The sequence below is a fragment of the Schistocerca nitens genome, chromosome 7 (genome assembly GCF_023898315.1).
Source record: "Schistocerca nitens isolate TAMUIC-IGC-003100 chromosome 7, iqSchNite1.1, whole genome shotgun sequence".
Classification (NCBI taxonomy): Eukaryota; Metazoa; Arthropoda; class Insecta; order Orthoptera; family Acrididae; genus Schistocerca; species Schistocerca nitens.
The window spans coordinates 198,661,060-198,805,238 of record NC_064620.1 but is presented as its reverse complement, the minus strand read 5'-3'; the positions used below and the strand labels follow the sequence as shown (position 1 = coordinate 198,805,238).

Sequence of the window (144,179 nt, the reverse complement as noted above, 5' to 3'; positions counted from 1 at the left end):
TTTCCCTTCCTTTCGGACATGGTGGTGGTCTCAAAAATATCGTAGTAATTGCAGCAAGGCTTGGGGTTAGTTACGAAAGGCCTAATTTTCAAGCAGATGGAACCTGTTTTCGTGCTCTAGGGTAACATGGTACACTGGTTTTAAGAACGAAGGTTTCAGTCATTTCGAACATACTGTTCTCTGTGAGTATAACCTTCTTGAGTTACATAGCCACCTTACGTATCCTGTTACAGCTCTCAGGTGTTGACATTCATGCTGTCATTGTTTATGTTATACTCTTCAGCTGTCTACAAAAAGTGATATGCTGGTTATTAAAAATACAACATCAGATAGGATGGCAAATAAAAAAATAAAATTTATTGTGTACACACCCTATAGTAAGAATAATACAAGGTTAAATCCTTAGCTTATTTACGGGTCTACAGGGAACAAAATTAGTCATAGCTGCCATCTCTGTCACCAGCTGTCTCTAACCCAACTGGGCATCGAGCCAAATTGAGCTTAGACACAGATACAGATACATCACTACCGGCTACTTCAACTTTCCCCATAGCGGGTGGCAAGTAGTGTTATCTTTGTCTCCCAGCAACCCATGATCAAATTACTGTAGTGGGTCGGAGATATGGAAACGTGGTTGCCACGGCAATAGTCAGAAGCGCTTGAGCCGTGGCGACTGGCGCTAGTTATGCTCCACTTGCGTCGCTGATGTCGACACTCGTCTGCTCTTGTATCTCTGACTGTTCAGCTTGGTTTTTCCGGATTGGCGTGGGGCTGGGGCTCTCTCCGGTCGTCGTTCAACTAGGCAACATGTTTTGAAGGCAGGCCCTCGTCTCCATCCGCTGTGCCTGGGCCTCGCCGTCCTCGCCGTCCTTGCCGCGCGCAGGGTGTGCGGTGCTGATTGGTCGACGCGTTTGCATGCGGAACGGTGGCGGGTCCGTCATGTCATGCTGAACATCTTCTCATCGCGTAACTGGAAGCATTAAGTTACATATGATTCATATTATGCTGTTAACCTGTGAAGACGTGTGAAACTTATGGTGGCATATTGTATCTGCCGGAGACCAGTTAAGCGTGGTTCTGAATAAGAGAGTGTTATACTGAACTTGCAAAGTCTAAGGCTTCGAAGTGTTGTTTCCGCGGAGCGGAGTTTAATTATTTCGGCAAATGCAAAGGGACGTTTCACTGCTTGTTTTAAAGGTTCCTTGCAGTGGTAATTTGATGTAGTATGTTAATTAGTGTGCTCCTCGCCCAGTTTTGGTTTTAGACTTTCTTTTAATATGAAAGCTAGAGCTTTTGTTAAGTCAGTGTAATTTTAATTGTTCTTTTATTCGGTAAATGTCTCAGTTTGGTTTTCACTTATGTTACAGGTAGTCGCGTAGTTAGTAAGCCTTGCATGGTCTTGAAAAAGCTGAATCACGAGTTGAATTTGTCTGCCGCGTGACATATTTGCTGTTGCAGAAATGGTCTGGTATGTGGGGCAGATGAGGTTCGTCGCCGGCGGGCAGGCTGAGATCGTGTGTGTGTTCGGCGTGTTCTCTGCCCTGGCTTGCAGAGTGATCATCTTCGAAATTGCTTGGCGATTGCTTTCTGCTCGTTAGTTCCGAGTATCACCGTGTATAAGCCGCGCTTCCATCCTTTAGTAAAGTATCCGGCCTGCCCGCCGGGACGGACGAGACCTTTTCTTAGGTAACTCAAGGTGTATCATCAGTGTTGCGTAAATTTTGGTTACGTAAGCAATGAACTTAATAGTGGTTATGGTGGTGACTGTCTGTGATCCTTTTGCAATCAGATGTAATTATTGTTTTTAAAATACTGTTGTTATATTAATTCATGATCCAATCACATAGTTTTCCTGCTTAAAGTCAGTTGTATATTTTCTTAAGAGGACAAAGGTCCGAATTAAATTTTCATATTGTTATGCTGATTTGGTAATTCTGTAATAATGAAATTTGTCCTGTAGTTGAAATTAAAATTATGTTCCAACCATGAGTTTGTCCGTCGGCAAAGATCCCTAGCTTCCCATCTTCTTTGAGTAGCTGAGGTTAAAATGCAATTTTGGTTTCTCCAGCACGTAATTTGAGTAGTAACACAGCTCAGCGCTGTTTATGGAAGTAGCGCAGGACAGCACGAAAACATGTGGACTTGCATTGACTTGTTGAAAGGTAACATCACAGAATAAGATAACAGATGAATAAGATAACAGATCATAAATGTAATACCTGCTGTCCAAATTACCACCTATGCGGACAAGAGGTAATGCTATGGCACCCCATAGCAGCGCATCAGGTTTTAGGCTTGTATGACGATGAATGAAGTGTAGCAAAATTCTTTCTTCTCGAAGCCTCTCCACGTGAATATCTCTATCGGCACGCATTATACAGAAAAGGACTCGTATGAAAATGTGATATGGTGCCACTCCTGTGTCCAGCATTGTTTCTGGCACACCATTATCGGTCTACCTGCCTGTTGTGCAGTGTCATGGGAACCTACAACAACTGTCGTGATGTTGGCAGTCCATGATGCTTCAAACATCGGCGAATTGTCGATATGGATGCTTGTCATCGTAGGGAAACTAGCGCAAACGTTTGTCTTACGGAATATGTGCGAAACTTTATCTGTAATCTTCCCGATGGGTGCTTTATAGAGTATTTTTAATTTTCTTTTCTTTTCTCTAGTTAACACGATTCCGTCATTTGTGTTTTGACTGCAGCTTCTTCTGGTACATGTCATTAATCTTATTTAAATCGTAATCGCTATTTTTCGGTATGGCTTCTGATGTTCATAGTTCGTTATCAAGTTTATCTCTTTCTAACTGGAGATTCATAATGTGGTTCAACTTGGGTTGGTAGAACGCTCTTTCATATGCAATAGGTTGCACACCTCTACTGTCCTCCAGACAGACAAAATCCTATGCAAATGATGCATGGATATCCGCTGCAACTAAGTTCTATCGATACCTTGAAAGCACTGCACTTCTCCTGATTATCCTATTCTTTTACTCTCCCCCCCCCTTCCTCCCCACCCCCCACGTCGACCGTCTACCCCACACTGAACACCTTTGTATATCGTATATCCTACTCTGTCCGCAAACTGCATTCAAATAACCCCATTGTTTCCTCTCTTATCACCTGCCCTGTGGTGCAGCCATGCCCACCGTCGCTACACCTACAAACGCTCCATACCCTAGCAACTTCACCGACTCCTTCTCCCAGATAATAAATCCACCCCGAATTTTATCCATCCTATCAGCTTTACCACCTGCCCCACTTCACATCAGTGCTCCCCTGTCACTTTCCCCTTTGCATCTCTCCCCATTCATTCTTCTCTTGTTACCAAAGCCCCGCCCACCGGCCAGACTCCTTCTCCTCCTCCTCCTCCTCCTACTCCTCCTTACCTACCTTCATCTCTGTAGTTACTGGCCAACGGATTCCTATATTTTTTATCCACGCGTTTCAACCCTATGTAATACATTTTCCCCTCCCCAAATCCTTTTCTACCAGTGCAGCTCCTTCAGATTTCATATCAAAATGCAGTGCTCGTTTTTAGAAGAACGTCACCATTTCCACAATGTGTTTTAAGTACATATTTTTGTTTACATCTTTTATCCCTGCGATTTTAATTTAAACAAAAAAGAAAATCAACCGTCTTAATGTTTTATGTAAACGACAACGAAACTCATCCCTTTTATAGTTTTTAAACCTGCTACCTGCTCGGGTCTATATGAACTGAAATGGTTATAAATTTTGTTTCTCGTTATTTAAATACCAAGATACCTTTACGAAATTCGGTGAGTTAGTCAGGAAATACATAAGCAATACGCACATCAAAATATTTTAAAGTATTTTAAGTAGTTTGGCCATAAACCTTAATTGTGACATATGTAACTTTCGGGTCATAATGACCAGATATTTTATTGCTCTAATGTCAAAAATCTTTTGGTTTTCTATTATAATTAATGGTAACAACGATTCTTATCGTTCAAAGTTACTCTGAACAATCAGCTCAACCTCTCCATTTACAACAATATTCAAGTTTCTTGCTTTTGCCAAGAAGTCGTGTAGCACTTCTCAGATATGAATCTTTTTGTTTCTGCTGACTTTGAATTGTGAGACCATGGGAATTAGATCATTGGCTGATTCTGAGTTGGAATAATTAGTAAATCCCTCAACAGATGAAGTCCACAACCTGACAAAATAGAGTGTTCTTTCTAAAGATGGGAATATAGAATAGCAGTTACACTCCCCGCACAACGCGTCCGCCCGTTAGTTTCGAATATCATCAAGGCATGCAACCAGCAAAACACGTAACGTCAAAAGTTCATGTGAAGCAATATTTTACGGTATACAGTGTTTCAGAATGAAATACAACGGATTTCAGATATTGACGGGCAGAATATTCTGCGAGAAACTTGGAAAGACACTTGTTGTTGAGTACATTGCATCAACAGAACATTCTCTGAGAATGGTTACATGCATTCAAAACCCTCAGAATGTTAGAGATGTGTCCGAGTGAGTGACACAAGGAAAGCTACTATACGTACACGATGTAAGCTTTGCTCCAAAAAGAATGATAATGAAACATGTTTGAAAAACACGAGTCACCTTATGAAACGTCCCCTTTCAATAATAGTACACTACTGTGCTTAAACTGACGCACAATATTTTTTTTAGCGCAACGCAATCTGACTTTCAATAATCTCTACAAGAGAATGGCCCTGACTAACATTAACCTGTACTTTTCACAAATCACTTACCTCACAAAAATCTTGGTTACTCCCACTACTGCAATACAGCCAGCGCCACTACTGCCAGCTAAATAAAAGATTCAAACTATGGAAGGCACTAACTACTGATAGGGATAGTTAGCAAATGAAAGAGATTAACAGAGAACAAACAATGTATTTACCTTGATATCATCATATATATATATATATATATATATATATATATATATATATATATATATATATATATATAGAGAGAGAGAGAGAGAGAGAGAGAGAGAGAGAGAGAGAGAGCAGTTCATGACAAATTTCCAAACTCCGCCATCTCTCTCCCCACATCCACCACTGCTGGCGGCTCACCTCCAACTGCGCAACGCTACGCGCTGTTCACAGCCAGCTGCCTAACACTACAGTGGTTGAGTATTACAACAATGCAAAGCAGCCACAGGCTGCACACAGCACAGCCAGTGATTTTCATACAGAGGTGGCGTTACCAATAAAAAAAACCTAAACAGCCTACTTACAACCTACATCGATAGTTAAGTTTTATCTTTGACAAGAATTATCTCTGCTCAGAACGTAGTACTTCGACCCCCCCCCCCCCCCCGCCCCCACTTTCCTATAGTATACAGGGTGGTCCATTGATCGTGACCGGGCCAAAAATCTCACGAAATAAGCATGAAACGAAAAAACTACAAAGAACGAAACTTGTCTAGCTTGAAGAGGGAAACCAGACGGCGACATGGTTGGCCCGCTAGATGGCGCTGCCATAGCTCAAACGGATATTAACTGTGTTTTTTTAAATAGGAACCCCCATTTTTATTACATATTCGTGTAGTACGTAAAGAAATATGAATGTTTTAGTTGGACCACTTTTTTCGCTTTCTGATAGATGGCGTTATAATAGTCACAAACATATGGCTCACCATTTTAGTCGAACAGTTGGTAACAGGTAGGTATTTTAAATTAAATTACAGATCGTAGGTACGTTTGAACATTTTATTTCGGTTTTTCCTATGTACCCTTGTGAACTTAACATTTCTGAGAATGGATGCTGTTACGGCGTGATTACCTGTAAACACCACATTAATACAATAAATGCTCTAAATGATGTCCGTCAACCTCAATGCATTTGGCAATACCTGTAACGACATTCCTCTCAACAGCGAGTAGTTCGCCTTCCGTAATGTTCGCACATGCATTGACAATGCGCTGACACATGTTGTCAGGCTTTGTCGGTGGATCACGATAACAAATATCCTTCAACTTTCCCCACAGAAAGAAATCCGGGGACGTGTGATCCGGTGAACGTGAAGGCCATGGTATGGTGCTTCGACGACCAATCCACCTGTCATGAAATATGCTATTCAACACTGCTTCAACCGCAGGCGAGCTATGTGCCGTACATCCATCATGTTGGAAGTACATCGCCATTCTGTCATGCAGTGAAACATCTTGTAGTAACATCGGTAGAACATTACGTAGGAAATCAGCATACTTTGCACCATTTAGATTGCAATCGATAAAATGGGGGCCAAATATCCTTCCTCCCATAATACCGCACCATACATTAGTCCGCCAAGGTCGCTGATGTTCCACTTGTCGCAGCCATCGTGCATTTTCTGTTGCCCAATAGCGCATATTACGCTGGTTTACGTTACCGCTGTTGGTGAACGACGCTTCGTAGCTAAATAAAACACTGCAAAAAATCTGTCATCGTCCCGTAATTTCTCTTGTGCCCAGTGGCAGAACTGTACACGACGTTCAAAGTAGTCGCCATGCAATTCCTGATGTACAGAAATATCGTACGGGTGCAATCGATGTTGATATTCTCAACACCGACGTTTTTGAGATTCCCGATTCTCGCGCACTTCGTCTGCTACTGATGTGCGGATTAGCCGCGACAGCGGCTAAAACGCCTACTTGGGCATCAACATTTGTTGCAGGTCGTGGTTGACGTTTCATATGTGGGTGAACACTTCCTGTTTCCTTAAATAACGTAGCTATCCCGCGAACTGTCCGGACACTTGGATGATGTCGTCCAGGATACCGAGCAGCATACATAGCACACGCCCGTTGGTCATTTTGATCACAATAGCCATACATCAACCGACATCGACCTTTTCCGCAATTGGTAAACGGTCCGTTTTAACACGGGTAATGTATCACGAAGCAAATACCGTCCGCACTAGCGAAATGTTACGTGATACCACGTACTTCTACCTTTGTGACTATTACAGCGCCATCTATCACAAAGCGAAAAAAGTGGTCCAACTAAAACATTCATATTTCTTTACGTACTACACGAATATGTAATAAAAAACGGGGTTCCTATTTTTTAAAAACGCAGTTGATATCCGTTTGACCTATGGCAGCATCATCTAGCGAGTCAACCATAGCGCCATCTGGTTTGTCCCTTCAAGCTAGATGAGTTTGATGCTTATTTCGTGAGATATTTCGCCCGGTCACTATCAATGGACCACCATGTATATGTCGCTCTCGGACGTCCGACCAGTCAGTCGGCAAGACTCTGCGGGGGAGTGCCTCTGAGGATCTCCAGCACAGTCCTGGACGAAACGTCAGGAGCAGAAAAGTTTCTTAGACCACGACCTCACACCCCTAAAGCTGTGTCATTCGGTCGTGAAAGCCTTCATTCTATGATCAAAAGTGATTCTGCCTCAGAATTCAGACATATTTATATCGCTTCTAGGTGCATTCGCTTCACTAAAACCTGGTACTTACTCACGTCGCCCATAGTAAGAGACCCGCTCTTGCATGGCGACATCGACCTGGCTGTTGCGAACATTACCACTGTGCGGTGCGGTTTCTGCTGAGCGCGGCAGCCTCGTCTCGCAATTCCCTTATTTGTATGTTATTCTAACTTCACCATACCAGGTCCAAAGTCCGGTTTAGACAGAAGAATTGGGAAAAGTAATACCTCGTTTAAGAACATTGGTTCACCTGGCCCGGGTCGTAGTACCTCACGACAACCCCTTTCCAGGTTACGGTGAAGACCTCAGTGGGGATGAAGGTTAAGAATGTGTAATTCAAAATGGTGGAGCTGCAGGAAGAGGCACCCCATCTCTCTGGAGCTAATATAGAAGGAACCAACGATCTTGTGACACGAGGACGGATCCTCGAAGACTGAGGGAGTAAATCCTGACGGAAAATCTCCGATGTACTCTCAGTATAAAGAGTCCCCTCTACTACACCGACGGCTTCCTAGGAAGGCGGATGAGGTGGTAATGGCTTAAAGTTCTCAACGGCATGCCAGGCACAGGAACAGCCAAAGTTTCCCCGACGGTTGAATGGCAGACGAAGGCTGCAGCAGATTCGGAAAGTCCAGGGGTAGTAACTACTATGCGACTGGGTACAGGTAGTGAGCCACTGAAGAAATGTGTAATTGTTGTTGCGCAGCATTCCCACAGTAAACAATGTCAAGCACAGGCTTCTTCTGAAGAGCATAACACAACACCATAAGTCCTGCAGCGATCGAGGATTTGTGGCGGAAGTAGTATCGTGTAGTCTAAGAGCTCCTAGTGACGGATCAGCATGTAGGCGACGAATGTTTGGCAGCTGCTTTGTTTGAGGAGTGGCTGTATAGCAACTCGTGTGCTGCATTAGTGACTGAGCAGGCCTATTCAGGAACGACTTTACTAACCCCGAACGGGGAAGGAACTGTAAAAGGTGCTCTAAACATAGTCAGCCTAAATTTTAACACCACCGGGAAGCCGCATTCAGAGGATACACCACTAGTGGTCGACAGAAAATAAGAATGAACGCGGCTACTCGAACATCAAAACGCTAATGGATAATGAAAAGAAAAGAGCTATCGCTTATTTTGAACTTGAAACATTTAAGATCGATATTCGGTGAAACTAGAAGACCAATCGAAAGACAAATCAAAGAGCAAAGTGCTACACTTTCTTTTGGAAAGGAAAAGAAATTTATGACCCCGGCATTCAGGATACTTGTTTCTCACCTTGATGAACTACCTTCTGGCGTGAGCGAAAAACTTATGAAGCTATGACTCGTCAATGACTAATGAGTTATCAGTATGTACACCCCAACCATGAATTTTGAGGCCTTCTTCTCCCAACGTGAAATGCTTCTAACAAAAATACCTCAAGCTGACAATATCATTGTCTTGAGAGACTTCAACGCACGAGTCGGTAGAGACTCAATACTATGGTTCAAAGTAATTAGAAAAGAGGGAGTAGGGAAGAGAATTCTAAAGAAACTCTTCTGCTCACGAAATGCTCAGAGCAGAACTTAATTGATCACTAATACCATCATCAGGCACAAGGATAAATTTAACTCCTCATGGCAACATCCACAGTCAAGACACTGGCAAGTGATTGATTATGTGAATGTGAGCCCTCGACATCAATGCGATGACATAATGACAAAAGCTTTGACAGCTGATGACTGCTGTACGAACCACCGACTGATACGGTCTGTGATGATCCTTCAAATTCGCTTACAGCGTAGAAAACAAACTTGCAAGATCTAAAACGAACACATACCGCCTTAAGGATAGTAGCAACAAATAAAGCTTCCAGAAACTCTTGGATGAAAGGGAACGGAATAAATATCCTGAAAGCGCTGAAGAGCACTGGGCGACACTGAGGGCTGCAATAATGTCAGCTGCTGAAGATTCAGATGGGTGCTGTAAGACAAAACACGTCGGTTTTGAAGCAAGTTTGTATGATATGAGAACAAAGTCTTTCGCGACGGCGCTGTTGTATAAAACATTCTCGGACTTCTCGCCGGAGGGTAAAACCTCGAGTATTCGACGAAGATGATGGTGGAAATCTTCGAAATCTCGGGGTTTCATCCTGAATTGACGCGGCAACAAGTTCGAGAATGTCTTATACAAGGTTGTATAATAGCTCCCACTTTGTTTTCAATATTTGTTGGAATAATACTTCCTCTTGTCGATGGGAAGATTCCAAAGAGCATAGGAGTAGAATGCAGGATTGATGGTGGTTTGTTCAGTCTCGGTAGACTACGGGCCAAGACTAAAGCATCCACTACAACCATCATTGAACTACGTTATCCAATTGATAATGTCATTCCTGCCAACTTAGAAGGATATCTACAAGCAGTTCTAAATGAATTTAATGAAGCATTGTCCTTAACATTCAGAAGAGGCAGATCCTGTATGAACCTGCTCCTAATTATATCATCATACCCCCAAGAATCACAGCACAAGGCAACGTCTTGCAGAACTTCCCATACCTTGGCAGCTATATTCCAGCAAATTAAAATATTGTTGCTGAACTGCAACACTGCCCGTACTGCTACTGGTCGTCCTAGGGTAAGGGTCTCTGATAGTCATAACATCAGCGCTAAGACCAAGCTCTATGTATACTACGTTACTGTTATACCATGTCTCACATACGGGTGTGAAGCATGGACTACTTACAAAAGGTACATACGATCTCTGGAAAAGTACCACCAGCGCCGATTGAGAAGGATCCTAAGAGTTAACTGGCAAGAGCTGCGTACTAACACCAGTGTTCTTGAAGAAGCAAACTCCACTAGTCTTGAAGCCATGATCACCACGCATCAATTCCGTTGGACGGGCCATGTTGTTCTTATCCATTCATTTCGTTTACCGAAACATATTATTTAATCCCAGTTAAAGGATGGTCAAAGAAACCTAGAAAGACCGCAGAAATGATACAAAGATTTAGTGAAGGACAACGTTAAACGATATCCAACTGAAACTGGTAACTGGGAAACTATTGTGCTTAATCGTCGAGTGTGGTGTCACAATGTTTGGGAAGGAATTCAGCGTTTCAAGCAACTGAGGTAGAAAAGTGAAACTGACAAGCGCAATGCTAGGAAAGAATGGGAACTCCTGAAAATAAGCAACGATACTCAGGCAATCCCCACCAGAACAAACGTGTGTCAACAATGTGGAAAAATCTGCAACTCCTGGACTGTCCTCTACAGTCACTTAGGATCCCATAGAAACCGAACTTCAAAAAAGACAATCATACTCGTCAATGAGTAATAGGCCATCAGTTGTGTGTTATTCTGAGCCACAATACAGTTAACAACCTGAGGCTGCTAATGCAATGTTACACAGTGGCTTCCTCACTACTTCTTCTTATTTTTGCTAAAAGACTGGGTAACAACACTGTGTTTCCCCCTCCACGAAGAAGGCCCAACTGCTCAGGTCTTGCTTTGGTTCAGTTCTCATTTGAATTGGCTATTATCATCTACTATACAAGTATCGTATTAATCCTCAACTCCATAAATATACTCTCCATCCCTCGCTCCACGAGTACAGTCTACAGGAACTTGGATCAGCCCTAGATCAGGTTTCAACATGGCTTGTCTTTTTAAATACATATGAGCTAGGCAGAGCAAAATCAGAGTCACTATAGCGTTAGGATATGCTACACTCAAGGTCACGGTTATCTTATGTCTGTCATCCTGATACTGTTCCACATGCCGCAACAGTTGCTGTGCAGAGATCCTCCCCTCCGTGCGCTGCTATCGGGGTTTAAGGAAGGTAAAGATCTTTTTGGATGTTCGTCTGGCCAATATATCTGTGGCTGTGTTGGATTCATCAGAATGAAACGTTGGACCTGTAATATCACACATAATCACGTCCATTAATAATCCACTACCTCGCAGCTCTAAATGTTTTGCCCCCGTGAGTTTTTCTTGCTCATAGCAACTGGCTTCTATTACTTTGTTCTTACATCATGAGTGTATCCAATATAAACCTGCTCTTTGAAAATAGGGCTCTATTTCGAACACCATTTTATGTCATCGTCGTCTTTCTGCTTTATCTCTGAACAACTGCACTACGCATGTGCTCCAACCCACTGCAATCTTTTGAGTCGGTCATATAGCGACTGCTACACACTGACATTGCTCGATCTCATCCTTGTTTATCACCACATTTCGAGCTCTATCTTCTGCCGCTAGTAGCAGCCTTTCTTGTCTCATCTACCCGAATTTTTCGACTGCCACTAACTTCAATGGATAGGTCTGCACCATGTAACATCTAAACATTGCTCGCTTGCTTCTTCCTGGTATCCTCAATGGTATGTACAACCATACATTATCCATCGTTACATCAGCTGTTGCATCATAGTAGCAGAATTGCAAGTTCTGACTAATCGGCTCCACTAACAACTGCAATTGCGGTGGTAATTCTCCTTACACCTTCCTCTACACCCTCAGATACTGCTCACGTGACAGCAAGACTGCATGTAACTGCCCATGCAGCACCTGATGAATGGCTTCTTGCAAGTTCATTAACTCCACCCTTGCATCGCAGATACGAAGTTTGTACTACAGTACCAGAGCCAACACCAAGTAATTGAAACTACATCACCAATAAATATAAAACTGCAACTGCCAACAAGGACAACAATTATGCACGTTAGGCGTCTATAACCATTCAAGGGTACGCCAAAGCAGTTCCATGGGGGATGAAAGTGACTTCAGTAATGTACTCATTCGTGTTTGTACTGCTTCCGAATCCCACTTTAGAATGCTGGCTGAGGCATAATCTATGACTTCCTTAGTAAGCTGTCGAAGCATGAATGTGTTGTTCATCATGCTGCTCCCAGTTTCACAGTCTGAGTGGACTATCACTCCATAGTTGCTCTATTCGCCTCTGCTAACCCATATGCGCCCCCCCCCCCCCTGTTTTATTCAGTTCTCTCATGCTGTTTGCAACTGCTGTACCGAATATATTCTTTAGTATTCTATCTGGAGTATCTATCGACTCCCTTATTAACCTCAAGAACTCGCCCAACCCCACTCTGATCACTTCCTCCATATGCTGCTTTAATCATGCATGTGCCCAGAGTAACTTTTGTGTTCCTTTGAGCATACTGTTACTAATATTTGATAATTGCTGTAGCTCTGAAAACACCATCACCATCTTTTTTAGTTCATTTCATCGTTCCCACACATTAAACACTAAACTCAATGACCATCTGTGACTGGACAACATTGACTGGTTGCCTGGAAAATAGAACTCCTCTGCCAAGGTTATGATCTTGCAGTGCCCCCACTATGCCGCCGATGAAGTGGTGCAGTACCGCAAAACTAGCATTCTTTTCTGGCCCTTTTCCTTTGTACCAACCTGACAACAGGGATCAATATCACTTCTCTCTCCTCCATCCCACAGAAGCCTACTATCTCCAAACAGCATGTCTTAACAAACTAACGATAGCTCTTAACGTAACTCAAACACACTATTTTATCCAAATCAACGTTAATGCCTTATACTATATATGAAAGAAGAAAAATACCCAAAAAATCACAAAACACAGTATATACCAATCATTTTCTTGGCATCAATGCATACCGAGCATGAGGAATCTGGACATTCTTCTCTTGTTGCTCACTCTTCTGCTCCTTTTTCTTTGCCTCTTTCCTCAATTTCATCCCCCATGGAACTGCTTTGGCATATCCTTGAATGGTTATAGACACTTAACAAGCATAATTGTTGTCCTTGTTGGCAGTTGCAGTTTTATATTTATTGGTGATGTAGTTTCAATTACTTGGTGTGGGCTCTGGTACTGTAGTACAAACTTCGTTTTCCTCTTCAGATTATACATTATATGGCTCCATAATATCACCGATTGGCCTACTTTGTACTGAGGTAACGTTGCCAATTGCTTCAATGCTCCTTCCTGCTTTTCTAGCGCCTTAGTATTTGCTCGCTGAACCTTTCTCCACACATCCCTCGCCGTTCTTGCAAAGTTTTCAGACCGACTTCCCTTTCATATCTCCATTCCGTCTAATCATGTCAAATGGTGATGGCATCTTCTTCCCATATACCAATTCAAATGGCGATAATCCTGTACTAGTGTGCAGTTTGGCACTGAATTCACTTACAGTGAATGATGAATATGTGTCCCAATGTGAATAGTGACCGTTATGTAAACCAAGCATCTGTCCAGGTGTTCAGTGAACCCATTCCATCCTTCTGCTAGCTTGTAGATGAAGTAGACTAGTTCTTAACTCTTTTTACTTTTAATAACTGACACAACTCTTTCATCAGGTTTGACATGAAGTCTCTACCCCAGCCTGTAATCACTGTCTCTGGCACCCAAAACTTCAGTGTCTATCTATTAACCCTCTAACAGTAAGGTGAAGTTTCCTGACATAAACGATAAGGTGGAGTTGGATCAGACCCCACCTTCCAAATATCGATTTTTTGGGGTAAAATAAAAAATCAATAATGGAAAAAAGTTTTATTATCAATTAAACACATATAATATTTGTTATAACAACAAGTTTTTTTTATTTTTATAGTCAATAAGTAAGAACATAAAGTACTTTGGAAAAAAATAGTAACTTGATTACAAAAAAATACCTTAATAGAAATATTCTCTATAAAATTATTGAAAACATAGTAAAAATCAATAGATTCAGTCATCAACGAGGAACTTGAGTGCTTTATAAATTCTAAAGATAGGAACTAAACGAGAAACATCTCTTACTAATTGTAGAAAATAATTATAGTGTCAGCAGTTTCGAAATATAAAGTTCTCAATAATAAATGTCTTTGTACACATAATGTAATAGGAGCAAATAATAAATGTATAATGTTATCCTGGAAAAGATCACATACAGCCCTGAAAATACATATTTGGCACAATTTATCACATCTCAGTTTCTTTACAGCCAGGGCATACAATAACTTTATGCTCGCCACATATAGAACGATTACACTTACTACAAAAGGCATTCCCTTTCCTATCTTTTGATCTATCACAAAAATCACATCTTTTCTTTAGTGGCTGTGCTTGGGTAGGCTTGTCTAATCCGATTGGTTCTTTTTCTAAAAGTTTTCCAATAGACAAAAAGAGCTCACATGGCAGATGTGTGTTATTCAACCTCTTTTCCATATGAGGTTTTGTCAAAGAGAGCGCAAGATTTTTGAGAAATGATATTCTCATGTCATTTGAAAAGCTGTCCATTTTGCTATTGCTTTTGTAAATGATAAAACTATTTATAGCAGCGATGTCTAAAATAGCATAAAAGTACCACATGGGTCATCTTCTCGATTTTCTTTTTGTGGTCCTTCTGTGGCGAAGCATGTCTAATACATCGACCCCACCTTTAGTTAGATTGCAGAACTCCAAAATTTCAGGCTTATTTGATTTTTCATTTATTTCTCCAGGGAAGTGCATAGACTATATCAGTAAAACTTTTTTATTTTTCTTTGGGGTAAATGACACCAAAGTTTTGTCGTCCTGGTACATAAATGTTGAAGAGCCTACTGGAGCAGAAAGCAGCACTGACGGTGGTATTTGCGGTTTGTTCCTCCTCAATGTACCTACAAATGTGAGTTTCTTTTGGAGGAGGGCGTCAGTCACCTCTAGTGAGGAGAACCAATTGTCCGCTGTAATGTTTCTATTAGAACACCTGATATATTCCGTCAGGCGCAAAACATACTGGGCAGGTAGAGGCAAATCTCCAGGTCTCCTCTCTATTCTGTTGTCCTTGCCAATGTATGGAATGCCACGCAAAATATAGAATGTCCTTGTGTCGCATAGTGACATTATTTTCAACCCATATTTGTGGGGTTTCGATGGGATATACGTTTTGAATGGACAGGCACCCAAAAAACTTAGTAGAGTCTCATCTACTGTGACATATTCAGATGGACTATAATTTTTTTCACTGTTAGATCCAAACATGTCCCACACTTCTCTGAAAGCCGTAAATTTGTCGTTGATTTTTCTGGCCTGTCTGGTGGCTTTATCATCGAAGCGGAGGATTTCTAGAAGAAATGCAAAGCTTTTCTTGCACGAATACCGGAGGTCAATAGGTTGCTGACAACATCTCATCTACACTGAGCATAGAACTTTTTAGGACACCACTCATGAAGAGAAGGCCCCTCAACCCTTTTAATTTCAACGCTCTCTGTTGGTGAATGAAACCACTCGACCGTATTGTACTTTTGCCTAGATTTCTCGATTTCAAAATCTGTGTACAAAACAATTTTTTCTATAATTTTCGAATCAATAATTAATAAAAATATTTCCAATTCACTAGTGACCCCCGTTGCTTCCCCACGTGAACCAGTGAGATGAGTAATAATATTTGACGCTGGTGTCCTAGAAAATTTTGAATGGATGGGTTTGTTGGTCCATATTGTGTCTAAGTCTTTACCTAGCTCAAAATTTCTCTCATCATCTACATCTGACTGAGAATTATGAAACTTGACTGCTCCTGCCGCACAATGAAATACATCATCCTTGTCATCAGTATTAGATAATACATCATCCTCGGTTTCTGAACAGTTTTGTGCATCGATATTGTCACCATCCTCTGACTCAGCCTTCTGTCAGAGAAACTCGTTGTATATCACCTCAGGAGTTCTAAGGAGTTGATGCGCCATTTTAGCATTATACTAGAAGAGAAAACAAAACTTAGATGTAATATAAACATCAATATGGGGTTGAATCCTCCCCACAAAAGAAACTAATAAGTGTGACATAAACAGTAAGGTGTGGTCGGATCCAACCCAAGCGCAGGTAATGTAGCTTTTGGATAGAGAGGGTAGCTGCAGGTCACTCACCAGACTGACGTGGCCTCCTCTGCTTCTCGGGACGACTGGCTGGTAGGGTAGTTGGAACCACAGCACTCTAAGAAAAGGGAGTGGGAAGCTATAAACAAAACAGACCCGCTGGGGTCGGATCCAACCCCAACCTTACTGTTAGAGGGTTAATAACACTTGCATGATTATAACGGCCTATGGGTCTGACATCAGTACCACGTCGATATAACAGGAAAAATGGTCTATTATGGTCAGCAGAAAATATTATCTGCCAGTGTCCCATTGAATGGTCCTATCACATCCACCCAAATATAACTAAATGGCTCTGTTGCTTCCGGCAACACCTGCAGTGACACCTTATTTCGATTCCAGTCCACACACTGTGCACAATACACACAATTTTTTACATACTGATTGACATTATCCTTCCTTCCCTTCAACCATTATTTTTGTCACTCTCCGGTTTATCACGCTGCATCCCTCATGGGCTGACAAGATGTGGCTGAGCATTTCAAGTAGTATTTCTTGGTTTAGTTCTGTTGGCACAAACAACTGTAATCCTGAATGAGCATTTCACTCTACAGCAGAGTGTGCGCTGATATGAAACTTCCTGGCAGATTAAAACTGTGCGCCGGATGGAGACTCGAACTCAGGACTTTCGCCTTTCATGGGCAAGTGCTCTAACATCTGAGCTACCTCGTCTCCTACCTTGCACCTACCCTACTAGCCAGTCGTCCCGAGAAGCAGAGGATGCCACGTCAGTCTGGTGAGCGACCTGCAGCTACCCTCTCTATCCGAAACCTACATTGCTACCCTTCCTCATAGCTTCAATTCTGCCAATATCTCGTCTCCTACCTTCCAAACTTCACAGAAGCTCTTCTGCGAAGTTTCAATTGTAATCCTATTTTTTTGTTTCCCTACACAATAATCCAACAAGCATGTTAAACTGTGTTGCTTACTCCATATACGCTTTAGAATCCTTGTCAATGTTCTTGTTGTTTCATATTCAACAAGACCCTGCCCCAGTGCTTGTACTACTACTACTACTACTACCAGTACTATTTACCTGCATGACCTATACGAATTTCTGTGCTTCTTCCCTAGTCTGTGGATTATTTCATATTCAAATTAACTGTGTTTTATTGCACATCTCGTCATTCAGTCTAATATTTTAATGGTTCTTCAAACCTACTAACCACTTCAAAGCATCAAGGTCCATCACTATCTTGAACTTCCTTCCATACAGGTAACATTGGACATTTGTTACTCCATACACAAAGCTAACGGTCTCACTCCCATTCTACAATAATTCTTCTGCAGTGCCTTCAACTGTTTTTTCGCAAAGACAATAGGATGTTCTTCATTGACCTCTTGCCTCAAAATGCATCCGAGAGCGTGGTCTGATGCATCACAATATAAACTCCTTCAGAAAGTTTGGAAACACTAACACTGGACTCGATGTCAACATCTTCTGTAAGACGTGTATATTTCTATTGTTTATTGTCAAATCACAATTTATGAAAGATGTTAATATTTTATTAATAGGATTAAGTAGGAATAATTAATATTTGTCACGATGGAAGTAATTGTGGTAGCAGGGAATGTCTGCACCAAAGTATTGTTGACAAGAGAGACCGCAAATTGATATAATTTTAAAAATGGCGGGAGAGACCGCATATGGATACATTTTAAGAAAAGAGCGGGAAAGACAGCACATTGATACATTTTGTAATGGTAGCAGGTATTTTCTGCACCAGAAAGTATTGTTGGCAGGAGAGACCGCACTTTAGCATTCGTAGGATGTAGTAGTAAGCGAGAAGTGAAGCGAGTTGGTAGCAGGTCTGAAGCAAGAGGTTGAGAGGAGCGGTGTGCCTGCCAGCCACTAGCTATGTTTTACAAGAAATTATAAACGGATGTACAGAGACATCAGCTAACTATTATAATAAGAGGAACTAATACTATTGAATTAATTTTTTTGAGAAACTCAAGACTACTGAAGGTATGTTTGCACATTGCTAGTTGTAAGATTATTGTAAAAAGTAAGTCCCATTTGAACGTTTGTAAAATCATTTCATTCAGAATATAATTAACTTTTGCCAGCAATATTGCATTTCTAATTATAATCCATCCCAAAAAACATCAACTTAAAACTTTGCAAAATTTTATTGTTGTCAAGAAAAAGTTTAACTATGAATTACGTAACTTCAGTCAAATTAATTAAAGAATAACGTCAGCTTTGCTATTAAAGAATAACGTCAGCTTTGCTATTAAAGAATAACGTCAGCTTTGGTAATAAATACAGCCACTTATTATGAAAGCCCACCAGCAGCTAATAGAGTATAGTAAAACAGAGTAAGTATATTCATGTCGCAGTTCGATGTAGCAGTCAGATGGCGATCCAGTAACAGTAAAAAAGGTAAGGAACAGTTTTGGGTTATTGCAGATAACGACTGAGGGCCACGACGACGACACATTCTATGTTTCGTCGAAATAATCAGAAAATCACTTTTAATAAGCAGCAATTAAATTTGTATGCGAAGATAGAGAAAGAGAATAAATTCCAAAGAGAAGATTTCATTTGTTATTATTAAGCAAGAGATAGAAATCCTAAGGAAAGGTTTCATAGTTTGTTGTGAAAGGGAAGGTTATCAGTAACAAAAGAGATGTAGAAGAGACGGGAAAGTTTCACTTCTTTCATTCAACAAACACTCCCTGACATTTCCATGACCGCATGAACTTAATACCATGCATAAGAGGTCGTGCAGTGTATAGAAACCCCTTTACGAACTTCCTACGATAATTTATGAGGAGGATCAGTTCTTACCCATAATTGCTAATTATATGGGCTAGGTGGTTGACTTCTTCTACTGCAAAGTGACATTTTTCAGTGCTTATTGCAGTTTCAAATGACGTGCCCATAACCTCCTGAATACTTCCCTCGCTCATTGCGTATCCTCTTGCGTGTCACTCAAAAAGACGATTATGTCGTTGGTAGTCTTTTTAGTACTCTGTCCCACAAACGCCCGAAAGTTGCCGATGCCATTTTTTAACCCAAACGACAAACTTCTATGCTGATAGTGTGCCCAAGGTGCAGAAAGCGCAGTTTTCGCGTTATCCTCTGAAACTACTTCTAACTGATGGTATCCACTCTTCAAGACCAAATCTGAGAAGTACCGGCATTATACAAGATTATCGATCGTTTCTGTTGTGTTTGGAAATGCGTAGGCATCCATCGTAGTCTTACTATTTAAAAGGCGGTAGTCACAACAAAATCGATTTTTTTCTGCTCATCTGTTGACTTCTTCGGTACAATTACAATTCCCGCCCTCCTAGGCTACTACTCTCTTCTGTTACACCATCAGCCGCTTGTTGATTAATAAATTCCTCCAAAATTGGTTGCAGATGATATATTCTGTACGGCCTGCAGTGTGTTGGTGCTTCGTTCCCTCTCAGAATGCTGTTATATTACTGGTGTAGCAGGAAACGGACCATGCTGTAACAACAGATCTTGAAATTCTAGGAACAGGTCCTTCATCTATGTTCTTTCTCTCCCCTTAAAATGCTTCATACTGTGTGTGCCAATCTCCCTCATGTGGAATCTCCAATGCAACCAACAATGTTCCCTTCAACAAATTAACGTCCTCGGCGCCAAAATATCCATATTGATGGATACTACCTTGCCTCCGTCAGTATCTTGCATGCATACACTTCAAGTCTCACCAAAAAGCGTGCTGCATCCATTATCTCACTATCCTCCAGCAGTTGCGCTACACACAATACATCACTTAGTAAGTCAGGCTCCATATTCACCTACAGCGATTATCCGGTGCCACGCAATTAACCATTATGCGAATTAAGCCTTAATGTCCTTGTCATCGTCATTGTTCGTGACAGATCAACGTTGACAGCAGCATATCCTACCTAAAATATTTTCCCACTAAGCTTCACTATATGTCGTCGAAGGTCAATTACGGCCTAATATTGATGCAGTAAAGCCCTACGATCATGCTGTAGCTGTCGCTTACATGAGAAATCTCTTCCACCCATTGCCTAAACTTGGTCATTTCAAACGAAAAATTCATCATTACTGACACCGTTGGTCGTATATCACTAATTCTCTTGGGCCCACTGACACAAGCTGTCTGGCGCGACCCTGGCGTCGTGGTGGTGCTGCTGGACTCCGGCGACGAGAAGTGCGTCTGCTTAAAATTCAAGCATATTTACAGCGCTCTGAAGCGCATTTGTTTCACGGAAACCTGGCACCTACCGACTTCGCCCATAACGAGAGAGCTGCACTTGTGTGTAAATTGACCACCTGCTGTGGTCAGTACCAGTGTGCAGTGGACCACTCAGTGTGGCTAGCCTCATCTCGCAATCCCCTTCCTTTGTCTCTTTCTTCCTTTACATACTTTTTTTTTTTTTTTTTTTTTTGAGCCATCTGTCTTCTGACTGGCTTGATGTGGACCGCCACGAATTCCACTCCAGTGGCGACTTCTTCATCTCAGAGTAGCACTTGCAACCTACTTCCCCAATTATTTGTTGTTTCTATTCCAATGTCTGTCTTCCACCACACTTTTTACCCTCTACAGCTCCTTCTAACACCATGGAAGTTATTCAATGATGTCTTAACAGATGTCCTATCGTCCTACCCCTTCTTCGTGGCAGTGTTTTTCATATATTTCTTTCCTCTCCGATTCTGCACAGAGCCTCCTCATTCCTTACCTCATAAGTGCACTTAATTTTCATCATTCGTCGGTAGCACCACATCTCAAATGGTTCGATTCTCTTCTGTTCCTGTTTTCCCACAGTCCATGTTCCACTACTACACAATGCTGCGCTCCAAACGTATACTCTCAGAAATCTTCATTAAATTAAGGCCTGTGTTCGACACTAGTAGACTCCTCTTGGCCATGAATGTCATTTTTGCCAATGCTAGTCTGCTTTTGACCTCCTCCTTGCTCCGTTTGTCATTGGTTATTTTGCTACCTAGGTAGCAGAACTGCTTAACTTCATCCACTTTGTGACCATTAGCCTTGATGTTAAGTTCCTCGCTGATCTCATTAATTTAGTCTTTCTTCGATTTACTCTCAATCCATATTCTCCGCTCGTTAGACTGTTCATTCCATTCAGGGAAGACTGTAATCCTTCCTCACCTTCAATGAGAATAGGAATATCATTAACGAATCTTATCACTGATATCCTTTCACCTTGAGTTTTAATTCCACTCTTGAACCCTTCTTTTATTCTCTTTCATGTATACAAATCGCCACACCGCGGCAGTCGGCCTGTGGCTGCTAATGCAATACTTCACAGCCACTTTCTCACTGCGTTACTTCGTACTACTTTTGCTAAAAGACTGGGTAGCTACAGTACACACTGATATCGTTTCACTCTGAAGTTTTATCCATCTTTTGAACATTTTCGCCTCGCGGGATTAGCCGAGCGGTCAAAGGCGCTGCAGTCATGGACTGTGCGGCTGGTCCCAGCGGAGGTTCGAGTCCTCCCTCGGGCATGGGTGTGTGTGTGTGTCCTTAGGATAATTTAGTTTAAATAGTGTGTAAGCTTAGGGACTGATGACCTTAGCAGTTAAGTCCCATAAGATTTCACACACATTTGAACATTTTCTTTGTTCCCGAGGTTGATTCTACGATTTATAGATTAACAGTAACGGCGAAAGTCTGGGTCACTGTCTTCTTTAATCTGAGCTATTTGTTCTTGGTCATCGATCTTACCGCTCAATCTTGGTTCTTGTATAGCACCCATGTTTTCCTGCAACTTTATCCTATTTTTTTTAGAAGTTCGACCATCTTGGTACATTTTACGTTGTCAAATGCTATTTCTGTGTTGACATATTGTATGTGCATGTCTTTATTTTTCTTCAGCGTTGTTTCTATTATCAAGGGCAATGTCATAACTGCCTCTGTGATGACTTAACCTTTCGTAAGCCAAACTGATCGTCATCTAAAAGATCTTCAGTTTCCTTTCCTGTTCTATTATACCTTATTTTATCAGCTTCTTGGATGCATGACATATTAATCTGATCGTGCGATTGTTCTCACACTCATCAGCTTCGGAATTGTGTGCATAAAATTTGAAATGACCTTCCGTTGGTGGGGGCTGGAATTTATGGAAGAATCAGGTCCCAGGTGCAACATCAGTTGTGGTTGACATCATCTAGATTTACTTCAAGAAAACATTAAAAATTTTATTTCACAACGGAATGAAGCAAAACCCACTCGACAACAACCAATAATCACGGAGCGCCAGAAGGGCTTAAAAATTTGCTTTGAAATTTATCCCTTTCTTACAGAAAAAGTTCACAACAAGATCAAAATCAATAATCACCAAGAGCCAGAAGGCTTCGAAATTGCCTTGAAATTCTCAAGTATTACAACAAGATCAAAATCAATACAGAGCCCCAGAAGACTTAGAAATATTCCGTTTTAAAAAAATTTAAGGAAAAGCACTTTAACAGAAATAGATCAAGATATCCAACAAATCTTCCAAAAAAATTTAAGAAAGTAAATGCCACGCTTCAAAACAACTAGGCCACGACGGTGGCAACCAGGAATACAAAAACTAAAGACAGTAACAGCAAGCATATATATATATATATATATATATATATATATATATATATATATATATATATATATATATATAAATCACTTTAAAGCCTACAAATTTGTTCCTCTATTTTCAACAAGACGACAAACACTTAAATAAGATTGTATCACTTAAGCCCAAGAAATAATCAAACTTAACTGCAATGGAACTATTGCTAGCCTCCGTAACTTTGAAAATATGTGTATATACCAATAAACATTTAAACAAGGGGGTAATATTAACCAAGTTCCCTCCACAAATCCAGTAAACTGACAGCGTTAATACTGACTGCCCATTTAAAAAATTCACTAGATACAAAAACTGCACCCTACCAACATAGGGCACACATCAGCAGTCCAGTGTCCGCTACATGCAGCTAGGTCTAACGGACACCCACTGGATGGCCAATGTAATTCTAAACCAGAATTGTAAAAAAGAGTTTAACAACTCGGCGCAATAATTGCCCTGTCCATCCTAGTATGACTCCTACTAGTTGGATCCCTTCACAGATCCACCAAAAAGTAATACCACGAGCAACTGAAACAGTACTAGAACCAGCCACGGCGCAGCAACAGGGACGAATATACGTCGTCTGTTGAGACGACCGCTGGACCAACCAACCAACGATCGTTCTCGATGAAATCACAGGCAAGGGAAAAGGTTAGAAGTGAATCACCAACTGACAACTTGTTACCAAGAGGTCACTTCGACGGATGGCAACACAGTGGGTGGCGGCAGCAACACACTTTTGGTGGAAAACCAACTGACATTAGCCCCTCGTGTAACGGAGCCTTTGATCACTTCCCACACAACTGACCAACCGTCGTGCCGACTGCTTCAGCTCGGAGCCTCGACTTCCTCCCACCGATGTCCAAACGAGTCTCGCACGCCGCAAAATTTCGGCTGACCGGCCGTGGCACGGCGGCAGCTCTACCGGACGACCAGAGGAGAAACCAAGCAGAGGAAGTCGCCAGGAACAGAAGTCGATACAACCCGACATGGTTCGTCGTTTTTCCGAAAGTGTGATGGCATATCGCAAGTCACATAGATTCCACACCAACCTGAACTGTGGGTTGGTTGTCACTTTCTCAAATGATTTCAGGAATTCCGATGGAATGTTATCTATTCCTACTGCCTTATTTGATGTCATGTCTTCCAAACTTAAATACTGACTCTAACACTGCATCTCCTATGCCTTCCGTGCCGACTCCAATTTCTTCATCAATCACATCATCAGCCAAGTCCCCCCTCATAGAGGCCTTCAATATATTCCTTCTACCCATCTGCTCTTTGCTCTGCGTTTAAAAGAACAATTCCCATTGCACTCTTAACGTCCCTACCCTTGCTCTTAATTGTCGCAGGTTGTTTCGGCTTTTCTATATGCTGAATCAGCCCTTCCGACGATCATTTCTTCTTCGATTTCCTCACATTTTTCCCGCGGCCATCTGGCTTTGGCTGCGCTGCACTTCCTATTTATTTTATTCCTAAGTGGTTCATACTGATGTATCCATTTCTTTCCATGAACATATTCGTACTTCCTTCTTTCATCAATCAACTGAAGTATTTCTTCTGTTTCCTAAGGTTTCTTCGGAATTACCTTCCTAGTACCTATGTCTAATTGCGAAATATTTGTGGTAGCCCTTTTTAGCGACGTCCATTTCTCTTCAGCTGGACATTCTATTGTGGTATTCATTACCACAGTATCCGCAACGTTACCAAACTTAAAATGCGTCTCATCATTTCTCAGTACTTCAGCATCCCACTTTGTTCCACTCCTATTCTTCTGTACAAACAATTTGGATGTTGTCTTCTGTCTCGGGTTCTTCGGCCGAAGTTTGTTTGAATATTTTTTTGACGTTTGGCCAGCACGAATGGCTGGTATTGTCAAAGCTTCACCCTCCATGCTTTTAAAATGCCAGCCACTCACGCTGACCAAAAGTCACAAAAATAATCAACAGTTGGCCTCACCACTCGAACCAGTAGCCAGCATGCTATTTGTCAACACGTGACCACAAAATCCTGAATAGTTTCGATTCTCCTAAACTCTTAAACTTCGATCTACTCTTCATCATTACTAAATTGAGATCCAAGTCTATATCTGTTCCTAGATACGCCTTAGAATCAAAAATCTGAGTTCGTAATATCTGTCTGGCCATTTCGGAATACAACGGGGATCTTTCCATTTCTCTGGGTCTTTTCCAAGTATACCGCCACTTAGTACGATTTTTGAGCAGGGTATTCGTTGTTGCCATCTGAAAAGTATTGTAGAACTTTCTATATCCCTTCATATCCTGCTCGCCACGTCGGAATGTATATCTGAAGTGTTATTGTCGTCGTTGGTTTTCTGTAGAATCTGATAATAAATGTTACAGTAGCTCACTCTCTGCTGTACTCTTTTATGCGTAATGAATCCTACTCCAGTTATATCATTTTCTGCTACTTTTGATATTATTTCATATTCATGTGACTAAAAATCCTTTCCATTTCACTTCACTGACCACCCACTACTTATAGATTGAGGATTTTCATTTCCCTTTTCAGATTTTCTAACTTTCCTCCTACGATCATGAGCCGTGCGCGGCTCGCGTTCGTGCGGTTTATTGTTCGACATCTTGTCTTTGCGGTACTGCCGTCTCGTTTATTATTCGATTTACTGGCGTTACTAAGTTGCTGGCTTGCCTGCCCTTGAGTGGCAGCAACAGCGCTTATCGATAAGAGCACTGTCGCACTATCTTTGGAGCGACCGCTAGTATTTCCGGGTCGTCGTGTGTCGGGAATTCAGTGGGGACGGAGCAGCAGCGAGGTCAGGACAGCCATGACGCCCGACCGTTGCCGGCACACATGACTTCAGTGGGAACGACCTTGGTTGGTCGTTCGGTCGGTCGTCCCATCGCACGACGTGTATTTGGTCGCCAACCGCTTCCAGGTTCTCTGTGTGTGTCGACTTGTGATTCCTCCTATTTGTTTCACAGTGACTGGTTTTAGTTCAAAATGGTTCAAATGGCTCTGAGCACTATTGGACTTAACATCTATGGTCATCAGTCCCCTAGAACTTAGAACTACTTAAACCTAACTAACCTAAGGACATCACACAACACCCAGTCATCACGAGGCAGAGAAAATCCCTGACCCCGCCGAGAATCGAACCCGGGAACCCGGGCGTGGGAAGCGAGAACGCTACCGCACGACCACGAGATGCGGGCTGGTTTTACTATTGTTCGAGTTGTTTGTGGAAGTGTTTTCGCGGAACCGTGTGTAGCTTGTGTGGTTTTGACTGGGCAGTTATTTTAATGCTGTCTGCATGCTGGATTGAGGTAGTCGGTCGATTGGGACAGAGCAGCGAGGAAGTCTTCGCTGCGCGAGATCAGGTCAGGACCACTGGCGGCGTGCAAGCGCGGTCGGATTGTGAGGCGCTAGCTGCGAGAGCTACAAAGTTCGTTGTCCACCAAACCTGGACACTGATGTTGAGTGATCACTTAACCTGTTATGAAACCTCAACTGCTGTGACATCTCTTCCTTCATTGTCAGTTGTTGCTTCCTAGGCGATTCCGGCTAGCAGCAGCGTATGGTGTGTTGGAGTCAGCGAAATTTTGCAGCCGTCTTCCTGTATGATCTTTAACTCTTAATTTGGTTGTTAACGCCCCAGTTACCTGCCCTGGTCGTTAGCGTAGTTTTCTGTCAGTGTGTTTTCCTCGCTGTGTTGATGCTGTCTGGCACAGTGCGTAGTTTGACAGCCTTCTAGTTGTTTGTTCATATTTTTTTCTTAACCGTGGCTATTGTGCCTTGACTGTTTTTAGACGCTAATTTTGAAGACGTAGTGCTGCTGGTATCTTCGTCCTCCGCTGATGCTTTCTGTTGCTTTGCCATTGGTTGGGCAGAAGGGAATAGATTAGATTGTTGGTCAGTCCTTCAGCCATCCCTGGGTTGGGTGCCATCCGATTATTTAACCTTACTCTTGGCTGCCTGTCTCGCCTCACCTTAGGTTAGAGCTACCTCCTACGGTCGCAGGTTCGAATCCTGCCTCGGGCATGGATGTTTGTAATGTCCTTAGGTTACTTAGGTTTAAGTAGTTCTAAGTTCTAGGGGACTAATGACCACAGCAGTTGAGTCCCATAGTGCTCAGAGCCATTTGAACCATTTGAGAGCTACCTCCTCAGACCGACCCTTGGAAAACTTCTGAGCACCACTGTTCTGTTGGTTTTTCTAGTACCTCCCGCCGCGGAAGTCGAACACGCGCCAGAACAAATGGTCGTGGTCAGCCCATAGAGGGCTCCGCGTCTGCGGCGGCTCTTCCGCGCAGCGGCTCTCGCGCAGCGAGGGCGCCACCGCTACACCACGTGCAGACAGCGTCCAATAGCCGCTCCGTCCGGTTTCGTATATAGGGACCCGCTCTACCCTAGTCCAGTTCCTCCCTCCCCCCCCCCCCACTTCCTGTGTCCTTTCCTTTAGGCACCCTCCCTCCCTTCTCTTCCCTTCCCTTCTCTTTCCTTTTCGCCCGTCCCCTCCCTCCTCCCCTATTCCCCCGGGCTTCCCCTCCCCCTTCGCCCCTTCCCCTTATCTCCCCTGCCCGTGGCATCTGCTCTCCCCTCTCCCACCCCCCTCCTCCTCTCTTGGCAGGTCCCCGGACTCGTACACGGTTAGTGAACATTCGCGCGCCGGAGATCAACGCCTCGTGTTCTGTGTGTGCCGTCGTTTTGTGCTTAAGTGGTTCAGTGTTATTCGTTTTGTGCACCTACGTTCACGTGCGACAATTTTCGTCTCTGTCTGTGTCCAAGTGTCTGAACAATTTTATCTTGGACTCTACGCTCGTGAACGGCACCTTGTATTTTAAAAAATGTTTGTCTCCATTTATATGTCCACCATCTTTTTTTCCAATTGTCTTCATTTGTATCTTTGTGTTTCTCTGCGGCCAAAGAGCGGCGTGGTATGCTGCTGCAGGCCTGCCTGTAAACAGGTTTCAAAATAACAATAAAGAAAGAAAAAAAAACCTAGTCCAGTCAGTCTGGTACTCGCTCTGGGTTGCGTCTATATCTCGGCGGTACTGCGTTCTGGTCGTTGCTCGTTGTTGACGTTTGCCTGGCTCTGGTTCCGAGTGGATTTACTGTTGGTGTTTGGTGTTGTGGTTTCTACAAGCCTCCGTTGTTTATCTCTTCCTTGTTGTGTCGCTCATTGTCGGTTGTTGTCGGTTGTCGTTGGTCTGTCGTCCGACTCGTCCTTGTGTTTACCTGGTGGTGCGTGCTCCGCCGCCGGCAGTTTCCCCGCCTGGCGGCTCCGATCCGCATCCCAAGGCGGTCCCGCTGTTGCTTTTGGTTACTACAGTTTTAGATTGTGATTTTCATTTTAGTCTGATGCACTGTGCGAGGCCTTCAGCCATCTATTAATTTAGTTTGTTTTAATTTTAAAATAAGGCCTTCAGCCGACTTAAATTAAAATTTGAAGATTCATTTGTTTAAAAACAAAATCTTGAAAGTTTGTTCTATCTGAAGTTTTTGTTACCCAGGCCCTAGGCCCTGAGTTGCTCAGTGTCTTGTGTGTGGCCTTCAGCCAAGTATTGACGTGACTTTTTTTTCTTTTTTTAAGTAAGGCCTTGAGCCGCATGTATTCTTTAAAGTAATGTTTATAACTTGTGCTCAGGTCTTCAGCCGTTCTTGTTTTTGGCGTGGTTTTGGGCCTTCAGCCCAGGAGGTATCTCAAGTTTTCTTAACTAGGCCGCCAGCCATGTTGTTTTATTTTAGGCAATCTGTAATTAAGTGGTTCTTAGGCAAATAAAAGTTTGTGTTTTGTGCAACTGACAGTAACTGACTACGGCCCCCCTCCATAAACATAACCTGATCCGCTCTATCCTGCGAAACCAGATTTCAGATCAAACTTCAAACATTCTCGTACAATGTTATGGCTTCATAATCCCCTCCCAGAGATCCGTGTAGATATATAACTTGAATGTTTTGTCAGTGGAGAGAATATTACGACGCTTCTTCAATTACTGGCCTTACATCCTTGGAGACACATTATGTGTCTTTAATGCAGTGATTTCTATTGTCTTCGGTATGCTCATGTCGATAATCATTGCTGATTCTTCCACCATTTAGGGGCAGTCTCCCACCCTTAGGGTACCCTGAGAATCTGTCCGCTCCTCCTCCCTTTTTGACACGAGCGATGGTGCAATGAGTGTTACTTCGTATGGCAAAAGTCTTCAGCCACTATTTATTTAAAAGTAAAGCAGTCGCTGGGCTCCAGTTGTACATTTTTATTACTATTTAACGGTGCTATCCTTAGGCCACGGCCGGCCGCTGTGGTCGAGCGTTTCTAGGCGCTTCAGTCCGACGCCGCGCGGCTGCTACGGTCGCAGGTTCGAATCCCGCCTCGGGCATGGATGTGTGTGATATCCTTAGGTTAGTTAGGCTTAAGTAGTTCTAAGTCTAGGGGACTGATGACCTCAGCTGTTAAGTCCCATAGTGCTTAGAGCCATTTGAACCATTTGAACCTAGGCCACTGGTTGTTACACAACAAAACCTGCATAAAAATCTTTGTAAAATACTGAGATAAATGAGGATGTAGGCATTCTCGCCGAATATTATTGACGATATCTTCTCAGGTTATCAGCAGAGTACAAGCATCGTCATCTTCATGTAAAGTGTCGAATTCGTGTGTTCATTCCTCTATAACCTTTTGATCGCAGACTGCTCTGCCGATGACACAATGGGTCAGCTAGTCACTTGCTTCCGAAAAAGTTGTCACCGCAGGTTTTTTTTTGGGGGGGGGGACGGGCGAGGGGGGGTGGGGAGAGAATAGAGGTAGGCGTGGGTGGTGGGTGTCGAATCATGGAGTTGCCGCGACCGCTTCTACATCTGATCGTTTCTGGTGTATACGTAGCAACGCCACGTCCCATGTGGAGTTCAGTTGCAAATTTCTGTCCCGATTGACAGGATTATGATGTACTTTTTATTTCCACTGCCTCTTTTATATCCAACTGCAATAACTTGTTGGCGAGGCGCAGAACCTTTGTTCAGAAACAAACATATGCTCTTCGTTGATGTTGTGTTCTGCCAGTGCAGACTCGTCCATTTGATTGATACGAACGCTCCTCACCTGTTCCGAACAGCGCTGTTGGATGACTTTGAATCTTGACCGTTTAGGGGAAAATTATTTTTATTTTCGTGGGTTTCTTCTTTATCCTGACACTCTTGGCGTCCTACGTACGGAAGAGTCACCAGGTGCATGGTTTCTGCTTCTGGATTGCTTTTTTTTTTTTTCCTTCATCTGGCTCGGCTGGAGAGTGTGTGTTATTTGTGTCTCGGAGTAGCCTCTCTTACGAAAACTTTCGCGCAGATGCCGTAACGTGGTAGGAACTTTCCTCATCGCATATGATTCAAGCTCTGTGTATCAGTATGTTGAGCACAGATTTGCATCGCTTGGATTGTGAAAGATATTGACGGATAGGAATACGAGGTGTGGCTAGAAAAAAACCGGACTAGTACTGGTGAAACAATAAAACGAATGCAATAAGGCTGAAAGTCGCGTGGCCTGTCTCGTGACTCTCGCTCCGCCTACTGCTCGAGTTTCATCTGCCTCCTGCACTCAGTCTGCCCGTGGCGTCTGTTTTAAGTAGTTGACGTTTTGTCTGTGCGTCGGAAAATGTTGAGTGTACAGAAAGAACAGCGTGTTAACTCAGACACTGCTCTGATTGTTAAACGGCGATCTTGTCGAACAAGTTTACCGATTTTTTCAATGTTTGCATCAGTTTTTGCTGACAATGGTCTGCCAGTGCGAATGTCATCACTGGTGTCTTCGCGGCCATCTTTAACTCGTTTAAACCACTCAAACACTTGTGTTCGCGATAAACAATCATCGCCGTACACTTGTTGTAACATTACAAACGTTTCACTTGCAGATTTTCCTAGTTTGAAACAAAATTTGATGTTAACACGCTGTTCTTTCTGTACACTCAACATTTTCCGACGCACAGACAAAACGTCAACTACTTAAAACAGACACCACGGGCAGACTGAGTGCAGGAGGCAGATGAAACACGAGCAGTAGGCGGAGCGAGAGTCACGTGACAGGCCACGCGACTTTCAGCCTTATTGCATTCGTTTTATTGTTTCACCAGTACTAGTCCGGTTTTTTTCTAGCCACACCTCGTAAGTCCATGTGTGTGTCTGAGTAGACGGAATGTCCTAGCGTGGCTTTAAGGTTCTACTTTGGTAGGATGTCTAGGAACGGAGAACATCCACTTTCTTCCACCTCCATGATGACCCGTGATGTACCCAAGGCCTTTGGCTGCTACCACTAGAGACGTGGTCAGTAAGTTAACTGTGCTCAAGCTCCACAAGGGGCACCCGCTTGGCAAGCCCAGGTTTCAACACTAGAGCAAGTGTATCAACCACAAGAAGATGGATTGGGCCAAACACACGCCGGTCGGAAGTGGAGCTCCAGCAGGTACCACGGAAACATGCGATGCTAGCTTTGCCACGAGAGGCGTTAGCCTCGACGTTAGTGGTGCATACATCCGACAACTGGGCCTCAATCGACAGCACTGCTTCTCTTCTGCGAATCACGTACTATACAAACATCAACAGGATGTGGGACTTCGACCGCCCAATTTCAGGTAGTTCATTTGGCTGAACCACCGCTGAGCGACTACCAGGGCTTCCACCACGCGGTTCCAGTGGCAGCCCGACCTCGAGGATACCACACTACACCCACTACAAGCCGCCAGTCGCCGGCAAGAGAATTCCATTTCTTTCGACTTAAGTCGGCGCTCCAAGACGGGTATTCTAATGTGAAACTGTGCCAGTAGTTGCCGTCATTATACCGATTGACTTCACATCAATGAGCGCCATTGCTAAATGAACTTAGCATTTATGGCCCCGATTGTAAACGAGTTCCGTTACTCCAGTCATCGTGATTCCTTCTATGGAATTTATTATCTTTCAAGTGTTTCTGCGTGGACAGAGACTAAACAGTCTTGCTGTGTGTGAATTATTAACCCGTGATAAGTTTGTCTCTACTCGTACGACACAGTTAAGGAGAACAATTAGAAAATATTAATTGCGTACGACTTGGGACAATCAGTTACCTAGGCAGTGTTACTTCGTAGGACTCCTCAGACTTCATGTTGTCATGTGTGATGTTGTGATGTCACAGGAATTCTTGTAGTTTTTGTTCACCTGGCGGTCAAATCACAAATATGTCCTCCAGATATCTGTATAACGCCTTTGGCTTCAGGCAAGTGGTTTCAAGAGCTGTTTTCTCATAGTGTTCCATCTGAAGGTTAGCAGTGCCTGAAGCCAGAGAGGATCTCATGGTGGCTCCGTCTCTCTGTTCATAGAGATTTCCGCCACGTTCGAAGTAGGTTGCGCTTAACAAGTGCCAGACAGTTTCACACTGTCACTGTCGCTGTGACATTGTAAAATGACCATGGAATCTTCTAGTGATAGCCATGTGAAGTGAGACATGATGTCGAAGCTAGGAGATCACCTTTGTCCAGATATACCTCCTGAAGCTCTTTGCACACCCTTTCCAGTTATTATTGTGGTATGGACAGTGACCCAAGAGATTTTAGTAGTTGTTCCAAATGTTTGGCTGCACCACGTGAATTTATAGTGTTCACTACTGGATACAGGGCAACTTCCACTTTGTGTATTTTTGGGAGCCCAGAAAGCCGTCGCAGTATCAGTGTTCTGGTGAACAGCATTCTCACCATTTCCTTCTACAATCCTGAGTTGTAAGAGTCAGATGGTCTTCCTTGCCACAGCTGGTATATGATCCTCCTCCACTTGCCACTATGCCAGATCCAGTATTAGCATCACAGTCCTCTGCCAGTTATTACCTGACTGTAGAGGCATAGCACCGTCGCACTGCTTTTGTCATCTGTTGGGACGACTGTGCCCTTGTCATCAGATAACATGTGTTCTGCCGCCGAGATGTTATTCGTTGGCATTTCGGCTTTCTCAAGGGCCGCCTCACCTCTTTGCAGATTTTGGAGAGGAGTCCATGGCTGACTTGCTCGACACTGCTGATGATCCCACGTTTAGGTATCGTTCTTGGAACTGGTTCAAAATTCAGACTTTTTACATCACGGATGTCGTCGCCTCGTCCACTTCATTTCTACTCAGACTGGTGATAGTCCTTGACTCACTAGTTTCGATGGCTTTCCACATGCAAAGCTTACTGCTTGAGGAGGAATTTCCATGCTTAAACTCCCTCACACAGCGTGAAAGACTGAATGGAAGGTGTAAGTGGCAAGTGAGCCATGAATATGCAACTTTGTCCAGTTATAGTCTGCTGAAACGCTGCAAAATGCGTTTTACCCTCATCGTGATGGAAAACTACAGAATCACCATCGCCTGATACAATCGAAAGGAAGCCAATCTGTTGAGAGACCAGCCTTCTTCATTCACAGCTTCTGCAGCACCTTGAAGTTGCTCTGGATGTCCTCCCCACAGAGATATGCCACAAGAATATTCAGCATTTCTCTCGGATTCGGTCATAAATGAGGCAGTAGAAACCAGAGTAAAGGATAATATTGTCAACCTGGACTGCAGCAGCTAAGAAAGTTATACATGGGATGTGGTGTTAACCAAAATACGTCAGCAACACTTGCGGAGGAAGCTGCGGGCGGAACAGATTTGACTCGACGCTCGGATCGGATCTCACCTTGTTAGGAATGGGGAACTGCAAGGGGATGTCACCATTAGCAGCGAATTCTCGTCCAAAAGCATGCGACTGGCGCACTTGTTGGATCCTCAGCAGGGAAGCTGCAGTCCAAAAGCTGTAAAGGAATGGACTGGACATAAATCAGACACTTTTCCTGAAGTTGACTACTAGAAAACTCATCGAAGCGTTGCGACAACACCACTCCATGCCTCCGCTAATAACCCTAGAATATTTTTTCGGTACGGAGATATCTCTGATACCCAGGAAGATAACATCATATCACATCGATTGCACATAAATGCATAGTTTTACAGAAAACTACATTTGTAAGTAGCCTGTTTGTATATTGTATGTTGGCAGCGCTATAGACTGTATTAATATCGCTGACAGCACTCTGCGCCCTCGGCAAGAGAGTCTGTGGTTGGACGGACTAGCAGTTAGCGAGCGGATAGAGATGGATTTGGACATGATTTTCTTAGCGGAGACTCTGTGTTGGTAGGAATGCATTGTAAAAGGAGGATGGATGTAGTTGGTAATGTATGGGTAGTGGAATTATTGACAACTATATAATGTTTTGGAACTGGATGTCACATGAATAAGGTAAAATCTTATGTTATCAAAAGTATCTGGACACACCCAAAAACATACGTTTATAATATTAGGTGCTTTGTGCTGCCGCCTACTGCCAGGTACTCAATATCAGCGACATCATTAGTCTAGACATCGTGAGAGAGCAGAATGGGGCGCTTCGCCGAACTCACGGACTTCGAACGTGATCAGGTGATTGGGTGTCACTTGTGTCATACGTCTGTAAGCGAGATTTCCACGCTCCGAAACATCCCTAGGTCCACTGTTTCGGACATGATAGTGAAGTGGAAACGTGAAGGGACACGAACAGCACAAAAGCATACAGGCCGACCTCATCTGTTGACTGACAGAGACCGCCGACACTTGAAGAGGGTCGTAATGTGTAACATGCAGACATCTATCCAGACCATCACACAGGAATTCCAAACTGCATCAGGATCCGCTGCAAGTACTATGACAGTTCGGTGGGAGATGAGAAAACTTGGATTTCGTGGTCGAGCGGCTGCTCATAAGCCACACATCACGCCGGTAAATGCCAGACGACGCCTCGCTTGATGTAAGAAGCGTTAACATTGGACGATTGAACAGTGGAAAAACGTTGTGTGGAGTGGCGAATCACGGTACACAGTGTGGCGATCCGATGGCAAGGTGTGCGTAAGGCGAATGCCCGCTGAACGTCATCCGCCAGCGTGTGTAGTGCCAACAGTACAATTCGGAGGCTATGGTGTTATGGTGTGGTCGTGCTTTTCATGGAGGGAGCTTGCACCCCTTGTTGTTTTGTGTGGAACTATCACGGCACAGGCCAATATTAATGTTTTAAGCAACTTCTTGCTTCCCACTGTTGAAAAGCAATTCGGAGATGGCGATCGCATCTTTCAACAGGATCGAGCACCTGTTCATAATGCACGGCCTGTGGCGGAGTGGTTGCACGACAATAACATCCGTGTAATGGACTGGCCTGCACAGAGTCCTGACCTGATTCCTATAGAACGCCTCTGGGATGTTTTGGAACGCCGACTTCGTGCCAGGCCTCACCGATCGACATCGGTACCTCTCCTCAGTGCGCCACTCCGTGAAGAATGGGCTGCCACTCCTTAAGAAACCCTCCATTACCTGATTGAACGTATGCCTGCGAGACTGGAAGCTGTCGTCTGGGCTATGGGTGGGCCAACACCTTATTGAATTCCAGCATTACCGATGGAGGGCGCCACGAACTTGTACGTCATTTTCAGCCAGGTATCCGAATACTATTGATCACATAGTGTACATTTTTTCTCTGCAACATATCTTTATTTTGCTGACCACCTGCCTCCTATTAGTTAGAGTCTATAGTAGTTATAATCTTTTTATTTAGCTGGCTGTAGCTGCTGCTTGCTGTAGTTCGTGTTATGATTTTCTGCGAGATAAGTGACTTATGAAAAAGTATGGGTTATTGTTAGGATTTCTTGCAGTTCAGGGCCATTCTTTTGTGTTAATCATTTGAAGCCATGTTTGCACTGTATAGCAGTCAGATTTCGTTGGGATTGTATATTGTGGGTAGTAAATGAATAGCTTAAGTTTGAGTTCTCTTTGTCAGGGAAAATTCTGTTGGTCAGTGTTTTAAATGATAAAAATGAGTAAAGAGACAGTAGTTTCAGATTGTATGCAATCAATGTTCCAAGTTTAACGAATCTAAAGACTATAGAAGCGCAAGTAGCAGAATAATCAACACTGTGTAACCAGAAGACTTGCAAGTTTTAAACTAGGTGTTATTTACCAGAACTTAAACGTTTTGTTGAAGCAATATACATTTGTGAGGTAAAACATTGTCATCAATTAGCACTGCGAGGCTCAAAGCCGCCTGGTGGCATATCTGGCAGGTGACGTGGTATAGCAGGTAGCCCTACTCTGTGCTGTCGCATTAACGTGACCACCACTCAGATGCCTGAATAACCAATTTTTGCAGTGCGAACCACTGCGAGACATGCAGGAAAGAGTCACTGAGGTTCTGTGAGGTAGCGACACGTGTATGGAGCTATACCGAATCTGTTGCAGTGACCAGCTGCGCTGGTTTTCTCCCTAGACAATCCATGATGTGAATAGCCCGATCGAGGTGGCCCCACAGGTTCTCTACTGGGTTTTAGCCCGAAGAGTTCACTGGCTAGGGGAGAATGGTCAACTCCTTCTGTTGCTCTCTGAATCAAACACGTACACAGCGAGCTGCGTGACACGTTGCATTCGCTATCCTGCTGGTATATGCCATCGTGCCGAGGAAAAACACACTGCAGGTAGGGATCTACATGATTCTCAAGGATAGATGCTTACATGTGTTGATCTATTGTGCCTTCCAGAATGACGAGACCACACAGAGAATGACACTAAAACATTCCTTAGACCATCAGGCTCCCTCCTCCGGTCTGGACCCTTCCGTCGATTGTTAGGAGGCGTTTGCTTTCATACATTTCACGCTGCACAAGCCCCAATGACCACCTGATCGATGGAGCATAACAGCATAAAGCGTGATTCATCTTGAAGTCCACCTGTCGCCTTTAACAATGGGAGGCCACGACATTTGGAACGCGGATTTACTGCAAACTTCGTACACTCGTAGTACTCCATGAGGATAACAAAATGTGTAAGCAGTGGCCCGTACTTCTCAAGCGTAACTGAGAAAATCGCAAGATAATATCGGTCGTCAAATATATATCTGTGCGTGACCAATTTAACCATACAGCGGCTGTAGCCGTGTGGTGGCGACACGGTAGCTCATCGTGTTCGGTCAGAGCTTACTTTCTAATAAAAGAACTGAGCGAACGGGCCATCGAACAAACTGAACGGGTATCATCGGACATCCACCCTGAACAAATTCAAGGAATAATAGAGAACAAAATATTAAAAAAAAAATCTTGTTCTATATTGTTCGTCGAATTTGTTCAGGGCGGACGTTAGATGACACCCGTTCACTTTTTTCGTTCATCAGTCTGCTCAATTTTTTATTAGAAATGAGAGCTAACGCTCTGACCGAACACGCTGAGCTATAGTGCCGGCACCACTCGGCTGCAGCCGCTTTATGGTTAAAATGGCCACGCACAGATATATATTTGACAACCGACATTATCTTGCGATTTTCTCAGTGACGCTTGAGAAGTACACGCTACTGCTTACACATTTTGTTGTCCTCATGGATTACTACGAGTGTACGAAGTTTACAGTAAATCCGCGTTCCAAACGTCGTGGCCTCCCCTTGTAAGTGGATGTCCAGTTGCGGTAGAAAAGTGCGAATTCCAGCCTTCGTCGCAGATGAACACCAATCAGCAAGGGTGTATGAGCAAGGCTCCTGTATACGCTGCGACTTTGGTAACACTTGGTTCATCTGGGTGGTCAGTTACTCAACAGTTGTACGTCTGTTCGCCGCTACACATATCTGCAGCCGCCGTTCACCCCTGTCGCCTATTCTCCGTGGTGCATCATTGTCGCCAAGACGCCGGTTTGGGATAGCGCCATTTTGCTATGCACGGTATATGTTAACCACGGTGACCAGCGAACAGTTTACAAACTTAGCCGTTTCGGAAGTGCTGCCACGCTTGGCTGGAAAGCTACTGATAATGCCCTTTTGGGCGTCAGATAAGTCACTCCGTTTCCGCATTACAATGAGTGGGCAGTTTTCCGCGTCCACACGCTTCATGTACCGTCCAGTGCTAGTTCTGCTACCTGCGTCTGTGAGCCGTTATTGTAATTGACGTCGAACGTAAGTGGTGGTCACACTAATGCCACTGGACCTTTTTTTTTTCTTTTTTTTTTTTTAAGTCTAGCGGCGATATGGACCGCAAATGAAGGAATCCACTGAAGTGAGTGACATCGACAAAGAGAGCCAGCATCTCGAAAACGGCGAAGCTGGTCGGTTGTTCATGTACCACTGTCACGAGCATCTGTGGAAGTGAAAGTCGATGAAGCCACAGGCAATGGACGTCAAAGCGTCATCACAGAATGTGGAGGTCAGAGGTTTCCATGTTCTGCAAAGCTGGACAGACGGCGTTGTGTGGCAAATGTGACTACAGAATACAATGTTGGTGCAAGGACAACTGTTTCAGAGAACTTCTTTCTGGGCACGTTGTTGAACATGAGACTCTGCGGCAGACGATCCGCACCTCTTACCTCGTTGGCACCGCGACATCGTCAATTACTTCTACTGTGAGAACCAGATCACCGAGTTTGGACTGTCAATCACTAGAAACGTTTAACAGGGTTGGATGAATCACGTATCTTGCTAATCAGATCGATGGTCGTGCTCAGATACGCACTTATCCAGGTGAACGTCTGCTCGAAGCACGCACCAGGCCATGGACTTCGACCAGTGGTAACAGTGGTACGGTGGACCAGCTCCATTCCTTCATTCCTTATGTATTCCCAGACCGTGATGACCTCTTCCAGAAGAATGAAAAACCGTATCATAAAACCAGAATCGTGCTGCAGTGGTTACAGGAGCATGATGGTGAACTCATGTTAATGTCTCGGTCACAAAATTCACCTGATTTCAGTGCTTTGGAATATATCTCAAACGATGCGGCAGGGGAGTGTCGTAGGACCGTTGCTATTCACAATATACATAAATGACCTTGTGGATAAAATCGGAAGTTCACTGAGGCTTTTTGCGGATGATGCTGTGGTACATCGAGAGATTGTAACAATGGAAAATTGTACTGAAATGCAGGAGGATCTGCAGCGAATTGACGCATGGTGCAGGGAATGGCAATTGAATCTCAATGTAGACAAGTGTAATGTGCTGCGAATACATAGTAAGAAAGATCCCTTATCATTTAGCTACAATATAGCAGGTCAGCAACTGGAAGCAGTTAATTCCATAAATTATCTGGGAGTACGCATTAAGGAGTGATTTAAAATGGAATAATCATATAAAGTTGATCGTCGGTAAAGCAGATGCCAGACTGAGATTCTTTGGAAGAATCCTAAGGAAATGCAATCCGAAAACAAAGGAAGTAAGTTACAGTACATTTGTTCGCCCACTGCTTGAATATTGCTCACCGGTGTGGGATCCGTACCAGATAGGGTTGGTAGAAGAGGTGGAGAAGATCCAACGGAGAGCAGGATCATTTAGTAATCGCGAAAGCGTTACGGAAATGATAGATAAACTTCAGTGGAGGACTTTGCGGGAGAGACGCTCAGTAGCTCGGTACGGGCTTTTGTTGAAGTTTCGAGAACATACCTTCACCGAGGAGTCAAGCAGTATATTGCTCCCTCTTACGTATATCTCGCGAAGAGACCATGAGGGTAAAATCAGAGAGATTAGAGCCCACACAGAGGCATACCGACAATCTTTCTTTCCAAGAACAATACGAGACTGGAATAGAAGGGAGAACCGATAGAGGTACTCACCCTCCGCCACACACCGTCAGGTGGCTTGCGGAGTATGGATGTAGATGCAGATGTAGATGGAAGGTTTCCAGAAACCACAAGCCCATAATTTATGGAAATTGTTCGTCCATGCCTCATCGTAGAACGTGGAGGTCGGAAGGCTTGCCGGTTCTGTTTACTTATTTCTTCGTTTATTCATCCAGGTACCATCTCACAATGATATATGAGAGGTGTCAATAAGTAATGCACAATTTTTCTCAAACCAGGTTGGTTTTATTCACGGTTCTGAAAAAATACCAAGGTTGGCACGTAAAAAAGTAGTCTTTCAAAAGGATAATGCACCATCCAACACATCAGCGGCGACAGTGGCGAAGTTCAAAGGATCGGACTTCCGATGGGATACAAAAGCTGGAGGATCGCTGGACAAAGTGTATATCCCTCAAAGGAGAATATGTCGAGATGTAAGGTGAGCTGTTTACAAATCAAACATATTTTCTTGCTTTTTAACCAAACTTATTAAATCATAGTTATGTCATTTATTTTTATTTATTGATATATCTAACTCAGAGAGATTACTCATCACCAGGCATTACTCATCACCAGGCATTCTATATATTTTTTTCATTACACTCATTATGGTAAGCGTGTTATAAATTACAACTGAAGTACGAGGAGTGTTCAGTAAGTAATGCAACACCTTTTTTTCTGAAAGCAAGTTGGTTTCATTCAGAATTCCAATACGTCATAGTATTCCCCTACTTTTACGGTTACAAAACCCTCTTTTTCAACATAATCTTCGTTCAAGGCGCCGCCCTTACGCCACCTTACTGGAAGGACCTGTGTGCCCGCGTGGTACCATTGCACTGGTCGACATCGGAGCCAGTGTCTTGCTCCATCAAGCACCTCCCATCATCCACTTACTGCTTCCCGAGGGGTCCATCCTTCATTGAGCCAAAGAAATGGAAGTCGTATGTTGCGAGATCCAGGCTGTGGGATGGATGTAGAAGAACAATCCAATGAAGAATTGTGAACTCCTCTCGGGTACGCAGACGCGTACGAAGCCTTGCATTGTCATGGAAAAAAAGTTTGTTAGCATTTTTGTGGTGACGAACCCGCTGCAATCGTTTCTTCAATTCCTTCATGCTAATACAACGTTCAGAGCTGATCGTTGTACCATGAGGGATCACATCATATGGAATAGCCCCTGTATCGTCCCAGAAGACCGTCACCATGACTTAACCGGCTGATGGTGCGGTTTTAAATATTTCTTCAGAGGGTTGTGTGGCGCCACTTAATGGATTGCCTTTTTATTTCCGGTTCGAAGTGATGACCCCTTGTTTCATCGCCTGTGACAATCAGCCTTCTAACGTGCTTATGAACGCTGTGGTTTTACGCGAAACGAAACTCAACGACAGCTCTCTGCTTAGAATGCACCTCCGTTACAGACGCGATGTTGAAGTCTATGTATAGCGCTACCATCTATCGGAACCTCATGAAATTAATCTCAAGGAGGAATAATCCATGACGTCCCAAACAAGTTCAACACTTTTTCAACCGAAACTGGCCGAGAAAAAAAATGTGTTGCATTACTTGTTGAAAGCCCCTCGTAGAATTTTTCATCACAATAAAACGAAAATAAATAGCTCCAGTAAGCACACACTTAGAATATATACATTTATGAGGATAGGAGAGGTGTTCATACATAGCATTGGTGAAGAAGTCATCCTGGTATTTGCCGGTATTTGCCTTAAATGGTTTAGGAAAACCACAGAAAAGCCTCTCCCGCCTTCCATCCTGTTTTTCCTCCGCCTACCTTTTCTTTGACTCCTTTCTCCCCCTCCCCCCCCCCTGCGTCCTTTTTCTTTCCCCTCGACTGCCTTCCCCAATCCTTCCTGCGTCTGCTCCACCTGCCCATTTTCTGTGTCCTCTCCCTCCATTGGCTTCCTCCTTTTTTGCCTTTCCTCTCCCCCCCCCCGTTTTTTCGCCTCATCTGTCTGGGTCCTCCCCCCCATATGCCTTCGTACTCTGTAATGTAGTGTTTTGTCTATTTACTATGTATTTTAATCAGCATCACCGACTTTTTGTTTTTATATTTTCACCATGTTTCAGTTTTCACCAGTCACCGTTTTATCGCCTGCTTTTATTGTTCTGATATCTCCTAATTCTGTTTTTTAACTTTTCTGTAAGCTTCAGAGCGGCGTATTCTGCTGCTGCCAGCCCGCCCCCCTGGAGGGGGGGGGGGGGCTCGGAATCCAATAAAAGAAAAAAAAAAAAAACACGGAGAAGCGGAGCCAGGTTGATAGGACACACCATACTCCATCCTCTCGGATACGAAGTTACTGCCTTAACAACTGCTCTGTCACATTTATGTGGTGCATACTGTACAATATTCTCTTGATCACACACAATTAGTGCACATAGCTTATAATAAAAGCATAGTTTTAAACTGTATCGCTTCATGCGCTATAGACTCCGATGGTGAATCCAAGATCATGATACCTATGTCTGCAGGTCCTCCTTCCAATCTGTCTTCAAACCTGAGTCAGCATCATCCCTGACGAGTTAGATTTTGAGTTCAGGAGTATGAGATTGCTACCATGCAATGTTGATCTTCGCACATTCGCTTTTAAAAGCATTATATTGTGATTATGTATTGCACTGTGACAGAGCGCTGTAGTTTGTCCCATTTCGTTATTAATTCTTGCTCTGAGTCCTCTAAGTAATCTTTAATTGTGTAGTAATTATTGCTCATGGAGTATGTTTTAGATACCTTCCTAAAAAGATGTACTTCAGTAATCTTTTTCACCCTGTTGGGCAGTTTACTCTATAGTTTAGTTCCACGGTTAGAAATGCTACTTTGAGTAAAACAGGATCGACGGCGATCCGTCGCAGATCACAGGGCAAAGTACACTGCTGGTATAGGCGTAAGAGCTTCGGTGCTCCCTGTTCTGCACACGTTGTCCAAGGAGTGCACCTGACCTGTGAGCAGACTTATGGAGCCAGATGCCACCGAAACCTAGCACGGACTTATCGATTCGTTCAAGGTAAAATCCATGCTTTATTGCAGAGTTGCATCTTAAATGTAAGTGCTAGTCTTCTTTACCTGCCTTGGTGATCTGCCATCTGCTTCACCTATGACTTTATCGTTCGTGACTGTTCCACTTCAAATCCCTACGAATTTGGTACACTCAAGCATTCGTATGAATTGACTGATACCAGTTGTGAATTATTAATAGTAGATACTATGCATTTTGCGTTTCGTGCCGTGCACAATTTTAAACTTCTAAATCTTTAAAAGAAGTTTTCGATATTACCACCACTTTGAAATCTTATCTGACGACACTTGTCCAACTTGTTTCACTAATACACATCCGTATGTCACACTCGAAATTATTCTACAACTGTGATGCCTACCAAAATAATATTCCGCGTCCTCCCTACCAAGAAATGCTAAGTGCAGCAGCAGATTTCTCTTGCTACCCCATACGTTGGTGCTTTCGATAATAAGCGTAATTGTGGAACTGATTCAAATGCTTTCCGGAAGTCAAGAAATACTGCACCTATTCCACAGTCTTGAACCATGGCTGTCAGGACATCATATGAGAAATGTGCAAAGTGGGCTCCGCTGAACCAATGTTTTCGGAATCCATGCTTTTTGACATGGAGGGGCCATTCTGTTCGCATTATCTCATTCCGTTTGAGTTCAGGCTTATGTCATAATATTCTGCAGCAAATGGATTCTTCATCTGTTGAGTGAATCCGTAGAATTATTGTTGATTTTCTCATTTTCTTTTGACTAACAGAATACGCGAAGTTAATAAATTCTTCACTACGGATGTAAAGTGCACATAATTGTAAAAAAGCCCTTGGCTAAAGTACGGTTTGAATATTGTAAATACGATTATTGTTGCTGCTACTTTGAACAGTACAACTTCCTGCTGGATTCACTGTAAAACAACTGGCTTCATGTAAATGTGCAAGGCTCACAACAGATGGTGTGGAACGCGCTTTTTCATGTAAGAAAGCTTTGTTTTGGTACAGTAGTCACTCTTTTATGCCTGACAACCTAAGGATTGTGTTCACCAGCTACTACTAGGGCGCTCAATAGATAACGCGACACGTTTTCTTACTCACCAGTTTCCGTTCAAAAAAATGCAGATTCTGTTGTGAGACATCGTGGAAAATTCCCACTTCAGCCCCTTCAGCTCTAAGACTTTCTAATAGGTGGTGCTGCGATACGTAGCCTTCAAAATGGCGTCTATAACGGAGGTCCATTCGTATCAGAGACCTGTCATTGAGTTTCTTTTGACGGAAAACCGGAGCGTCCCAGATATTCATAGGTGCTTGCAGTATATCTGTGGAGACGTAAGAGTGAACAAAAGCACGATGAGTCGTTGGCCGAGGCGTCTGTCTTCATCGCAACAAGTTCCCGCGAACCTGTCTAATCTCCCACGTGTCGGCAGGCCGCACATAGGTGTGACTCCTGCAGCGTTATAAAGTGCGGACACTCTCATTCGAGGTGATAGACGCTTTAAAGTCAATACCTCACTGTACTTCTCTGTTGGTAGTGTCGACACACTCGTCTACCAGCTGTTCTTCCTCGTACACCCTAACAGCCCGGAACTCCCAACTTCCGACTTCCATCTCTTTGGCCCAATGAAGGATGCGCTCCGCAGGAAGTAATTCGTGGAGATTATTGATGTAGCAAACCCTTGGTCAACCAGTAGAGTGATACCATGCGGCCATACAGGACCTCCCAGGAAGCTGGCGTAAGGCTTTCGCACTGAACGGATGTGAAGTTCGAAATATGGAGAGCTGGAATCCTGTATAAAACTAACCTGCTTGCTGGAAAAAAAAAGTGTTGAATTACTTACCTAACGTCCCTCGTACAACACAATATTGTGAAAGTAATAATGATTTTTCTGCTCCTTACTCAAATTTCTGTTCTATATTGTTTTATATGTGCATATTTGTAATTGCTGTCACACAAATACTTACTGAGGCTGCCAGTAATACCCGATTGCCTCTTTATTTCTTACTTTTTAACTCTACGACGTTTAAGTTTTTATGCAAAATATGAAACTAATATTTTCTTCAGTAATATTTCACAGATTAATACGCAGTGTTTTTATTATTTGGACACAACGTGATTATTTTTGAGTATAGGAATCATATTGACCTCAGTACTTCGCGGAATATATCTTGTGTTTACAACAGCTTTAGAAAGCTGTTATGTTACATATTACCAGAGAATTTCTATTCTTCCTCCAGCATCCTATTCTGATTTTCTTTCAAATTCATTGTAGTTTTTCTCAACTTTCTGATGAGTAATTCCCATAAAATTTCTAAGGCTTTCAGGTATGGCAACAGAAGTGGTGTCCGAATGGCTATGGGTGCTTATTTACAAAGTATAATAAGTGTTTCAGGTCATTATCTAGAAACAGTATACATCCGATCCCCTTATACTTTGCATTAATGTGCAAATTGTTGAGATGGCGAGGCATCCCTGCTTGTTTAATATTCAGTTAATAAAAGTAATCTCCTGCACATCATAGGACGAAATATAATCCCATACAAAAGCTCTGCTCACCTCACCTCACCTCACCGCCGCCCCCCCTCCCCCTCCCCCGAAACGGATCGACATATTCTACTACAGATTGCAAATGTTTGGCATATCTTTCGTCATATCGTTTCTTCTGTCTGTTGAAAATTCATTCAATTTGGTTTCAACAGCAAATATCATATACAAAGGTAACCACTCTGATGCTTTGCTGACATGCTAATTGGAGCCTTTTGCCTCGGGTCGCTTTGTAAACAGATGGCTTTTTACTTGGCTTTCGCTCTCTGATAACCCTCCAGGCAGTTTTTTCACATACTTGCGACATTCTTCCAGTAGCCGGACTGGAATGTTAGGTACATTTAATGAAGGATTGCGCTTTATCTTTCTGCAGATTAGTCGCCTTTCTCTTTCATTTATGTTTCGAGGCGCTCATACTATACAACCCTCAAATCGTCTTCACTATCTCCAGCCATACTTCTGGGCATATTCAGGATACTGGCAATATCTCTGTGACAGCAACCCTTCGCATGTTGAAAGATGACTAGTTGTCGCTGCTCGAACGTGATATAAGTTTTCTTGCCTCCCGTGTTAACCTTGTAGGTCACGCGACAGAACAAAACAGTGACACGTGAGCCGACGGAACAACCAAGTGTATCTTACCGCACACAACACGCATTTACACAAGGTACCTCTGAAGTATGACCTAATACTAAAGTTTCATTCCTTTACAACTACTTCAAATTAGTTGCTTAAAAACGCATGTTTATTACCATTTTAGAAAGATTCAATGAGGCTTTGTTATTTAAGAGCCGTCGCTCTACTAATCCAAACAATTTTCGTGCGCAACAACAAACAACGAGTAATAGCCACTTCCTGAGTTTTCCTATACCATTTTCTTTTTGGTGATTATTCTGATTTTTTGCTGTAAAATATGAAATGCATGTTTCTGAAATAGTTACGCTACATAATGGTGCATTTGCGAAATGTTTTATCTTTCAAAATTTTTTCCATAATGTGATAAAAAAGGGAAATTATTGTTATGTTTCAAAACCATACTTAACTTTTCATAAATTCATTCACATTGTAGAAAAGCTAAATACCTACTGTATTTTACACGTGGCATGATTAAAATTGTAAAATTTGTGTTTCATTATTATTTAAAGCAGTCTGTGTCACTATCTTTAGCCTTATATTTCCATAACCATCAAAAGACACAGTTTCGTTTAAATTGTTCGCTTCGTAAAAACTGGAAGTTAACATAATTATGAATTTCACTAATATGCGCTTCTGGAGTGTACCATATTCATATACGAATCCGCGCCAAATCAGTCGCTGTTTATTTGTCGTCGAGCCTATAACGTGTCGTAAGCAGCGTGCCAAGCGTGTGTTCCTTGTCACAGTCTGCTGTTGGCAGTAAGTATTCGCGTTTATTGTGTTTACTTTGCATTAGTTCTTTGTGAGTTTTTGCTATCACGAAAAAGGCACGGAAGCGACGCAGCTCTATACAGCATAAAACAGTGTTTGCTGCACATTTTCGCTGTTACGGCAACAAACAGAAATCAAAAACTTAGGACGTCTGATTTACCTCTAGAGAAAAGGACGGCAAGCCTGAAATTTGCCACTGCAACAGAGAAAAGTAAAAATTTTACACACATTATCATTCTTCTACGAACTTGGTTCTGATTCCTGTCATATTAAGCATGTACTATGTTAGTAGTGTGTTAAAAAGGAAAATGTATCTGTCGACCAAGGATAGCTCCAATGCTGATGATTTAGCTAAATGCAAGGAATACTGTAAAATACTAAAAAAAGTAATTCAGACATCTAAACAAATGCACTACGAGAAGAAGATAGCAGTGTCAGGGAATAAAATAAAATCAGTATGGGATATAGTGAAAGAGGAGACTGGTAGAACCAGAAAGGAACAGGAGCAAATAGCATTAAGGGTAGATGACACATTAGTAACCGATTGGCATAGTGTGGCAAATCTATTTAACAAGTACTTTATATCCGTTACTGATAGAATGGGATTGTCAGGATCAGTACATAATACCTTTGAATATCTGAAAATAGTCTTTACAAATAGCTTCATGTACATGAATATGTCACTCACTTCACCAAAAGAAATAACTTCCATAATTAAATCTTTAAAAACAAAGCATTCTAGTGGTTACGATGAAATATCAACAGAGTTCATTAAGACATGTTCTCGTGAGTTTAGTACAATTCTAAGTTACTTGGGTAACCAGTCAATTATAACTGGGACATTTCCTGACTGGCTAAAATATGCAGATGTTAAGCCGCTATTCTATAAATGGGATAAAGAGATACCATCAAACTACAGACCGATTTCACTTTTGCCAGCATTCTCAAAAATTTTAGAAAAAGTAATGTACAGGCAGCTTCTCAACCATCTGACCACAAATAACAAATTATCAAGAACACAGTTTGGATTTCTGAAGGGTTCTGATATCGAGAAGGCTATTTACACCTACAGTGAAAATGCACTTAATTCATTAAATAACAATTTACAAGCAGCAGGTATTTTCTGTGATTTGTCAAAGGCATTTGACTGTGTGAACGACAACATCCTTTTAAATAAATTAGAATTCTATGGTGTCACGGGCAGTGCTGAAAAAATGGTTCAAGTCATACCTCGCTAACAGGAAACAAGGGGTGTCAGTGCAAGGGACTAGTGAATCAAGTCATCAGTAATCATCATAATGGGAAGAAATTACATGTGGTGTCCCACAAGGATCCATCTTAGGGCCATTGCTTTTTCTTGTGTACATTAATGATCTCTCATCAGTTACACTGCCAGAAGCAGAGTTCGTTTTGTTTGCAGATGACACAAGTATTGTAATAAATAGTATGTCGAGTGTAGTTCTAGAAAGATCTGCTAATAATATTTTCATGGATATTAATAAATGGTTTAATGACAACTCACTGATATTAAAGTTCGAGAAGACTCACTATATGCAATTCAGAACCTGTAAAAGGTTTCCACCCAGCATATGCATGAAGTATGAAGAAGAGCAGATAGAAGAGGTTGACAGTCTTAAATTCCTGGGATTACAACTTGATAATAAATTCAGTTGGGAGGAGCACACCACAGAACTGCAGAAACGCCTTAACAAATTTGTATTTGCAATTCGAGTGTTAGCAGACATAGGCGACTTAACAATGAAAAATCTTGCATACTTTGCCTACTTTCATTCCATAATGTCATGTGGTATAATATTTTGGGGTAACTCTTCAAGTCAGAGTCCAAAAGCGTGTAATACGTATTATTTGTGGGGTAAATTCATGGGCGTCCTGTAGAAACCTTTTCAAAGAACTGGGTATACTAACTACTGCCTCTCAGTATATTTGCTCCTTAATGAAATTTGTCCTAAATAATATATCTCTTTTTCCAACAAACAGCTCAGTTCATACATACAATACCAGGAACAAAAATGATCTGCACAAGGACTTAAAAGTACTTACTTTGGTTCAAAAAGGGTTCCACTACTCAGAAACACTCATCTTCAATAATTTGCCATAAAACATAAAAAATTTAGTTACAAATAAAGATCAGTTTAAACGAGCCTGAAAGACTTACTAGTGGCCAACTCCTTGCACTCCATTGACGAACTTTTTAATAGAAACAAATGATGTTTTGTATAAACTCATACTATTAGTATTGTTATTTCAGATTTAAAAAAATGACATGTTCTACATCCACGAGGACCACCTCAGCACGGATCTATGGAACGAAAAACTAATCTAATCTAATCCTATCAAGTACATAATTCAGATTCATAACTGTAAAAGCGATTTTTACGAGAAAAAGAAAAGGGTAGTATAATAATATGTACCCATTTGACACCGAAAATGGCTAGAAACAGTCCCTGATTGAGTATTAAATGACAATCTTCGTATATTTTTCATACATTTTTTACCATATACCAATTCGTGTCCAAGCGACAAGCGGGTGGTCGCGTTTCATTTGTAATCAAAGCCATAGAAGTCTCGTTTGTATCTTCTTGGACAGTATTGAGATTGTGATACCACCCTGGTGGGGTTATCGTTTGATTTGTCACGTACGTACTAGTCGTTCCTCACTTTATATCAAAACACTACCGCAAAAAAATATAGCGCAATAAGTCGCACTACAGAACGGTGGCGGAAGAAGTACGGCGGTACTGATCTTTCCATAACGCGCTAACCCAGTGCGCAGACGATAAGATACTTCTCCTAGATCCGGGTCACAGATTCGAGCGGGTGGGCGGATGAGGGAGAAAGGAAATGCGATGTAGGTGGAACAGAAGGGAACGAAACTATAGGCGAAAGAGGAGTGGAGAGAGCGACGGCAGGTGCCGGGCATGCGCAGTGGCTTCGGACGAAGCCGATCAATACCAGAGGCCCGTCGTGTTGGCAGCGAGTGAACCCTCTTTCTGCCACTGGTTGCGCCGGCGAATACATCTCCCGGGTGGCCCGACTGCAGAAAGGTTCTCTCACAGGTACGTTGCCCTGCGTTGCGCGGACTGGAGACAGCCGTCTCCAAGTATAATCTCCGCTGGTAGCTTTGCAAATCGCACAGCGCTCTGTCTCAGGTCGTTCGTACGTATTGTCACTGGTGAAATCGATACGCGGCTGTGTACAAGGTGGTCTTCACGTGCTGTCCAATGAATAGAATCTCCAGTGACGTTCCATTCGACATGAGGAGTGCGTTATGTTGATACTACTGTTCTTTCGTTGTAATTAACAGAGTGGGGAGCAATTTACTAAGATGGGTCACGATCGGTGAGAAATTTGTGAATTGACAACGGGAATAGGCGTGGAAGGGGGTGGGGGGAGGGGGGAGGGGGCATGGGAGAGGGAATGTCAGAAGCTGGGTCAGTTTACAATTGAATAGAGGGCGCAAGGAATTTCGCTGGAGACATATCGAGCTTGAATTAAGAATTTTGTGTTGTTAATGTTGTATACCAAGTTATTACTTAAATTCTTTCTTTTTATGGAATTTTTATATATTTTTAATTTATCTTACTATTTGTGTATTCACTTCATACTTACGTTTTCTCGAGATGGTGGTCATAGGCTCTCGCTGACTTTCTGACATTAAAATAAGCAACCACTACTACTTACATTGTTCATTCTGAACAGAGTGTTTATTGTTTTCAGTTCTGAATGTTTTATTCTACCTGTTGACCTGAGATTTTGGCAGCTTCCAAGTATAGTTCATGTTTGTTGGAGTGATGGTCCCGTGAATACAGTGTGTCCTTTCCAATGACTGGCATCCCATCGCATAAATATTTCGTTATCCGAATCAGAAGCGACTTGAGTGCATATAATGAAGATCAGTAGACCGTACTGAATACAAAATGGTATAAAGCTATTCAAGTTGTAAATCGCAACACAATTAAAGGGAACTTACAGGTGTCACATAATAAAGGAATCTTAAGAGTTGTGTGAAAGCTACAGTTAATAAATAAAAGTATCAAAGTTCATATGTGGGAGTGCCAACTATGGAGCTGTGCGAATGCTATTGTTGTGTTTCTAAATTAGATATTTTGTGACACAAGTTGAAGGGCGTAGCCAGAAGTCATACAGGGACAAACCTGCTGAGGCTTTCGTGACCAACAGCCACTTGTACTGGTGTACCTTCTCCTTGGTATTTCCACTTTTACTGAACTCGCCTCCTTTAAAATCTGTCACTTGCTATGATTTGTGTTCCACCAACCAGGGATCTACAGGACTTCAATGAGAGCCAACGACATTCTGCAGTCGGAATACGTGTTAATGATAATGTGTGATTGCTAATTTTAAAATCAGAAAAAAACGTCAGTTTTCAAAATAATTTCGTACTACGTTGTTTTGAAGAAGTACATCGCACTCAAATGGGGTGGGTTAAATGAAAATAACAAAAGGATATACTGACAAACGATTTCCCACTTACTGCAGAATGTGAAGTTATCGTCTTATTACTTGTATGAAAAATTGGTTCATCAGTACATTAATTGAATGATGATCAATTTGAACCAATAGCTAGGGGAAATAGAAAGTTATCTATATACTTCCAGCACTGTGTGATATTTCCATTCCGTATTTCATTCGTAATATTTTATTTAAATTATGCTCCATTAGATAAGCACATTACTGTGTCAGACACGTTGTTAGAGAATAGTTTTCCGCGAACTCCTTAACAGGTATCTCACAACAAATGAAACTCTGCTGTTTGCCTATAGCAATTACGTTGCACTTAATAAGTTTATCGGGAGCCTGTCTATTGTTACTGTAAAAACAGCATTGATGTTATGCAGCCCATTGTTAGAAAACAAATAAACATTACTTTCCACTGTAAAAAAACATAAAAATTACCTCAGGAATATGCCAGAAGTTTGTCGTGTATTGAACAGTTTCAATGACGCTACATGTCGTAAAACACCTTTTTCTTATATGGTTGTGTTATAATCGTATTAATATTATTGTACATGAAACAATTAATTTGACACGCTTGTGTTTTCAAAGCTTGTGGTACAGTTGTTCATCTATAAGTTATAAAGTGCAAATTATTATTCTGTGACCTCACATTTTCGATAGCAAATATTTAAAGTTTACGATAGTCGTGTCCGCCCCAACTGCTGTGCGCCAGGTGCTTTATACAGGGCAGCAGCTGGGTGGGTCCATGCGCCTATTGATCGCTGTCTGTTCTGCTGTTGCCAAGCTGGCCTCAGTCATGTGTGTGTGTGAGTGTGTGTGTGTGTGTGTGTGTGTGTGTGTGTGTATGTGGGTGGGTGGAAGGGTGGGCGGGCGGGCGGGTGGGGGTGGGGGGGGGGGGGGGGGGAGCAGGGCTGGATATATGAAGTCCACGTCGCATCTAACGTCATACACATGGAAAAGTCTGTTGTAGTAGTGTATTGCAAATTAATGTTTTGTTTTAGGTTATTATCACGAAGAAATGACCTTCCTTCTTCTTTTCCCTTTCGTTTTTCTTCTCTCATGAGTCTTTGCTTCCTGTGTTGTGCTAGTGTTTTCATCTCTTCCCATCCGTTACAGCCGACGTCAGGCTTAACCTGGTTTGCTAATCGTAGTCTATATCTACTCCAACAAAGTTTCTACTTCTCAGCCTAGTGACAGTTTTAACTGTAGCCAGGGCCAGTTAGGCAGCCGTCTGTAGACACGAAATTCGGAGGCGGTGGGGGGGGGGGGGGGAGCGGGGTAGGAGGGGGGGAGGTGATGGACATGGACATGACATGAAATTTGGGTCAAATATTCTGCTAATTTTCACATTATTGAATTGTTGCCTTACGTTAGTTTTTCTTCGGTCCCTTCCAATACTACAGAAAATAATTTTTCTTGTGCCCACCTAAGCACCAAAGGAGAATGTTTCCCATTAAAACAAAATATACCAACTACATATGGAATGTACTATACCTACTGAAAGCAATTATTATTTTTCTTACTCCAAAGTAGCGATCTTAATTTGCATTTCAAGACAAATCGTTGTTCAATGTTATTACCAAAAATCTTTAAAATTTGTTGCTCAATTTGCTTCCATCTTTTACACGATACTTTAACAAACGTTCGGATGGACATAGGGTATTTTTCTTTTCTTTTTTTTTTTTTTTGCGTAGAGGGCATTTAGACATTAGACATATTGGTTCTACCACACATACTGTTTTCTTCATATAAAATTTTAAACAAAAATTGTATAAACGCCTATGCACTGTTTTGTTTTCTTCCTTGCTGTCGGTTTTAATAGGAAATGGGAAAGCTGTGTTTATGTATTTTTGGCTTATGATTATAATACTACTACGGAACCTGAGTCGTCCGAAACTTTGTAATCCTACTCGTTCACAGATTAAAACTATGCGAAATATTGTCACTGAAGCTACTATCCTCACAGATCCAGCAGCAAGGAACGTCTGTCACACCCCGTATATGGTTTACCCATGCATTTTATGCGACTTCAATTCCCAATTAGGAATTCGTTGGCAATAACAGCAAGCAAAGGTCAAGGTCATAGAGAAGGGAGAAGAGGAAATGGACATAGGTGGGAGGAGAGGAAACGGATGTAGGTAGAGGAAGGAGGACATGTACAGAGGGAGGGGTTAGGAGGGGATGAACAGAGGGGGTGGTGATGAGCGAAGAGAGGCCGAGAGAGGGGAGAAGAGGAGGGAACGGGTGACGAGAAGCAGATTATGATGTATAGTCGATTCCCATACATATTTAGCAATTATGAAGCACTGCCAGGTTCACTAGTTTAGGATAAATTTCTAGCAAGCTGAATTAGTGATCATATGGTTATTGCCATTGCCGATGGCTAAATAGTTAGGATATCATTTTCTGGCAGCCACGCTCATAGTTTCAACCCTGTTGAGTTCAGGAGCTACTTCATTTTTATTTTGACTGAAAAGCACAGCAAACCCAGAGTCATAAAACTTTACAGCCTATAAATGAATTTTTCAGTCTTGAGAAAATGTCAATCCGACTATGAACATTACTACTATATTTTCTGATTGCATGCATAAGCAACTTATTACTTATAATTATTTTTCATACTTCTAACTAATGAATCACTTTCTTAATTTGTCACTAATCTGTCATTCTTTCTTAAGAATTGTTGAAATATCCATCTGAATAACATATTATAATTCAGGGTTCAGGAAGTATGAAAGAATTAATGGTGACAGTAGGCGGTGGACGGGAGTGGGGGGAGAGATAGTAGAGGGAAAAGGGAGTAAGCAGACGCCACTTGGGAAGCAAAAAGACCTAGAGCAGGTATTCTACAGATTTCTCCGTCTTTTAAACAACTTTTTGTAGTCAATGTTCCTATCTTTTCTACATTGTAATTTTGAATCATACTGTACTTACCTACAAAGTTGACTATATTGGCTGGACGACTGTCACGTAGAACACCGACATAAAATTTTCGATCGAAAGGACAGTAGTATGAATGCGTAACTCATACTCTGAACAGTTGGAATTGTAAACTAAAATTTAATGTTTTCCTAACAAGATCGTTTGCAACAACAGTAGCTATCTCTACTGCAAAGCTTTCATATATTTTATGGTATGTTTGTATAACGTTTCAGTGCCTACATTACATTCAAGTTTCAACAACCAGCAAGTGTACCTCTTCTTTTATTGTTTTGTTACCTTTCAGGTGGCAAGCTTTACATCATTCCTTCAGTTCTAGCAATATCTTTTCTCTTAAACGCACATTCGTTTAGGAAACTATAACGCAATTTTAAATCTGTATTATAGTGGTACAGTCACTTCAAATAAGTTGTTGCACAGTTCCCATAGATTTTTCTTCTATCTTGTTTCGATAATCAAGCGCGACGTCAAAGCTGACTTTACCATTTCTAAAGAGAAACTGACTGTCATCTAACAAATCGTCCAATTTCTTTTTGATTCTTCTGTGTATTATTGTCAGCAATTCAGATGCATGAGCTGTTAAGCTGATTGTACGATAGTTTCGGAATTGTGTTGATATTTTTCCACAAGACTGACTCCATGTCGCTAGTCTCATAAACTCTACATACATACTTGAATATTCGTTTGGTTGTGACTTCCCTCAACGATTTTCGAAATTCCGATGGAAGTGTCATCTATCCCTTCCGCCTTATTTGATCTCAAGTCTTCCACAGTTCCTTCAAATCATGACTCCAATACTGGATCCCCTTTGTCATCCCTATTTTCTTCTTATGAAACGTCATCAGATAAGTCGTCTCCCACATACAGGACTTCATTGTACTATTTCCACCTATCTGCTCTCTCTTCTGTGTTTAAAAACGGAATTCCCATTGCACTCTTAATGTTACCACCCTTGCTTTTAATTTCAGCAAAGGTTGTTTGACTTTCCTTTGTGCTAAATCAGTATTCTGGACGATCAATTATTTTTCGATTTCTTCACATTCTTCATGCTGCCATTTCGCCTTGGCTGCCCTGCATTCTATTGCTGTGTTCCTGACTTTTCGCTAATCAGTCAATTAAAATATTTCAACTGCCATTATTCGTAGAAAGTTATCCCGTCGCTGGTTATTCCATCTTTTCATGTGGCCACCTCCCACTTGCAGACCCTTCCTGGAGATCCGAATGGGGAACTAATTTGAATCTTTTGCCGATGGAGAGATCGTAATAACACTTTTGTTTCAGTTCAGGTCACATGTTCTGCTGATACACATTGTTTGTCTTTAATGCAGTGGTTTGCTTTGCCTTCAGCTTCCTCATCACGTTGATCATGTCCGCTCCTTCAGACTATTAAGGGCAAAGTCCCTCCCCCCTCCCCCGCACACCATATGCATTCTAAGAAACTAAATTTTACTGCGCAGTTGAACAATTGATGTGAGTGTCAGTTCGCAGTCGACGTCTACTTCAGGCTCAAACAAAGGATCTAATAGCTTTTAGCACCAAGAAACCAATAATTATTGACTTTAACAAAGTATACATTGTGATAACGTAATAATCTTACAAACTTCAGGAATGAGGGAGACGGGTGAGAGTACATTAGCTGACAATAGATGTAGACCAGCTATCCTGTGGAAAAATCTCCGTAGTCTCGGTTTAGGCAAAATAAAAGTTGCAGAAAATCCCACGGTCCCAGCTGAAGAACTAAACCGATTCTTCACATTACCTGCAATCACAATTGAACCATTGAACCAAAAAAAAAACAGAGAATCATTGAGTACTTCATGGGGATGAACGACTGTAGCAAAGAAAAATTCTATCTACAGCACGCCACTTGCAATATTGCCAAGAAAGCCATAATGCTGATTAGATCAGCATCTACTGGACATGATGGCATCACTATCCAGATGGTAAAACTTATTATTGATCAACTACTGCCCTCTATAACAGACATTTTCAACGATTCATTAATCATAAGTGTTTTCCCTGAGGCCTGGAAACTGGACAAATTAAGACACTGCCTAAAAAGGACATCGCCACAGCACCCTCTGACTACCGCCCCATCTGCCTTCTTCCTGCACTATCAAAGGTCATAGAATATATAATCCACGACCAGCTCACCAACTACCTAACTACTAACAACCTACTATTCGAATACCAATCAGGTTTCCGTAAACATCGAAGCACAACATCCTCACTGATAAAGGTGACAGATGACCTGTAACTTGCCATGGAAAGACATGAAGCGACTATTATTTGCTTCTTAGATTTCAGCAAAGCATTTGATACTGTCGAATTCGACATCTTACTAGCCGAACTTAGCGGTCTAAATTTCTCACCAAGTGCAGTGCAATAGTTTCGCTCGTACATGACGTCTCGTCAGCATCGCGTCCTGTCTGGGAGTATAAAATCACAATGGCGTCAGGTAGTGTCAGCGTTCCCCAAGGCTCAGTACTAGGTCCCATACTCTTCTCTCTGTATGTCAATGATGTGTCATCGGTTCTGACCTATTGCAAATATCATATGTATGCTGGTGACCTTCAGTTGTATCTAAGTGCGAAACCAAGCAATCTTAAGAAAGCTATTGAAGATTTCAATACTGATCTCGATGCAGTATCAAAATGGGCACAGGACATAGGTCTAAAGCTAAACCCATCTAAAACCCAAGCGGTACTTGTTGGTCACTCTAAGCTCATTAGCCCAAAACATCGGGAATCCGTACCATGTCTTATCCTAAATGGAACTAATATTAACTTCTCTCCCCCAGCAAAGAGTTTGGGAGTAATAATAGATGAAAATCTAAATTGGACAGAGCACGTAACTGCAGTGTACAGAAAAGCATCAGCATCCCTTCATATCCTACAAAAATATAAAAAACTCTTCCCTTTCGATCTGAAAAAGAAATTAGTACGAACGTTTAGTACTCCCAATCATTGACTACAGCGATATTAACCTACAAGGCCTCTCAGGAAATGCCTGCGTCCGATATATCTGTCACGTTCGACTTTTTGATCACATTTCACCAGCATATGCAAAATTGTCCTGGCTGAGTGCAGACAGATGCAGAGATTTCCATATACTGTCTCATCTACTGCCTTATAAATGTACACTGTCCCTCATATCTCTCCTCGTCCTTAAAGCTTATGTTGGAACAACTTGACAGAAACACACGTTCCCATCATAACAAAATCCTCTCTGTTCCACTGCATCGCTGAGTCACCTTCTGCAAGTCCTTTACAGTATCGGGAACCCGACTCTGGAATAACCTCCCTCGTTATATTAGAGAACTTAAAAACATGTCCAGCTTCAAAAAACAGTTAATGACGTATCTACTTAAGCAACAGTAACGCCTTCCTCTGTACATGAATGCACTTCACCTCATTACTTCCCTCTTTCCCCCTCCTTAAATCTCCCTTCCCCAAAACTCGCTATACTAGTAAACATCTACTTTACACACCAAGATATTAATGTACATCTGCACAAATCTTCATTACTATTGCCAATTTTTCTCATGTTTATCATTATTATTTGATTTGTTTTACTGTTACTATTATTGCTTTTATCATAATTTGTATGTATAGCACCTGTTGTAAAAATACTGCCAGCACTTACTTTATTAGGTCTTAGTCATTACTCGTTATTCATAGTGTCACTAGAGTAATCTAATTTTCTTATTTAAACTATTGTCATGATGTATCTCTGATGTGTGAAATCCTGCATGTGTGAAACACTGGTCCGATGTAAGAGAGGACCTGATGGCCCTAATCTGATCAGGTTAAATAAATAAATATCGGTCTGAGTTAAGGGACTCTGGTCCGAAAACGACTGGTCCGGAAACGCCCGTGTCGAAAATTCTAAGCTAAAATCATTCTGATACCTTGAACAATGATATACATGTACCGACTGCTAAGGCTGTAGGGCAGGCGACGTCCAGAGGTGGTAGTATGGATGAAAACATGCATCTCTCTCTAGTCTCCAAAACAAGAAAAAAATTTCATGTAAATATGGGCTCTAAAATGCATACCTTAAGAGCTGTGGAGACTTGCTCAGTAGAAGAGATGTTTTGCACGATGTCGGAGACGAACGAGTGTTCATACAGGGTGTTTCAAAAATGACCGGTATATTTGAAACGGCAATAAAAACTAAACGAGCAGCGATAGAAATACACCGTTTGTTGCAATATGCTTGGGACAACAGTACATTTTCAGGCAGACAAACTTTCGAAATTACAGTAGTTACAATTTTCAACAACAGATGGCGCTGCGGTCTGGGAAACTCTATAGTACGATATTTTCCACATATCCACCATGCGTAGCAATAATATGGCGTAGTCTCTGAATGAAATTACCCGAAACCTTTGACAACGTGTCTGACGGAATGGCTTCACATGCAGATGAGATGTACTGCTTCAGCTGTTCAATTGTTTCTGGAGTCTGACGGTACACCTGGTCTTTCAAGTGTCCCCACAGAAAGAAGTCACAGGGGTTCATGTCTGGCGAATAGGGAGGCCAATCCACGCCGCCTCCTGTATGTTTCGGATAGCCCAAAGCAATCACACGATCATCGAAATATTCATTCAGGAAATTAAAGACGTCGGCCGTGCGATGTGGCCGGGCACCATCTTGCATAAACCACGAGGTGTTCGCAGTGTCGTCTAAGGCAGTTTGTACCGCCACAAATTCACGAAGAATGTCCAGATAGCGTGATGCAGTAATCGTTTCGGATCTGAAAAATGGGCCAATGATTCCTTTGGAAGACATGGTGGCCCAGACCAGTACTTTTTGAGGATGCAGGGACGATGGGACTGCAACATGGGGCTTTTCGGTTCCCCATATGCGCCAGTTCTGTTTATTGACGAAGCCGTCCAGGTAAAACTAAGCTTCGTCAGTAAACCAAATGCTGCCCACATGCATATCGCCGTCATCAATCCTGTGCACTATATCGTTAGCGAATGTCTCTCGTGCAGCAATGGTAGCGGCGCTGAGGGGTTGCCGCGTTTGAATTTTGTATGGATAGAGGTGTAAACTCTGGCGCATGAGACGATACGTGGACGTTGGCGTCATTTGGACCGCAGCTGCAACACGGCGAAAGGAAACCCGAGGCCGCTGTTGGATCACCTGCTGCACTAGCTGCGCGTTGCCCTCTGTGGTTGCCGTACGCGGTCGCCCTACCTTTCCAGCACGTTCATCCGTCATGTTCCCAGTCCGTTGAAATTTTTCAAACAGATCGTTTATTGTATCGCTTTTCGGTCCTTTGGTTACATTAAACCTCCGTTGAAAACTTCGTCTTGTTGCAACAACACTGTGTTCTAGGCGGTGGAATTCCAACACCAGAAAAATCCTCTGTTCTAAGGAATAAACCATGTTGTCTACAGCACACTTGCACGTTGTGAACATCACACGCTTACAGCAGAAAGACGATGTACAGAATGGCGCACCCACAGACTGCGTTGTCTTCTATATCTTTCACATCACTTGCAGCACCATCTGTTGTTGAAAATTGTAACTACTGTAATTTCGAAAGTTTGTCCGCCTGAAAATGTACTGTTGTCCCAAGCATATTGCAACAAACGGTGTATTTCTATCGCTGCTCGTTTAGTTTTTATTGCAGTTTCAAATATACCGGTCATTTTTGAAACACCCTGTAGTTCTTAAGGTATGCATTTTGGAGCCCCTACCACCTCTGGGAGTTTCTTACCCTATAGTCCTAGCAACCACACTACCTGTAGACGTATTACACTGTCAGATATCAGAATGATGTTCTCTTATAACTTTCGCCTCTCTCTTTTTCGCACCATGATCTAGATTAATAGACTTGCCCTTCACCATCATACTTGGAAGTTTGTAGCATCATCACGGAATGATGTAAATTACCTTCAAAGGAGTGTAACCTCCCTTCGGAACAAAAGGCAGTCGGACGAATATAAATTTTAAGTCTAGTAATATGAGATGAGGGCGGAGGAGAAGGGAAATGAGGCGAGAGAGGGAAGCAGGAAGTCAGTAAGGCTATGTCACCAACATCGCGCCCATTTTCAAATCCGCCATCTAGAATGAAAATCATGATTTTCAAATAGAAGGAGACCACGTAACGTGTCAGATGATTACATGAGAAAAATAATGGTGTATTTCATTTGATCGTAGCTTCTTCGTTACATTATCGGATGATGGCACATTTTGTACATAACAAGGCAAACATAAACGTTACTGGATGTGCTGCATATAAGGTTGTTATCAGCTTCAGCCATTCCACATGGACTTTAACCAACACTGCAATTCGATGATAAGCATTAACAGTCCGCTCCCTGATCCCACATATTCCCACAGATATATACATAATGGAATTAAATCGGGGAAGGTGGCAGCCATTTCACTGGACCTCTACAACACAATCCACGTATGATTGAACAAGCAGCTCGTGATGAGGTGGCGGGGTAGAGGGAGGGGGGAGGGCGCATTGTTCTGGAGGAAGGAGATGTACCGTCTTAGATAGCAGCCATGGCAGCACATCTTGTAACAACTGCAGATAACAGGCTGCTGTTGGTGTGCACCGAACGAAGAAGGGTCCAACAATACGAGAACCCCATGTTCAACATCTAACCATTATTTTAGATGCTCCAGCTGCCTTCTGTGATTCCATCCAGTGATGGTTGACTTATGACGAGTACCTGTGTTTTTCTTCATTTACTTTTCTGTTCATATAAGAACTACCTTTATCCGTAATCAGTACGTCATAGGAGAAACGACGGATTTCATCCAGCTTGCGGGTCACCCATCCTGCAAGCTCGACGATCTGTATCCTCCTCAGTTATGTATCGTAAAATTTGCATTTTGTAAATGTGACATTTATGTATGGCAAAATTCCCATTACTGATGTACGGCTGACCCCATTTTTCTGCGAGATGCGGCGAGTCCTGGCCTCTGTGTAATCATGGAAGCTGTAGAGCTACAATTAAGTTTGTCCACTGCTGTCAGTGTTCGTAAAACGACTGTAATATTTTCGTAAAAAGGAAAAAAATCCTTCAGTCACAAATCGTGAGTTTTATTACAGTACACTACGCATTTCTGGGGGCTCAGGACGGTAACAGACCAGCAGTTGATGTTGCTTCGGCCCTATCCATTTTCGATTGTCCAGCTTTCAGCTCGCCTCAAACATCGCAAGTCATAGAATTTCACGTTTGCTGCCACCAACGCACTCTAGGTAATGAGTAATACGTCTGGATGACGTTGAGTGGAATCCTCCTCGATAACACGAGTGCTCCTCTCTCCGATAACAGGACGATACTAATGCTTTCAGCTTGTATTAACGTTATCGGCTTTCACGTTGCCTGTAAGTAAGAAACGTTAGTCATAACATGTTCAGATTAAAGGTAGCATTGAACTTCTAGCGCAGTTCTCTAAGTGTTTGTGTGTCAAACGACCTCATTTCCACGTGAAGGTGAATAAACGCCTTCTACATTGTCAAAAATGAGAAACGGAAGAAGATTAGCACAGACTCATCAGCCCCACACCCTTTGTAATGATGAAAGCAGTGAACGCCAAATTTAAATTATCAGCTGCCGTTACAGTTGTTGCCGCGACTGTATTATTTTCGTAAAAAAAAAAGAAGATAAGCATCTTCAGTCACATGTCGTTACTTTTATTTCAGTACACTATGCATTCTGACCAACAGTTGAATCATTGTAAGGCTAAGAAACAAGAAATCTTACCCTCTGTAAATACAAGGATCTCGGAAACAGAGGAACAAGTACCAACCTCTAAGGAAGTGAAGGTAGCCACCAAGAAGCTAAAGGATAATAAGGATGCAGAAACGTATCTCATAGAAGCAGCACTCATTAATAATATAGGAAAGGAATTTGTGAAATGTTTCTACAAGGTTGTGATTAAGATTTGGATTAATGAAAGTATCCCTGACGATAGAAACTTAGGAATCGTACGCTCAACAGGAAAACACAATATTATGGTGTGTTCTAACTGCAGGATTATTTACCTATTATTTACAGTATATAAAATATTCTGCAACATCCTTTGTTCTAGGCTTACACCCTACGTAGAAAATGCTATTGGAGCCTTTCGTTGTGGGTTTCGTCAAGGAAGATCTGTTTATCGGAGCTTCACGATATGGTAAATACGAAAAACATACAAAGGATTTGGGATTGTTACACGTCCTTTATCGACTTCAGATCACCTACGACAGTATTGAGAGAAGGGAGCTATATACAGCAGAGGAAGAGCTAGGCATTCCTGATAAACTGACTGTCTTAGTAAAAACTACGTGTAAATTATCCGGAATCAAAATACAGAATATTATATCAGGTGCTGTGACCACAAAAAATTAAGTAAGGCAGGGAGACGCATTATCCTGCCTTCTGTTTCATATAGGCTTTCACCTGGAGAACAGCGGCTTGGAAAAAAGTACTTTAAATATCAGCACAAAGTCTAGAGCACAAAAACAAAATTGTGATAAACGGTCCGGTTAGTTTTTGACCATTTTAGACCTAATACTGAAATATGAACATAGAACAGATTTAGAGAGATGCCTGAAAGTAGCAGAACGCATAAAATACAGATAAATATTAAAATAAGAAGTTATCCACATGATGATAGTCGGTGGCTGTTAATGGAGCGGCTGTTATGACTCTACGAACGTCAACTGCTAAGAAGAGCAATGGAGCTGTTGCTTAAATACGCGATGCTCAGCCAATTGCATACCGAATTACATCAGCGACAGGCATACGGGACATAAAACAGTTATTGCAATAAGATATATACAGAATGGTCACACGAAAGCTAACAACAAATGAATAAATAGTTGTATTACGTTACGTAAATTAACTGCGACAAACAGTATTTCGCCAATCTGTGACAAAAATATATATAAAAGAGAAAACCAATCATAATCGATTGTGAGAACCCCAATAGCCATCTGTGGGGATCTATCGCAAACTCGTAGACTGTACCACAGTAGAGATGGTGGTTAAGTGATGCTAATGATTCCCATGGATACATTCTAGTCATATCGATATCCGCCATCCAGCAGAAGAGGATTTCAGAGCTGTTCGGAAGATGGTCGAACACTGACCGAAACCTGTTACCACAAAATAAATGTTTTTTGCTGTCGAGACTGTTAGTGTTCATTTTTAAATTAATTAAAGTTATGATGGATAAAATTTTGTTAAAGCCGGTGCTAACATGCGGTTCTGAAACATGTACATTAAAAAATTTGATGAAATCAAATGGTCATATTTTAAAGAAAGATCTTACAATAAATTCTTGGGCTAATGGAAGAAATTGGTGTCTGGAGGACGAGATTTAACTATGCATTATGCAATCTGTTTACTGAACTAGATATTATCAGCTACATTAAGATTAAAGAGCTGGAATGGGCAGAACATGTACTGGGGGAAAACGACAGAATGATTAAGAAGATATTTAGCGCAGTACCTGAAGAAATCACGAGAGTCGGATGACCAAACCTAAGGTGGGAGAAAGATGTCAAAGCAGACATAAGTAAATTGGAATTCAAAATGTGTGCACTAAACAAGGAAGAATAGAATAATCTTCTGTAGAGGCTCACAGGTGGCTGTTGCCCCAATTATGACAATGATGACACTACGCATTTCGAGCACTGAGAGCTCCTCTTAGATGCTTCATCGGTCTACTAGGAGGCACACTGTGTCTACAATTTTTCCAGAATCAAGACAAAACACATAAATTACTTCCTGTTTCCAGCAGTGATTACGTAGTCAAATGGGTTCAAATGGCTCTGAGCACTATGGGACTCAACTGCTGAGGTCATTAGTCCCCTAGCACTTAGAACTAGTTAAACCTAACTAACCTAAGGACATCACAAACATCCATGCCCGAGGCAGGATTCGAACCTGCGACCGTAGCGGTCTTGCGGTTCCAGACTGCAGCGCCTTTAACCGCACGGCCACTTCGGCCGGCTATTACGTAGTCTTAAAAACGTATTTACACACTTTTCGTCTGACAGCACATCTGTAAACAAAATTCAAGCAAATCAGAGAATATCCAAATGTAAAGCTGTTATATTTACGCTATATACATGTGTTGCTATTTCTAAGACGATACAGAGATGTCATTTGAAAAACAATTATTTGTCCAAATGTCAGATGTGAGTCTACGTTGTAAAATGGTTGTGACCATTAAATTCGTTACTTTCAGCCAGTGCTCTATTTACTGCTGGTATAAAAGTCCCGAGACAACCTCTTTTTCACAGCTGCGAGGGTGAGAATATCGTGGCGGTCAACAAAGTAACCAGACCTTTCCTATGACACCTAGGAATCCTGACGCGTAACGATTATTTTCTCACAATTTGACGTCATACACATTACGATCAAGAGAGTTTTACAAACAGGAACATCTGTTCCAGGAAATGCTATCGTTTCAATGGAACTATGCCAGTGTTAGTGCATTGACCAGTACAACATACAAGTTGGACAGATGTCGACGGGACAACTAGGTGGAGAATACGCCATGTCATTGCACCAGGAGGTTATTGCAAGCAGTTTTCCTATAGTATAAAATCTAGCAGACACAGAGGCAGCGATAAGACTTTCAGATCCACTCTTTCTCTACCGGAAAGTCAATAATGATTTGTCATACACGTAGACACATGACTAAAATGAAGTTTATATTACAAATTAGATGTATATTTTGGTCATAAACGCTAAGGCTGGTTTGATACAGCTCACCATTCCTGTCGCTTCCCAGCCTTCGCACTAGTATAACTGTTGCATCCCACTTGGTAGGCCATCTTCCCGTCATAATTTAAACGTTCTCTCACCGCTTCAGCTATTGTTTTCAGAAACGATTCAAGCTCTGCAGCACGGAATCAGAGAGGTTGTGGGTATGTGCTTAGGCAACTTCCACTTAGAGGACTTGTATGAGTCCTCCAAGTTATTGATAGTGTTTGTTAAAGATGATGAGCAAGTCGCCGTCCAAGCATATTAAACACGAATTACATTAGCTATACGTCAGAGCTCTTCGGGGAAGGCTTTAACAGAAAGCTTTACATGTGACAGGAATTGTACTGATGGATTAATCCAGATGAAATTGCTTGAATGAGGAGCAGCAAATCTATCTCTAAAATATTCCCGATGTACCAGTTTTCAATATTGCCCTGTGTCCTGAGGACTCGAGATGCGATATGCAACGGCGTACCAAGCCACTCACACGTGGCGTTTGACCGTCGTGACGCTTCCAAGTACGGACTGGACTGCCAGAATGCAGCACGTCAGTAGCGTCTAACACGAACGTGGGCAACACTATAGGATAGGTCGAAACAAGAGAGGTCCGAAAACAGTGATCTAAGCCACTGCAGTCCGATGGCATTGTCGTGGCATTTGCAGCCTAGAGCATTTTTTGTTCTTTTGTACAATGAAATCCGATGTAATACCCAACATCTACATCTACTCTGCAATTCACAGTTAAATACCTGAGAGAAGGTTCATGGACCCACCTTCAAAAAATGATTCAAATGGCTCTGAGCACTATGGGACTTAACTGCTGAGGCCATCAGTCCCCTAGAACTTAGAACTACTTAAACCTAACTAACCTAAGGACATCACACACATACATGCCCGAGGCAGGATTCGAACCTGCGACCGTAGCGGTCGCGCGGTTCCAGACTGAAGCGCCTAGAACCGCTCGGTCACACCGCCCGGCAACCACCTTCAAGTTATGTCTCTACCGTTCCACTCATCAACAGCGGGCGGGAAAAACGAACATACAGATCTCTCCGTTCGAGCTCTTATTTCTCTTATTTTATTACAATGATCATTTCTCCTTATATACGTGGCAGCCAATAAAATGTTTTCACATTCGGAGGACAAAATTGTGATACGATCCTGCAATGAAGAAAGCCTATGTTTTAGTGATTGCGACCCGAACAGTTACGTCATATCCGTGACGCACTTTCTCCCCTATTTTGCGATTATGCAAAACGAGCTGCCCTTGTATGGACTTTCTCTATCTCCTCCATTCCTATCTGAAGCGGATCCCATACCAGGCGGAAATAATCCAGAAGAGGGCTAACAAGTATAGACGTGTTGCATCTTTTAAGTGTTCTGCCAATAAAACGCCGTCTTTGGTTCGCTTTCAGTGAAACATTTTTTGTGTTATCGTTCCAGTTTAAGTTATTCTTAACTGTAATCCCTAAGTATTTAATTGAATTGTCAGCCTTTAGACTTGTGATTTAACGGATTATTTTTGGTACTCATGTGGATGACTTCTCTCTTTTCATTAGTCAGTCAGTTGGCACTTTTCGTATCATAAAGATATCTTGCCTAAATCGTTGTGCCTTTTGATCCCCTCAGACAGTAAATGACAGCAACATACGCAAACAGTTCAAAAGGACTGCTGAGATTGTCTCATAATTGGTTTAAATACGATGGATTAGGAATAGCAGAGGGCCTATAAATCTTCCTGTGGAATCGCCGGAATCACTTCTCTTATACTCGATGAGTTTCCGTCAATTACTGCGATCTGTGACCTTTCTGAGAGTAAATCAAGAATTCAGTTGCACAACTTAGACGATACTTCGTAAGCACGTAGTTTCATTAGAATTCATGTGTGGAGAACGGTCTGAAAAGCCTTATGAAGTCTAAAAATATGGAATCCGTTTGAAATTCCTGTCGATAACACTCATCACTTCGTGAGAATACACTTGTGTTTCAAGTGTTTTACAATAACGATGTTTTGTAAATATTGTTTGTCAATAGCTCGTTTTCTTGTGTATGTACCACGACTCAGCTCATCAGGCTGATGGCTGCAGAATCATTGCACACCATCGCCGTGAATGTCCCTTACAGCCAAAAGGATGAAATCAAGTCTTGTTACGACTAGACTGCGTGATCCATTAGTCGTAGCTTCCATTTATACAGCTGCCCAGTGTCACTGAATGGTACATCCATTTTCCTTGTTTTCGGAGTGATGATAATTGGCCGGTTTAGAAGGTGTTGGTTCAATTATTTATTCATTAATCTCTGGAGACCAATCAATTGGTCTTGTCCAAAGACATTCACACGCTGATACTGTTAGCGATAAATTAAACCAGGCCAACCGAAGTCGTTGAAGGGTCTTCACTGAACGAGTTCTGAGAAATATTATTCTTCTTCTCGACCCAAAAGAGGGCACTGCCGCATCAACGTTTACTCAACCTCTCTGCATCATTGACACTGTTCCACACAGCCACTAGTTTGCTTTCATTCGGGACGTCGTTTGTAGGGTAGCATTTTCACAGATGATAGTGTACGCTGTATCTTGAAAGACAAAATCATAGAAATAGTACATAATCCTAAACTGAGTGTTCAGAGATAAGGAACCAATGAGTGATAAGATAATAAGTTATGGTGGTGAAAAGCAACGTAAATGTAATCTAAGGAAGACTCCAGTGTATGACAGAGTATCTATTCAGTTCTATACAGAATTTTCTAGTGCAGTAGCTACATACTTCTTCACAATTTAGCACAGATTACTCGAGCAGAAATATGTTCCCTTGGCTGGAAGAGACAAGTCATGCTCCTGTATAAAAAGGAAGCTGAACTGATGCTGTATCGTTTATACGTATGTTTTTGACGAAATGCTACTACAATTTTTTAAGATAAAAAAGATAATATTTTCAGATCTCAGTGGCGCGTTTTCTCTGCAGTAGGCATCTTCAGATTATAGAACCAAGTCACTAATCTGAATACGCCTATCACCGGCGAAGCACGTCATTCATATTCGACAGTAAAAACCTCCGCAGCTAAGTCTGTATTTTTATCTGAAATCATACACTGGCAAGCAGCAACGATGAAATGGAACAAATTTTACAAATTTTTAGTTAAGATATTATGGTTTACCTGAAACAAAATAAACATCTGCATCAAAACCAACATGGGTTCTGAATATATCCGCAGAAATGACTTAAGATCGGTATTCTGAATCACAGGTAAAGCCAAGATCGCTGCCACCCGTAGAAGCAAAATAATGCATGGCGGATAAAGTAAGCAGACCAAGACTACCAAAGGAAAAGAGAGCACAATTTTGTGTGGAACCGAATAGTACAATGTGAAAAAATCGGAGAATAAGATTTGAAATGTCGTACTGCAGCAGAGAGCTGAGAAGTAAGTGGACTGATGATTAAGAATTGATGACTTTCTTCCCAGAATCGGCGAGAAAAGGAATATAGTGGAAACACTGATTATAAGAAATGACAGGGTGATGCGATGTGTGTTAAAAAACCAGAGAGTTACTCCCATGGTACTAGAGGCAGAGGAAAAGCTGTAGGGAAAGGCAAAGATTCGAATATAACCATCTATTAGTTGAAGATGTTGAATGTAGATGGTACACTGAGATGAAGTTTGGCACAAGAATGGCGGGCAGCAGCGAAAAATATGTAAGGTGTTATCAGTCTCGGATTGAGAAATGTGAATAAGATGTGCTTACGTTTCTCCATCGACTTTTGCGGTACCATCTTGAAACATTTGTGCCGGACTGGGATTCGAACCTGGGTCTTCCGCTCACTTGGCACTTGTAGTAACCACTGTTCCATCCGGTCACAGTCGTCATCGCAACTGCACAGACTACCCTAACACGCCTCCTGTCGGACCAAAATTCTCAACTTATTCACACACTACTGACGTAGTGCCCCTTGCCAATTTTCCTCATTACTCCCGACATTTCACAGATTCTCGTAAGACTTCGAGCCTGGTGTGCATGAGAATGAGGATAAAGGGCCAGGGGCACTATATTAGCAGTGTATGGATATGCCTAGAATTTGGGTTCAATGGGAAGCTTGCTAGGGTAGTCCGTCCACCAGCGATGACCATTACGTCCAGGCGGCATATGGTCAGCACACATGACTAGCAAGCGGGAGACCTATGTTCGAAGCCCAGTCCGGCACAAATTCTTAACTTCCCAACTGATTTCAATCAATGTGCACTCGCAGCCAATGTCTGTAATTCCTTTGTGTCTACAATGATATGTGATGTATCCATGCAAATTTTGCTCCTCTTAGTTTACTGTTGTTGTTAGTGTCAAACTACGACGAAAACTGAAAAAAGACCGTTTGATAGGGTACGACAGGTGCCACTTACCTCCTATCAGTTTGTTGTTGCTGTAAGGATTTACACCTAGCTTTTATGTCCAACGCTGCACCTGGGCGGTGCAGCATTTATTTTTGTCCTACAGTAGACTTAATTGTTCTGTTGCAAGTTCTGGATCTGAGCGTGTGGTGTTGTTGGAAATGTTACTCAGCAATTTGTGTCCGTTCTGAAAAATCGATGTACGGGACCTGCGCGAAATCAGAATTCTGAGTTTAATCTATAAATATCTATTTCAATAAGGATGTGCACTGAAGCGCCAAAGAAACTGATATAGGCATGTGCATTCAATATATAGTCGTTGCCGAGCGCAGCGCCGTATTCTGCCTGTTTAAATATAGACACATGCAAACAGGCAACGCCTATATGAGACAACAAGTGCCTGGCGCAGTTGTTAGATCGGTTACTGCTGCTAAAATGGCAGGTTATCAAGATTTAAGTGAGTCTGAACGTGATGTCATAGCCGGCGCACGAGCGATGGGACACAGTACCTCCGAGGTAGCCATGAAGTGGGGATTTTACCACAGGACCATTTCACGAGGGTACGGTGAACATCAGGAATCCGGTAAAACATCAAATCTCCGACATCACTGCGGCCGGAAAAAGATCTTGTAAGAACGGGATCAACGAAAACTGAACAGAATCATTCAACCTGACAGAAATGCAACCCTTCCGCAAATTGCTGCAGATTTCAGTACTGGGCCATCAAAAGGTGTCAGCGTGCGAACAATTCAACGAAACATCATCGATATGGGCTTTCGGAGCCGAAGGTCCACTCGTATACCCTTGATGACTGCACTGCACAAAGCTTTACGCCTTGCCTGGGCCTGTCAACACCGACATTGGACTGTTGAAACATGTTGCCTGATCGGACGAGTCCCGTTTCAGACTATATCGAGCGGATGGACGTGGACGGGTATCGCGACAACCTCATGAATCCATGCACCCTGCAAGTCAGCAGGGGACTTTTCAAGTTGGTGGAGGCTCTGTAATGGTGTGGGTCGTGTGCAGTTGGAGTGATATGGGGCCTCTGATACGTCAAGATACGACTCTGACAGGCGACACGTACATAAGGATCCTGTCTGATCACCTGCATCCGCTCATGTCCATTGTGCAGTCCGACGGACCTGGGCACTTCCAGCAGGACAATGCGACACCACACAGGTACGGAATTGCTACAGAGTGGCCCCAGGAACACTCTTCTGAGTTTAAACACTTCCGCTGCCCACCAAACTCCCCAGACATGAACATTATTGGGCGTATCTCGGATGCCTTGCAACGTGCTGTTCAGAAGAAATCTCCGCCCACTATTACTCTTACGGATTTATGTACAGCCCTGCAGGATTCATGGTGTCTACAACACTCAATATCTACTATATAGACCAGTTGCGTAGCTTGTGTCTTTGAAAAACACCCGAAAAGCGCCGGCCGGAGTGGCCGAGCGGTTGTAGGCGCTTCAGTCTGGAACCGCGCGACCGCTACGATCGCAGGTTCGAATCCTGCCTCAGGCATGGATGTGTGTGCTGTCTTTAGGTTAGTTAGGTTTAAGTAGTTCTAAGTTCTAGGGGACTGACGACCGCAGATGTTAAGTCCCATAGTGCTCAGAGCCATTTTTGAAACGGTCTATTGACATAGTCAACACGGATTTAGAAAACGTCGTTTTTGTGAAACACAACTAACTCTACACTCGCACGAAGTGCTGAGTGCTATTGAGAAGGGATTTCAAATTCATTGCGTATTTATGGATTTCCGGAAGGCTTTTGACACTGTACCACACAAGTGGCTTTTAGTGAAACTGTGTGCTTAAAGAATATCGTCTCAGATATGTGACTGGATTCGTGATTTCTTGTCAGAGAGGTCACAGTTCGTCATAATTGACGGAAAGTCATCGAGTAAAATAAAAGTGATTTCTGTCGTTCCCCAAGGTAGTGTTATAGGTCCTTTGCTGTTCCTTGTGTGTATAAAAGATTTGGGAGACAATCTGAGCAGCCGTCTTAGGTTGTTTGCAGATGACGCTGTCGTTTATCGACTAGTAAGATCAAAACAAATTGCAAAACGATTTACAAAAGATATCTGTACGGTGAGAAAATTCGCAGTTGACCCTAAATAACGAAGACTGTGAGGTCATCCACATTAGTGCTAAAAGGAATCCGTTGAACTTAGGACACGATAAATCAAACACATCTTGAGGTAGTATATTCAACTAAATACTTAGCAATTACTATTACGGACAATTTAAATTGGAAATAACACGTAGAAAATGTTGTGGGAAAGGCTAGCCAAAGATTGCGTTTTATTGGAAGGACACTTAGAAAATGTAACATCTTCTAAGGAGACTGCTTACACTACGCTTGTCCGTCCTCTTTTAGAATACTGCTGCGCAGTGTGGGATCCTTACCAGATAGGATTGACGGAGGAGATTGAAAAAATTCAAAGAAGAGCAGCACGTTTTGTACTATTTCGAAATAGTGGAGAGAGTGTCACAGACATGATACAGGATTTCGGATGGACATCATTAAAGCAAAGGCGTTTTTCTCCGAGGAGGAATCTGCTCGCGAAATTCGAATCACCACTTTCTCCTCCGAATACGAAAATATTTTGTTGACGCCGACCTACAGAGGGAGAAATGATCACCATGATAAAATAAGGGAAATCAGAGCTCTTACGGAAAGTTATAGGTGTTCGTTTTTTTCCGCGCGGTATACGAGACTGGGATCATAGAGCACTGTGAAGGGAGTTCGATGAACCCTCGGCCAGACACTTAAATGTGATTTGCAGAGCATGCATGTAGATGTATAGACCATTCGGAAATTGAAGCCACTGCCTCTGTTCAGTAAACAAAACTATAATCACAAGAGACGAACAAGTGCATTGTCCGCTCCCTTCTTTGTAATTTTTTAGTAACTGATCGTTGAGTTTGACCCCTGTGCACAATCAAAACAAAGTCACAGTGAGATCAACAGCTTAGGAATGCAATAGGTTATGTTTATTTATTTATTTATTTATTTTGTTTGTTTCCGGGCCTCCTGACCATGGAAAAAATTGTACGACATTAACAGTTATTTATTTGCTCTTGATCACTGACGTAATTCACATAAAGATAACACAGAGCGAAGTTCTCTAAAAGTTCAAATGAAATTACAAAATGACGCTAACGCTGTATCGAGACAACGCAAGAATACCTCATCTTGGCAGCACGTGAATTCAAATTTAACGAGACAAAAGGAGGACACAAAAGTACTTTGCGTGCCACAGTAAGTTAAGTATCGAGATGCCCAGAATATGGATTGTGCTACGCCAATTGTGAGACATTTCCTCGAAAATCAACTTGCGTGAAACGATCAGCATCCGCTGATGGCTGATGGCTGCCAGGAGACGAATCACCAAGAATCTTAGTTCCAAACGCCCTACTGTTCACAGATCTCTATGGAGAGGACGACTCAAAGTTGTTGCTAATGAGACGAACGAAAATATCTCTCATCTTATGAAAAAACAGGGGAATGCAGTAAAACATCCGACACGTGGCGAACAAAATGCTCATAAATAAGTTTTCTTTTTGACGGTCTTCGTGAGAAGTGTCCTCTCAATTATTCAGCCTCTTCGAACCAAGCGTGGTGGTGGGGGCGACTCATTCAATTGGATACACAAAAATTTAGGAGGAAAGCATCCGACTTTTCCACATTGGTTATGTGGCGCCACAGCATCCCGTCCTTTGATGTGTGCACAGGAAAGGCAAAACTTCCAAACCCTGTTATTCTCTGGGGACTTGTAACATTATGTGATTGCCTTATCATTTTAAATGATTCATTAATCAAGCAGTCGCTCGGCAACAGCTACAGTTAGCAAATAATGTTGCGAGAATGTAAAAGGTGAACGACCTGTGACGTAACTTGTTTATTGTCGAAGCGCCGTCAGAGATGCAGTGAGTTATTGACTTTGAAAACCGCGGCGCGAAAAACGGACAGAAGAAGAACACTTTTACACATTTTTTTTTTTTTTTTTTTTTTTTTTTTTGAGGTACGAGATATTCTCGATGAACAGTTACTCATTCTTCTCTTGTCTCCTGTAACTTGTGTCGGACGCGCATGTCTTGCCGCCGTATTATGATCGTTAAAAATAATATTGTTTTAGTGTAAAGTAAATGTGTAATACTAAAAGTGCATAGCAGTAGATTTATTGTGCGACGTGTATGTGAAAACGTCAAAGGAATTGTTTTCATTACGAGAAGTGCCAGTCAAAACGGCATCCATGTTAAATCCTTCATTGCAGTGTAAGTTCGCCTATTAATTGCCATAAATTCAGAGTTAAATGGAACTGGTGTATGGAATATTCATTTAATATAGAATCTATGTCTCACTTCTTCATGAAATTATTTAATTTTCTTTATGTTTCTGCCAAATAGAGAGTTCACAGTCACGAATTCTTTCGCCGAGTTCGGACGGAAGTTGCATGCGGCGAAATATTTTCTCCGCGCCATATTCTACTGGTAAATGCATGATAAACTACGGTCCCTTAGGAATTTCATGTTGAGCTATCCAAAATAATTATATTTTGAATAGGCATTTACTCTCCTCTGCAATGCAACTTCCGACTGATCAGACGATCCAACAAGAAACAGCCGCACACGGTCGGCGTTCGCAAATATGTTTCCACCGCTGATTATAGCTATATGTTACAGCACAAAAGTAGCATATTGTTATAATTAGCGACTACGAACTGGGACATTTATAACTGTATGTTTATGTATACACATTACGTAAACATATCGTTATAGACTGCAGTGAAGGCACGGTGTTCTCTGCCATGAGCGAAGACAGGCACCAGTTCTACGAACAAACAACACAGAGCAGGCCGCAGCCCAACTTCTGCCAGAACTGCCAACTCTCCGGGGATTCTCGCCCCTCCTAATGAGACTCATAGGCTACGTCCCGTCTAGAAACAGCAACTGAGATCACACTGAGAACAAACCTTTCTAGCGAGAAAACAGAAAACCCTTCCTCCCAAGCACAAAGGTCCGGGACACTAAATAAAATAATTGCAAAACAGTGGCAGAAAATGAAATAATACAAAAGCAATTTATATGACAACCATGTTACACAGTACATGCACGCTAGAGGAATGTATTAGTAATCCTCTGAATAACAAATGTATTCGCACGTTCTAACTTTTAATACCCATAAGAAGTTAGCTACAAATCGTAAAAGTTGGTTATGAATGTCACAAGTATTAGTTCGTTGCATAACTTAGTAGTATGTTTGTTTTGCATGCCGTTATTCCGGTTGTTCAAAATGGTTCAAATGGCTCTGAGCACTATGGGACTCAACATCTTAGGTCATGAAGTCCCCTAGAACTTAGAACTACTTAAACCTAACTAACCTAAGGACATCACACACACCCATGCCCGAGGCAGGATTCGAACCTGCGACCGTAGCAGTCCCGCGGTTCCGGACTGCAGCGCCAGAACCGCACGGCCACCGCGGCCGGCTATTCCGGTTGTTATTGGTTTATTTATCTTTTGTCTTTTTTTATCTGTGCTTCAGTTTTGCTAATGTCATTTTGTCATAGTGAGTGGAGCTATGGACGCCATAAAATGGAGTGCGCAGTGAAGAAATCGCAACATTTCTGACACATTCTTCTGTTCGAGCACAATAGAAGGGTGACAGCAGCGGAGGCAGCTAGAAATGTTTGCGCCGTATATGAGGACAATGCCACTGTACAAAGCACGGCAAGAAAATGGTTTTCTCGTTTTAAGGAGGATCGTTTTGATAATAGTGATTCTCCACGTTCAGGAAGATCTTCAGGGATTGGCGATGATCGTTTAAAAGCAATAATCCACGATGATCCACGTCAGTATACTCGAGAACTATCAAATGTGATGGACTGTGATCATTCCACTGTCGTGCGACGTTAGTGTGCAATGGAAAAGGTTGAAAAATCGAGTGTATGTGTACCGCTTGCTCTAAGAAAATATCAAAAAAAAAATCTGCGGGTGTCAATACGTGCATCTTTGCTAGCTCGTCAGCAATTGACTTGCGAACAATACCCACCATTCCTATACTGTATCTTTACTGGTGAAGAGAAATGATGTCGTTATGTTAACATAAAGAAAAGAAAAGAATGGGTGAGCCGAAAAAAAGCAGCAACTCCCCATGGAAAGACCTGCGCGCATGCACAAAAGGTAACGTTATGCACTCGGTGGAAGAGCGATGGTGTGGTGTACTACGATTCCTTCCCCGAGGTGTAACCATCACGGCAGACATTTATTGTCAACAACTGAGACATCTTGCAAACGCAATCCAAGAACAACGACCAGGACTACTGCGTGAAGTGATGCTAGTACACGATAACACCGGCTGACTAGACTGACAAAAAACACTATACACTTTGCTCACTTGATTTTGCGCCCTCGGATTTTCACTTTTTCTGCTCTCTACCGAATACCCTTCAAGAAAATTCGTTTCCGCGTGAAAATGCTCTCTGAAGATGGTTCGATGAGTTCTTGGCCTCAAAACCACTTGATTTCTGCAGTCACTGAGTCAAGACGTTACCCTAGCGTTGGCGGATTATTGTTAAGAGTGATATATAATATATGGCTCTAAGCACTATGGGACTTAACATCTGAGGTCATCAGTCCCCTAGAACTTAGAACTACTTAAACCTAACTAACCTAAGGACATGACACACATCCATGCCCGAGACAGGATTCGAACCTGCGACCGCAGCAGCAGCGCGGTTCCGGCCTGAAGCGCCTAGAATCGCTCGGCCACAGCGGCCGGCAGGTAATATATTATTGATGACTTAAGTCTACATCTACATCTCTACAGGTACTCCACAAGCCATCGTACTGTTATGTGTATCTGTGGTGTTTATTAAACTTGCGGAATAAAGCTACAAGCTAATGCACCAACCAAATAATACTTTTTCGCCTGTGACAACAGTATCCCACTACGCCTTTCACGTTCAACTAGTTCTGTAGTGGCTGTCGTACTTATATGAATGCATGTTGGCTGTTCCTTGGGATATGTCCGAAACAACAGACACCAAGCAGAATCCGCAGCTGTTGTACATTATATGTATAATGAAGCTGGAGATGGGGAGAAAGGAAAGGAAAGTGAGGGGAGGGGACCACTACTGTCTGCTGTATCGGGACATTACGCGGAATCAGCGGCGACGAGTGTAAAAGTGTGCCGGACCAGAATTCGACCCCAGGATCTCCTGCTCGCCAGGCAGGTGCGTTAACCACTGTGCCATTCTGGACACAATATTATCGCAACTACGTGGAGTATCTCGGCACGCCCCGCGGGCGATCTAAATTCCCATCGAGCGCTACATATTCGCAGTCCCAGCCCATTTCCTCAGTGTTCACTCTCTAAGATTCCCACAGAAGGTCGACCGCATTTGTGCATCCACACAGAAGGTGGATCTAATGCTCAGCTGGGCCAGTTAATTATATGAATGCGTGATATCTGTTCCTACGAACATTTTAATACTCGTCTTATTTCGTGAATGTTCGCGGGTGGCTTGAAAAGTTCTCGGAATCACCACGAGAGGTCAGCGCTAGTGCAACGAGCTGTTCACGTGATACTCATTGGACTGTTGCCTTTAAACGCGTGCCATGTCAGTGCTCTTGGGAGAGAGCTGTGGGGGTGACGTGGCTCTGTTGTTGTTCCCGCGTAGTGATTTGCGAAGATGGAAAAAATTAAGATTCGAGCAGTTCCTGTAAAGAAAGGTACGAAAGCAAACGACATTCATGCCGATTTCCAGAATACACTGGGGGAACCTGTTCCTTCAAATTCAACTGTTTCCAAGTGGACATATGAATTTAAATTTGGTCAGGAGAGTTTATATGATGATCCGCGAAGTGGTAGGCCTAGATTTGTCATTACTCCAGAAATCATTGCAAAAGTGCACAAAATTGTCGTGGAAGATCACCAATTGAAAGCGCGTGAAATTGCTCACGCTTGCCAGATGCCATCTTAAAGGATATATCACATTTTAACTGAAGAGTTAGAAATGAAAAAATTATCTGCAAGATGGGTGCCGCGACTTAACACTGGAGCAAAAACGCATGAGAATAGACATATCAGAACAATGTTTGGCCTATTTTTGGAGAAACGAACAAGATTTTTAGCTTCGGTTTGTGACCACAGATGAAATGTGGTTGCACTACTATACCCCAGAGACAAAACAACAGTCAAAACAGTGGAAACATGCTGATTCTCCGCCACCAAAGAAAACAAAGACAATTCCTTCGGCGGAAAAGGTCATGGCATCAGTGTTCTGGGATGCGAAGGGGATTCTGTTTGTAGATTATCTTCCCACTGTACAAACAGTTACTGCGATACTATGCTAATCTCCTGGAGAAATTGCAACAAAAGAAACACCAAAAAAGGCCAGGTTTAGCAAGGAATAAAGCCATCTTCCATCAAGACAATGCGGACCCGCACACATGTGCCATCACCATGGCAAAATTACCCGAACAAAGGTATGAATTGTTGCCACGCCCGCCTTATTGACCTGATGTGGCTCAGTCAGGCTTCCACCTCTTCCCAACACTGAAAATTTTTCTTGGTGGACGAAGATTCACTTCAAACGAAGAACTGATAGCCAGAGTTGACAACTATTTTGCAGGCCTGGAGGAAACACACTTTCGAGATGAGACCAAGGCATTGGAACATCATTCTGCAGCTTTCATTGCACGTGTCAAGAAAAATGCAAGATGTGCCATAGACACATCATTGTTTTCATAACAGCCGGATATGTACAGGAAGACCAACAAGTCTGGGACCCGTTTCGTCTAAGAAGTAAACCAGAAAACTGCCAGAGTCCAGATAGAGTAGCCATATATTTGGAACACTGATCAAAGTGGACTTAATTATGAGCTAGCTTCTGTCACCACACAATCCAAATAGAGGGAAAAATCAACAGTTGCCTCGGTCCAGTTTACACACAACTCACAGTTACAAAATAAATCTTGGACTTTCGATGAGTGGACACCTAGCAAAGAAACTGTATATTTGTCTTCAGCACAAAACTTTCGGCCAGAAAGTTAGGAAGGCTGTTGAAGACAATCTTCGACTAAACATACATTTGGATGCCAGCATAAATAGGAAAACGGGAAAAGACAGTTTAAAACACTTTTTCGTTACTGTTGGTAATGACAGTGTCGCAAATAACCTGAACTCTACACTACTTTGTAATTCTTGCAGTGGTCAGAAGCACACAACAATAATAAATGATTTATAATTTATGATCATTCCGCCAAAAAAATTGTGTAAGCTCTTTGGATATATACTACTTTTGGCACTATTTATATAAAATGTGGTGATTGACTAATTCATCACCTCCCAGCCCAAACCACTAAGAATAGAAACTTGGAATTTGGAGAGGGTCTTCATCTTATACTGTAGGCATCGTTAAAGGGGTGTATTTTTCGAAATTCCACCCCTAATAGGGTGAAATAAGAGATGAAATGTTTTTTTGAAAATATCTCTATTAAGGCAGTTTTGAAGCTATAACTACGACGATGTTTGGTTTTACACTGTGTGTAGATTTGCACATGAGAAATCGGCATAACAACATAAAAATTCGATTAAAAAAAATAGAACGTGCAGACCATACAGTCTAAGAAAGCGAAGCAACAGGCACTAAGTCAGCAATAACATACTCTACATGGACTCTCTGCAGTGACTTCGACACTAAATAAGGGAACAGAATTTTCATAATGGAAATGCATTTTGTTATTCACAACCAACTATCTGCTTCAACATATCCTCCTAAGCTTCATTATTCCTAGCAAACAGCTGGGTACAAAATCCAGTCCAGTACATGTTGCTGAATTCAAGACTGTGATTCAAGTGGCGTTTGATTTTGCAGCTCAAGGATGTCTTTCTGAGGATTGTCCAGATATGATTTTCCCAAATGTGCCTTTTGTGTGTCTGCGTACTGTTTCATGCATTTTGTTGAAGAAGCAGGTACATTTTTAAATTCTGATAGTAGGTAAACTAAGAGTAATCGAATACTTTCAGCACCCTAATCACAATGGCACGTAATGCTTCTAAATACAATTGGGAAACTGAATGCATGTTCTAGCCGAGGGAGTTCCTTCGGCAGTCAACAAATTCGTAAAACATTCCGAATGCATTTTCAAAACAAATTACCGTTTCCAACGTAAAAAATCGCACTTGGCTCACTTTCTGTCCGCAGCACAAAGACTAACTTCCAAATCCGTGTCCAAACAAAGACTGTCTCACATGAGCCCTGAAAAGAATAAATTGCTTTTGGAGTGTATGACAAACGATATATTTCAGCAAGAAGTTCTATACTGTTCCAGAACCAGTACTTGGTCAAATTAACATTTGGAAAAATTTGAAAATTTGTGGTAAGATCTTATGGGACCAAACTGCTGAGGTCATCGGTTCCTAAGGTTACACACTACTTAATCTAACCTAAACTAAATTACGATAAGTACAATACACACACACACACATACCCGAGGGAGGACCCGAACCTCCGACGGAGGCAGCCGCGCAGACCACGCGGCTACACCGCGAGGCAAATTAACATTCATACATATTTTATTGCACACATGCATGGATAGTTACAAAAAAAACACAGCTCTTAAAATTAGTAAAATTTACAAAATAAATAATTATACATTGCCGTATATAATTTTTAAATAGAGTTTTGTGAAAATTACGGTATGCCACGTCGCCAAAATAATAAACATTGTATATTATATGACTCTTTTACGGAAAAATGAGCTTCCTTTCGGAAAATTAAACAGTTTTTGATTTAATCTATAGTAAAATGTTATAATTAGTTTCGTAATTAAATGTTGTAAAGAGGAAAATGTATGTCATTTATGATCAAATATAACAAATGGAAATTATAGGATAATTAACTTCTTTGAAAAGTGAGAAAAAATAAAGTTGACAAAGTGCAAAGTTTTAGTATTATTTCTATACAATACACCGGTTCCATAGGATCGCCTCTTGTACTTCAGACTTACAATTTAAGTAAATAATAGCTTAAAAAAGGATGGAGACGTAAATTTCGTCAAACAGTCTAGCTATCGTAATGTACTATTGATCAAAGATCCCCATTAATCTGGTTCATTATACAAAGAAATCATGATTATACCCAGGTGTGCACTTGAAAAAAATATACTGCCAAGAATGTCTTCTTCGTGGCTCCAAAAATACAGAAATCGCATAGGGAGAGATGAGGACTGTGCGGAGAATGTGTAAGGGTTTCTCAGCGACCCTCCTGCAGAGTATTCGAAAGATCCTAGGTCACATGTGGGCAGACAATATGCTGCAACAGAATGATGCCACCCATCAACATTCCTGGTCGTTTGGACTTCATGGCGCTCTTCAATTTTTGCAAAGAGTCCAGGTTCTACGGTGCACTAACTGTGACGCCGTGTTCCTGAAAGTCAATGAACAGCGTGTTCTCGCTGTCAAGGAAAAAGGTCACTGTGACTTTGCAGGAACTGGCGTCCCTGTTATTTCGATTAAGCTGCAGAAGTTTGGTTCAGAAGTCCGTGCATATCCTGCATACAGTCCCCATCTCTTCCCACGAGGTTTCCATACTTTTTGAGCTCTCAAGAAAGACATTCGTCGTCGTCGATTGTGTCGGAAAAAAGATTGCGCGCTTGGGCACAACCTTGATTCCGTACGCAACCGCAAACATTTTCCCATGAAGAACTGACCGTCTTGTGTCAAGCGGAGTAAATGTATTAACGATTCTGGTTATCGCTTTTGAAATAATGAACAGTTTACTTAGATTTTTCCCATCTGTCTCGCTTTCATCTGATTATCCCTCATAGTTCCCTTACACACTGAAATATTGTGTAATAACGTAAAGAGATATACACAACTTATGAAATCCTACGGCTTTTATAACTTTTTGTGTGTTTCAGCGCATCACAGCCATGTTACGTGCAACGCTTCCGCTGTTCCTGGGAGCAGCGTTCATCGCTTTTGGGAGTACAAACGCCTTCATACAACACCCTCCCAAGGTACGTCTACAGCACACAGTCTGGTAGAAAGTAGATCCCTATTTGTAGGTCTTTTTTATGTGTGAGAATGCAGGATCTCGCGGTGGTAACATCGAGTAAAATGTTCTCGAGTTTCCAGCAGCATCAACTGGTGAAAGTGCCATAAGCTTTCGACTAAGCACAACCTGGTTATGTCATTTCACCTGATAATGGCTGAGGAGTGCTTGTACGAAAGCTCTTGGTATTTTAACCACTGCTGCGGCTGGAAACCCGAGAACAACTTATTCTTTTTATATAGTTTAACGTTGATAGCTAATAAATTGAAGAAGCCATAAATCAACCAACAAGCCTACAAAATATAGCACAAAAAATACGATTCCAGATATCATTCGAAAAGATTGAGATAAAGATAGCATATCCACTTCTAATCAAACAGATAACACTAAATAACAGGAAAGTAGAAATAGTGAAACAGTTTAAACACCTAAGAGAAATTATGAAGCACAGCCTGGATGAGAAACCAGCATGGCACAAAAGATCAAAATGACAAAAGCTCAAAAAGTAACACAGTCCACATACAAAAAAATTTCTGTCAATCGAAACTAAATTAAAACATTTCAAGTCGGTGGTTCAACCACAGGTGTCATACTGAAGTGAAATCGTTTTCGAAGTCATTGAGAAAAACAGAATCGACAAAATCCTAAAAACAGAAAGAAGAGTAGCTACAAGATGCATAAATAAGAAATATAAAAAAGGTGGACAATGGTGGATAGTGCCAAAGAAGTGGCATACATCGAAATGGAGCTCATTGCAGATATCATATGGAAATAAGGCTCTCTTTTTTTGTCACATTCTGAAGTCATCAGGAACCACATTATCAAGACAAACTATAGAGAAACTTTGCAACATAAAGCAAATATTAGGATGTATAAAGAAAATCAGAGACGATATGAATAATCTAGGATTTGCAAAACAAAACAAAAATCTTAAAGAAACTGAATAAACATAAATATAAGATTTAAACCAAAAATAGGCAAGTGAGAAAGAAAAGAAAGGTATTTCAGATGATGAACGACAAAGAAGATCGGAACAAATAAAAAGGTACTGGGCAATTCGTGAAGAAAACCTATTGAGGCAGATGACCAGAAAATGATTGACTGATATGGTCCAATGAGCTCATAAAAGCAGAGGAAGAAGAATTTTAACTATAAACCAAACAGTGCGTGGACCTACTGTCTCAAGAAATCAGGTAATAGTTGTAAGGATAAAATTCCGTGTGCAGACACTTAACATGAGACAGAGCATGCAATTAAAAACAGTCACAGAAAAGCCAATAGTGGAGTCTGTCGTCAAATGTTCCTTCGAAAGAGAAGATCAAAGAATGTTGCCGTACAGCAGCTAAGATGAGTGATATGGTAATAATTTCCAGTCGTTTTGAACAGGCCAGATGGAGAACCTGTCGAGTTGTTCACAGAGTGTGCTACACATTTTACCATTGTTAACTTAGCATAATTTACTTAGATTCTTTCAGTAAATGAAGGTACTCCGTGACTGGAAAAGAGTATAGGTCAAAAGCCTGTATGGAAAAGATTTGACCAAAGAACAGTCTGCAGTTCGTTGGCAGGGTACTAAGAAACTGTATCTTCTCAACCGAAGAGAATGCAACCGAAACTGAACCGGTGTACTAGTGAATCTCTGTCTAGCAGCACGAACGGCTAGCCGAGCGGTCTAACGCGCTGCTTCCCGAGCAGGAAGGCGAGCCGGTCCTCGGCAAGAATCTGCTCAGTGGATTAGTGTCGAGGTCCGACGTGCCGGCCAGCCTGTGGATGGCTTTTAAGGCGGTTTTCCACCTACCTCGGTGAATGCGGGCTGGTTCCCCTTACTCCACCTCACTTACACTGCGATTGCTGCACAAACACCATTTCCTCGTACCACGCAAACATTTGGGGCTACTATCGCCTGGTATGAGACTTTCCCGGGTCAAGGGTGGCGGGGGGGGGGGGGGGAGGGAGGGTCCACTGGGGGCCGAACCGCCAATAACCCTGGGTACAATATGGGACGGCAGCGGGTGGTGGACTGCTCTGGCCTGTTTTGGGGTTGTGAATCACTGAGGGCTACAGCGGGACGAAGCCTCTCCATCGTGTCTAGGTACATACAATACATGCATACAACTGTCTAGTAAACGGCTATCAAGTGAAGCCAAGTAGATATGCTGCTATGTGCCTTGAAGTCGGTTTAAGTAACTGCGGGAGTGGACGACCTGTGTCACCAAGGCAGCATAGGTGATGGTCCTGTTTGTGCACAGTGACACCGACAGCTCTTCCCTTCTCTTAGACGCAATCACGCACAATGCACAGGGGTGAAGCTAGGTTTCACTAATGGAGATCGGACGAGTAGCTGCCAATTAAGCTTGTTTTTGAGTCTAACCAGAGTCGCCGGCCGAAGTGGCCGTGAGGTTGTAGGCGCTGCAGTCTGGAACCGCGAGACCGCTACGGTCGCAGGTTCGAATCCTGCCTCGGGCATGGATGTGTGTGATGTCCTTAGGTTAGTTAGGTTTACGTAGTTCTAAGTTCTAGGGGACTAATGACCTGAGAAGTTGAGTCCCATAGTGCTCAGAGCCATTTGAACCATTTTTTAACCAGAGTCGGAAGAATGCACGCAGAAGAGGTTTCAGGCCTGATGGCATCTTCTCCAGAATCTGGAGATCAGGTAAGCAACACAGAATAGTGTGCATGGCATCTGGCTGCAGTCTTGTGGAACAGAGAGCTTGGCTCCAGAGTGTCATTAGAGGGGTGGTTTTTGGTTGCCCTTTGCGCCGTAGGCGAGGGCGAATCTTATTGAGTCTTTCCTCTTGGACATGCTAGCAGAGGTTAAACTTAACTGCAAATAATTTTTCTTGTAAGCTGCGTCTCGTGTCTGCTCAGCGATTAGTCATAGGGAAGGAACGGGTACAGTGATCCGAGCACAGGTGGTGAGCCACAGAGAGCAAAACTTGGTCATTCGGCAGCAAGACTGCGGCAGTTTTTAATTTCTGCTTAGTCATCTTGATAGCAGACTCCGAACTTGGTCCGAACTTCGCAGCTTTCATTCTACTTGGTCACTCTCACTAAAAGCTATTCATTGTGTAGATCCGGTAGAGGACAGACTCAGTGTCTGGGCCTCAACTGACTCAGTGTGGAGAGTTTCTGTGGACCACGGAGATAGAGAGCGGGAGCGCAATATTTGCATGCGCTGCCAGCGTTAGGGCGTGTATGTAGCCGCATCCCTACGTTTTTTGTCATAAATAGTTAGTCAGTCACGGTAAGAACTGTGCAACGAGAAGCATCGTTTGCACATTAAAGGGAATAGAGCTCACATTAGAGAACGCGTGGCGAAGTTATCTGTAATATGGGTAAAGTCGAGAACAGAACTTAGTCTTCTTTCTTTAGTTATTCCGTCATAGGTAAGATGTCATTCATTGACAGGGTTGGGGATTGGGAGGGTTGTGAACCTGGCTGTGACAGGGAGGAGAGGGGAGGGGGAGAGGGGCTATAAATCATTGCACTGAATCTCTCATAGTCTCTTTACTAAGCAGTATAAGGATTCATAGCTATTATGGATCGTAAATCGACTGCTTAACATATCAGTACATATGTTGCACACCGGCAGTTACGACCATCAACACTGAGTCTAGTGGTTGAACAAGTGCGGTCTTGACGTCAGTTATGTACGAAAATGGTTCAAATGGCTCTGAGCACTATGCGACATAACTTCTGTGGTCATCAGTCGCCTAGAACTTAGAACTAATTAAACCTAACTAACCTAAGGACATCACACACATCCATGCCCGAGGCAGGATTCGAACCTGCGACCGTAGCGGTCGCTCGGTTCCAGACTGTAGCGCCTAGAACCGCACGGCCACTCCGGCCGGCCAGTTATGTACGTTTATGAGTTTGACAATGCTGAGGAGAATGTCAGCTACTGGAGGTATTGAGGTATCGTATACTGCCTTAACCCTAGACTTCGTGGCACGTAGGGGGACATCTACAGTGCAGGATGGATCAAGAGCATCATCCAACTTCTGATAGTGATCCAGCGATGCCTCTAAGAAGAGCTATCGCAGTTGAACAATCCACGAATTTTTCTCACATTGCCCAGCAATCTCTCCATGATGCTCAATAGCAGTAGTACAGTCATTCATTAAGCGATAGGGTTTACAATTCTGGACCATTTAACCCAAGGGATGGCGCAGTGATATGACACTCGTCGTGCAGTCGAAATGGTCAAGGTTCATGCCCACTTTATCGAAATAAACGTTTTCCTTCGTTCCATTAAATGAAGAAAATATAAAGATGGTCGTTTGTAAAGAAACGGCCGATTTTCTGCCCTGTTCAAATCCAGTCCGAAAATGTGCCTCGTCACTAAAAATCTCGTTGTGGACAATACATAAACCCCTAATCTTTATTTTCATTGACTATTTGAAAGCATTTGGTAGTGGAGAACTTAAACTGTAAATGTGGCAGAGGCACGTCTATTATCGACTTTGAGCACAATTTGTGGGATGCATAGCAGGCAGAGGAGGCCAAACAAGAAACCATCCTCAACAATAACAGATGGTAGTGTCAAACATTAACTGCAAACGTGGCATCTGACATGTCTGTTATCGATTCAATGAGCAATTTACAGAACTACATAGTAACTAGAGGGGCCTAAAGAAGATACTGCAATGGCTGTCAGAGAGAATCTTTTCGTTAGTACATAACCTTGTGCTTGCGACATAATACAGCGTCTGATATTTATAGTAAGTGAGAAACGTTTGGTAGGCGACCCCATACGATGTAATGACGGCAAGCTATCATTCCTCGACGAGGAAGCGTACACACCATGCATTACGCCGCGCGGTTTTGGGCGCCTTGCCACGGTTTGTGCGGTCCCTCCCTCCCCCCCCCCCCCCCTTGGAGGTTCGAGTCTTCCTCGGACATGGGTGTGTGTGTTGTCCTTCGGGCAAGTTAGTTTAAGTTAGATAAGGTAGTCTGTAAGCCTAGGGACCGATAATCTCAGCAATTTGGTCGCATAGGAACTTACTGCAAATTTCCAGTTTCAGTGCATTATGCAACTGTTTAAAACTACCAGTACTGACAGAAACCAGCACGCTACATTCCACTATTACGCCCAACAGAATGACTCAGCCCTTGGACCTTTGTAATGTTCGGAGAAAAACGGCTAGATATTAGTAATTCGCTATTGCCTTGAAAGAGAGTACTGTCATAATAAGCAAATTATACCTAATACAAATAAAAAATGCATTAAGGCGACTCTAAAAGTTCTGCATCTGTTGACTGCTGTTGAGTTTCGCGCTAGCTGCGGAAAACACATTATTTTGACGTCACTTTTCAGCAAGATAAAATACCTTTTCCCACAAATTCACGATCAAAGTCACAAAAAAAAAAAAACAAGGGAGATGTGCCACCTCCATGCTATGCGTGACCGTTGCTCTGAGGTGCGATGACCTTCAACATATTACAGCTGTTACCAGATCGTTCACATCTCGACCTGTCTTGAAAGGCGTCACGCATTCTCCCCGTCATCAGACGTTACATAAGAAGATAAAAATAGAATTTCTGTGCTCACATAAGATACATGCTTATAATTCATAACATAATATGGAACTTGAATAAATTGTGTCGAATACGCATTACGTCGGCGGTTGTGGAAAACGAGTGTCACAAATAAATCTATGACACTACATCTAAGCAGCCATTTCCTTTTATGAGAGTTTATTCAAATTATGAAGCAGCCTGCTGACGTGAGTTATGACGACACATACAGGTTGAGACCGTCTTGGTCATTAGCAGTCACCGACCAAAGGCACGTAGCGCACTGCACCGTCGCAACCGCGGGAACACAACCACGTAATTACAACGACCTGCTCGTAATTCATCAGTACCATAAAATGGACATTCCCTCGTCTTCTTCGTCACATCAAAATTTACTTTCACTCTCTTTCTTGACAAATGACACTGGAAGTAAGATGAAATAACAGTACATATTACAACGGTCGCGGAAGTGTATTTGCTCTCTACAGCCCCAACTAGTGCCATGGAGGTCAGTTCCAAAATGTCTTAACAGATGTCCTGTTATCCTGTCCCTTCTCCTTGTCAATGGTTTCCACCTACTCCTTTCCTCTCCTATTCTGCGCAGAACCTCCACATTCCTTACCTTATCAGCCCACTTAATTTTCAGTATTCGTCTGTAGCACCACATCTCAAACGCTTCGATTCTGTCCTGTTCCGGTTTTCCCACAGTCCATGTTTCACTACCATGCAATGCTGTGCTCCAGACGTATATTCTTAGAAATTTCTTCCTCAAATTAAGGCCTATATTTGATACCAGTGACTTCTCTCGGCCAGGAATGCCCTTTTCGCTAGTGCTAGTCTGCTTTTGATGTCCTCCTTGCTCCGTCCGTCATTGGTTATTTTGCTGCCTAGGTAGCAGACTTCCGTAACTTCATCTATCTCGTGACCATCAATCCTGATGTTAACTCTCTTGCTGTTCTCATTTCTGCTACTTCTCATTACTTTCGTCTTTCTTCGTTTTACACTCAGTCCATACTCTGTTGTCATTAGACAGTCCATTCCATTCAGCAGATCATGTAATACTTCTTCACTTTCACTCACGATAGCAAAGTCATCACCCAATCATATCATTGATACCCTTTGACCTTGAATTTTAATTCCACTTCTGAACCTTTCTTTTATTTCCATCATTGCTTCTTGATGTACAGATTGAACAATAGGGGCGAAAGACTACATCCCTGCCCTACACGTATTTTAATCCGAACACTTCATTCTTGCTCGTCCACTCTTATTATTCCGTCTCGGTTCTTGTACATATTCCGTATTACTCGGCTCTCCCTATAGCTTACCCCTATTTTTCTAAGAATTTCGAACATCTTGCACCATTTTACATTGTCGAATTATTTTCCTAGGTCGACAAATCCTAGGACCCTGGCTTGATTTCACTTTAGTTTGCTTCCATTATCAACCGCAACGTCAGAATTGCCTCTCTGGTGCCTTTACGTTTCTTAAAGCCAAACTGATCGTCATCTAACACCTCTTCATCTTCATATTTCGTTTCCATTCTTCTGTATATCATTCTTGTCAGCAACTTGGATGCATGAGGTGTTAAGCTGATTGTGCGATAATTCTCGTACTTGTCAGCTTTTGCAGTCTTCGGAATTGTGTGGATGATATTTTTGCGAAAGTAACACTGTATGTTGCCAGACTCAAACATTCTACACTCCAACGTGAATAATCGTTTTGTTGCCACTTCCCCTAATGGTTTTAGAAATTTTGGTGGAATGTTATCGATCCCTTCTTCTTTATGTGATATTAAGTCTTCCAAAGGTCTCTTAAATTCTGATTCTAATACTGGATCCCCAATCTCTTCTAAACCGACTTCTGTTTCTTCTTCTATCACATCAGACAAATCTTCTCCTCGTAGAGGTCTTCAATGGACTCTTTCCACCTATCTGCTCTCTCCTCTGCATAAAGCAATGAAACTCCGACTGCACTCTTTATGTTACCACCCTTGCTTTTAATTTCACAGGAAGTTAATTTGACTTTCCTATATGCTAAGTCAGTCATTCCGACTATCATTTCTTTTTCGGTTTCCTCACACTTTTCATGTAGCCATTTCGTCTTAGCTTCCCTGCAATTCCTATTTATTTCAGTCCTCAGCGACTTGTATTCCCGTATTCCTGAATTTCCCTGAACATTTTTCTACTTCTTTCTTTCATCGATCAGCTGAAGTATTTCTTCTGTTACCCTTGGTTTCTTTACAGTTACCTTCCTGGTATCTATGTTTTTGTTTCCAACTTCTGTCATTGTCCTTCTTAATAATGTCCATTCCTCCTCAATTGTACTACCTAGTGGAATATTGTTTATTCCTTTTTCTACAGCCTTAGAGAACTTGAAGTATATCTCGTCATTCCTTAGCACTTCCATATCCCACTTCTTTGCATATTGATTCTTTCTGACTAATCTCTTAAACTTCAGCCTACTCTTCTTCACCAGTACATTGTGATATGAGACTATATCTGCTCCTGGGTACGCCTTACAATCCAGATCTGATTTCGAAATCTCTGTCTGACCATGATGTAATCTAATTGAAATCTTCCCGCATCACCCGGTCTTTTCCAAGTATATCCCCCTCCTCTTGTGATTCTTCAACAGATTATTCGGTATTCCTAGCTTAAATTTATTACAGAACTCAATTAGTCTTTCTCCTCTCTCATTTCTTGTCCCAAGCCTACTTTCCCCTGTAACCTTTCTCTCTACTCCTTCAGCTACAACTGCATTCCAGTCCCCCATGACTATTAGATTTTCATCTTCCTTTGCGTATTGTAATAACCTTTCAATATTCTCTGATACTTTCTCTACCTCTTCATATTCAGCTTGCGACGTCGGCATGTATATCTGAACTATCGACGTCGGTTTTGGTTTGATTTCGATTCTTATAAGAATAACCCTAACACTGAACTGTTCACATTAACACACTCTTTGCCCTATCTTCCTATTCATAATGAATTATGCTCCCGTAATACCATTTTCTACTACTGCTGATATTACCGTATACTCATCTGACCAGAAATCCTGGTCTTCTTTCCATTTCACCTCACTGACCCCTACTACATCTAGACTGAGCCTTTGCATTTCCCTTTTCAGATTTTCTAGCATCCCTACCACGTTCAAGCATCTGACATTTCACGCCCCGACTCGTAGAACGTTATCCTTTCATTGGTTGTTCATCGTTTTTCTCATGCTCATCTTCCCCCTGGTAGTCCCCTCCCACAGATCCGAATGTGGGACTATTCCGGAATCTTTTGCCAATGGAGTGATCATCATGACACTTTTTCAATTACAGACCACATGTCCTGTGGATACACGTCACGTGTCTTTAATGTAGTGGTTTCCATTGCCTTCTGCATCTTCATGCCGTTGATCATTGCTGATTCTTCAGCCTTTAGGGGCTGTTCCCCACCCCAAGCGCAAGAGAGTGCCCCTGAAAATCTGTCCGCTCCTCTGCCCTCTTTGACAGGGCCGTTGGCAGAACGAGGGTGACTTCCTATGCCGGAAGTCTTCGGCCGCCAGTGTCAAGCTTCTCTGTGTGAATAAAAGTTAATCCATGTGAAGCCATTGCTTCATGATACTAAATTTTTATTTTCCTCTGGTGGGTATTACATAACACATTTCGTTTGTGATATTAATTCGCAGCTGCAGAATCTTCCTGATATGACTAGTTGGTGGCATATGAGAATTTGTGGCGGCCCAGGATTCGAAACAGGAACATCTGCAATTTAGTACAGTTTCAAGATCGTCACCAATGTCTTTTTCTTCAGACATTGTTAAAAACAAGATTAACAAACCTCGATAGGCAAAACAATAATCCTAATAATAAGGTTGAATACGTCTATCTCCTTGAGAGGGTGTAGCATAAATCCAAGTGAAGTTGCGATCGATGGGATCGTAGACGCTATGACATATGGAAGTTTGTGTCTGTTCTGCCTCCGGTAGCCAAATGGTTGAAGCGATCACTCGCGACAAGCGGGAAATACGGATTCGAGTCCCAGTCATCCTTAACAGTAGATAATATCTTCACACTTAATTCAGCTAATTTCAGAAGGATTCCGACACTGCGATTAAATTTCATAAATTTACTACAGCCTCTAGATCGTTAGCAACGTGTGTTTCTTCACTGTTCAAAATAAACACCTCTCTACGTTGAGCGATGTCCACCACAAAGTGTTTTCTGTTTGTTCGCAGGAGGCACTCCTCCCTGATGTGCTTCTGAGGGAGGTGGTGGATCGCATGGGTAAGGATCTCGCGGATGCGGCAGACGCTGCCTACATCGACTTCCCCGATCCCAACAGGTGAGTACCCATTTGTCCAACACGGTATATACGAGATGTGCTCTAAGAAAAAACGGGAATTTTTGTTTGCTGAAAATAATTTATTTATTCATCTGCATCAACGTTGTCCTTTTCGAAATAGTCACCATTGAATATTATAAATCCATGCTAACTAGCCGGCCACTGTGACCGAGCGGTTCTAGGCGCTTCTGTCCAGAACCACGCAGCTGCTACGGTCGCAGGTTCGAATCCTGCCTCGGGTATGGCTGTGTGTGATGTCCTTAGGTTAGTCAGGTTTACGTAGTTCTAAGTCTAGGGGACTGATGACTTCAGATGTTAAGTCCCATAGTGCTTAGAGTCATTTGAACTCTTCCACCAAACCCAGAAACACTTCTGGAATTCCATCTCTGGGGCGGGTTTTAGCTCTCTTAACGATGCGGTTTTAATCTTATGTTCACCCGTGGTCTAGGGGTAGCCTCTTTGATTAGTAATAAAAAGTCCTCACACCCGCTGCTCAAATCCCGCCCCTGCTCAAACTTTGCATAAAATCATTAGCAATGGCGGCCGAAGACTTCCGGCATGAGAAGTCACCCTCATTCAGCCGATGGCGTTGTCAAACAGGGCGAAGGAGCGGACAGAGTTTCAGGGCACTCTGTTGTCCTAGGGGTGAGAAAATACCAATAAAGGCAAAAGAAAAGGCATGAAGAATCAGAAGGTAATGGAAACCACTGCATTACAGTCACACTCTGTGAACCCCCACGACATGTGCCCTGTAATTGAACGAATGGTTTGATAATCTCTCCACTGGTAAAAGTTTGCAGACTAGTCCCACATTCAGATCTTCGGAAGAGGACTTTCAAGGTGGAGGTGACCACTAGGAAAACTGAGTAACCAGCGAAAGGATAACGCTGTACGTGTCGGGGTGTGGAATGTCTTAGGTTTTAACGTTGCAGGGAAGCTAGAAAATCTGTAAAGGAAAATGCTAAGGCGCATTCTAGATATAGTATGGATCAGTGAGATGAAATGGAAAGACTAACAGGATTTCTCGTCAGATGAGTATAGCGTAATGTCAACAGCAGCATAAAATTTTATGACGGGAGTAGGATTCGTTGTGAATAGGGGTGGGGCAGTGAGTGAGGTACTGTGACCACTTCAGTGATAAGTTCGTTCTCATCAGAATCGACAGAAAACCACTACCGACAGTCGTCGTTCAGCTATACACGCTGCCAACGCAAACTGCAGAGAAGAGATAGAGAAAGTGAAACGTCCCATTTTTGAAGAATTATACAAGACTGTGCTTTAACTGACACACAATATTTTTTTTAGCGCAACGCAATCTGACTTTCAATAATCCTTACAAAAGAATGGCCCTGTCTAATATTAACCTATACGTTTCACAAATCACTTACCTCACAAAAATCTTCGTTACTCGAACTACTGCAATACAGCGAGCGCCACTACTGCCAGCTAAATAAAAGATTCAAACTAAGGAAGGCACTAACTACTGATAGGCATAGTTAGCAAATGAAAGATTTTAATAGAGAACAAACACTGTATTTACCTTAATAGTCATATTATATATAGCAGTTCATGACAGTCTTACAAATTTAAAAACTCCGCCATCTCTCTTCCCACATCCATCACTGCTGGCGGCTCACCTCCAACTGCGCAACGCTACGCGCTGTTCACATCCAGCTGCCGCTGCCCAACACTACAATGGCAGACAACAATGCAAACTAGCCACAGACTGCACACAGCACAGCCAGTGATTTTCATACAGAGCGCTACGTAACGTTGCCAATAAGAAAACATAAACAGCCTACTTACAAAAGTATTTGAGGATATCGAAAGGGTAGTTCAGTACGTAAAGGGAGATGAATATCTATTGGTCACGGGGGATTGGAATGCGGTTGTAGGGAAAGGAGTACAAGAAAGGGTTACGGGAGAGTGTGCGCTTGGTAGTAGGAATGAGAGAGAGGAGAAAGACTAACTGAGTTCAGCAATAAATTTCAACTACTGTTAGCGAATACTCTGTTCAAGAATCGCAAGAGGAAATAGTGTACTTGGATAAGGTCGGGACATACAGGAAGGTACATCATGGTCAGACAGAGATCCCGTAATCAGATACTGGATTGTAACGCTTACACAGTAGCAGGTATAGACTCAGGTTACAATTTAGTAGTGATGAAGACCAGACTGAAGTTTAAGACACTGGATAGGCAGAAAAAATGCACAAAGAAGTGGGATGCGGAAATATGCTGAAGTTCTCTGATGCCATAGATACTGCGGTAAGAAACAATTCATTACGCAGCTCAGTTGAAAACCAGCGGACATCTCTAAAAAGGGCAATCACAGAAGTTATAAAGAAAAACATAAGTACAAAGAAGGTAACTGCGAAGAAACCATGTGTAACAGAAGAAATACTTCAACTGTTCGATGAAAGAAGGAAGTACAAAAATATTCATGGAAATTCAAGAATACAGAAATACAAGCCACATAGGAATTAAGTAAAGGGAAGTACAGGGAAGCTAAACCACAACCGCTGCGTGAAAAATGTGAAGTAATGAATGTCGAAACGACTGAAACAGCAAAGTGAGAACAGTCTTCGGTGAAATTAAAAGCAAGGATGGTAACATTAAGAGAGCAATGGGAATTCCACTGTTAAATACAGAGGAGAGAGTTGATATGTGGGAAGAACACATTGAAAGCCTCTATGAGGGGGAAAATATGTCTGATATGATAGAAGAAGAAACAGGAGTCGATATAGAAGAGCTGGGGGATCTAGTATTAGAATCAGAATTTAAAATAGCGTTGAAAGACTTAGGACCAAATAAGGCAGAAGGGATAGATAACATTCCAAGTTGGAGTTCAGAATGTATGAGACTGCGATGTAGCATCTGACTTTCGGAAAGATATCACCCACACAATTACAAAGGCTGCGAGAGCTGACAAGTGCGAGAATTGTCGCACAATCAGCTTGATAGCTCATGCATCGAAGCTGATGACAAGAATAATTTATAAAAGAATGTAAAAGAAAATTGAGAATGTGTTAGATGACGATCAGTTTGGTTTTAGGAGAGGTAAAGGCGCCAGAGAGGCACTTCTGACGTTGCGGTTAATAATGGCACCAAGACACGTTCATAGGATTTGTCGACCTGGAAAAAGCGTTCGATAATGTCAGATTGTGAAAGATGTTCGAAATTCTGAGAAACATAGATGTAAGCTACATGGAAGGACGGGTAATTTACAGTCTCTACAATAACCAATAGGGAATAATAAGACCGGAATACCGAGAACGAAACGCTCGCATTAAAAAAAGGTGTAAGACAGTGTTTTAGTCTTTCACCCTTACTGTTCAGTCTATACATCGAAGAAGGGATGAGGGAAATAAAAGAAAGTTTCAAGAGTGAAAGATAAGATTCTCTGACGACGCTGCTATTCTCAGTGAATGTGAAGAAGAATTACAGTATATACTGAATGGAATGATGAGTCTAATACAGTCTAGTACAGACTATGGATTGTGAGTAAATCGAAGAAAGACAAAAGTAATAAGAAGTAGAAAAAATGAGAATAATTTAACATCAGGATTGGGGACCATAAAGTAGATTATGTTAAGGAATTCTGGTATCTAGGCAGCAAAATAACCCTTGACCGACAGAGCAAGGAAGACATCAAAAGTAGAGTAGCACTGTCAAAGAGGGCATTCCCGGACAAGAGAATTCTGTCAATATCAAACATAGGCCTTAATTCGAGGAAGAAATTTCTGATAACGTACGTTTGGAACACAGTACTGTATGGTAGTTAAACATGTACTGTGGCAAAACCGGAACACAAGAGAATAACAACATTTGAGATGTGGTGCTAGAGAAGAATGTTGAAAATTAGGTTAACAGGTAAGGTATGCAATGAGGAAGTTCTCCGCAGAATCGTCGAGGAGAGGAGTCTATGGAAAGTGCTGAAGAGAAGAAGGAACAGAATGATAGGGCTTCTGTTAAGACATCAATGAATAACTTCCATTGTACTAGAGGGAGCTGCAGAGCGTAAAAAATGTTTATAAAATAATGGTATTTTGAGACTTTTTATGATTTGCAACAGATAAAAAAATCACACATGGCCATTTCCGTGAATATGAATGATGGGATAGCACTTCATTACTGTCTTTCAACAAAGCGTCACAAACAACGAATGATTTCGAAGCAGGTGTATTATAGTGGAGCAGAACCAATGATTTTTTTCGATAGAAATCCAGGTGGTTTTTTTCCGCATTGTTTCACGCACGCGGCGTTGAATGTGTAAGTGGTACTCCTTATTGATCTTTCAAGGTTGTGGTAAGAGCAGTTTGTGCACTATACTGTTAAAATTAAAGAAAACAATGTGCATTACTTTCATATTTGACGGTACTTGTCGAGTTTTTTCCTGTCTTGTCGATCAAGAATGCCTTCACTAGCGGGACTGAGCCTTAGTTTCGACACCAAATTCGTAAAACCACGTTTCATCAGCTGTTATGACACTTTTCAGTAGTTCTGCATCATTTTTCACACTGCAACTCTTGAACAATTTGCATTCACCGCTATTTTTGTTCGAAATTCATCAGTTTCGGAACAATTTGAATACCCAAACGTTGAATACCCAAAAATTCTGAAAAGAAAAAATTTATATGCCAACACGATTGACGACTTCACTGACTCTGATTTTCCGATCTTTCATAATCATTTATTTCAGTTTCTCGTCGATTGCGTTGGTTAAGATGTGCTGGGACCATCGGGCCGCTCGTCATCTTCAAAGACCTGTTTATAAACTCTCATACCACTCGTAAGCCCTTTGTTCATTTATTGCAGGGTCACCAAAAGCAATATTTTGCGTTTCTAAAACTTGGTTACTCCCTATTCGGCTCTTATAGAACAATTTTATACTAACTGCGTGATTAACATTTATACAGAATGGTCAGAAACAGACTGACAAGCTTGTAAGCATGGTACAGGGTAGTTTGTGCTGATAAATGATTACTTTAAAAAAGAAAGCAATACGTTGCGCCGTTTCCCAGTTGATAAGCATCGAAGTTAGCCAATCAGGACATTGCGCGCTCAAATTCAAGCCGCCCGGTAGAAACTGTGCTGCCGAACGTGTTCGTCGTTTAATTTCCTAGATAGCGATACCAAAAATTCAACGTAGGATGGTAGTAAGTATCGAACACGAGCCAAAGGCTGAGCAATCCCGTGCCCTATCATCTACGCTATGGGAATGAGAGCAACTGACACTGGTTCTAACTGGTAGGTTAAATGAAATTGCGCGCAACGACCTTTTGGCTAACTTCAGTGCTAAGTAAATCAGAAACGGCGCAACGAGTCATTTTTTTAGCATTATTTCTCAACGCAACCTACCGTACAAAGCCTTACAGGCATTTCAGATTATTTTTGACGTCACTGCACACAATAAAATATCGTGCACTGCACCTAAACATATGTAACTTTTTGATAGCTAAGAACAGATTAAATATCCGATAGACGTAACACTGAAGAACAGACGAAATATCCGATATAGGTAACACTGCACAGATACAACGAAAAATCTCGTGAATCTGAGTAATAAAACCCGGTAAATTACAAAACTGCCGTTACGTTTTGAATACACATCCTACACTGCTCTTGCTTTTTCTCCACTCCTATCTTACCACATATTTTTATATTTAGCTCAATAAAGACATAAACTTTCGTGTCTGTATTCACATAAATATTACAGTGGTGAAGAAGGACTAAAATTCAAACTGACTGTTACCTTGACCTTTCAGCAATAAGCCACAGTATTTCAATTCTATATTAATTAAATCAGTCATAAGAATATTATAATCTCTTCCCAAGCCAGGAGTGCTGTTATCAAGCAAGCCTGTGGAGGTCTCTAAATGTCGCGGATAATTCATTTGATATGATTTAATCAGCCATTAATTAAATCGACGTTTGAAGTACTGGGCCAATTAACACTTGACCTATAACAATCAACACGTAATTTGAAGACAAAGCTAAAACAGTATCACATTTGAGTCCATAAACGTATCACGGCACTGTGCTGAACAGATATTTGAATGTGAATCTTCAGGTTTTCGCGGCGCAAAGACTGCTCCATTAAGTTTCGGGAATGCAGCTGCATGAATTCTGCTTCTTCTTCTAATATTTCGGCTGTATATCTTTCAGCCATCTTCAGAGAGAGCCGTACGACTAACGCTCCAGCGCTCGCTCCATCCTTTTAAACTCACGGACCGCGCCACTGCGCATGCGGCCACAGATAAACAAAGCGCCAGTGATGTTGATGGGCGGCAAAGACGTAACATATGCATGAGTTACGTCTGTGGCTGCGCATTCGATCCATGCTGGGAGGTCGATGTATTACCGGGAGCTGATCTGTAGCGACGTCTTTGTAAGTTCAATATTGAAAGTGCCGGATTCCATGATTTATCTAATGTGAAACCGCTGTCTCTATTAATTAAATTCTTCGTCAAGCGGATTTCGATGGCCTCTTTTACTAAGGAGTCCCAGAAAGATGAAACAGAAGTCAGAATTTCGACATTTTCATATGCCATAGAGTGACCAGAGTCAATACAATGCTCTGCCACAGCCGATTTACTGGGTTGTAAGAGCCGAGTGTACCTGCGATGTTCCGTACACCTCTCTTGGACTGTACGATTCGTTTGTCCGATATGTGAAAGGCCACATTCTCAAGGTATCTTGTAAACTCCAGGCTTGCGGAGTAGTAAGTCATCTTTAACAGAACCCAGGAGTGCAGCCGTCTTCGCCAGTGGACGAAAAATCACTTTTACTTTATGTTTAATGAGGATCCATCGTATTTTGAATGAAAGGCTTCCCACATACGGCAGGACAGCCATGGATTTAAATGTTTCCTCGTCATCTTCTGCATTCCTTACGGACACCTTAGGTTTTATTTGTAGTGCCTTACGTATCTGTTGTGGAGAATACCCGTTGTCCTCAAAAACTCTCTTCAGATGTAAAAGTTCGTCTTTTAAACTACTTTCATCAGATATGACTTGTGCTCGGTGTACCAAAGTTCTTAGAACACTACTCGTCTGCGAAGGATGGTGACAGCTATTTGCATGTAAATATAAGTCCGTATGGGTCGGTTTCCGATTTACTGCATGACCCAGAGTGCCATCTTCTTTGCGCCGAACCAAGACATCCAAAAATGGAAGACATCCCTCCTTTTCCACTTCCATGGATGGAATTCAGATGGTTTAAGAAGTCCTGCAATTTGTCCTCGCCATGGGGCCACACTACAAAGGTGTCGTCAACATACCTCCAGAAAACTGTAGGCTTCAAACTAGCAGACTCCAGGACCTTCTCCTCGAAGTCCTCCATAAATAAATTGGCCACCAAGGGTAACAAAGGACTACCCATGGCAACATCGTCAGTCTGTTCAAAAAAGCTGTTATTAAATAAAAAGTATGTGGAGGTCATCACATGGTGAAACAAAGCTAAAATCTCCTTATCAAAACTTTTTCCAATGAGATCTAAAGATTCAGAGAGAGGTACCTTAGTAAATAGCGACACTACATCAAAGCTAACAAATAGATCGGAGGTGTTCAGTTTCAAAGATTTTAATTTGCCAATGAAATCTGCAGAGTTCCTTATATGATGATCACATTTTCCCACAAGCGGCCTCAATAGTGACGCCAGGTACTTGGCACAATCATAGTTGGGAGAACCAATATTGCTCACGATAGGACGTAGAGGAACGTCTTTCTTATGGATCTTTGGGAGTCCATAAAGCCTTGGAGGCACTGCACCACTTGGTTTCAGTCTTCGTATGACTTCCGGTGGAAATGGGGAGGCATTCAAAAGCGACGCCGTCTTCCTTACCACCTTGTTGGTGGGGTCCTTACTGATCTTCCGGTATATACTATCATTCAGTAAGCTGTATATCTTATCATGGTAGTCGTCACGTGACATTAAAACAGTGGCATTACCTTTATCAGCAGGGAGAACCACCGTTTCGGTATCTTGGCGGAGCATACGTAGTGCAGTCCTCTCTGCCACAGATATATTGCTTCATTGTGGGCGAGCCTTCATAACAGCTCGACAAGTTTCGCGTCTTATTTCATCTGCAGGATCCGTAGAGAGTGGTCGAACAGCTTCTTCAACGGCACTGATGAATGCAGGTATAGGCAAAACCTTTGGCGTGGGTGCAAAATTCAGTCCTTTGCTTAAGACCATCATCGTAGCATCGTCCAAATCTCTACTCGTCATATTTATGACGGAGCGTCGAATGATACTTTCTTGCTGTGGAGATGGCTCAAGTTGGCTGAACTTTGCAGTCTGTCTTGATGTCGCAACCTCACGAACCCAGTCTGATTTGGCCCAAGTTGTACCCTCTATCCAGTTCCAAGAGTTGCTGGGTAACTCCACAGACATCTTCAGGTGCAGACGATAAAGTTCTTGAGAAACAAGATCCAGCTTCCTTCGTGTAAATCGGATCCTCTCCTTAACGATAGCAGAACCAGCTTTAAATAAAATCTTATTCATGGAAGTCGATTTTATAAAATGTACTAACCTGGCAAACTTCGGAATTATGCCATGGTCACGGCACCTCAGTAAAACACTTAAAGAGCTCAATAATCTCGCTATCAAATGTCGTAGCTTGTCCAATCGTCGAACACATAAAACCATCTCCTCCCCGAAGAGGTACTTGATGTGAATCTTCAGGTTTTCGCGGCGCAAAGACTGCTCCATTAAGTTTAGGGAATGCAGCCGCATGAATTCTGCTTCTTCTTCTAATATTTCGGCTGTATACCGTTCAGCCATCTTCAGAGAGAGCCGTACGACTGACGCTCCAGCTTTTTCTTTTTTTTTTCTTTTTTTTCTTTATTGATTTTCAATTCCCCCCCAAGGGGGCGGGCTGGCAGCAGCTTACTACGCTGCTCTACAGCCTACAGACTTTTTTTAAATAAAGGAAGAAGAAAGAAACAAGGAAAAACAGGCGATAAAATGGCGATTTAAAGTGTAAAATGGCGTAAAATTGCGGAAAGTTAAAACAGAAAGCAAAAGGGGTTGTCAATGGAGATAAAAGACACAGGAATCAGACAAGTAACATAGTAGACACACAATTAAAAAAACATGGCGACAGTCTGGTTTCTGTTCGCAAGAGATAAAAGGCACACCCAGCGACAATATGATGGCCGTTCGCAAGAAGTCCCAAAAAACATAACACGGAACACTCACTGTAAAACACGCAATGTAGAACACTCACTGTAGAACACTGCACGAAAGTGGCAGCACAAAGACGACACTCCCGAGCCAAAGGCAGATGGGGGGGCGGGGGGGGGGGGGAGACCTGCAGGAGGAGGAAAAACAAGGAGGGAGGAGAGGAAAAAAACGAAAAAGGGGGGGGGGAACCAAGGAGGGAGAGGACTAATAAAGGGGGAGAAGGGCAGACGCGAGAGGGAATGAGAGGAGGCAGAGGAGGGAAATGTAAAAGGACGCGAGGGAGAGAAGAGGGCAAAGAGAGGGGAGGTGGGGAAGAAAGAGGATGGAGGGGGGGGGGCACAGCAAGAAAGTATCATTCGACACTCCATCATTAATATGACGGGTAGAGATTTGGACGATGCTACGATGATGGTCTTAAGCAAATGACTGAATTTTGCACCCACGCCAAAGGTTTTGCCTATACCTGCATTCATCAGTGCCGTTGAAGAAGCTGTTCGACCACTCTCTACGGATCCTGCAGATGAAATAAGACGCGAAACTTGTCGAGCTGTTATGAAGGCTCGCCCACAATGAAGCAATATATCTGTGGCAGAGAGGACTGCACTACGTATGCTCCGCCAAGATACCGAAACGGTGGTTCTCCCTGCTGATAAAGGTAATGCCACTGTTTTAATGTCACGTGACGACTACCATGATAAGATATACAGCTTACTGAATGATAGTATATACCGGAAGATCAGTAAGGACCCCACCAACAAGGTGGTAAGGAAGACGGCGTCGCTTTTGAATGCCTCCCCATTTCCACCGGAAGTCATACAAAGACTGAAACCAAGTGGTGCAGTGCCTCCAAGGCTTTATGGACTCCCAAAGATCCATAAGAAAGACGTTCCTCTACGTCCTATCGTGAGCAATATTGGTTCTCCCAACTATGATTGTGCCAAGTACCTGGCGTCACTATTGAGGCCGCTTGTGGGAAAATGTGATCATCATATAAGGAACTCTGCAGATTTCATTGGCAAATTAAAATCTTTGAAACTGAACACCTCCGATCTATTAGTTAGCTTTGATGTAGTGTCGCTATTTACTAAGGTACCTCTCTCTGAATCTTTAGATCTCATTGGAAAAAGTTTTGATAAGGAGATTTTAGCTTTGTTTCACCATGTGATGATCTCCACATACTTTTTATTTAATAACAGCTTTTTTGAACAGACTGACGATGTTGCCATGGGTAGTCCTTTGTTACCCTTGGTGGCCAATTTATTTATGGAGGACTTCGAGGAGAAGGTCCTGGAGTCTGCTAGTTTGAAGCCTACAGTTTTCTGGAGGTATGTTGACGACACCTTTGTAGTGTGGCCCCATGGCGAGGACAAATTGCAGGACTTCTTAAACCATCTGAATTCCATCCATGGAAGTGGAAAAGGAGGGATGTCTTCCATTTTTGGATGTCTTGGTTCGGCGCAAAGAAGATGGCACTCTGGGTCATGCAGTAAATCGGAAACCGACCCATACGGACTTATATTTACATGCAAATAGCTGTCACCATCCTTCGCAGACGAGTAGTGTTCTAAGAACTTTGGTACACCGAGCACAAGTCATATCTGATGAAAGTAGTTTAAAAGACGAACTTTTACATCTGAAGAGAGTTTTTGAGGACAACGGGTATTCTCCACAACAGATACGTAAGGCACTACAAATAAAACCTAAGGTGTCCGTAAGGAATGCAGAAGATGACGAGGAAACATTTAAATCCATGGCTGTCCTGCCGTATGTGGGAAGCCTTTCATCCAAAATACGATGGATCCTCATTAAACATAAAGTAAAAGTGATTTTTCGTCCACTGGCGAAGACGGCTGCACTCCTGGGTTCTGTTAAAGATGACTTACTACTCCGCAAGCCTGGAGTTTACAAGATACCTTGTGAATGTGGCCTTTCACATATCGGACAAACGAATCGTACAGTCCAAGAGAGGTGTACGGAACATCGCAGGTACACTCGGCTCTTACAACCCAGTAAATCGGCTGTGGCAGAGCATTGTATTGACTCTGGTCACTCTATGGTATATGAAAATGTCGAAATTCTGACTTCTGTTTCATCTTTCTGGGACTCCTTAGTAAAAGAGGCCATCGAAATCCGCTTGACGAAGAATTTAATTAATAGAGACAGCGGTTTCACATTAGATAAATCATGGAATCCGGCACTTTCAATATTGAACTTACAAAGACGTCGCTACAGTTCAGCTCCCAGTAATACATCGACCTCCCAGCATGGATCGAATGCGCAGCCACAGACGTAACTCATGCATATGTTACGTCTTTGCCGCCCATCAACATCACTGGCGCTTTGTTTATCTGTGGCCGCATGCGCAGTGGCGCGGTCCGTGAGTTTAAAAGGATGGAGCGAGCGCTGGAGCGTCAGTCGTACGGCTCTCTCTGAAGATGGCTGAAAGATATACAGCCGAAATATTAGAAGAAGAAGCAGAATTCATGCAGCTGCATTCCCGAAACTTAATGGAGCAGATATTTGAATGTTGTGCAGGGGCAGATGAATTTAGTGAAACTTAACTTCTAATTGTTGTTGTTTATAGGTCCCCTAACTCTGACTTCAGAGCATTTCTGCTCAAACTAGAGAGAGTTCTTGATTCACTTTGTAGGAAGTGCCAGAAATTAGTTATATGTGGTGACTTCAATATAAATTTTGTATATGGTGGTGCAAGAAAAACGATATAGGTAGATCTAAATTCATATGATCCGATGCAGACTATGTTTTTTCCAACTAGGATGCAGGGGAACTGTAGCACAGCCATAGACAATATTTTTATTCGTCCTTCTTTATTAGATGGGCATTCTGTTAGTAAAAAGGTGAATGGCCTTTCAGACCATGACGTACAAGTTTTCACACTAAAAGACTTTTGTAGTCAAAAAAATTTCACATATAATTACAAACTATGTAGGAAAGTTAATCCAACAGCAATAGAGAGTTTTTTAAACCTTGTCAAGGAACAAGATTGGCACAATGTTTACAATGCCGATAACATAGATGATATATATAATGCTTTCCTTAACACTTCTCATGCTCTTTAAGAGTTGCTTTCCATTAGAACATTCTAAACGGGGTAATAGCAGTAGCAGGCAGCCTGGGTGGCTGACTAGTGTGATAAGGATATCATGTAGAACAAAGCGAAAATTATATCAAAATGTTAGAAGTAGTCACAGTCAAGCTACAGTAGCCCATTACAAACAGGACTGTAAGGTGCTGAAAATGTTATTAGGAAGGCAAAGTGTATGTGGTATGCAAATAGAATAGCTAATTCACAGGATAAAATTAAAACCATATGGTAAGTTGTGAAGGAAGTATCAGGTCAGAAGCACAAAGTCAACGACATAAGGTCAGTTCGTAGTAAAAGTATTTCTGTTACTGATAAATCAGATATATGTACAGTATTTAACAATCATTTTCTGAGCATTGCTGTTGAATTAAATAAAAATTTAGTTTCTACAGGGTATCATATAACTTTCTTGGCAAATGCCTTTCTGAGACTGATGTCTGAAATACTCCTCTGTGATACAGTCAAGGGGGAGACTGAGTCAATAATTAAATCACTGAGGTTTAAGGACTCTCGTGATTACGATGGAGTGGCTAGCAGAAAATTAAAGTACTGTGCTGCACATGTTAGCCCTATATTTAGCCACATTTTTAATTTTTCCTTTAGGAATGGTCACTTCCCTGAAGGATTAAAGTACTCAGTAGTAAACCCTCTTTATAAAAAGGGAGAAAGGGATAATGGAGATAATTTTTGACCTATTTCTATACCATCATTGTTTGCTAAAGTTATTGATTAGGATGGCTGGCTCAAACGGCTCTGAGCACTATGCGACTTAACTTCTGAGGTCATCAGTCGCCTAGAACTTAGAACTAATTAAACCTAATTAACCTAAGGACATCACACACATCCATGCCCGAGGCAGGATTCGAACCTGCGATCGTAGCAGTCGCTCGCCTCCGGACTGTAGCGCCTAGAACCGCTCGGCCACTCCGGCCAGCTAGGATGTGTATGTAAGGATAATTGATCATTTTATATTACACGATTTGCTATCAAATGTACAGTTCGGCTTTAGTAGTCGTTTAACAAACGAAAATGCTATATTCTCTTTTCTCTGTGAGGTACTGCATGGGTTAAACAAAAGGTTTCCAACACTATACATATTTTGTGATTTAACTAAGGTATTTGATTGTATTGATCAGAAAATATTGCTCCAGAAGTTGGACCATTACAGAGCACAGGGAGTAGCTCACAATTGGTTCACCTCTTACTTTAGCAACAGACAGCAAAAGGTAATTATTCACATTGTTGAGAATGCCTGTGATGTGGGATCTGAGTGGGGCACAGTCATGTGGGGGGGGGGGGGGGGGTGCCCCAGGGCTCAGTGTTGGGGCCACTCCTGTTCCTTATTTATATAAATGATATGCTCTCTAGTATTATGAGTAACTCTAAAATATTTCTGTCTGCCGATGACACTAGCTTGACGGTAAAGGATGTTGTGTACAACATTGGCTCGGTTTCAAATAGTGCAGTTCATGACCTAAGTTCATGGCTTGTAGAAAATAAATTAATGCTAAATCGCAGTAAGACTCAGTTTTTACAGTTTCTAACACACAATTCATAAAAACTGACGTTTTAATTTCACAGAATGGGCATATTATTAATGAAACTAAACATTTCAAATTTCTAGGTGTTCAGATAGTAAATTGTCGTGGAAAGCCCACGTTCAGGATCTTGTTCAGAGACTTAATGCTGCAATTTTTAATATTTCAACGGTATTCTTTCGACACGAAAGTTAGTCTACTTTGCTTATTTTCATTCACTTATGTCGTATGGTATTATATTTTTGGGTAACTCTTTCCTTCTAAAAGTATATTTTTGGGTCATAAACGGGCGTTTCGGGCAATAAGTGGTGTAAGTTCATGAACCTCTTGTCGACCCCTGTTCATGATTCTGGGTATTTTGACAATTGGCCTCTCAATATACATATTCCTTACCGTCAGTTCTTGTTAACAATATTAGCTTATTCCCAATAATAAGCAGCTTTCACTCAGTTAATACCCGGCAGAAATCAAACCTGCATTTGAATCGGACTTCCTTCACTCTTGTGCAGAAAGGTGTGCAGTATATTGCTGCATCCATTTTCAATAAGCTAGCACTCGAATTCAAAGATCTTAGCAGTAATCCACGCGCTTTCAAATCGAAACTGTAGAGTTTCCTCATGGGTCACTCCTATTCTGTCGAGGAGTTCCTTGAAAAATTAAGATGATTCTTGTTGTTATGTTGATTGCGTTTACTTAATTTATAGATTGAGTTTTTTCGGGTTCATACAAAATTTTATTTTTATCTGTTATTACTTTTATATTGTAATTTCATGTACTAACACGTTCCATGGCCTTGGAGATTTGATCCTCAACTTGGAACTACGGATCTTGACATATAAATAAATAAAAGAATTAATTAAATTTTAATGGGTCCTCTCACTTTATCAGTGGGTCCTTGCACATGCTTTGTGGCCAGGCAGCATAATGTACTACACTACACTACAAAGTGCAAGTTAATATTTCATTTACTCAACTCGTATTCTGATATTTCACGCTCCAGCTCACACTCAGACACTTCCCCCTAGGCAGTCTTCTCCCAGAGATGCGCATAGGGGCTAAACAGGAATTTTTTTAACAATGGCGGGATAACCACCAACTTTTTTTCAGTTACGGACCACTTTCCATGGTTAAAAATGGTTCAAATGGCTCTGAGCACTATGCGACTTAACTTCCGAGGTCATCAGTCGCCTAGAACATAGAACAAATTAAACCTAACTAACCTAAGGACATCACACACATCCATGCCCGAGGCAGGATTCGAACCTGCGACCGTAGCGGTCGCTCGGTTCCAGACTGTAGCGCCTAGAACCGCACGGCCACTCAGCCCGGCTCCATGGTTACACAAGTGGCTTTAATGCAGTGATTTGCATTGACTTCTGCATCAACATGTCCTTGATTAGTGATGGTTTTTCTGCCTTTAAGGGCACTTTACGCTCAAAAGGCGTGCTGGTACATTTAATTCATTAAGCTCCACCAGTCTGAGGAAACCATCGGCAGAATAAGGGGACTCCTTACATCGAATACATTAAGGCAAAAAACGGCGCACCACGAAGGAATTATCAGAATGGGACGGAAACTTACAGATGTGATATACACGTGTGTTGTTGTTGTTGTGGTCTTCAGTCCTGGGGCTGGTTTGATGCAGCTCTCCATGCTACTCTATCATCTACAAGTTTCTTCATCTCCCAGTACTTACTGCAACCTACATCCTTCTGAATCTGCTTAGTGTATTCATCTCTTGATCTCCCTCTATGATTTTTACCCTCCACGCTGCCCTCCAATGCTAAATTTGTGATCCCTTGATGCCTCTGAACATGTCTTTTCAACCGGTCCCTTCTTGTCAAGTTGTGCCACAAACTTCTCTTCTCCCCAATTCTATTCATCACCTCCTCATTAGTTATGTGATCTACCCATCTAATCTTCAGCATTCTTCTGTAGCACCACATTTCAAAAGCTTCTATTCTCTTCTTGTCCAAACCATTTATCGTCCATGTTTCACTTCCATACATGGCTACACTCCATACAAATACTTTCAGAAACGACTTCCTGACACTTAAATCTATACTCGATGTTAACAAATTTCTCTTCTTGAGAAACGCTTTCCTTGCCATTGCCAGTCTACATTTTATATCCTCTCTACTTCGACCATCATCAGTTATTTTGCTCCCCAAATAGCAAAAATCCTTTACTACTTTAATCGTCTCATTTCCTAATCTAATTCCCGCAGCATCACCCAATTTAGTTCGACTATGTTCCATTATCCTCGTTTTGCTTTTGTTGATGTTCATCTTATATCCTCCTTTCAAGACACTGTCCATTCCGTTTAACTGCACTTCCTAGTCCTTTGCTGTCTCTGACAGACTTACAATATCATCGGCGAACTTTAAAGTTTTATTTCTTCTCCGTGGATTTTAATACCTACTCCGAATTTTACTTTTGATTCCTTTAGTGCTTGCTCAGTATACAGACTGAATAACATCGAGGAGAGGCTGCAACCCTGTCTCACTCCATTCCCAACCACTGCTTTCCCTTGATTCCCTCGACTCTTATGACTGCCATCTGGTTTCTGTACAAATTGTAAATAACCTTTCGCTCCCTGTATTTTACCCTTGCCACCTTCAGTATTTGAAAGAGAGTATTCCAGTCAACATTGTGAAAAGCTTTCTCTAAGTCTACAAATGCTAGAAATGTAGGTTTGCCTTTCCTTAATCTATTTTCTAAGATAAGTCGTAGGGTCAGTATTGCCTCACGTGTTCCAACATTTCTACGGAATCCAAACTGATCTCCCCCAAGGTCGGCTTCTACCAGTTTTTCCATTCGTCTGTAAAGAATTCGCGTTAGTATGTTGCAGCTGTTACTTATTAAACTGATAGTTCGATATTTCGGTAGTTTTGTGTTAATACCATATAAAACACAACAAAGCTTTACTCCATAGGATGTCTCTGGGGGCGCTGATGTCTGGGCGCGCGGTCAAGGACCTGGACGGTGAGGAGTCGCAGTTCCCGCTGGACTACGAGCACTTCGCAGATCTGGCCAATAACCCCAGCCCCAGCATCCGTGACCAGGAGTACCTGCAGCACAGTACACTTTGGGGACACCAGTACGTCGCAGGTGAGCAGCAGCCATTGGCGTACTAAATTGCCGTATTTATCAAGAGTTCCTGAGACCATGTACTAGATGTGGCAATTAAATAACGAGATTGCATTTCATTCTGTATTTCATTTTGCTTTTAGATTCGTTCTTCTGATGGTTTTAGTTTAATCTTGCGCATTGGTTGGGGATGTGAAAGTTATGTGGACATGTCAGCATCATGATTAACCAAAAAGTTGCACAGTATATTAATTCGTTATGAAAATTGCGAACGCAATAGCTTTTTCCCTGTATTTAATCATCATGAAGTACCACCACATCCGCGTCATCTAACTGTGAATATTTGATTCGTCGTACTTAGCTGTCAAAAACATCATTATTATTCTTTTGTGTTGTAGTCACAGTATGGAACTCCACTTACTTTTTCTGCAAGGTAAGCGTTTGTTAACAATGGACGGACTGAAAATCAGAAGATTTATCACACAGTGGAATATGGAGTTTTTAACTATGGGAGAGATATCAGCATTACTCTAAGGATACAAAGGAATAACCTGATGGTGCAATCATACTTTTTTATTTATTGTTTCATTCCCTCGCTCCATATGATCAGCGGGGTGGGCTGTCAGTAGTAAACACAGTCTTATCTTCAACTTATTGGTGTTAAAACACGTAAATAGATACAAAACTATTATAAAGGTAAATAATTTACATGACTAGAAATATATTAAAATTTTGCTTTCATGGCCAGGGTTAAAATATAACTACAGACTTTCCCTCCTTTTCAGATTAAAGAGATGGCGCATAAAACGGGGAGGCATTGAAATGAAGCACTCTATATTCAATGATAAAGAGAGAATCTGCCAAGGGGAATGACTGATATGTAAGACGGATGATTAGAGGCTGCGTAGATTAATAGGTGTGGCTTTCGCATAGTGGGTCAGGTGATCCTAGTTTCAGATGAGAAGAGGTGTGGGGTGGATAATAAGGAGGCAGAACGAAACAGAGCTGCGTTGACTACTAGGCCACTGTAAATGGTAAGGAATATGGGAAAGGTGGGGATGGAAGGGAAGCCTTAATTTGGTGTAGGATAGGGACGAAAAAGTGCTGATAGAGCGGAAATCAGGCAGATTAGATTTTCTCTGAGAGGGGCATCGGTTATGTTTTGTTGGAAGAGGTGTGTCAGTGTATGGTGATGAAACTTGTCGGTATTGTTCCAGCAGCATTCTGGGATTTGAACTTAGAGGGGCAACAACCGAATAGTGGATTTTGCAGATACTGTAGGAGTGATGAGGTAGTAAAGGTGGCATTTGTAGGAAGGTAAATATATACGAAATTTTTACTATCAAATCCACACAGCAACAGAAAACAGAAAGTGAGTAGCTTAAAAGGTACAATTACCGAGGTCAAATTAATCAAAGAAAAAAAGCGCCTTAATGGCTGGCATGCCTAGATAAATACACTGACGTAACTGGAGTGTGTTACACCATGAACGCCTTGACCGAACACTACCAAAGTGATATTCCAGTAATTGAAAGATTGCAGGATATGCTAATTGAAATTTAATCTCTATGGACACTTATTTCAACCACAGAAAATGTCATTCCTGCATATCAAGAATGATGGGAATATATAAAGGCTTTTGGGTGTGCCCAATGTTTTTCGAACTTTTCAGGTGGAGATGGCAACAAAGCATGCCCTGAAGATACCAATGCGGGTTATATCCATTTTTCGGACTTTACGCATTAGCAGGTGGCACATGAGAGCATCATACTGACAGATCCCTCAGTTAGTTGGCTATAATGCAGTGACTGAAGAATGAATGTTACGAGATGGACTCAGGACAACAGTATGCCAAGGAAAGCATGGGTTCTTCCAGAAGGACAACACCATGATAAGATCATACGGTTGATCGACTGGTCCTGACAAATAGTCAACAACTGAAATCAAGACAGACGTTACAAGTAATTGTGTCAGCACGAACCATTGGAAAGAGATTTGTGGAAGCTGGGTGAAGTGTCCCTCTCTTTCATAAGCAAAAATAGAATATAAAAATATGAAGCTTCTTTGAGACTGGCCTGTATATATATACTGCATGAGTCAACCGCTCCTACCACTGGGTTTAATGCAACCCACAACTCTTTCAAAAGCCACATGTGAGATTTCTATATTCTCTTGCTCGCTATGCGCAGACTATAAGGCTTACAGAAAATATGAATAGCACATTTTTGTATGAAATTTAGTTAAATTTTGTACTGCGATATGTTTTTACTGGAGGCTACGGTTTTTAGTTACTCTAGAAAAATGCATTTAAAGGCCCCTTTTGTGCGTTTTTCTTGCATAATTCGAAAACTACGGCCTCTGGCGAAACTGTATCCCAGTACAAAATATGACTACATTAAATTTCCTGCAAGGAGATCATGTTCGTTTATTCTGTGGAAATAATAGTTGGCGTGGAATTTGAAGGCGTTGTGGGTTGCATAAAACCCAGCAGTAGGAGGAGATGAATCACCCTGTATATATTAATGTAGGATTAACTCTCAAACAAATTACATACAGCCCAAGAACAATCATAAACACCAGAGAAAGGTCAAAATTACGTCTAATTTCTGGAGTCCATAGGAATAACATAAACTAGAGGCAACAATTTTAAATTCACTACATTTTGTTACAATATTTTACATCAAGTAAATAGTTGTGATCAAAAATCATAATTCGTTACAAGGGATATTACAAATGGGCTTAACACGGCCCAGGCCCCACATTATGCCAACAGTGGCTGCCAGCCTTATCATGAACAGTCCGACCACAAGTTGGTACGCGAAACTTCCAAAACAAGAAACGAAAATACATGTAACAACAAACATAGTTGATTCACAAGCCTACAACACACACTGAAATCTGGATTGTAACACAATGGCAATAACTATAACTAATAAAATATTTTCATAAGTAAACTTTATAACCTAATTTTAAATAAAAATACATGGCGTCACTTAATAGCATCATAATATTAATCAGTATTTATCTTACTTGAAAAGGCAATGCACTCTCTAGAAAAAAATCATCCAATAGCAAACGATAAGTCAACGTTTGCTGTGATAAGCTAATGGGCCAATGATTCCAAATTTAAGATTATTAAACAAGAGTATAATTTCGATAAACTCAGGCCACTTAAGATAACTTGATAACATGGAAAACACACAAAAGCTTTAAAAGGAGCGTTACACATTATGAAAATAAAACGTATTTTTTGAACAGCAACCATGTCAGTAACGTACCAAATTTATATAAGTCTAATAAAACTCACCACTTGTAGTAGGAGGCCAAAACACTCTAAATGATTAAAACAGGGGCAATGAACGAAGTTTTACAATCTTGCAGATGATCACCTATGACATGAAAATGCAAAGCTGAATTCTGTTCAGTGACATAGAATAACTGTCCATTAACGCACAACGCCTTCCCAATGTGACATAACTAAAGACACTTAGCACTGACAGTTTGCCACTGACACCATACCACATATACCGAAGACTTGCCTGGCCTAAGGCCAGAGCCCATTGGGAGATTGAACAACCTTCTGTGATGTTCTGTGATGAGTGTCAATTCTGTTTGTAAAGGTCAGATCAATGACAATATGTCCATAGACGACCTGGTGAAAGGTCACAGGAAGCTGCAGTTCTCAAGACACACGTTATCTACACGTGGAGTCACTGGAGCTATTGGACAGGCCAAAAAGACTTATTTGGCAATTTCTGAAAGGCAGCTAAATGTCTGCCAGTGTGGAAATGGTGCTTCATGTCATGACCAGGGTGCCAAATGGCATATTCCAGCAGGATAATGCACCCAGGATACCAAATGGCATTTTTCAGCAGGATAATGTAAGACTTTGCACTTCAGATCACACTACAAATACCTTGAGCAATGTACAGATTCTCAATTGATCTGCCTGTTGCTCTGATTTGTCACCAATCGACCATGTCTGTCTTGTGCTGGGAAGATGCATACTTTCATACCGGCCTCCAGCTAGCAATCTTTACTAAGTGGCACAACATGTGCTTCAGGTGTGGGAAGAAAGTCTTCAAGATGACATTTGGAGGCTATTTTCTTCCATGTCATAATGAATAAAAGACTGCATTCGTGATCTTATTTCCCCTTTCATACTGATGTTGATGATGGTCATCAGTTCCAGTGGAATGGTAGTTGATCTTTTAAAAGTCATCATAAGTATGATGAAGAAGTCCATGAAGTTTGATAAATGTCAGATTATTATTTTGTATGTTTGACGTACAGGGGTTGATAAAAATATGGAAATATCAAAAAACACAAAAAACAACAGATTACCATGCCTACTACGATACAGGAAGGCCGTTGGCAATCAAAACAGCTTCTAGTCGCCTCGGAATGGATTAATGTAGGTTCTGTATGGTTTTAAAGGGAATCTTACACCATTCTTCCTGCATGTTCAGGTAATGATGATGAAGATGGACAGCAGTCACACACCATTGTCTCCAAAACATACCGCAAAGGTCAAGATTTGGAACATGGCTGGACTTCAGCAATTGTGCATGCAGCAGCTTCAGTGGATTAAAAATAACAGTCAACCAGCGGACCGCAGCGACGCACGGATGCACGCCAAGACCGTAGGATCCTACGCAGTGCCGTAGGGGACCGCACCGCCACTTCCCAGCAAATTAGGGACACTGTTGCTCCTGGGGTATCGGCGAGGACCATTCGCAACCGTCTCCATGAAGCTGGGCTACGGTCCCGCACACCGTTAGGCCGTCTTCCGCTCACGCCCCAACATCGTGCAACCCGCCTCCAGTGGTGTCGCGAGGCGTGAATGGAGGGACGAATGGAGACGTGTCGTCTTCAGCGATGAGAGTCGCTTCTGCCTTGGTGCCAATGATGGTCGTATGCGTGTTTGGCGCCGTGCAGGTGAGCGCCACAATCAGGAATGCATACGACCGAGGCACACAGGGCCAACACCAGGCATCATGGTGTGGGGAGCGATCTCCTACACTGGCCGTACACCACTGGTGATCGTCGAGGGGACACTGAATAGTGCACGGTACATCCAAACCGTCATCGAACCCATCGTTCTACCATTCCTAGACCGGCAAGGGAACCTGCTGTTCCAACAGGACAATGCACGTCCGCATGTATCCCGTGCCACCCAACGTGCTCTAGAAGGTGTAAGTCAACTACCCTGGCCAGCAAGATCTCCGGATCTGTCCCCCATTGAGCATGTTTGGGACTGGATGAAGCGTCGTCTCACGCGGTCTGCACGTCCAGCACGAACGCTGGTCCAACTGAGGCGCCAGGTGGAAATGGCATGGCAAGCCGTTCCACAGGACTACATCCAGCATCTCTACGATCGTCTCCATGGGAGAATAGCAGCCTGCATTGCTGCGAAAGGTGGATATACACTGTACTAGTGCCGACATTGTGCATGCTCTGTTGCCTGTGTCTATGTGCCTGTGGTTCTGTCAGTGTGATCATGTGATGTATCTGACCCCAGGAATGTGTCAATAAAGTTTCCCCTTCCTGGGACAATGAATTCACGGTGTTCTTATTTCAATTTCCAGGAGTGTATGTTGAATGTTGGTGTGAACTGTGCAACTTTCCAGTCTTTGGGTACGGATCTTCCGTCGAGCGAACGGTTGTGTATGATTGTTAAGTATGGAACTATTGTACCAACCTACTCTGAAAGGAACCTAACTGGTATACAGTCTGGATTGGAAGACCTGCTTTTGTTAAGTGATTCAAGTTGCTTCACTGCTCTGAGGATATCTATTTCTATGTTACTCATGTTTTCAGCTCTTCTTCATTCGAATTCTTTAATATTTACTTCGTCTTCTTTGGTGAAGGAATTTCGGAAGGCTGTATTTAGTATCTCTGCTTTGGCAGCATTGTCGTCGATAGTACTTCCATTGCTATTGCGCAGAGAAGGCGTTTATATACCGTCTAACAATACCACCACTTGCAAAGTAGATTAGAAATCAGATTAATAATGTTGCTCACACAGCATATGTTCGCTTTATCGGGCAACAACAAAACTATTGACTGTGGATGGTATCGTCAGAATCGAAATAATGAGGTCACTTATCTTGAATGGATTCCACGTAGACTTCGTCGAAGTCGTTTTGGGTCATCTCGTTGAGTCTAGGGTGATTGCACTTTGGCTGCTAGAAGGTCCGGATCTGTATTTTAGCAATATCTGAAGACCTAACAAATGCGTTTTTCAGGAACTTCTTCATGATCAAACAATCCCAGATCGGAACAAACGGCATGATAGAAATAATTTTTGACTTTATGTTCACGATCGACATTTTTAATAAACTTCTTGTAAATTCACATATACTTCTTAATTATCACATAATCAAGAAAACAGTTTTTTATCAATCTTCAAATATTTAATTTCCACTTTAACTAAACACAAGACTTAACTGTTCTTTTACAAAGCGAAATAACAACTGTAAGTAGGCTGTTTAGGTTTTTTTTATTGGTAACGCCTCGTAGCGCTCTGTATGAAAATCACTGGCTGTGGTGTGTGCAGTCTGTGGCTGGTTAGCAATGTTGTAATATTCGCTATTGTAGTGTTGGGCAGTTGGCTGTTAACAGCGCGTAGCGTTGCGCAGTTGGAGGTGAGCCGCCAGTAGTGGTGGATGTGGGGAGTGAGATGACGGAGTTTTGAGAACGGATGATCTGGACAGAGACAGTAAATTTGTATGACTAGATGTCATGAACATATATATATATATATATATATATATATATATATATATATATATATATATATATATATATATATGACTTTTGAACACTATTAAGGTAAATACGTTGTTTATTCTCCATCAAAATCTTTCATTTGCTAACTATGTCTATCAGTAGTTAGTGCCTTCAGTAGTTAGACTCTTTTATTTAGCTGGCAGTATTGGCGCTCGCTGTATTGCAGTAGTTCGAGTAACGAAGATTTTTGTGAGGTAAGAATTCATGAAAGGTATAGGTTATTGTTAGTCAGGACCATTCTTTTCTAGGGATTTTTGAAAGTCAGATTGCGTTGCGCTAAAAATATTGTGTGGTCACTTTAGTGAATGTCTGAGTATGTTCAGTTTTGCTCAGCTGTTTGAAAATCAAATAACAAGATGTTTATCAGCACAGTAATTCATTAATTTTTCTAAGGGGACGTTACACAACATGACTTCTGCAAAGTGAAACAAAGACTGCTCTGTGCGCATTCGCACCAAAATGGATACATGTAAGTCAAAGGTTATGACAGTCTCAGAGAAATGCATAAACACAAGAACCATATCACTGTAATATATCGATACATCGGAGTTCCTATACATTAATAAAACCAAATGTGAATATTGTCACAAAAATATGTCTGTTACTTCGCAGAAAAGTAGTTCGATATTATTGGTATCTATAACTGGGGTTGGAGTGCCGTAATGGTCACGTAAATAAAGAACCATTACAACCGGCAAGCGTTTGTCGCATTGTTTCCGTCTTTTTGTCCAACCTCTGTGGTTCTCCACCAGACGTATCCCTCGCGGGCTAACAGTGCCGCACCTCCTGCCGGCAGGAGGCTCTGGCGAGGCCCCGGAGTCCGGGCGGCCCCCGCAGGTGAAGACGGACGCGGCGCTGCCGTCGTACTGCAACCCGCCCAACCCGTGCCCGGTGGGCCACGGCGCTGAGGACGGCTGCATCTCCTCCTTCGAGAACACGGCCGGCTTCTCGCGCCGCTTCCAGGCCGAGCAGGACTGCATGTGCGACACGGAGCACATGTTCGACTGCCCGTCCTCCTCGTCGAGCTCCGGGGGCGGCGGCGGGGGCGGCAACAGGGGCGGCGACCAGCGCGGCAGCCGCGACGGCTCCGATCTCGACCGCTTCGTGCAGCAGTTCGCTGTGAGTGCTCGTTACTGCATCGGTCGGCCTCACTGAAATGTGTTACGCGTGGTGTCCCAAATCACTCGGCTCTTACTGCCAAACATGTGTCGTGTTCCTCGTTGTTGTGGCGCTGGATTCCTATACTGCGTGAGGTCGATCGAACTTAGACGGGAATTAATTAATGTAAGATGCTATCTTTCACGGCAGGAATTGTCACAATTACATTACTGGCCATTAAAAATGCTACACCAAGAAGAAATGCAGATGATAAACGGATATTCACTGGACAAATATATTATACTAGAAGTCACATGTGATTACATTTTCACGCAGTTTGGGTGCATAGATCCTGAGAAATCAGTACCCAGAACAACCACCTCTGGCCGTAATAACGGTCTTGATACGCCTGGGCATTGAGTCAAACAGAGCTTGGATGGCGTGTACAGGTACAGCTGCCTATGTAGCTTCAACACGATACCACAGTTCATCAAGAGTAGTGACTGGCGTATTGTAACGAGCCAGTTGCTCGCCCCATTGAAAAGACGTTTTCAATTCGTGAGAGATCTGGAGAATGTGCTTTGCCAGGACAGCAGTCCAACATTTTCTGTATCCAGAAAGGCCCATACAGGACCTGCAACGTGCGGTCGTGCATTATCCTGCTGAAATGTAGGGTTTCGCAGGGATCGAATGAAGGGTAGAGCCACAGGTCGTGACACATCTTAAATGTAACGTCCTCTGTTCAAAGTGCCGTCAGTACGAACAAGAGGTGACCGAGACGTGTAAGCAATGGCACCCCATACCATCATGCCGGGTGATACGCCACTATGGTGATGACGAATACACGCTTCCAACGTGCGTTCACCGCGATGTCGCCAAACACTGATGCGACCATTCTGATGCTGTAAGCAGAACCTGGATTCATCCGAAAAAATGACGTTTTGCCTTTCGTGCACCCAGGTTCGTCGTTGAATACACCATCGCAGGCGCTCCTGTCTGTGATGCAGCGTCAAGGGTAACCGCAGCCGTGGTCTCCGAGCTGATAGTCCATGCTGCTGCAAACGTCGTCGACCTGTTCGTGCAGATGGTGGTAGTCTTGTAAACGTCCCCATCTGCTGACTCTGGGATCGAGACGTGTCTGCACGATCCGTTACAGCCATTCGGATAAGATGCCTGTCATCTCGACTGCTAGTGATACGAGGCCGTTACGATCCAGTACGGCGTTCCGTATTACCCCCCTGAACCCACCGATTCCATATTCCGCTAAGTCATTGGATCACGACTAACGCGACCAGCAATGTCGCGCTACGATAAACCACAATCGGGATAGGCTACAATCCGACCTTTATCAAAGTCGGAAACGTGATGGTACGCATTTCTCCTCCTTACACTAGGCATCACAACAACGTTTCACCAGGCAACGCCGGTCAACTGCTGTTTGTGTATGAGAAATCGGTTGGAAACTTTCCTCATGTCAGCACGTTGTAGGTGTCGCCACCGGCGCCAACCTTGTGTGAATGCTCTGAAAAGCTAATCATTTGCATATCACAGCATCTTCTTCCTGACGGCTAAATTTCGCGTATATAGCACGACATATTCGTGGTGTATCAATTTTAATGGCCCGTAGTGTAATAAAGTATTCCGGGCTGTTATGCCGTGGTCTAAGGGATAAGCTACGATCCCCGTTGAAAATGTCCTCCGCAGGGGGGGGGGGGGGGGGGGGGACGAAACGTACAGTTTTGAAGTGAAACCCTTTAGAACAAGTCATAAAATTCCGGAATATTTTATTAATTGTACTTAATTAATGTTTAATCTCTTGTCTCGTTGACGTCACTTCCTTCTTGGCAGTAAACATTCTTTGCTGGTGCTAAAACTTTAAAACTACAAGATTTCATTTAGGTTGCGATCCATCTTATTTTTAATTAATAAATAAAACCTTTATCAGCCACCTGCTTCATTTGAAAGATAAGTGCTTCTTGACAATAACAATATGTCGACCAGCGCTAGAACACACGGATCAATCCGTTTACCATTATGTTGCTGTTGTGGTCTTCAGTCCTGAGACTGGTTTGATGCAGCTCTCCATGCTACCCTATCCTGTGCAAACTTCTTCATCTCCCAGTACTTATTGCAACCTACATCCTTCTGAATCTGCTTAGTGTATTCATCTCTTGGTCTCGCTCTACGATTTTTACCCTCCACGCTGTTCTCCAATACTACTAGGGCTATTCGGAAAGTAAGTAACGATAGGTGGCGAAACGGAAACCACGGTGAAAACCAAAACTGCTTTATTTGCAACAGTTAGCTACAACTTCCAGCTAGTTATCTCCCTAGTCGCCGATCCGACTTAGGCGTTCGTCGTAGCGCTGTACCAGTTTCAGATACCCTCGTTACAGAAGGCAGCCGCCAGTGCATTCCGCCAATTCTCTACGCTGGCCTAAGCTGGATGCCTGTGCCAAAATGTTGTCTTCATAGCCAGCGGTTCATGTGAGCAAAATGAAACTCAGAGGGAGACAATTACGGGCTGTATTGTCCAACATACCTGTGCAAAACGTCATCGGATTTTCACTGTCGTTTCCGTTTCCCGACCGATAGTTCCGTACTTTCCGATTAACCCTCGTCAATTTGTGATCCCTTGATGCCTCAGAACATGTCCTACCAACCGGTCCCTTCTTCTTGTCAAGTTGTGCCACAAACTCCTCTTCTCCCCAATTCTATTCAATACCTCCTCATTAGTTATGTGATCTACTCATCTAATATTCAACATTCTTCTGTAGCACCACATTTCGAAAGCTTCTATTCTCTTCTTGTCCAAACTATTTATCGTCCATGTTTCACTTCCATACATGGCTACACTCCATACAAATACTTTCAGAAATGACTTCCTGACACTTAAATCTATACTCGATGTTAACAAATTTCTCTTCTTTAGAAACGCTTTCCTTGCCATTGCCAGTCTACATTTTATATCCTCTCTACTTCGACCATCATCAGTTACTTTGCTCCCCAAATAGCAAAACTCCTTTGCTATTTTAAGTGTCTCATTTCCTAATCTAATACCCTCAGCATCACCCGATTTAATTCGACTACATTCCACTTTCCTCGTTTTGCTTTTGTTGATGTTCATCTTATATCCTCCTTTGAAGTCACTGTCCATTCCGTTCAGCTGCTCTTCCAGGTCCTTTGCTGTGTCTGACAGAATTACAATGTCATCGGCGAACCTCAAAGTTTTTATTTCTTCTCTGTGGATTTTAATGCCTACTCCGAATTTTTCTTTTGTTTCCTCCGTTTACCATAACAATCATAATACCGGAGAGCAGTGTATTAAAATCTTCATTTCTCTATAAAAAACGTTAATTGGAAAATTTTTAAGCATCGCTAAACACTATTAACGTCGGAGCTGAAGGCTGCTCCACTCATGTCTTTGCTTGTTATCACTATACAATCGAAACTGTTCGACACCTCGGGACGTTATACTTCCCTGAGCACTGGTGAGACAAAGGATTTCTTTTTTCCTGGTGAACCAGTGTTTTTATGTCAGTGCTTTGTTAAGTAGAAGGGGAGGTGGTATTGTAAGTGATTAAATATCCAGCACCAGAATTTCTTCCTCACTGATTTCACTGCTAGATGCTGTAAAAGGACAGGACACGGAAACCAGTACCATGATGGCATAAATCCACAGTTCACAAGCATATTGTCATGCTGCAGCATCAAAGGGCGAAAGTGGAATGGGACGATGATGGCGCAAGCTCATGCCCTTAACAGTGATGGCTTTGATAGGGAAGAGAAGCTGCTGTACTGTGTAGTCATCATCAGCAAAAAATTCAATTAGATCATAAAAAATAGTCCACAAGTGAATAAATATTCCACCAATAAACTTACAATAGTACCCTGTATCTAAAACAGTAAGCAATTCACTTGATTCTGTAAACCTTATTTTTCTATCCTCTGACCTACGCTAAACAAACCTAATAAAACCATAACTTTCCATCACACATCACATTTACAGTGCATTATTAGTGTATTCGGATACGTGGGACTCGACAGGTAACTCACTTTGTCTATGTTTTAACTCCACACACAGTTCTCTCTGTACCCTAAAGTATTGCTCTCAACAGTTTCTGTCCCTACCAATCCAATAACTCAGGCTGTTCATCTGTGAAAAATTCACTGTCATTCTGTACTTCGCTGGTGCACTCTGTGTGCATCCATACTGTGAGTGAATACTAAATACTTGCTCACTTTCCTCACACCTCTGAGCACCAATTCTTCGCCCGTCCTCACATTAGTACTAAATAATCTAAAAATTACGTGTTTGTTTCTAAGTTTATCCCAGCAAAAGGTTTGCCATAAATATTAAATGGAAGGGGCTTCACAATGAAACATTAAACGCCTCTCATAAAGTGAAGCAAGCTCTGCAGGACGATCACCAATGAAACAAAACAGATAATCAGCTGTTATTAAGCTTATGAAGAAATTCAACGGAAAGTATGTAAATTTTCCATCATAAGTTGCATGAAACAGTTAACATGAATAATGAAACAACGACAGACATATAATAGGTCGAAACACGGCTAAATAGACTGTGCACAAATTAATCCTGCTGTAGAACAGGTGAACACAATTCACTCGTTATCACATATGTATTTCTCATGTGCCTGACCTTCACACACAACGGAAAGTAATCACACTGAAGCAACGTCCTAAAACTACAGCTGGCTATATTCCTTATTTAAGAACCACACAAACATGACAAAGCCTTGGGAAAATATATGTCTCAAAATGTAAGTCAAGATCGTGAAAACAGAACTTTTATCAGCACTAGTCTTGTTGACAGCAAAATAGCACAGATAAATGTTTCTAAAATGGTGTAAACTAAACTCAAAAAGGCGCTAAGCAATTTGGGACTCGTATTTAACTGGAAGTCGCAGGAAGAAAAAAGAATTAGGCTTTCACACCTTTACAGCTTGCAAATTCCAGATAAACGAATATTAAATACAAGGAACTGAGCATACAAGATGTTGAACGGAAGTCGTTAAGTATGATCTGCTCAGAGGATACATTACGCTACAATCTGAGTAATACTTATATTTTCCAAGTAAAGTGAGTGAGAGCCAGTCAGGAGACGACAGCTGGGAAGCGAAAAGATAACAAATCTAAATTCTTCCCTGGACTGTCCACAGTTGCTGAACTCCACTTATAGGGTTTACTGCATGCTGCTGTCAATATGACAAACGAGAATATGCCTTTACCAACGTGAATACAGAGCAATGCAATAGAAACTTTCCAGTCAAGCCTTACAGAGAAGTGTATTGCGATTCATTATGTTGCTACCGAACAGTCTCTCTCCATAAGTTAGCGTGGTTCACATCACGCCTGATAGCAGGAGCGATACTTTGGATTCGAAAGTCCATAAATCATAGCGAAAGCAACAAGCAACGAGCAACGAGGATATTGCCAATAGGTGGCTCTTTTTTATTTACAGACGAAAAAGCAAATTTCAGGCTCAAATAACTACAGGGGAACAATGTCGCGGCCGGCGGTACCATGCCTGTTGCAACAGATTAGCATCAGCACATGCTGGGAAACGTGCCCTTTCTGCGAAAACTGGGTGCCTCCCAAGAGAATTTGAAGACGCAGTGAAAGCCTTTTCCCGACCAAACACTGCCGAGCATTCCAGACTCACTCCCTTCCTGCGAGAAATCCAATAACTTTCCGTTTCAAACGAAAGTAGCAAGCTCACACAATATAATAATAACAAATCGTGACAGAGATGAAACAAAGTCTTGAACCATATGTGAAAGATTACAGATGTTTTCAATTTTTCCTTGCAAAATATACACCTTGTTTCCTGCGGATATGACATTTCTCTGGTCGACTTCACTCTCGTGTCAGCATCCCTAACCAACTGGCATTACTCCCTGAATTCCCTTGAAAAGTCATTTTAGTTAAACAACAGCTGACTAGCCTGAACATTTCGTGCACCGAACTGCACATAATAATTAAATTTTGCAGTACTCCTGTACGCACATGTATACTCACATATTACTCTAGCATATTTAAAACGAGAAACAGGAATTAGTAACAAATTCACTCACGTCACTATGGTATCAATGTAATTCAATATTCATGAACACCATGGACTTGACCATCATATTACACGGTCACCGCAAAATACAGTAGCCTCAGTATAACGCATGCCATTTCTTGGTTGTTTTGCATAGTGAACATACGGCCCATGGATTACCACGATATGGCTACCCAATTCATCACCGAACTACCCGCCGTGTTTCACTCTTCGGATGTAAACTCGGCCAGAAGTTGGAACCATTGTGAAACAAAACTGAACCGATCGAATGACTTTCTTCCAGTACTCCAGAGTCCAGGCTTTATATCTCCGACACCACGTTTTCCTTTTAGAGGCATTTGCGTCACTGATTGGTTTTGTAATTCCACCACGCCCTGCAAGTCTCTGCTTGGGGAGCTCCCCTCGTGATTTCTGGGTCGTGCCAGGGGTCGCTAGTGTGCACTGACTTTTGTACTTTTCTTCCTCTCATTTTTAGACGCAATCCTCTCCAACGATCATCATGATCACTCAACAAACGCTTTCGCGGGCGTTGTGAAGTAGCGGTGGATATTTTTTTCTTTTTTCGATGTATGCGATATAAATCTGTGATACGCTGCCTCTTTTAACACCAAACACTTCGGTTGCTTTGGTTACGGAAGCACCCACCATACGACTACCAACAATTTACCCACGTTCAAATCGACGTAGCGTCAACATAATGCACTCAGAACTATACAGAAACTGTACTGACCCATTTTGACATTTGTAAGGTACTGAGAACTTTTCATCGGTGTCTTTCGTAGTCAGGTACAACAGCGCAACATACAGACTTTGCCAGCACCAATATTTATGTTCAATAGTGGATTTCTCGTGGTGTTCCCCCTATTTTCCAACTCTTGGATCTCTGTATGTTTCGCTTTGAGAAATGGTCTCTTGGAAGGCAGCCGTCTCCACGTGTCCACTGCATGCAGTTCTCATTCAAAACTGGTTGAAATAGACATTCATCCACTAAAACCGTTTGAATCCAATTGCCACTGACAAGCCGTTAGATTCGCCTCTGGCATTTATCGTTTAGCATCTTTTTACTTGCAGTGTTCTTACGCCGTGTTACTTGGCGGCAAGTAGTACAGCATTCTTTGTAGATACGATAAAAAACGTTCGCGTGGATAGAGCAATGAATCGCACCAATTCACTCACAATGTTGCCATGAGATCGTCCAAGCACTATGGCTCTTTCTGCGATTCTGTCATCCATCTGTCATCTGACTTCATGCAACCTGCTGACACCTACACACCACTTCACTGTCATGATTTACGACAGTCATTGCCTTGATTTATGAGCGCCTAGTACCATTGAATTTTCTCATTTTGAGAAGACTGAGGGAGCATCGGTCGTGCGGTAGCGTTCTCGCTTCCCACGCCCGGGTTCCCCGGGTTCGATTCCCGGCGGGGTCAGGGATTTTCTCTGCCTCGTGATGACTGGGTGTTGTGTGCTGTCCTTAGGTTAGTTAGGTTTAAGTAGTTCTAAGTTCTAGGGGACTGATGACCATAGATGTTAAGTCCCATACTGCTCAGAGCCATTTGAACCATTTTTTGAGGGAGCATCTGTTTTACTTGCTAAAAACATTCTAAAACGAAGAACGCATAAATATTTCTTTACTTAATCGCTTTCGAGATACTTTGCTGTCATCTTTAGGTCTTAATTTTTTTTACTATGAAACGTGTTTATTTTAAGTTGGACCTGACGCCAAGTTGTCATTTACTGCATTTTATCCCCATGACAACTTGGCGTAAGGTCCAACTTAAAATGGACACCGGTTGGTTGGTTGGTTGACTTAGGGAAGACGACCAATCAGCGAAGTCATCGGTCCAATCCGGTTACTGAAGGATGGGGAACGATGTCGGCAATTTCCTTTCATAGGAACCATCCCTGCATTTACCTTAAGCTATTTAGGCAAATCACGGAAAACCTAAATCAGGATGGCCGGATGCAGGTTTGAAACGTCGTCCTCCCGAATACGAGTCCACGATGCTGACCACTGCACCACCTCCCTCCAAGGACACGTTTCATAACAAAAAGATTTTGTAAGACCTGAAGATGACAGCAAAGTCTGCAAAATCAGGTGGCAATAAAAAAAGAAATATTTATGCAGGCTTGGCTTCACGATGTTTTTAATACCTGGTACTAGTTCTACACAACCTAAGGCGCTCTCTGACCGACCAATTGATCGTTTCACAATATTTTGCACGATGAGACTGTGTATCTGGACCAACCTGGCCCCAAAAGTATTTACCACACCTTGGAGAAAGTAGATTGTATCGAGTTCGTCTGAGAGTGGCATACATCTAACTTCTCCGAAATAGTCAGAGGTTCGTTTTTACGTCTTACATTCATGGTTTGTATGTTTTCTTTGTAAGAGGACACATACAATTAAAAATTATTTCTGGAGTTAATAGTGAAGATGCCAGAACATTTCAAAATCTGTTATTTGTTCTTCTGCAAGATAACCCGACATATGGTGAACTTCCACCGTCCTCCTTTAATTACTTAAGAGATTTGAAAGCTTACTCGCTGTTTATGTTTTTCAGGGGGTGGAAGACCGTCATCCGACGCTGGTCGCTAAGAAGTACCACATTGAAAAGGTAAGCATGCCGTGTAATTTACCTACTGTTATATTGTGAATCATGGGAATCGAAAAATGTAACTAATGCTACAAACTGAACAAAGCAAAGTTTTAAGGAATTAACATTCTTACGGAGTTCTTGCTTTTCTTCTTCACTTCCCATGTTTAGTCCGCCTCCATAGATTAGCAGCCAGTGTGTCTCTAAGGCGGGGTACATCCGTTCGATTCCCGGTAGTGACAGTGATTTTTTTTCTTGGTGAAAGGATTGGGATAGGTGCTCTCAGCCTGAAGGCGCCACTTACGGAGCTACTCGAATCAAAAGTAGGGCTTCAAGATCGAAAAGACGACAGTGGCTGGAAGGGCGGCGTGCTGACCACCTGCCCCTCCGCCGCGACCAGTGACTCCTTTGATAGGTCGTTACACGGCGATCAATCAGCGTTCAGTAGTCTTCATGGCCAGATCGGATAGTCTTACTTCACAACTTGTTTGTCTCCAAAGTCTTCTCCTCCTTTTCGGACATGTTTCAAAATTCTGCATATAACTTCCAATTTTATAGAAATTACCCAATCACTTCAGTTTATTATAGTTTTTTGGTGACAGTATGCTAATGTTCACTAAACTTGCAATACCTATAACGCTGCGTGGAAATAGAATAGAGGTATCCTGAAGTACCCAGTGTTATAAGTATTCCATGACATTTTGGGATTCCAGACTGGTGCTGTCGAATTCTTGCCACGATATTTCGGCTGAAAACCAGACAGGCATCTTTAAGTGAGCTTTTGGACTGTAGATTGCACGTCACTATGTTTGCATCAAATATTAGGACGGCGGTGTCAGTGGCCTTTGTTGAATATTGTTCAGTTTGAGGAGCGCATGCATATGTGTAAGAGTCGAAATGCGAACCTGTGAAGTTAAAAATTCAATGGCCAGGCTGAGAGAATACGACTTTACCCTGTATAAACATAAACAGAACTATACTACTCTGTAAATACAAGTTGTGGTTTAGTGTTGTAAGCGAAAGTCAGGAAAAGTGCTTGAGCGATTTTCTTCAAATTTTTACGCGATGGTCTATTATCCATCCAAAAGAACGTAGACTGCAAATTTTTTAATATACCGGTACATCCATTTTTGGTAACAATGTTAAACAATGATTTGTCTTTATATGGTAATACACTTAATATATGACAGGGAAAAGTTATCAAAAATTTCCTGGGCGATTTACTTGAAATTTTAGATGATACTATAATAAACACTTAGACATAAGGTAGATATTTTCAAATTAGGGGTGTCATAGATATTATGATTATTGGTACCCTAATAGGAACCCACCGCAGTGTGTTATGTTTTTTTTTTCGTCTGACTGACTTCCCACAAACATATCATAATTCCCAACCTGATGTTTCCTGTACAGTCGCAACTGCACCATTAGGTACACTATACCTGTCAGTATAGTCTAACCGTTTTGCATCCATGCATCCACATTTCAACTCCTGACCTGCTGTCCAGAAGAGAATAAGCATTAATGTATTGGTCTTGACACTTGTTCTTGAAGGTACTAACCAACCTGAAAACATACTAGTGTTTATAGCTATAGTTATTAGTAAGAAACTGAAGTAAATACTGATGTAATGTTATTCGGTACACAGTCTCAGTCACCAATAAAAACATCTACAGCTATATCTCTCACACCCTGTATATAATAAATAAAAAAATATCTATATCCTAGCCCAGACCACTAAGGATAGAAACTTGAAATTTTTAGAAGGTGTGGACCTTATACTGTAGTCGTCGTTTAAGAACGGATTTTTCGAAACTCCAACTGTTCAGGGTGATATATGGGATAAAGGTTTTTTTTAAAAAAGTCACTATTAAGGCAAATCTGAAGCTAGACTTAGGAAAACTGGTATTTGGTTTCTCTATCAGAAATATAGAAACAAGTGTTTCAACGTTTTTTGGAAGTTAATCCTATGGGGTGAAATAGTGGTTGAAAGCTTTTCTTGCAAATATGTCGTTAGTAAAGAACTGCTGAAGTATTTTAAAGCTACATTATGGACAATGGTATTGACTTCTAGGTTACAATAAACAAATATGTGTTTCAGAGTTTCTGGAAATTCAACCCCTAAGACTGTGCAATAGGGGATGAAAATTTTTAAGAAAATATTTCATTACATTAAAAACTTGTTGAAGCTAAATTTATGAAAATTGGTTAGAGGATGAAAGTTGCTATGGAATGCTAAGGCATAGTTAACAAAAACTTTGGACTCCAGCTACCAGAATCGCTTTTTGGTCAGAAGTGCATTCGGACTAGATCATGCTTATAGGGCCTTCATTACCACTGAAAGCTTAGAAGATGTTTCAATTTGTGAAAAAATTTGTTAACAAAAATCAGAAAGTTCTTGATCGATTTACTTTAAATTTTTACACGATACATTAATAAACAATGGCTATAACTACAATAGCAGAGCATTTAGACCATTAGATGAATTGTTTCTCCCATATACGTTCTTTTCTATTATATATAATTTAAAAAGGAATTGTATACACTACAATGTCCTGCGCCTCTTTTCTTCCTCACAGCCGGCTTCACAGAACGAGGGAGTTGTATTTATGACTTACCAATTTATGATTAGAGTTACTATGGAATCTGAATTGTGTGAAACTTCAGACCCCTACCCTTTCAAAAATGTTCAAATGTGTGTGAAATCTTATGTGACTTAACTGCTAAGGTCATCAATCCCTAAGCTTACACACTACTTTAACTAAATTATCCTAAGGACAAACACACACAACCATGCCCGAGGGAGGGCTCAACGTCCGCCGGGACCAGCCGCACAGTCCATGACTGTAGCGCCCCAGACCGCTCGGCTAATCCCGTGCGGCCCTACCCTTTCGCAGATTAAAACTATTCGAAATACTTTTACTAAAGTTATTGTCCCCACCGGTCCAGGAGTTCCGGATCTCTCCCTCTTACGGGAAATACAAACGAACCCAACGGACTTCCCCATTTATTTTAAGCGACCTCAGTTACCAGTCAAGAAGGAGAGAGAGAAAGAGAGGTGAGGTGGAAACAGACAGACAGACAGACAGACAGTCAGAGGGGGGGGGGGGGGGCACGAGGTTGTGCACAGAGAGGGGGAAGGGGGGAGGGGAAGAAAGAGATGGACGGAGAGAAGTATGAGGGAGGACGGGAGGAGTTTAGTATTTGTATCCAATTCTCATATATATATTTAGCAATTTCAAGGCATTGCCGGTTTCGCTAGTGTATGTATACGTACATTAGGCTTTCATATTTTTTGTTTGGTATTTATTTTCGCTGATCCAAATCTGAAATGACCACCATGACTTAAGTTTCTGGGGAGTTTTCTTTGGTTGTAAGGCAAAGGTTGCCATTGGAAATACGCTACCAAATATTCCGAATCGGGGCTCGCTATGCCTCACTACCGGGGCTCGCCTAGCATTGGGCTGAAAAGTCCCCGATTCTTCAGTGGCTCACTAATCGAAAAGTACGGTTTACTTTCAGAGGCAAGGACTGAAAATAATGAATAGAGAGATAAACTGAGTTGCTACATGTTAATGTTCGTGAAGAGACTTCCCACGTCTTATCCAGATTGAAGCCACAATAACGAGAAACAAAAACCTTTTCTAAGCATACGAGTATTCTATTTTTCATAGAGTTTTTAATAATCTGATCCCAGAAAGAGCTCATCAACGTCGAGATTTTCGTGGCGGAATAATCCAGAGACGTTCCTGATTATTTATGCATTGTTAGTAATTTGCAAGAAGCAAACAAAATCTTGTTTATTGTGGATTACAGTAAAACCAATGAACAGTAGCTTTTATAAACAAAAACTCATAAATTTGTGTAACTGCCAAATTATGCAGTCTGTATATTATTTAATACAATGATACGTTTAGTTTGTTATATACTAAACTTTTCATCAGTATAGTTCATCTTTTAAATTTCCATATTAATGTAAACCTATTTACCGAATTGTAAAAATTGTAGAAAAAATTGCGAAATGATAGTTCCAGAGGGAGCGGAGTAGGATGCAGCTTTGGAAGTCCTGCCAAGAACGTAGAATGCCCTCTGTATGACTTAGTGTGTATTAGTCGACAAGTAAAAACAACAGTTTCGACAGAGAACGGTCTGCTGTAGAGTTCCACCATGTGATGACAGACGTGTATTCTCTTAGCTGAGACATAACACGATAAACTAACAAAAAAAAAAAAAAAAAGAAATGCTGAAATGTGATTTCAAAATGAGAAATTCAGTTCCTAATCTTTCCTTATATACAGAATGGTACACAGAGGGCAAAAAATGTAGGGAAAGACAGATATTAGAATAAATATAAGTCAGGAGTTAGAGTGCAAGTACTGGGATGAAGAGATTGGCTCCACAGAAAGACTCATGGCGGGCCAATTCAAACCAGTCCGACAACAGAGATTGCAGAAGACACGTATGTACCGGGTGATCAAAAAGTCAGTATAAATTTGAAAACTGAATAAATCATGGAATAATGTAGATAGAGAGGTACAAATTGACACACATGCTTGGAATGACATGGATTTAATAGAACCAAAAAAATACAAAAGTTCAAAAAATGTCCGACGGATGGCGCTTCATCTGATCAGAATAGCAATAAGTAGTATAACAAAGTAAGACTAACCAAAGATGATGTTCTTTACAGGAAATGCTGAATATGTCCACCATCATCCCTCCACAATAGCCGTAGTCGAGGAATAATGTTGTGAACAGCACTGTAAAGCATGTCTGGAGTTACGGTGAAGCATTGGCTTCGGATGTTGTCTTTCAGTATCCCTAGAGATGTCGGTCGATCACGATACACTTGCGACTTCACGTAACCCCAAAGCCAATAATCACACGGACTGAGGTCTGGGGACCTGGGAGGCCAATCATGACGAAAGTGGCGGCTGAGCACACGATCATCACCAAACGACGCGCGCAAGAGATCTTTCACGCGCCTAACAATATGGGGTGGAGCGCCATCCTGCATAAAAATCGTACGTTCCAGCAGGTGTTTATCAGCCAGGCTGGGGATGATGCGATTCTGTAACATATCTGAGTACCTCTCACCCGTCACGGTAGCAGTTACAAAACCAGAATCACGCATTTCCTCGATGAAAAAAGGCCCGATAACAGTAGATGTGGTAAATCCAACCCATACCGTGCCTTTCTCGTCGTGCAGTGGAGTATCTACAACAGTTCTAGGATTTTCGGTAGCCCAAATTCTGCAGTTGTGGGCATTGACAGACCCTCGGAGCGTGAAATGAGCTTCGTCGGTCCACAACACGTTAGTCAACCAATCGTCATCTTCCGCCATCTTTTGAAACGCCCACACCGCAAATGCCCTCCGCTTCACTAAATCGCCAGGTAACAGTTTGTGACGCCGATGGATTTTGTACGGATAGCATCGGAGGGCACGCCTCAGTGCCAACCAAACAGTAGTGTATGGAATGCCGGTGCGACGTGCGACTGCACGAGCGCTGACTTCCCCTTGCATAGACGAACCCGCTACAGTCTCCATTTCTTCCTGAATTGTCTCAACAGTATTACGCCTTGTGATCGGTCGGCCACTACGGGATCTATCGTCTAAACAACCAGTGGCTTCGAACTTCTAAATCATTCTCGCCACAGCTGCATTTGTCAACGGACGTTCACCCGTTCGAATTCCCTTCCTATGGCGATAGGATCGTAACGCTGAACTAGCACATTACCCATTCCGATAGTACAGCTTCACTAAAAGTGCCTTTTCAGGTAACGTCAACATGCTGCGACTGCTGGCGCATCTGATTCTCTCTCTCATTACGGCTTCTTTTATACACGATTGTCATGCGCAGTCACTGACGTTTTGCTGTCCAGCGCCATCTGTCGGTCATTTTGTGAACTTTGTTTTTTTTTTTTTTGTTCTAATGAAGGCCCATGTCATTCCAAGCATGTGTGTCGATTTTTACCTCTATCTACATTATTCCGTGGTTTATTAAGTATTCAAATTTATACTGACTTTTTGATCACCCGGTATAACGTGTAACAAAAATTGAAGCACCTGAATGAGGGTAAGAAACTAAATCAAACTTGACGAGTTGACACGGTATGTGACGTTATTTCAGTGATCACAAAATCGAGTCGAATTTACTAAGAACTTGGCAGTATGAGTCCACTTAATATGACGTTGCATCCCCTCTGTCCTGGATCTACGCAGTGACTCGGCTGGGAAGGGTGTCATAAAGCCGTTGTATCCTTAGGCAAACTGGTCCACAGCTACTGTAATTGATCCTTAATATACTCGATTGTGGCAGTGGGGCCGACTTGACGTCCGAGCTGGTCCCACACATGTTCTGTCTGGGACAGAGGTCTTTGCAGTCACTGAAGTACCTGAAAATCGTGCAGCTATTTCAAGGAGACAACGTGCCATGTGTAGACGACCATCGTTCTGTTGAAAAATGGCGCCAGTATACTGCTACATGAGAGTTAACACCTGAGGACGATGGATGTATGTGACGTGCGGTTGTGCCGTCAGAGTTCCCTCAGCCACAAACAGCCAACCTATCAGGAGTAGTAAAGATCCGTGACTCATCGCTAAACACACCGCGTCGTCATTCATCAGCAGTCCTTGCTTCTTAGTTACGGCACAACTCCAAACGCAGCCATTTTGTTGTGGTATTAACAGAAAGTTGCCCTGTAGCAGTACCAGTCTGTTGGTGAAGTACCATCGCGGGTGTAGGAACGTCGGTAGTGCCTTTGGTGGAGATGCGACTTCCGGGCTTGCCTCGGCGTAAGTTCCGACTGATGGGCCAAAGGACGCGGCCGGCACCTGGTCCGGAGCTGAGCGAAGAGCTGAACTGCAACTGCAACTGCCTGCTGGAACTCCAGCCACGACTCGAGTAAGCAGCAGTTGAAGGAGTACCTGCGTGCTGTTGGTGGACATGTGACCCGCGGATGCAATGTAGTTCCCTCGATAACAGTACCGTCGTTGTACGAAAGATGAGACTGCCCCTGGTGATGACTGCTAGCATTTAGCTTGTCAAGTTGTCAACAGACAGTCTGTAAACAATACCTCGTCCACAACATATGATGTACTAGCGAGGTGCATAAATAATCTTCGAAGAAGGGTGCCTGCGCGACAAGGGCAGGTTTCCTGCAGGGCGCACACGTTGAGCTGTAAGCCGATATGGTCATAGACGGCGAGATACTTGAATCCTCAAAACCTTGCACCCAGAACCCGGTACCAGTTGCAGCTTGTTGTTGTTGTGGTCTTCAGTCCTGAGACTGGTTTGATGCAGCTCTCCATGCTACTCTATCCTGTGCAAGCTTCTTCATCTCCCAGTACCTACTGCAACCTACATCCTTCTGAATCTGCTTAGTGTATTGATCTCTTGGTCTCCCTCTACGATTTTTACCCTCCACGCTGCCCTCCAATGCTAAATTTATGATCCCTTGATGCCTCAAAACATGTCCTACTAACCGATCCCTTCTTCTAGTCAAGTTGTGCCACAAACTTCTCCCCAATCCTATTCAATACCTCCTCATTAGTTACGTGATCTACCCACCTTGTCTTCAGCATTCTTCTGTAGCACCACATTTCGAAAGCTTCTATTCTCTTCTTGTCCAAACTAGTTATCGTCCATGTTTCACTTCCATACATGGCTACACTCCATACAAATACTTGCAGAAACGACTTCCTGACACCTAAATCTATACTCGATGTTAACAAATTTCTCTTCTTGAGAAACGCTTTCCTTGCCATTGCCAGTCTACATTTTATATCCTCTCTACTTCGACCATCATCGGTTATTTTACTCCCTAAATAGCAAAACTCCTTTACTACTTTAAGTGTCTCATTTCCTAATTTAATTCCCTCAGCATCACCCGACTTAATTTGACTACATTCCATTATCCTCGTTTTGCTTTTGTTGATGTTCATCTTATATCCTCCTTTCAAGACACTGTCCATTCCGTTCAACTGCTCTTCCAAGTCCTTTGCTGTCTCTGACAGAATTACAATGTCATCGGCGAACCTCAAAGTTTTTACTTCTTCTCCATGAATTTTAATACCTACTCCGAATTTTTCTTTTGTTTCCTTTACTGCTTGCTCAATATACAGATTGAATAACATCGGGGAGAGGCTACAACCCTGTCTCACTCCTTTCCCAACCACTGCTTCCATTTCATGCCCCTCGACTCTTACAACTGCCATCTGGTTTCTGTACAAATTGTAAATAGCCTTTCGCTCCCTGTATTTTAGCCCTGCCACCTTCAGAATTTGAAAGAGAGTATTCCAGTTAACATTGTCAAAAGCTTTCTCTAAGTCTAAAAATGCTAGAAACGTAGGTTTGCCTTTTCTTAATCTTTCTTCTAAGATAAGTCGTAAGGTTAGTATTGCCTCACGTGTTCCAACATTTCTACGGAATCCAAACTGATCTTCCCCGAGGTCGGCTTCTACCAGTTTTTCCATTCGTCTGTAAAGAATTCGCGTTAGTATTTTGCAGCTGTGACTTATTAAACTGATAGTTCGGTAATTTTCACATCTGTCAACACCTGCTTTCTTTGGGATTGGAATTATTATATTCTTCTTGAAGTCTGAGGTTATTTCGCCTGTCTCATACATCGTGCTCACCAGATGGTAGAGTTTTGTCATGACTGGCTCTCCCGAGGCCATCAGTAGTTCTAGTGGAATGTTGTCTACTCCCGGGGCCTTGTTTCGACTCAGGTCTTTCAGTGCTCTGTCAAACTCTTCACGCAGTATCTTATCTCCCATTTCGTCTTCATCTACATCCTCTTCCATTTCCATAATATTGTCCTCAAGTACATCTCCCTTGTATAAACCCTCTATATACTCCTTCCACCTTTCTGCCTTCCCTTCTTTGCTTAGAACTGGGTTTCCATCTGAGCTCTTGATATTCATACAAGTGGTTCTCTTCTCTCCAAAGGTCTCTTTAATTTTCCTGTAGGCAGTATCTATCTTACCCCTAGTGAGACAAGCCTCTACATCCTTACATTTGTCCTCTAGCCATCCCTGCTTAGCCATTTTGCACTTCCTGTCAATCTCATTTTTGAGACGTTTGTATTCCTTTTTGCCTGCTTCATTTACTGCATTTTTATATTTTCTCCTTTCATCAATTAAATTCAATATTTCTTCTGTTACCCAAGGATTTCTATTAGCCCTCGTCTTTTTACCTACTTGATCGTCTGCTGCCTTCACCACTTCATCCCTCAGAGCTACCCATTCTTCTTCTACTGTATTTCTTTCCCCCATTCCTGTCAATTGTTCCCTTATGCTCTCCCTGAAACTCTCTACAACCTCTGGTTCTTTCAGTTTATCCAGGTCCCATCTCCTTAAATTCCCACCTTTTTGCAGTTTCTTCAGTTTCAATCTGCAGTTCATAACCAATAGATTGTGGTCAGAATCCACATCTGCCCCAGAAAATGTCTTACAATTTAAAACCTGGTTCCTAAATCTCTGTCTTACCATCTGTCTTACCATCTATCTGAAACCTGTCAGTATCTCCTGGCTTCTTCCATGTATACAGCCTCCTTTCATGATTCTTGAACCAAGTGTTAGCTATGATTAAGTTATGCTCTGTGCAAAATTCTACAAGGCGGCTTCCTCTTTCATTCCTTCCCCCCAATCCATATTCACCTACTATGTTTCCTTCTCTCCCTTTTCCTACTGACGAATTCCAGTCACCCATGACTATTAAATTTTCGTCTCCCTTCACTACCTTAATAATTTCTTTTATCTCGTCATACATTTCATCTATTTCTTCATCATCTGCAGAGCTAGTTGGCATATAAACTTGTACTACTGTAGTAGGCATGGGCTTTGTGTCTATCTTGGCCACAATAATGCGTTCACTATGCTGTTTGTAGTAGCTAACCCGCACTCCTATTTTTTTATTCATTATTAAACCTACTCCTGCATTACCCCTATTTGATTTTGTATTTATAACCCTGTAATCACCTGACCAAAAGTCTTGTTCCTCCTGCCACCGAACTTCACTAATTCCCACTATATCTAACTTTAACCTATCCATTTCCCTTTTCAAATTTTCTAACCTACCTGCCCGATTAAGTGATCTGACATTCCACGCTCCGATCCGTAGAACGCCAGTTTTCTTTCTCCTGATAACGACGTCCTCTTGAGTAGTCCCCGCCCGGAGATCCGAATGGGGGACTATTTTACCTCCGGAATATTTTACCCAAGACGACGCCATCATCATTTAATCATACAGTAGAGCTGCATGTCCTCGGGAAAAATTACGGCTGTAGTTTCCCCTTGCTTTCAGCCGTTCGCAGTACCAGCACAGCAAGGCCGTTTTGGTTAATGTTACAAGGCCAGATCAGTCAATCATCCAGACTGTTGCCCCTGCAACTACTGAAAAGGCTGCTGCCCCTCTTCAGGAACCACATGTTTGTCTGGCCTCTCAACAGATACCCCTCCGTTGTGGTTGCACCTACGGTACGGCCATCTGTATCGCTGAGGCACGCAAGCCTCCCCACCAACGGCAAGGTCCATGGTTCATGGTTGCAGCTTAGGGGCAACAAAAATTTGATTTTCAGTATTTTGCGTAATTATAGATCGAATTTAAAAATAAAAAATTCTGCCATAACCTACTGGTTTAGAGGTATAATCTCATGTTAAACGTTTTTACACAATAAGACAAGTATTACACTTAGAAAAATCTGTGTTTATCCACATGCACCACATCTGGCAGCACACAGATGTTGGACTTCATTCATCCAGTATTTGAGAAAGAGAGCACTTTGTGACTTACAATAAACTATACATATAATTTCAAGCCCCTACAGAACTTTTTCTAGCTGACACCCCCTGCAAAATTATGAGAGGCAAAAAGTTTATCGCTTACTATTTTTCCGCTGTTCCCGTTGTCGAACTTCAACATCAAGTATGACGTTTCAGTTTTCTACTTCTTTACAGCTAAATCTATTTGCAACATAGTTTTCAGACAGTATCCACATACAGGGTGTGCCAGGAGGAATGGTCAGTAATCAGGTGTGTGACAGAAATGAACCATTCGAAACAAAGTCTAGTAAACATGCAGTCTAAAAACGCATACCTTCAGAGTTAAGAGCACTTCATTTTCGATGCTGTGAAACAAATCTTTTCTACTGTAAGCTCTTTCCTTTCCATATTTTGAGAGAAAGTTGTATGGACTAAAACAAGAAGTAATTGTCTAGTAAACATAGGCTGTAAAATACATACCTAAGAACTATGGGAATTTACTCAGTAGAGGAGGTGAGTTTCACAGTAGCGAAGATAAACAAGTGCTCACAGCTCTTAAGGTATGTATTTTATAGCCGATGTTTTCGGTATATTTTTTTCTTGTTTTGGTCCATACCAACACCTCTCAAAATATGAAAAGTAATGAGCCTGCAGTGAAAGATTTGTTCCTTAGTATCGAAAATGAATAAGTGGTCATAGAGGAAGTGGTCATAGGTTTTATGGTAAGCATTTTAGAGCCCATATTTACCTGACTTCATTGATTTGATTGATCGTTCCTGTCAAATCCTCAACAGTGGCCATTTCTCCTGGTGCATCCTGTAAATCACTGAATGTACCTGCAAAATTATATCATTGAATGAAAGACAGTTCAGGAGATGTGGCGTTATAAACATTGAGGTGCGTGAATAACTATCTGTTACTTACAATAGAGCTCCAATTAACCAGTTTATATTCATCCAGATTTTCATAATGAGAGAGCTTAGCGACTTGGAACAAACTTGAAGCACAAATTCAAAGATTTACCAAACTTTTTCTTGCCTACTTTCTTCAAGAAATAACGTATTACACTACTGACCCTTAAAATTGCTACACCAAGAAGAAATGCAGATGATAAACGGCTATTCATTGGACAAATATATTATACTAGAACTGACGGATGATTACATTTCCACGCAACTTGGGTGCATAGATCCTGAGAAATCAGTACCCAGAACAACCACCTCTGGCCGTAATAACGGTCTTGATGCGCATGGGCATTGAGTCAATCAGAGCTTGAATGGCGTGTAAGCGTACAGCTGCCCATGCAGCCTCAACACGATACCACAGTTCATCAAGAGTAGTGACTGGCGTATTGTGACGAGCCAGTTGATCGGCCACCATTGACCAGACATTTTCAATTGGTGAGAGAACTGCAGAATGTACTGCCCAGGGCAGCAGTCTAACATTTTCTGTATCCAGAAAGGCCCGTACAGGACCTGCAACATGCAGTCGTGCATTATCTTGATGAAATATAGGGTTTCGCAGGGATCGAATGAAGGGTAGAGCCACGAGTTATAACACATCTGAAATGTAATTTCCACTGTTCAAAGTGTTGTCAGTGCTAACAAGAGGTGACCGAGACGTGTAACCAATGGCACCACATACCACCACGCCGGGTGATACGCCAGTATGGCTATGACGACTACACGCTTCCAATGTGCCATCACCGCGATGTCACCAGACACGGATGCGACCGTCATGATGCTGTAAACAGAACTTGGATTCATCCGAAAAAATGACGCTTTACCATTCGTGCACCCAGGTTCGTCGTTGAGTTCAAATGGTTCAAATGGCTCTGAGCACTATGGGACTTAACTTCTAAGGTCATCAGTCCCCTAGAACTTAGAACTACTTAAACCTAACTAACCTAAGGACATCACACACATCCATGCCCGAGGCAGGATTTGAACCTGTGACCGCAACGGTCGCGCGGGTCCAGACTGTAGCGCCTAGAACCGCTCGGCCACCACGGCCGGCCGTCGTTGAGTACACCATCGCAGGCACACCTGTCTATGATGCAGCGTCAAGGGTATCTGCAGCCATGGTCTCCGAGCTGATAGTCCATGCTGCTGCAAACTAAGTCGAACTGTTCGTGCAGATGGTTGTTGTCTTGCAAACGTCCCGATCTGTTGACTCAGGGATCGAGACGTGGCTGCATGATCTGTTACAGCCATTCGGATAAGATGCCTGTCATTTCGACTGTTAGTGATACGAGGCCGTTACGATCCAGGACGGCGTTCAGGATTACCCTCCTCAACCCACCGATTCCTTATTCTGCTAACAGTCATTGGATCTCGACCAACGCGAGCAACAATGTCGTCATACGATAAACCGCAATCGTTATAGGCTACAATCCGACCTTTATCAAAGTCGGAAACGTGATGGTACGCATTTCTCCACCTTACACGAGGCATCACAACAACGTTTCACCAGGCCACCCCGGTCAACTGCTGTTTGTGTACGAGAAATGTGTTGGAAACTTTCCTCATGTGAGCACGTTGTAAGTGTCGCCACCGGCGCCAACCTTGTGTGAATGCTCTCAAAAGCTAATCATTTGCATATCACAGCATCTTCTTCCTGTGGGTTAAATTTCCCGTCTGTAGCACGTCATCTTAGTGGAGTAACAGGGTTAATGGCCAGTAGTGTAAATTATTTTTTTATGTAGCCAGATGTTTGAAGCTGTTGTACACATTGGAGGTATGTCTAAAGAATCGGGGTTTCACTGGTTCTTTAGAACACATTCTTTAGAATTCACATACACTTTACTTCAATTACAGTGATCAAAGTAAATGAAATATTCTGCCCACGTTGTGACCGGGTTCTTCACAGGTGGCGAACGCATCTGGTCGTGCACTCCACCAACCAGGTTGTGGGCTTCTGAGTGTACTCTGTAGTCGTTAATTGTCCCATTTTTTACTGTTACAGGACGAGAATCCATTTCTGCATGGAGAGCGGCTGCCTGTGGCTGCAAAAAAGGGGAACAACGTCCTTTACTGATCACCGGCACCGCAGACTGGAATAGCTTCCGGTCCATAGCAGATCCCGGCTACTCTCCCGCGCTAGTCGGATCTCAGAGCAGACAGGGCCGCGTCAGGGACGAGTCGTGCGGCTCTGAGGCCGAGCGACCGCCCAGAGGCGACTCTTCTCACACCGACAAATCTTACATGAGTCACACTGTACGCTCAACTACTGCTATTTTTATCCGGAACTGAATACGTACATTCCAAGGCGTACGCGCAAAAGCTGCGTGCTCAGACGTGTAATAACAGTACCCTTCTCACATTCATACTCCATTCAGCGCCAAAATCCAAGACTCCAGTATGGCTGGGGTCCCAACATGAAAGCTGCTGATCCATCAGTAACAACAAACAAACCTTTGGCCAACGATACATATCTGCACATAATGAACTCCCCGATTACAATATTTTATCAGTCGTTCAACCATTATTATGACAGTGTTGAATTATCAGTCATTTTCAGTGAGATAAGAGCTAGTGAACCGTCACATATCAACTGGAATCCCTACAGAATTGTTATATTTATCTGGAAAGATGTTATTGCCACCTGTAGCTTTTTCTTAACGGTATAAGGAAAAGACAGATTGCTACTTACGTAAAGATGACACGTTAAGTTGCAGACAGGCACAGTTAAAAGACACTTAAACATTAACTTTCGGCCTCAGCATTCGTCAGAAAAAGAAAGAGAAACACGCACACATTCATTCACACAAGCAAGCACGTGTCACCCACACATGACCACCATCTCTGGCAGCTCGGACCAGAAGGTGTCATCTTTACAGTACTTAGCAATCTATCATTTCCTTACGTTGCTGATATTCCAGCCTGGAGTTCCCATAGTTTGTAGCTGTTTTAACTTACATATACACACAACGACTCAGCAGTTGGCCTGTTATCACATAAACTTCACATAATCATGTAATAGGAACTTCATAAACAATGTACCTTACAAAGAAAAAGCACAGGCCAGCGTATTCATTCCAAAAAAGAAATAAGTGTAGTGAGTGTTACAAAAGTTAACATTAATAATTTCTTCAAATATTTAATCCTTTCTTGTCCCTTTCCATTTATTTATCAGTTTTCCTTTACCTAGTTCCTACCTGATCGGTTCCTGATTACCAAAGACGTAAAATAATTGTACATAAGGCTAGAAGACCACACAGCACTACATCCATTACAGTACCCATTGCTTAGATCTATGCAAATTGATATAATGGACAAAGACAAGAGGAATTTAGACCTCTCTATCAGTTACAACTAAAACGAAAAGTTTATTCTCTAGGTTTATTGTAGGTAGCTGTCCCGCCATGACACATGCCACAGTGTGTAAATGTTGGTGCATTTATTTCAGTTAGGTCAAATTTCCGGAAACATTTCTGTCGGCTGAAACAGGAGACAAAACCCTGATCTCTTCCTACAGAGCACTCGACTACACTGAAATACCGTTGATGTGAGATGAAGAAAGACAGAAAACTGCTAAATTATCCATCCAGTAGAGCAACCAGTGTTGCAACTAACTAACTCCACCTGGCATGCATTACTGAAGGCAGTGCCACCATGGATCGCTGTACTCGAATGTTTCGAGCTATCTTTCTCTTCCCCCACCCCTCTAACCCCATCCCAAACGTACACCACAATAGCAACATTGTGCGGCTATAAAATATATTATACTTTTTGTAAACTATCGTCATAACACCTATGTACTGACATAAACTGTAAATCATACCTGCGATAAAAATTGTTCAAATGGCTCTGAGCACTATGGGACTTAACATCTGAGGTCATCAGGCCCCTAGAACTTAGAACTACTTAAACCTAACTAACCTAAGGACATCACACACATCCATGCCAGAGGCAGGATTCGAACCTGTGACCGTAGAGGTCGCGCGGTTTTAGACTGAAGCGCGTAGAACCGCTCGGCCACAGCGGCCGGCACCTGCGATAAATCGGCAACTATTCTGTCAACTGTCTTTCGACTCTCTGGCAGAACGGTGATTACAGCAACACTTTACCGAATTTCAGGAAACTCCTAAACGAGCGTGTGCCTTGTCGGTGCGGTATGGTTACAGGATTTTATGTGGAAATCAACGTGCAGCGTTAAGCGAACTAGAAAAAGACACACTTAGAGAGACATTTCACTTTTAGTTGCTCAATTTTGTGTAACTACTATGACGTGACAAGAGTCGTGGGTTACATCCTAATACCGTGCTCGGACCTCCTTTATGGCGTCGTACAGCAACTAGATGTGGCATGGTCTCAACAAGTCGTTGCAAGTCCTATGTAGAAATATTGAGCCATGTTGTCTCTATAGCCGTACATAACTACGGAAGTGTTGCAGTGAAGGATGTTGTGCACGAGCTGGCCTCTCGATCATGTCACATAAATGCTCGATGCGATTAATGGCGGGCGATGTGGAGGAGAAATTGTCCAGAATGTTCTTCAAACAAGTTGCGAACAATTGTGGCTGCGTGACATGACATCGTTGCTTGGGGACATGAAGACCATGAATGGTCTCTAAGTAGCCGAACATAACCGTTTCCAGTCAATGTTCGGTTAAGTTGCATTAGAGGACCCAGTCTATTCCACGTAACCATAGACCACAGTATTAAGGAGACACCACCAGCTTTCACAGCGCAATCTTGACAACTTGGGTCCATAGATTCGTGGGGTATGCGCCACACTCCGACCCTATCATCAGCTCTTACCAACTGAAATCGGGATTCATCTGACCAAGCCACGGTTTTCCAGTCGTCTATGGTCCAACTGATACGGTCACGAGCCTACGAGTGGCGCTGTAGGTGACGTCATACTGTCAGCAAAAGAAATCGCGTCGGTCGTCTGCTGCCGTAGCACATTAACGCCATATTTCACCGCACTGTCCGAACGGATACGTTCGTCGGACGTCCCACATCGATTTATGCGGTTATTTCGCGCAGTGTTGTTTGTCTCTTCGCAGCGACAGCACTACGCAAACGCTCTGTAGTTGAGTGAAGGCCGTCGGCCACTGCTTTGTCGGTGTTGACGTTACGAATATCGGAATATTGAATTCCCTAACGATTTCCGAAATGGAATGACCCATGCGTCTAGTTCCATCTACCATTTCGCGTCCTAGTCGGTTAATTCCCGTCGTGTGCCGATAATCACATCGGAAACCTTTTCACACGGATCACCTGAGTTACAAATGACAGCTTCGCCAAAGCACCATCATTTATACCAGGGGTCTCCAAACTACGACCCCCCGGGGGCCGAAACCGGCCCGCGAGGGCCGGCAAACCGCGCCGCGTTAGCTGGCCGGACATTCCCGGTATCCGGCCCGCCAAATATTTGAGGTGTTACCTATACTGCCAACAATTGAGTTTCGAGGCCTATCGCGAACAATACACCGCGACATTGTCGGAGCTCTATCTTCACAAAGCGGAAGGTCATGGTTAAACTTGTGGCTATCCAAATAATACACATTGGTTTGTTGCTTGACGCCACCACGAAATATTGACATCCCCACTGCTCTTTAAAAATTCTACATTCACTGTCAAGCTTTCGCTTCTTTTCCATTTTTTGTACAGAACTCCACAAAAGACTGTAACCTGAAAATAAAATTGTGCTATTTAATGCTAATAAAACTAGGGAGTAGTCTGCCTAAACAAACTGCAATGAATTTGTTTTAAGGTACTTTAATTACTAAATTAAATACTCACAATTACACTGTAGTTCCACTAAAAAATACTGTGAAAAAATACTCAAGTCGTGCCTTACGTGTTTCGATTTTCAGATTTTCCTTGTCTCTTCGAATTCAAACTTTGAATTGTCCCACACTTCGTCGTCTCACCTACTAGTACAGCGCATAAAACACTAAAAAACTCGTGAGACACTCGCAACATAGACACAATCACGCAACAGAACTATCAAATATATGCTCTGGCTCTGTTACTTGCTACAGAACTACATAGCTAAACTTATTGCTGCGCCGCTTGAAATAACAATGCGTTGACATACACTACCTCTGTTACGTCTTGCAGTAATAGTGTTGCTAACAATGATTTTGAGATTTCGTTAACTTCGCAGGACGCTTTCGTGAAGAATGTGCAGTGACATACTTTTTTGTCGGTGAAATTCACCAGAATAAAATACGCCAGAATTTCGGTCAGGTACGTCCACCAATCAAAATTATGTAATTAAATAAAAATCTTAGTTCGTTTCAGTACTAGGTATTCCCACAACCTTAGATTTTTGCGATTTCATCTTTCCTTTAGCCTTACATTACGGTGATCATGGAGTGCCAGGCTGCTTTAATTTCATTAGTTAGATCTTGGCCCTTATGACTTCGTGGAGGAGTCAATGTGGCCTGCGTACTAAAAAGTTTGGAGACCCCTGATTTATACCATCTGCACGCGGTACTACCGCCTCTGTACATGTGCATAGCGCTATCCAAAGATTTTTGTCACCTCACTTTTTGTTACTCACTCATCGAGAGCAATATTCTGTTCAAAATTCTGTACACATCACACTGGTCAAACAATTTATCTGTTTTCGTCGAAAATAATGTTGCTTGAGAGATCTACGTTGTAATGATCAGAGTAAGTATCAAGCAGTTCATTTGCGGTTCTTTTCACTGCCTTTACGTCATACACTGAGGGTATCTTGTCACTGGACACAGGAATGTATTCGTTGTACGTTGAAATAAGATCCCTCTCCGGCTCTGGAAAAGTGTACTACGCTGCATCAGTTCACAGAGTTAGATTTTCCAGCAAACAAATTAAAATAATCCTCGCTTTCTCTCCGCCTTCGAAGGTCGGTTGCCAATGTAGCTGGCTGCCATGTGGAGAACTGAGGCTCGAGTCACGGTACTGTCAGGGATATACGTGTAAATCATGGAATTCTTTTAGATAAGCTAATTCATTATGGTTTGAGGAGGGAAGTGCACAAATGGTTTAATTCATACTTAACTAGAAGAATGCAGAAACTTGAAGTAATGGTTCATGTAATGTTAAAACAACAGATGATTCCTCAAACTGGGGGACTATCAAGTACAGGGTCCCACAGGGTTCGGTCTTAGGTCCTTTACTGTTCTTGATATACATTAATGACTTGCCATTCCGCACTAATAAAGATGCAAAGTTAGCTCTTTTTGCTGATGATACAAGTATACTAATAACATCCAAAAACCAAGAACTAACTGATGTAATTGTAAATGATGTTTTTCACAAAATTATTAAGTGTTTCTCAGCAAACGGACTCTCTTTAAATTTTGATGAAACACAGTATATACAGTTCCACACAGTAAATGGCACAACTCCAGTAATAAATATAGACTTTGAACAGAAGTCTGTAGCTAAGGTAGAAGTTTCAAAATTTTTAGGTGTGTCCATTGATGAGAGGCTAAACTGGAAGCAACACATTGATGTACTGCTGAAACGTCTGAGTTCAGCTACGTATGCTATTAGGGTCATTGCAAATTTTTGTGATAATCTCAGTAAATTAGCTTACTATGCCTACTTTCATTCACTGCTTTCGTATGGCATCATATTCTGGGGTAATTCATCGTTGAGTAGAAAAGTATTCATTGCTCAAAAACGTGTAATCAGAATAATTGCTGGAGCCCACCCACGGTCATCCTGCAGACATCTATTTAAGGATCTAGGGATCCTCACAGTAACCTCACAGTATATATATTCTCTTATGAAATTTGTTGTTAATAATCCAACCCAGTTCAAAAGTAATAGCAGTGTGCATAGCTATAACACCAGGAGAAAGGATGATCTTCACTATGCAGGGTTAAATCTGACTTTGGCACAGAAAGGGGTAAATTATGCTGCCACAAAAATCTTTGGTCACCTACCAAACAGCATCAAAAGCCTGACAGATAGCCAACTAACATTCAAAACTAAATTATAAGAATTTCTAGATGACAAC

At 42.2% G+C, this 144,179-nt stretch overlaps 1 protein-coding gene across 1 annotated transcript; it reads left to right on the top strand.

Annotated features, from left to right (window-relative positions):
* Positions 1-49,420: 49,420 nt before the first annotated feature.
* On the top strand, positions 49,421-139,315 carry LOC126195080 (uncharacterized). Its single transcript, XM_049933541.1, has 7 exons — positions 49,421-49,541; positions 80,961-81,059; positions 90,842-90,948; positions 107,716-107,891; positions 115,459-115,781; positions 124,416-124,469; positions 138,178-139,315. Exons 2-7 carry the CDS (start codon positions 80,973-80,975, stop codon positions 138,247-138,249), a joined length of 819 nt encoding a protein of 272 aa, XP_049789498.1. The 5' UTR covers positions 49,421-49,541; positions 80,961-80,972; the 3' UTR covers positions 138,250-139,315.
* The last annotated feature ends 4,864 nt before the right edge of the window (positions 139,316-144,179 follow it).

Bases quoted from the DNA above. Each gene is read 5' to 3' on its own strand.
- LOC126195080 (XM_049933541.1), top strand. From the start codon at position 80,973: ATGTTACGTGCAACGCTTCCGCTGTTCCTGGGAGCAGCGTTCATCGCT. The intron at 81,060-90,841 runs GTACGTCTACAG...GTTTGTTCGCAG, and splicing joins TCATACAACACCCTCCCAAG to GAGGCACTCCTCCCTGATGT. The intron at 90,949-107,715 runs GTGAGTACCCAT...TTTACTCCATAG, and splicing joins GACTTCCCCGATCCCAACAG to GATGTCTCTGGGGGCGCTGA.